We start from the raw sequence: 142,690 nt of genomic DNA, 5'->3' as shown, positions 1-142,690 counted from the left end.
TCATTACTTTTCAAGTTAAAAGAACTACCTGCCTTGACTCATTTCAAACCTACCATCTGCTAGGCTCACTGGGCACTGGCTCATCCTTGCCAGGAAGGAGAATGAGAGATCACCCCCATTCACCTTCCTCAGGCCATATTCTTCTTTTTGAACTGAACAATCTATCCAGCCCATGAGTCTTTCTCCAACAGCAGACACAAGGAGGTTCCTTGGGAAGAGTATTACAACAAGGACAGTCTAGATCATAAGCCTTCCCACCCTCTGCTACCTTTTCAAAGCATCCAAGCATCTTTAGCCCAGGAAATTCCCTGCTTAGACATGGTTTCTGTGCAGGGTTCACTGTACCACTCTGCTTTTCCACTGGCAAATGGCACATCTTGCACCTGGGGCTGGATTACACCATGTAACAGCCCAGGCTGGGGCATCTGGCAGAGCAGGAGCTGATGCCCAAGGCACTGCTGAGCTTGGCAAGGAGAAAGCAAAGGGGAGAGCCAGTGATGGCCAGCTAGTGCCTGGAGGGGGATTGCAAGGAAGATGGAGGTAGATTGACTCAGAGACATGCAGGAACCCTCTTTGGAGATACTCAAACCTCAGCTGCATCAGGCCTCAGCTCAATGTGACCTGCCTTTGAAACTGTCTCTGCTTTGAGGGTGACATTCAGAAACCTCCAGGTTTCCTTTCCAACTTCAATACTCCATGGATTGGATGATTTGTCCAGTTTCCCACCCAAACTCATGTAAGTATTTATCACTTATATCTTTTGGCAAGACCAGCTGCAGATCTCCTACCTGCCCTGTGAAAAAGCTCCTCCTGTTTTGAACCTTCTAGTAGCATTTAAATCACCTGTCCAATAAAACTAAGTCACACACACTTTCCACCTGTCTTCTTATGTAAGAAAGGATTTTGTCCCATTGTCATTTAACCAGGACTCACCATGCAAGACCTTCATTTCCACCACCTTGTGCATCACTCTGAGGCAGAGCTTAAGCAAAACCCAAGTAACACCAAAAAAGAATGGGTCACTGCCATAAAGTCATCTTGTGGCACGTAATTAAGGCAGCAAGTGAGTGTTTCCAGCCCTTCTCAGCACCCAGGGAAGGAAGCAGACTCTGCTCTGCTCAGACTGTTCCACTTTCTTTTAATGACTGCAAGATCTCTCACGTAGAACATCCAATTTCAGAAGAGATCAAGAAGGAAGTGGGAGTTGAAAGACAATGTTGTACAAGTGCCTTATCCTGAAGAGCTGAATAGATCTTGCAAGCACACACTTGAACTCTCCTTGGGTGCATCAGTACTTTACTATGCTGAATCTTGCACTTGGCTCCTTGGTCATTCATGGGGGCTTCTGTTTGCAACACACAAAAACCGTCTGAGTTGTTGAAACATCTCCTTCCCTGAGACAAGAGTATCACCACTGCCTTTAAAAGGAAATAAGAGGAGGGAAAAGACAACTTCTCCTATGCAAAAATAACCCAGAAAGGGTCTGTGATGGAGCATGTCAACCCCAGAGGTCTCATGAAGGCAGCTGCCCCAGGGTAGGATCTGCTGGTGATGGACATGAATAGAGAGTCCCTGGGTAGGGAGAGAAGGTGGATGTCCAGCATGACATGGCATCTCAGTCTAGATGGGAGAGGAGCTCTCTCTGCAGCCTGCACCATCAGAGAGTCTGACATCTAACCTGATGGAGGATGACATTCAGAAACTTAGTTGAGCCCCATGTCCTTTGACTGCTGGAGGAAAGCATCACTAGGGTGGGCAGCTAGCAAGAAGAGCCATCCTGGAGGCATAGTCAGGGTCAGGAGATATTCATACCCATTACACCTAGATCAGCCCCTCCATGCTAACCCTTGCTATGTTTCAGCATCAAAGTGATGAGTGTAAGCCCTGAATCTGCCCCCTTCCAAGGCAGCCACATCCCAGGCTGTTTCAGATCTGGGCAGTCTACATGAGCTGTAGACTACACGAATCCCCTGCCAAGCACATGAATCTTGGACAGCAGCAGCAGGACTCCTCTGCTGCTGCACAACTTGCCAAATAGCTGCTCTAGCAATTAAAAAGCAAAATGTTTATAGGCTGCAACGTGTGTGTGTGCAGAGGCAGGAGATGGGTAGCTGGAAACTTGCAACACTTGCTCCAGTCAAGTCGTGGCAATTGACTCCTCATGGGTAATGAGAAAGCCTTGTATAAAAACTATGCTATCTGGATCCACTTCTTCAGCCTCTCTGCCAATCTTAGAAGTAGGAAAAGGGGGAGGAAGAGGGTGCCCAGGTGCCTAACACCCAGTGACAGTACGTAGCAATACAATCCAGTGCTGGTAAGCCATTAGCACAGCCCAGGATCTCCAAACAGAGATCTGGGAGGGGGTTTTTTATCATCTCTTCTTAAAGGCTGAAGGAGAAATATTCCTCATAACAAACCAGGCTCCTCCCAAGCACCACATTTCTACAGCAGTGTCCAAAATTGGTCTGAGCTACATATGGAGATTGCTTCAGCTTAAAGAAAATGGTTCTGGGTTGACTATCTAGCTCCTTGGAGACATTAATCAGAGTTTAGTGCTGTCACTTCTCTGTTATAGCTTCAAAAGACATCAAAACACCAAGAGCTTTTAGCAGTGTGCCAATGGACTGATGTGTTCAAAGGTGCCTGTAGGCATCTTCTTCCTGGGATGCAGCTTGAATACTCAGCACCCTGGGGACCACCCAACCCTGCACACAGCCTCTGTGGCCCTGCCAGCACAAGAGTCCACAGGGAAACAACTCAAACAGCACTTTGGATCAGATTTGGGGCTGTCTTAGCTCTCAAAGCCAGGCCAGGACATAAAGTCCTCCTGGTGTGGTAGAAGACTGTTGGGAGAAGAAGGATGCAGAGACCCTCTGAGTCCTCAAGTCTACCCAACCCATCACAAAGCCAGGGCGGTAGCATCAGCACAACAGCAACATAATTAACCACATTAAGAGCAATTAATATGAGGCTTGGGGCTGCAGGATCCAAACAAAGGATGAAATTGCCTTCAGAGTAGCTGGGAAGTAGATTGTGACAGGCAATGCCTATCTGCAAGGAGTTGTTCATGCTGCTCTGAGAGAGAGAGAAGCATTTCTGCTACAGCCACCGAAGAGCGATCTGTCTCCAGTAGGGATAGAATGTATTGCCCAGCACCCATAGGTGTGTCTGGATGCCACAATCACAGGTTACTTGCAAATCCCATTGGAAGACAGATTTCCTCACTTACTTCTCTGTGGTTTTTTTCTGCTGGCAATGAAGTGAAAGCCAATTAGAGATGTCTAATGATGATGAGTCCTTAGTTTAACAATGGGAACACTAAAAGGCATTAAAGAGTGCTGGGGGAAAAGAGAGCAAAAAATAACCATCAAGGAAAAGCATTTCTCTCTCTTGGGCATCTAACACAGCTCTGAAAGCTGGTCCTAACCACAAGATCCCTGGCAATAACAGATTTGAGCCCAAAGACCCTCCAAAAACAGGCTCAGATATTAAGGTACAATGTGAGGTTGTTTTCTAATAAGCAGCACTCTGCAATAGCTTTAGCAGAAAGAATCTAGGGTTGCAACTTTGGCTGGAGGGATGTCAGCAGGGGTAATACAGATGTAAGGGAGAGAGCAAAAATACACTGCTGTGAGAAAATGCTGCAAGAACCAAAGCCCAGGGAAGGAAAAGCCAGCAAATAACAAGGCAGGCTGTGTGCTGTGTTTTGCAGTCGATGTGATGTAGCAGCTTCTCACCTCTGGTTTTTACACAGCACAGAGGGGGGTTTATGGAACCCACTAATATATTTGTTTAAAAAAAAAGCTTCAAGGAAAAGACATATCAACAAAGATAAACTACTGCTAATACTCCTGAGCCCAGAGAAGAATAAAGCAGTACAACCATCAGAGGCAGAGTAAATCAATGCACCAACACAATCCCATTACTATGTTTGAATTCCATTACCCAGCCTCCTAAATCACCCAACAGAGCTGCAGGAGGAGGCAAGGGGAGCTGGGACTTTCCCTACTCCAATAATACTTTGCAGTGAGCCAGAAGGAAGGGTTTTGTTCAAAATCTAAAGGTTAGCAACTCTTGGGCATGGCCACTGCTGTGCAGAGGTTAGTGGTCAAGGCAATCCTGATGGATAAGACAATATTTAGGGCATTTCAAGCCCAGGGAGATATTCTTCTGGCAATCTCCACATGCAAGAATTGGTATGCCTGTGTTGTGCACCTGAGTTGGCTCCTCACACCATGACTTGCCCTGATATCAGCCACAAGCTGCTCTTCCAGCCCCAGCTCCCGGGGCTGAGCTCACTCTCACATTGCAGAATGTAGGTCCTGTGCTCAGGCAATCAAAATGGGCTTTGTTAGAAGAGCAGCAATAATTCAGCAGAGTAAAAAGGAGCTAAAGGGCCTGAGCTGCAGCTCTTTGAAGAGACCATCCTCCCTTTCTTCTTCTGGGTCACAGCACAGCGTGACAGAGCCATTTCTTCCCCCAGCCTATTGCCTGGAGAGCATTTGAGGATCTAAACTTTATAGGGGATGATAGCTAGACATAAAAGTCTAGACACTTCCTTTCAATCCTTGCAGAAAGGACTTGAAAGGAATACAAACCTGGCTAGAAAACTATTCTCTTTTACCTTCACAGCCCCTACCAGTGATGGCTTCCCAAATCTCGGTGGTACCAAGGCATGCATCTTGTCCCCACTCACTTCTCTGACAGCCAGACTCACCAAAACGCTTCTCTTCATCGAGGTTCAGCCTCAAACTCCTCATGGACCACAGAGACAGGTGGAAACACCTCACTTTTGGATCCTTCCTTATGCTTGAGGTAGTCACACCAGGTTGTCACTCTGGGGAGAAATAAACAGTGGGTTATTTTCTTGGTGGCTGTGGTGGATGAGATTCATTTCACCCTTAACTGACTGTTGCTTTTCCAGGCACTATCAAAGGAGTTGCTCAGAGCATCTGTCTGCACTGGAGGCATCTGCATTTGAATGGGTGAATCCTATCACCCCTATGTATGACTCTGCTGAAGCTGGAACTACCTCTTGGAAAAAGCTGGGTCAAAATACTTGGCATAACTGGCTGGTGGTGACTCAGAAATGTCACATGCACAGGGGCTGCCATGCTCTGTGTCAGAGAGGCCATTCAAATCCAACCACAGAATGGATTAGAAATGTTGCAGTTTCCAGCACAGGAAAGGGGAGAGAAATGTCTCCTTGAACTCAGTGGGGAGGCTGTGAGTATCTCAGTGCCTGCTGGAAACTCTCAAAGGGTCAGTCCTGGGGTGAAGCTGATGCACTAGATCCATCCTGCAACAGCTGAGCCTCCTAAGGGTGCACCTCCACCTCCTTCTGTATTGGGAGAGTCCTGGCCCAGCATATGGGCTTTCCCCTCACTCAAGATCTTGGGCTGAAGTTGCCATTTAGAGCAGTCTTGTGGTTTAATTTGAATGTGACAGATGCACAAATGCTTAGCTGCCCATGTAAAAGCACCCAGAGGGACTGGGGAGGGACGTCAGCTCGTTCATCCACAATGCACTGACCCAAAAGATGTGGCTCCTTGGTTTCTTTGAGCCTCATTGCTGGCAAATTTAGCTTACTCAGCTTGACTAACCTGACAAATCAGGGTCAAAGCTGACCCAGGAGGGTCCAACCAGAGGGCATCCTAAATCGGGGGCAAACTGTCAATGATTAAACACACACACACAGGCATTTTGCATGCCACAAGGGCTGAGCCAGTGACACTTGAAAAAGAAGGTGTGATTTGGCATTCAGCCAAAACAAATAGCCCTGACTGACCCCATGCCACCAGCTGATGGGACATTCACTTCTCTCCCCACCCCTCCAAGCCCTAGAAGGGATATAAAACAGAAAGAGGTCCCAGCAAGAAGCCTCTTGGCTGTCAAAGCAGCCACCAGCAAAATGGACATCTTACACTCAGTACTTCTTCTCACTGCCAAAACTATGACAGAAAAGGTCCAGTTTAGGATCTGACCAATAAATCTAACAGCCAGCTGTGGAAAATTGCTTCTTAGTGCCAAGAAAAGCTACCTTGATCCCTACAGAGGTGAGCCTCACTTATATTCCTCCTGAGGATAGACTTTCTTGGCACATGTGCTATTTTTTCCCCCTCCCACAATATCTCACTGCAGGTGGGAACAGGAAAAAATAGTCTGCAGCCTGGTAATTAAACAGGCTTGTTTTTAATACTGCAAATTACAGCTAGATGCAACTGTCTCAGGTATATATAATGCTCCAATCACTGCCTCACCTCAGTGCTCTTCCCTCTGCAAGGTACTTAGTCTCTCATCCCCCTGCAAGGAGTGGAGTGCTATTATCTTCATTAGGGAAGCAGGGGTGGAGAACTGGAGGGACCTCCTGGGTACCTCACAGACACCTTGTTATGCAACCCCTTTCTTGATGCAGCTGAAGAATAAGAAGGTCCCTTGGCCTCCCCTTTCAGCAGTTTTTCCCCTCTCAGGAGCTTTTCAGACCCTCAGAGCACTGCCCAAGGTCTCCTTTCTCCATCCCAGCCTGGAACCCTTCACCATGAGTTCTGGGCAGTTTCCAGTATGTTGGACACAGGTGACCAGAAGAGCACAGACACCACTACACATGTCCTTCCCAAATCATCAAGCAAGGCACCAGGAGGAAAAATAAGAGAGGTGTGGACTTGCATCTGTGTTTTTGTGTGAGCTTCCAGCCAATGCTCTCACCCAAAGCCTGATTTCCCAGGTTGTCCTTCACTGTAGCTGAGCAAAGCAAGGGTGGAAAACTCAGGTTGGACTTATTCTGCTCAAGAAGGCATCTCAAGCCACCCAGTCAAGCAGCACAGGGTTGCTGGGTCCACAACTGTTGGCCTCTGCCTCCTCTGTGTCTTGTGTAGCAATGCTGTGGCTCTAATAAACAATATATTGGGGTGTATATTTATGTTTAGAGATGGCATGCAGTGTGGCATCAGGCCATGCAGGGATGCCCAAGCTGTGAGGCTTGCTGGGGCAACAGTAGGAGCCCAACCTGATGCAACCTCACCTGTGGTTCCTACAAAGCCTGATCCCTGGGGTGAACCATTCCCAAACCCATGCCTGAGCTGTTTCTTAAAGGGAATGAACCATTTGACAGAGAAGGAGATAAAACACATGTATTAATGTGGACAACTGGTGTCCAGGGCCCTGGAATAACCTAGAGACTTGTCTACCTCTGTGCACCCACACACCTTGCTCCTAACAGCAGATATTGAAGCAACTGCCTTGACCTTCTTGGCCCCATACTATTGCAATTGGTACTACCTTACCAACTGTACTCTGCACACTCCCAGCAGGGCAGAGCTCCCAAGAGAGCAGCTGTGCACAGCCCACAGGAGATCCAAACCCAAAGATGCCCCTTCCTTCCTGTGCAAAGCCCAGCTGCACACTCAGAGATACACAAGGGATATGTGTGATGGCCATGGGGCTCTTTAAGGAGGCATTTGATTGAGAGAGAAGTGTCAGAACCCCCAGAAAAGGCCTAAAAGTCTCATGGATGCTGTGAAATCAAGCTTATCCCAACCTGCCCCCTGGCTCTGAGGTCAGTGGGTGCAGAACAATCTGTTCAACTGTCCTCTTGATGGCTGCAGAGGGGCAAAAAACCCCTCTCAGTGCTAAATGTCCCTGGCTCATGCCCATCTCTGAATCCCCCAGATGTGATGTGACAGTCCTCTAACACATATCTAGTAGCTGCCCATACACACAGACTATCCTTGTGCCAAATATCAGCCAAACTGTCCCACAGTGAACCTCACTCCTACCACAGCAAGGGTACACCCAGGGCTTTCACCATGGGAACCTGTGCTGGTGCAGGAACAACTGCAAAGCTTGGGTGATCCACTGCCATCAGAGAGGGGTCTGGAGCTGCCTTGAAGATGGTTCTTACTCTTAAATCACCCAAAGCTTTTCCTTGGCACAGGTCAGAGCTGGGATGGCCACTGGATGGGCTGTTCTGAAGGAAGGGGAGAGCAAATCAGGTCAGCCAGCACCTCCTTCTCTAACCAGCCTTGCTGACTCTCACACAGCTACTCTGCTGCTGGAAAGTGTACCCAAAGCTGCCTCTACCTGCAAAATACCTCCAGTGAAATATCTGTTGGTGGTCATCAGTTGTTAACCACTGGAATGGGCTGCCCAGGGAGGTGGTGGAGTCCCCATCACTGGAGATATTGAAAAGATGCACAGACAAAGTGCTGAGGGCCACAGGTTAGTGGTGGGCTGGGCAGTGGGAGGTGAGGGGTTGGACTCTATGAGCTTAAACATCTTTTCCAACCAAAATTCCTCTGTGATTCTATGATCAATGGGAATTAAGTGAAGTGGGAATGAGTTGGAAAGACATCTGGGCTCTCTACCAAGCTCCACCTATGGCTTACAGTGCCCAGAGTTGGACTCCCTGGGCTCCTGTTTCTCCTCTAACCCCAAACCTCTTTTATCTCTGTTTCATGAGCTTTGATGAACAAGGAATAAAAGATCATATTCAGGGCCTGGGCTTCCATTCCTCTCCAGGTAAAACACCTCTGGAGATGTTTCTCCTGCCTATACATTCATTTCAAGCAAGGATGTGACTTGCTGTGTGTAGCTGGGCTGTACCTAGGGCCAATGACAGTCATTGTTACAACATCACTAATGCAGTCAGCAGCCTGGGATTCCAGCTTTGGCTTTAAAAGCAAATAAACCAAACACATGTTGCACAAAGTGACAAGCAGAACAATCTAATTGCTGAGGTTTAAAGCCAGGCAAAAGAAGAAGAGACTCTGTCACATGCTTAAAAGGCCAAAATGCCCCAGAATTCTCATCTCTGCCCATTTAAATGTCTCTTTGATCAGTTTTCCTCTTTGGCTGCTGTGTAGCCCACTAAAGTCACTCCATCTCCAGCTTCAAATTGCATCTGTGTCTCTACTTGAGCAGAACACAAGTCACCTTGGAAGGAGCAACAGCAGGAAAGAATAAATAAAACCCCAGCCTGGCAAAGCTTGGAGCAGTAAGTGAGGAACAGCTATTTCACTAAAACCAATTCCAACTCTCTCTCAGTAGGCCAAAAAAATGTTCCTTTCTTGGGATTAAAGCAGCTCTCCTAAATGAGGCTGGCTGTGATTGACACTTTAATTGACTGGCACAATTTCATGCTTTAATAACTCTGGGCTCCCTCAGTTTAGCCATGAATAAATTTAACCATTAAGTCCTTGCATATAAATCCTCTTGCCTGGAAGTTCCTATTCTCTCTTGAAAAGGTAAAACTTGGATTAACAAGACTCACCAATATGTCAGGAGCTGGATGTAGCAATCTGGAACATCTACCAGCCAATTCCCTCACCAGTCCCCATAGCTCCTTCCCTGCTGGGCCAGCACAATCAGCTGCCAAAGAGCATCAGGTGGGATGTCTGTAGCCCTTGGGTAGGGAAGCCCTCATGCATTTGAGTAGCTCAGCATCACACTGATATCTGGTCAGCAATTAGTGGGATAATCAACTTGTGCTGAGGCTGATAGGATCATGGAATCATTTTGGTTGGGAAAGACTCTTAAGCTTCACCTCCAATATCTCCCCACACCCTGCCCAGCCCAGCACTACCCCATGGCCCTCAGCTCCATTGATCCTTTGGGATCCCTCCAGGGCTGGGCACTGCCCCAGCTCCCTGGGCAGCCTGGCACAGGGCTGACACCCCTCTGAGGGAAACAGTTCTGCCTCAGCTCCAATCTCAACCTCCCCTGGGGCAACTTGAGCCCCTTTCCTCTTGTCTCATCACTCATGACTTAGAGCAGAGACTGACCCCCACCTCACTCCAGTCTCCTGTCAGGGAGTTGCAGAGAGTGCTCCTGTCTCCCTTCAGCCTCTTCTTCTCCAATAGAAGATGAGAAAAACATCTTCTTTCTGTGCAGCATCTTCTGTGCCTCTGGTTCCTGCCCTTGAACAAGGATAATATCTTCTTGGGGTGCCCCAAGCAGCCCTTTCCCATTTGGCAAGAGCAAGGACTGGCCCTGGGCAGCCAGGAGCCAGCAGGAGCTCAGGGCTCTGCTCAGCCCCTCTTGCCTTTTCTGTTCACATGTTGTCCCAGACATGGCTTGTAATTTTGCAGAAGCTGGGCTGTGATGCCAAAGAGAAGAGCTTTGGCCTGGTTTATCTCCTGCTGCCTTACATCTTTCCTGTGGGCATTTACACTGTGGGTCTGGTCTGTGGTTGCAGTGCCCTTCTTCCTTAGAGAAGCCTGTAGTAAAGAAGGGGGAAAATGCATCTCTTAGGCAGGCTCCATGTTTCAGGCTCTATTTTTAACTTCTCAGTCTTTTTTTCCCCCCAATGTGTCTAAATCTCTTAATTTAGCACTCACAGCTGGTTCCTGGACTGAGCACTTTTTTTTCCCAGCAGTGTCCTTTTCCTCCAGCACCTGAAGCTGGGGATATTTAGATTCATTTCAGGTTGAAAAGAAGCTGCAGCTGAAAATCCAAGGGAGGTTCAGCTTTTAGTCAAAATGCTGTGAACCCATCAGTCCTCAGAGGCTTTTGATGTCTCATCTCTGTGTCCCCACACACAATGGGATCACTCAGGTGCCTGAGACTGCATTTGATGTCCCCTCCAGATGCTCACCCAGGTCCTGACTCCTTTCCTCCCCAGGGGAAAAACTGCCTGTAAACACCTTGAGTCCATGTCCATGGCAAGCAAGATGCCCTGAAGATGCTCATGGGGGCTTCTGGATGTCAGAAAGCCCCATCAGACTGATTGATCCAGATGCTGGTTGCTCCCAGGTGACCTGGACAAAAACAAAGGCAGAAACCATTAAAGGGACACTTTTGCAGCACTGATCTGGGTCTTTGAAGTCCTCCCTGGGATGAGATGATCTCAGATGGCTCCAACAGCTTTGGCATAACCCAAAAGCTCTGCCAGAAACAAAACTCCTCAGTCAGGATGCCTAATTAATGAGTCTCAGTGGATCACATTTCCTTGCTCCTTGTCAAAGCCTTGCAGCCAAAAAACCCCAGAGCAGAGATAAAGCTGTTATCCCACTCTACTTCAGGAATATTGTGTTCTGGTTTGGTCTGTGCAGTACAAAAAGGATGAGAACAGGCTGGAGAGGGTCCAGAGAAGGGTCACAAAGATGGTCAAAGGACCATGAAGCCTGTTACATGAGGAAAGGCTGAGAGAAGTGGGTTTGTTTGCTCTTGAGGAAAGAAGGCTTAGGGGAGACCTCATCACCATGTTCCACTGCTTAAAGGGTGGTTACACACAAGGTGTCCCATGGAAAAGAGGAGGGGTTATGGGTACAAGTTACTGTTGGGGAGATTCTGGTTGGACACAGGACATTGTTTTCACAACAAGGGCAATTAGCCACTGGAAAAATCTCCCCAGGGATGTGGTGAGTTACCCAACCACAGATACTTTGAAGATTCAGCTGGACAAGGTGCTGGGCTGTCTTGTCTAGACCCTGCTTTTGCCAAGAAAGGTTGGACCAGATGATCCTTGAGGTCTCTTCCAACCTGGTTCTCTGTGAAAATCTGGACATGATGCTCAGCTCAGTGATGGTCATTTACTAACACACAACTTCTGCAAGAAGCTTCCTCAGGCAGCTTTGCTCCAGAGGGACAGGGAAGTGCTGGAGAGAGGCCAGTGCAGGGACACCAAGATGCTGAGGGGACTGGAGCATCTTCCTGCTGAGGAAAGGCTGTGGGACCTGGGGCTGTTCAGGCTGGAGAAGAGGAGACTGAGGGGGGATCTCATTCATAGTTACAAATATCTCACTGGTGGGTGTCAGGAGCTTGGGGCAGCACTTTTATATGTTGTATCCAACAGGACAAGGGGTGATGGGAAGAAGCTGGAACACAGAAAGTTCCATTTAAACATAAGGACAAACTCTTTCCCTGCTGAGATGAGGGAGCCCTGGCCCAGGCTGCCCAGGGAGGCTCCTTCCTCACATCTATAGGGCTGTTTTTCCTGTGTCTCTTGTAGCAGTGGGCTCCCTAAGGAGAGATTGAGACCCAGAGTGAGTTGAAGGAGAATGGCTGTGGTTTTCTCATGCAGTGTGTCTGCTGCCCAGTATATCACACAGACAAGTGGTGAGATTCCCCCCCTCCCATCTGTTGGCTATCCATCCTTCTGGCAGGACTTTGGCCTTGCAATGATGTGAGAGGCAGACAGAGAGAACAAAATGGGGTGTTGCTGCTTTGTTATCACCACCTGAACTGCATTCCTGCTTCATTTGTTGGTTGCAGGGCTATGAGCTTGTGTGGAAACCTCATCTCAAACCTGAGCTTTGACCATTCCAGCCCTAATTTTAGTCCCTATCCCTTTTGTTAACGAAACACAAAGCATGGAAGTGGCATTTCTTGGTATTTCTGTAGCACTTTTTGCCTAGTAGCTTACAGTAACTCTCATTACCTTCTGGTTCTTGTTGCCCTGGGATGAACATAGAAACCTCTGCTATCAAAACCTGCTCTTCTTCATCGAATGGAGTCGTTTTCTGGTCACAGTGATGGATTCCATGGGCAGGGAAGGAACCAACAGAGGCAAATAAAAGGCTCAGATATGCTGGGTGCAGCCTAGAGGGAATCAGTCATCCAGCCAGTACAGACAGAAGCCTCTCAATCTCATTGGGTTCACCTATGTGGCTGGCAACTGCCTCTATTTCTTAGTAGAAACATTCCTGGGCTGAGCAGAAAATACTTTAAGGAGACTGCAGCAGTGTCAGGAGAGGTGGGGATCCTGAGCATCTTCTTCTGAAGGCTTGCTGAGTCCTTTGTGCCTGCTCCTTGGCTTTCCCCATCATCCCTGTGACATCCCCAGCTGAACAGTGTGCACAGATGGCCAAGGGGGCCAATGGCATCCTGGCTTGGATCTAAAATAGTGTGGCCAGCAGGACCCCAGGTTGAGCTGCCACAGGGACACTGAGGGGCTGCAGCTCCAGGGCTGTGTCAGTGCTGGGCCCCTCACTCACTGCCACAGGGACACTGAGGGGCTGCAGCGTGGCCAGAGCCGGGCACAGAGCTGGGGAAGGGGCTGGAGCACAAGGGGCTGGGCAGGGGCTGAGGGAATGGGGGTGTTGAGGCTGGAGAAGAGGAGCCTGAGGGGACACAGCAGCACTCTCTGACACTCCCTGACAGGAGGCTGCAGTGAGCTGGGGTCAGTCTCTGCTTCCAAGTAACAGAACAAGGGGAAATGGGCTCAAGTTGCCCCAGGGGAGGTTGAGGTTGGAGATGAGGCAGAACTGTTTCCCTGAGAGGGGTGTCAGCCCTGTGCCAGGCTGCCCAGGGAGCTGGGGGAGTGCCCAGCCCTGGAGGGATCCCAAAGCCGTGGGGCTGAGGTGCTGAGGCCATGGGGTAGTGCTGGGCTGGGCAGGGTGAGGGCAGGGCTGGGATTCAATGAGTTTCAAGAGCTTTTCCAACCAAAACAATCCTGTGATTCTATGATCCCTCTGACTCCCTGAATGGTGTTTCTGGGATGCAGAAGGACAGCCCTGGCTCAGCCCTCAGGCCATTGCAGGTCATGGTGCCCTGCTTCATTTCTTCTCCATCCCTCCTGTTCCAAGCACACTTTGATTTGCAAAACCAAAGCACTTGTCAGCACTGGACAGTCAGGTCACAGCAGTGTGTGGAGGGACAGGAGGCAGTGCCCTGAATGCCTGCTGTTAGGTTGGGAGTTGTGGTTGATTAGCCAACGTTCCCATGCAATAGATGAGGACCTAGAGACCCATCACACTCCTTGTCCTCACTAGACACCCATGCATTTCCCTGCTTCTTTATATATCATTCCACCATGGTCTTCCAGATGCAGCTTTCTCAGGACAGGCAGTGCATTAGAAAGGATAGTGGTCTCAGTTCCTTAGTGGTAGCCCCTACTCTTCTCCTCATAGACACAAGCAAGGATTGATCACTATCCATCCAGTCCCAGCTCTGCCTCTTCCTCTACCCACATCCCCAGGGCTGAGGTTAATCCTGCATGCTCAGCACCCACACTGCAGACCTCTGCATCTGAGCCCAGCACATTGGGGTGGCTGCACCAACCCTCACCTCCCTTCCAAAGGAGAAGGCTGCTTCAGCTTCAGTCTGCCTATAAATAACAAGCAGCCCAGCCCTGCTTCAGCCTGTCTCACTGCTCCCATGCTAGTGAACAGAGAGCAGCCAAGGGATTGGGTGAATTTGCTCCAAGGGAAAGCAAACACAGGCTGAATTTCTCCCTGGTTGCTCACAGAGGGAAGGTGACGTGGTGCAACGGAGCTGCAACTTGGTGAGATGCTTCAAGCAGCACTTAGAGACAAACAGGTTTTCCAAAGCACTTGTTTTGAAGGGAAACTGGCAGCAGAAACAGGCTGTTTTTGTTGGGAAGGGTGGGAGGAAGCTAAAATATAACAGTGGTGGAAAACTGCACCAGCTCTTTTCTATGCCTCATCTGCTGCTTTATTAGTACTCCTAAATCTGTTCTGCTAAATATAAACATGCCCAAATTTACATAAACTTCATTAAAAAGCTTGTGGCTCAACTCTGCTGCTCCTGCAACACACCCAGGAAAGGGAGAAATTCAAAGTCCTCTGCAGTAAACAACTGCAAGAGAAACAAAACAATGTTTTGAGGGCATTTCTGGGTTCTCTCGAGTTTGTTTCTGCACATTTCTGACTGTGCATCCAAGGCTTGTGGCTGACTTTTCTTTCCCTTTGGGTTCCTTTCTGCCCAAACTTGGAGCAATGCTTCCCACCTCCTCATAGTGTGTTAAAGAGAAGTGGAAGCCTGATAAAATACCAAATGTGATGGGCATTGCTCTTGTAAGAGCTTTTATTTCCCTGCTGGTTCTGCTGCTTGTGTCCCCAGTGAGGCTGAGGTTCAGGGGATGGGCCGGCAGTGCTGACACAGGGTATCTCCTCTGAGAGGGAGCTGTGGGGCTTGGGCATGTGCCAGTGAGGAAGAAGAGGACCACATTTGGTTGGCATATTTTGGTTGGCCCTGTTTGGTTGATTGCTGGTTGGTTGGCACTCCACTAAAAGCTGTAGGAGGGTATCTGGCTGGTTGTGCTTGCTGGAGCTGCAAGTGTTGGTTTGTCTTTGGGAGCTCTTAGAGGTTTTCTGGGATTTGGGGTCCTTAGTGCACCCAGTGCTTCAGTTTCCCCAAGGAATCTGACTATTGAGAGACATCAGATTTAGGCAGTTGCATTGCACACCCTCTGATGGTATCTATAGCTATTTCCATATCATCAATAACCTAATCATGAGGATGGATCTGGAGGCAGGAGCAAGGCATGCACAGCTGCCTCAGGACATCACAGGCTCAGCAGGCACCCTCCATGCTCTCCTGGATCTGGAGGCAGGAGCAAGGCATGCACAGCTGCCTCAGGACATCACAGGCTCAGCAGGCACCCTCCATGCTCTCCTGGATCTGGAGGCAGGAGCAAGGCATGCACAGCTGCCTCAGGACATCACAGGCTCAGCAGGCACCCTCCATGCTCTCCTGGATCTGGCCAAGATGTGTCACCTCCATTCTCCAGCACAGACAGTGCTTTGAAGGAAAGCATCCAGGAGGCTGAGACTTTAGATCTTTCATTTCTACCCTGTATCCACCTATCAGATAAACCCAAGAGAGCTGCTTTCACTCTCATTGCCCCTGCAGCAGGGCTGAAGCAAAACCAGGGAGGGAACACAGAGACATGTTTAGATAGGACTGAGCTCACCATCACAGTGTCAACAACAGCATCTGGCCAGACAAATTAAAGCATATCCTCCTCTTATCTCTCTCCTTACTGCTTTGGGGCTACTCTGGTGGGAAGAAACCTGAGAGCACCTTAATTTCATGCCAGATCTGCTAAAAAACCCCAGGTGGATGAGGTGCTTTTTCACTCAGCAGTAAGGAGCAAGGAAAGAGGTGGTTTGGTTCAGTGCTGGGCTTGACAGTGGGAGGTGAGTGGTTGGACTCAGTGATCTTCAAGGTGTTTTCCAACCACAATGATTCTGTGGCTCTAGGTGAGGGCAGGAGATTTGCTTATGTGCTATTCTATCAGCAAAGCATTTCCTCCTCGCTCTTGCCCTTCCTAGATGTCTCAGAATCTGCCAGGAACACAGTTGCCCCCTCCAAGTTTAGCCCTACCAGTGCTCATCAGTGATAGCCCTTACCCCCAGACCCTCCCTAGATATTCTAGCTTGTGCTTGCTCTCCTCCCACCAATGTGAAACACTCGTGACAGCTTGAAGGAGAAGGTGGGCTGCTGCTCCAGCTCCTCCGTATGTCCTCAGCCACGCTGCCTCCCTGGCTGCCTCTCTGTATTTGGGCTCTCATCCAAAGCAACCTTTTGGTAAGGAAACACTGAGCTGTGCAACCCCCAACCTCTTGTGAAAACCTCAGACTTGGTTTCTGGCCAGAAATCCTCTCCTGGACAATGGGAGAGAGACTCTGACACATGTAAATGCTCCCAGAATAACTCTTGAGTCCTGTACTTGGGATGTGTCCAAGAGCTACATCTACAGTGAGAAGGGCTCTGATTTTCCCCTTGTCTCTGCCTTCACCTCTTGGACCATCAGATGTTTTAATGAGAAGGATTTATCTAATGAGATGGATTTAGCAGATGAGTTTAAGAGGAGACCCAGTCCCTACAATGGAGAGAACTTTTCCTGTGATGTTAAGGCAGAGAGAACACCCAGGATGCAACTCATTGTACTGTGAATGGCCTTTGGGAAAATCAGCTCTTGACTGGGGCATTATCATAGACTCACAGAATGGCAGAGGTTGGAAGGGACCTTTAGAGCTCATCCAGTCCAACCCCCTGCAGAAGCAGCTTCACCTAGATCAGGTCACACAGGAACGTGTCCAGGTGAGTCTTGAAGACCTCCAAGGAAGGAGCCTCCAGCCACTGTGGCCAGGAGAGCTGAAACATGAGGAAACACCAACCCAGCAAATGGACTGTCCTAGGGACCAAGCCAGACCCTGCTGAAGGGAGAACAGGTACCTGGAGAGCTTAGTGCTCCTTAAATCCCAAGCAAGAGACAGGCTGTTATTTACTGAGGGTGCAGACTCATTCTTTCTTCCCTGAGGGTTATGCTGATGCTTTTTGGAGGCTAAAGCAAGTCTGCAAAACATCCTCTCAGTGATGCCCATGCACTGGGGGTAGCCTGGACATGGTTTTCAATGATTTGCCATCCCACAGTCAGAAAACTCACCGTGTAATGTTGTGCCCTGTGAGATAACGGGGGGGAAACAAAACCCTTCAGAGGAGCTGGCATCTGCAGCAAAGAGCCCTCCTGGATTCCAAGTATTTCCTTTCACTGGAGTAAATGATGGTTTATGACTATAATTAACTGGGAGCCAGTACACACTGGGCTGGTTTTAAGCTGACTCAATTCTGTCTGTGAAGCACAGTGTGATAAAACAATATTCAAATCAGCTTCTTAACTAAGCTGGCGAGTGACACAATCTGGAGATGGATGCCAGGACTATGTGGAGGTTTGCAAAGCCCTGGGCACAGGAAGGGATTTCAAGGACTGAGAGTAGTTGCTTTTAAAAGCTGGTTTCCAAGCTGCAGTTTGGGTGATGGCTTCTGGAACACAAGAAGTGCCTTGCAAGGAGCTCCCAGAGCCAAACTGCTCTGTTGCTCTCCTAAAGAAGACCCAAAAAGCACTGGAGATGTGTGAAGCTGGAAGTGACAACTGCTGGGAGCAAGGGGATTTGATGAAGGCAGATGAAGTCATGAGCAGTTGTGACTAAAGGGATCAAGTCTTCCTGACACAGAGTCACAGGATCATAAGGGTTGGAAGGGACCTGGAAAGATCATCCAATGCAACCCCCCTGCTCTAGGTAGAGTTATTGTCTGTACTGTTAAACATATGAGCCCCACATGTTGAAGTTACATACTTGTCTTAGTGTGACTTATGCTCCCAAGTAACAGGACAGGAGGAAATGGGTTGAAGTTGCCCCAGAGGAGGTTGAGATTGGAGCTGAGGCAGAACTGTTTCCCTGAGAGGGGTGTCACCCCTGTGTCAGGCTGCCCAGGGAGCTGGGGGAGTGCCCAGCCCTGGAGGGATCCCAAAGGCGTGGGGCTGAGGTGCTGAGGGCCATGGGGTAGTGCTGGGCTGGGCAGGGCTTGGATTCAATGAGCTTAAAGGTCTTTTCCAACCAAAATGATTCGATGGGATCCTGCCAGGCCAGCACTGCACATCTATCTGTGCTGATTCATTGTCATATGCCTTTGCATTTACTCAAAAACCATCTGGGGTCCTGGGTTTTGGGAGCAGAGTGGGCTGCCAGCTCATGCAGGCAATGCCTCCTCTATCTACACACCATCTCCCTCCCAAAGATGACCCAACCCCTCAAACTCTGGAATAGATCACAAGCACAAAACCACTATGTTAGTTGCCACAGAGCCTCTTCTCTTCCTCTGCCCTGCCTCAGTGCAGCACTCAAATATCCTTTCCTTGTGCTGGAAACTCTCCAGATGGAACTGTTATTTCCACAGACATGAGTTGTATTTACTCTTGTGTTGCTCTACAACATGGAATTTTCCCCAGTTCTAAAATACTTGCTAGCTCTGGCTGGCAAACACACCTGAGGAGTCCACAGAGCTGGCTGTGCATAGAGGTAACTCTCCCCACCACATCAAGAACTAAGGGGAGGACAACTGCCTTCAGCCATGCAGGGATCTGCAATCCCAACACCCAGCTTTGTTCCAAATAGCAGCAACTTCCCAAACTTCCCCCTGAACAACATTGCAAGTGCTTCCACCAGGCCAATGAAAAACTCTTCCACTTCACTCAGATGAAAGCTCTCATTTCAGTTTCAGCCTTTGTATCATTTACTCTTTATGGTGTAGAAGGAAAACACAGTAAGAGCTCTGGTCTGCAGCTCTGGAGGCTTTAACACAATGATATGCAGCAAGAAAGAAAGAGCTTATTAAAGGAAAGGCATCCTATTAAAAGCAAGGCATAGTTACAGGCATTATAACGTCCCCACTGTCACTATAAAGGTCAAACACCTTCAGAACCCCATTGCTTTCCAAGAAGTGGTGATTAATAGCTATTATGAGCACCACAGGAGCGTATGGCCATATCACACAGGGAGGAAAGGAGGGGGACAGCATGTGGGTTTTTGGGCTGGTGCAGTCACAAGCACTCTCTGGGTAGCCTTCAGGTTCATTGCCTCGCCCACAGGCATTTCGAAGGGCTCCTACTGAGCCAAGCTCTCAGCAGATCATCCTGAGGCATTGGAGCTGCAAAGGCTCAAAGCCAAGTCACTTTGTTGTCATAAAAAGCTTTCAGCCTGGAGCTGTGGGGTGCTGAGAGGCTGGGGGGATGGCCTGACCCGCTCTCCAGCTTCACTGGTGGCACAGCCCTGGGCTCCAGTCACCATCAGAGGCACCTCAGCAGCTAGTTCACAAGTGGGTGTCAACACACAGATGCCCAGCTCACTGCAGCCTCCTACCAGGGAGTGTCAGAGTGCTCCTGTCTCACCTCAGCCTCCTCTTCTCCAGGCTCAACACCCCCATTCCCTCAGCCCCTCCCCAGCCCCTTGTGCTCCAGCCCCTTCCCCAGCTCTGTGCCCGGCTCTGGCCACGCTGCAGCCCCTCAGTGTCCCTGTGGCAGTGAGTGAGGGGCTCAGCACTGAGCACAAAGGATAGAAGACATGGGTACCCATGGTCACAGGCTGAGCAGCCAGGCCTGGGGCTGTGCAAATGTGCAGGAAGAAGCAGCATTTGAGGTGCTCTCATTCAACTCTCTTGCTTTCTCTTTTCCACCCTCCCAGGGGTGGTCGCATCCACAAGCCCAGTGCAGATGTGCTGGTACCTGACACACCTGTGTGGGAAAGCCACTCAAGCTCTCTCAGGATGTGCTCAAGCAATTACTGTCTGTATTCTTATGTACCAGATGACTCTTGTGCACAAGGGATAAAATCTCAGCTCTGTGGAACAGGGCTCAGCCTCCAGGTCTCTCTGGAACTTACCATCTCAGGAGGGTCAAGGAACAGATTTGGATGCCTTCAGCTTTGCTCCTAAGGAGCAGATCATTGCTGCCCCCAGCAACCCCACACTTGTGACTCTCTGTTTCCTTAATGAAACTGGCCTGAGGCCAATGTGGCTTTACTGTGCCTGCCCCTGGCTGGTGTAAGTCACAGTTCCAGGAGAGCACATGGACATTAGCCTGTCTCCTTCCCTGCTGAGCCCATTTGAGGGTTGCAGAAGGAGCCTGGGCACAGGAACTATCAATTCCTAATATCTTTTTCCTCTGCCATGGAGATTCTGAATCTTCTGCTGGCCCATTACTGTCCAGTGGGGGTTCTGGTTGCTTATAGTTCATATGGGTATTAGCAGTCTGGATGAGAAGCAAAGAAGAGATACAGCTGGAGGGCAGCTATTATATCCAAAAAGATGAAGAAGGAGGGGGGAAAAAAACCTAATAAAGCACTAGCAAACTTCCTGGGGGAATGGAAAGAAGGGAAATAGGCTTTCAAAGAGCAGATGTGACTTGCAAGGCAAGCACTTGCAGATCCACTTCCATTTAGCAAGTGGCTGCAGCCACTTGTGACATTCCTGTGCTCGGGCTGTTTGTGACCACAGCGTGGCTGGGCAAGGGGTGAGCAGGGTGGAACGTGCTGGACCTCTCATCATGGGATCACACAATGATAGGGGTTGGAAGGGACCTCTGGAGATCATCCAGTCCAAGCCCCTGCAAGTCCACCTGCATCAGGTCACACAGGAATGTGTCTAGGCAGGTTTGGAAACCTCCAGAGAAGGATTTGACTGCTCTGCTTAAACTGCCTGCTGCAGCAGCTGAAACCTACCCCTGGAATTCATTCTGAGGCATCTCAGGATGGCTGTTGTGTTCATCTGATGCAGTCTGGGGTCTCCCAGGAGTGTCCAAGTGAAGAGCTGGAGGGAGCTGATCCCAGCTTCTTCCCCTGCTTTCCAAGAACATGCATGATGAGCCTGGAGCATCCTGGGCTCTGCCCATGGGACTCCCTGCAATGCTTGCAGCACAGCGATGCCACTTTTGGCTGAGCTGTGATGTGGTTTGGGTCCTACCCCATCCTGCCTGGCCTCTGGGATGCCACCAAGTATTGTTTTCTCAACTTCAGAGCTGCTCAGATGGTTAGAGACAACGTATGAGCAATAATGGATTGCTTTGCATTGCCACATCAGTATTTATTTCCCTTACTTCTTCCCTAAACTGTGAGTTCTTGAAAGTGTTGTCATGACTACTGAGGAGTGAACTTGACTCGCTTCAGCAGCCTTTGTTCCCTCCAAGTGAGCTGATCTAAAACTTGTCAAAGCTCTCTTGTCACCAGCTGCAAAAATATTGTATCTATTTCTTAAGAGGAGCTTCTTTTGCAAGTCCCCCCTCAGCCATATGCAAAGGGCACAGCAGCAGCCCCAGCCTGCCACAATGCAGTGGCTTTAATGCCCCTGGGTGCCCTCAGCACATAAGTCTTGTACTGTTGTCTTGAGCAATCTCCCTGACACCTACCAAAAGGTCAGTTTGTTGTGAGCTCTCCTGTAATCTCCCTGCTCAGATGTGTTACAATTTATTCCAATCAATGGTTAAAATGGGACTCTTTTCATTCTAATGGAACCTCTACTGGAGAATAAATTCCAAGAGGGGTTTTCAAGAGCACTGGAATAGACATCGTGGGGTTTGGCTCAAATTAACACATGACATAACTCCACTAAAATCAATGAAATTGTACTCTGGGATGCCTCTCAACTGCTGATGTTGAAGTTGTATGGCTATAGTTTATTGCTACTTATTGCTTACCCTTAATCTGTTTGAACACGAGCCGAGTCCTCGGTCTGTGAGGAGCAATTTCCCAAGAGCTTCACGGGGCTTTGAGCAACTCACTCTGAAATCGATGGGCACAAGTGGAAAGAGGAGAGTTACTCCAAGCCTGGGTGAGGACTGAGGTTTCTGTGATATCAAGCACACATGGGAAACAATCAGATGCTTTCCTGAGGAAGGGTAGAGTCCAAACAGACCACGTAGAACTACGGCAGATATTGGCTTCTATAGGCATCAATATCAGAAACACAACCTGTTTTGCTGCTAGCAAAGCTACTACAAGGCTCCTCATGGTTCAATAGGTTTCACAAGCCTTAAAATAATACTTGTTGAACCCAAATGTGCAGTGGGGGGGGAAAGAAAAGATGTGCAAACACAGAAGTGAGGAGGAACAAGGTGAGCTAGAGGTCAGAACAGCTTGCAAGCCTGAATCACTGCCACAAGGGTTCTCAGATCCCCGCTCTCCAAGAAGGTGCATTGTTCCTACCACAAAAAGAAAAGGCTTTGGGAAGAGAAATAATACCTTGAAATGATAGTTTAGATGTCTGGAGAACAGATGAAACCCTCTTGACAAATTCTCTTGAATTTAATGGGGATAATATAAGTTAAACCTCGCTCTATAAAAAGATAAGTAGAAAGAAGAAGAATGTGCCTTTACTTCTGTTTCCTTGTAGTGTTTTGGCTGCCTGGACACACAGAACATCATAATCTCCTCTATTTTGTTGCACCCAAAGCTCTGTTTTCCTTTGGACTTCACAGCTTTCAAATGTGTGTTGATACTAGTACCTCTCACCCAGCTATTGACTTAAGCATATTTGCAGATGAAAAGATTTCCCTCATAACCTACTTTCTACAGCTGCTCCTTCGTTTTGCTGCTGGATTTTTCTTCACTAAATATCTTTGCATTGAAGGATTTCTGATGCTTCCCAAGCTGGCCACACATGGGCTCATAAAGTCGGTGTGTTAGAAGAGCACTCTGCCTCGCTGAAGGTCTCGAGTCCTTCTACAGTGCATTAATCCTGTCAGGCTCTGAGTTTTATGATAGACATCAAAAAAAACCCCAGCATCACTCACTATTAACTGTGTGGGGATTGGAAAAGGCACTTTTGTAATGCTCTGAGTGGCTTTGGAGGCTGGTGCTGCAGCATCCTGACTTTACAGATCATCCAGTCCAACCCCTCTGCCAAAGCAGGTCCCACCTAGATCAGGTCACACAGGGATGTGTCCAGGTAGGTCTTGAAGAGCTCCAAGGAAGGAGCCTCCACACCCTCCCTGGGCAGCCTGTGCCAGGGCTCCCTCACCTCAGCACTGAAACAGTTTTTTCCTTATGTTTAAGTGGAATTTTTTGTGTTCCAGCTTCATCCCATCACCCCTTGTCCTGGCACTGGATATAATGGAAAAAAGTGCTGCCTCCTGACACCCACCATTTAGATATGTGTATATATTAATGAGATGCCCCCTCAGTCTCCTCCAGGCTGAACAGCCCCAGGTCCCACAGCCTTTCCTCATCAGGAAGATGCTCCAGTCCCCTCAGCATCTTGGTGTCCCTGCACTGGCCTCTCTCCAGCACTTCCCTGTCCCTCTGGAGCTGGGGAGCCAGATGAGGCCTCAGCAGCTCTGGCAGAGCAGAGGGGCAGCACAACCTCCCTGGCCCTGCTGCCCACACTCTCCTCAATGCCCCCAGGCTGCCATTGGCTTCTTGCCCACAAGGGCACATATGCAAGTGAAATACTCCTCAACACCAGCCATTGCACCAGGTACAGCAGAGAAGCTGCAAACACTGACTCATCTTGCAAGCTGGGGTGATCTACTGCTCATCATCACACGTGGCCTCTCTGCCTTCACCTGTTCTTCAGTCTAAGGACAGATCTGGGGTCCGAGAGGAAAATGCTTTCCCATCCCAGGACAAGTCATGATCTCAAAAACACTCCTCATCTTTTGGAGGGCAAAATGCATTCTCTGATGTTTGATGCAATCTTGCACATCTCCCAGACAGGGGAGATCACAGAATCATAGACTGATGGGGGTTGGAAGGGACCTTTAGAGATCATCCAGTCCAACCCCTTGCCAAAGCAGGTCCCACCTAGATAAGGGATGGAGGGGCTATGGTGTTGAAACCTGGGAGTGAGGTCTCTACTCTGCATCCAAGCTGCGCTCCTGTTGTTTCCCTCAGGTCTGGAGGAATCCACAGCCTGTGCTCCCACCCCAAACCTGTCTCTTTTTTTAAGAGAGGGCAACATTACCAGCTTTGTCCTACTCTGAAAAGCCCATCGTTGATGACATTTCCTTTGCATTCGTGCCCACCAGCAATCCCTTTGAGGCAAAACGGAGATGTTAAGACTAGATAAGACCAGATATTTCTCACAGCAGGTCAGTGCAGAGCTGGAACATGTTGCCCAGAGAACTTTTGCTATCTCCAACCTTGGCCATTTTCAAAGTCAGACTAGACAAAGCCCTGAGCAACCTGGAGCAGCCACAGAGATGACTCTACTTTGAGCAGGAGATTGGACTGGAGACCTCCTGAGGTCCCTTCCAACCTGAACTCCTCCACAATCCTACCATCCTATGAGCTTGTGGTCTTGTTGAGGAGTAGCCCAGGAGTTCCTGTAGCTTCCAGGGTTGTAAGGAGGAATCCCTCTGTAAGAAAACCAAAGCTACAAGACACTCTGTAGCCTGACAACGTGTCCTTTAACTTAAGGACTCTTTGCCTTTTCTCTCCAAATGGGCTGATGATGGAGCACTGGTGAGAACTGTAATGGCTGGGAAGGAATTTCTATTCTCAGCACCAACTGTCTTGCATAAAACTGTGGGGAAGTGTTCCCACTTGCTTTCCTTCTCTGTTCTCCCCCTTCTGAAGCAGAGATAATTTAGAGCCACAGTGTTTGTTAAATGATTTAGCCCTGTGCTGTGCTGAGCCACTAAAATAACCATTGGTTCTCCCTTTTTTAGGAGGGTTTGGACATGGGGTAAAGCTGGTCTTCTGAACTCCCCTGTTGTAGGTTTCATCCTCCCCTCCTCCTTCCCTCTGCAGGGAAAATGCAGTAATTCACCTGCCCCTATTTCTGGCTATATTCTCAGGCACTGAAGAGCTTGACCACTCACAGTTAATCAATAGAGCTGGAATGCAGCCATCAGCCTATTACTGTTTCGAGCTTCTTCAAAGCACACACACACACACACAAAAGTCTGGAATTAAGAAATGAAAGGCAGAGATGAAATACATACATTTCTCTGGTAATATTTCAGAGGCAAGGGCACAGCAGTAGCTTTCTTTTTTTAAGCCTGTACCCTATATATAAAATATATCTGAGGGATCTGGAGAAGGAAGGAAAATTAAAGTAATTAAGGAGCTGACAGAATTGATTTAGAGGCTGAGGAAAGAAGCAAAGCATTCAACATGTTCAGGGTGGTAGAGCATCTCTGGCAGGGATGGGAGAGCTGTCTGGAAGTGACCTAAACGTGGCACTGTGAGGCCTCATCTACTGCAGGAAGATGCTGCACCTGCAGCCAGGGCTGCTCTGGACTGGTGGGGAATCAGGCTTGGCTCTACTGGGCTCCTCAAGGTGCCAAGATCCATCCTTGGCAGTGCTGAGGTCCAGAGGTTGGAGCTTTCCAAAATTTCAGTCAACCCAGGGCTCAAGTTTGGGTTCTGGTCCCTCAGGGGGGTTTTCAGGTGTCATATGTAGATACATCCCATGCAGGCAAGGTTGCTTGGATTAGCCAAAGCAAAGGATGTGGATTTGCTAACAATGAGGTGAAAGAGGAAGCAGTTTTCATTGGCATGATGGCATCTTGGCCTGCCTGACCTGTACCACTCCCTTGCCTCCAGCTGACATCAAACCTTCACCTCCAGAGACGTCAGCAAGAGACAGAAGCGGAGAGGGCTGGGGCTAGGCAAATGAGGGCTGCAGGAACCTCTCCAGCCCTTGCAGCAGGATGGTTATTTTAAGCAGCTCAGCAGTTACTGTGAGCATGTCTGTGCTCGAGTCAGCAGATGGAGGATGTATAATTTAAAACAGGAGTGACCAGACTAAGGTTTTCCCATCTGCCTTTCAAGTGCAGCAGTAGGACGAATCTGCTCACATCAGATAAGACTCATCCATTGGCTTGGCTTTTGACAGGCAAGCTGTGCAAGCCCAGACCTTCACAGCTTCTTCCCTCCTCTCTGAAAAAGGACAATCGTTCTCTTTTCCATTTCATGCACCTCTTCATTCACTTCAGCAGTAAAAATCCCAGCTCACCACCAGGAGCCCAGTCCTCGGTTGGATTAGGAGCACAGTAAATAAGCATCTGATGGTTCCCAGGGAACAACTTTAGTCTGCCCCTCCAGCCAAGAGTCCTTCATTTCAGTGTAGTTAACCAGTCCTTTCTCTTCTGCAAAAGCTATCTCAGTGCCATGCATCTCACTGTGTGCACTTTATTACACGTGCACCATACAGCTGAGCTTCAATACAAGAGATGGATGGACATTTTACACTGAAACACTTGGGTTTGTCACATGGGAAATGCTGGTTTACATCAAAGAAAGCTTCCAGAGAGAACAACTCAAAATGATTTCTTTTGAGGAGGAAAGATTGGTAGGGAAAACACTTTAACACAATACTGAGGAGATCCCAAAGCTCTGTTTATGTGTGTTTTTACAATGGAAGGGGGTTCATTACTTCATAGCAAACACAGCACTGCATCCAAACCTCCCAGCACACTGATAACATCCCCACTGTACTGTCCTGTGTGCATCATGTCCCAGACAAGGCAGCTAAGCCCAGAGCTCCTCTGCAGCAATGCTGCAAAGACACAAAAGCCCCAGGCTCCAAGAACTTCTCACTGAATGGGACAAACAGGACACAGAGGTATGGATGTGGAGAGGATCTGGGAAAAAAGGCTGGTGGAGTCTCTATCCAGGTTTATAAGACTGGGATAGATAAAGTCCTTATCAACCTAATCCAGCATCAGGGATTGGATGAGTGGGCAGTGAGGTGGATGGAGAGCTGCTGAATGACAGAGCCCAGAGGGTGCTGAGCAATGGCACAGAGTCGAGTTGGAGGCCTGTGGCCAGTGGAGTTCCACAGGGATGGGTTCTGGGGCCAGTCTTGTTCAACATCTTCATCAACAACCTGGGTGAGGGCACAGAGGGACCCTCAGCAAGTTCCCTGCTGGCACCAAACTGGGAGCACTGGCTGATTCCCCAGAGGCTGAGCTGCCATTCAGCGGGATCTCGAGCGGCTGCAGAGTTGGGCACAGAGGAACCTGCTGAGGTTCAACAAGGACAAGGGCAGAGTCCTGCAGCTGGGGAGGAACAACCCCCTGCAGCAGCACAGGCTGAGGGGTCAAACTGCTGAAGAGCAGCTCTGCAGAAAGAGACCTGGGAATCCTGATTAATAATAAGCTAAATATGAGCCAGCAACGTGGGCTCGTGGGCAAGAAGCCAATGGCAGCCTGGGGGCATTGAGGAGAGTGTGGGCAGCAGGTCAAGGGAGGTTCTTCTCCCCCTCTACTCTGCCCTGCTGAGGCCTCATCTGGAGTCCTGTGTCCAGTACTGGGCTCCCCAGCTCCAGAGGGACAGGGAAGTGCTGGAGAGAGGCCAGTGCAGGGACACCAAGATGCTGAGGGGACTGGAGCATCTTCCTGCTGAGGAAAGGCTGTGGGACCTGGGGCTCTTTGGTCTGGAGAAGAGGAGACTGAGGGGGGAGCTCATTAACATTTATAAATATCTCAATGGTGGGTGTCAGGAGGTTGGGACATCCCTCTTTTCTATAGTAGATAGTAACAGGACAAGGGGTGATGGGATGAAGCTGGAACACAAAAAGTTCCACTTAAACATAAGAAAAAAGCTATTTCAGTGTTTGAGTGAGGGAGCCCTGGCCCAGGCTGCACAGGGAGGGTGTGGCGGCTCCTTCCTTGGAGCTCTTCAAGACCCACCTGGACATGTTCCTGTGTGACCTGATCTAGGTGGCCCTGCTTCTGCAGGGGGGTTGGACTGGATGATCTCTAAAGGTCCCTTCCAACCCCACCATTCTGTGATTCTATGATTTTGCTGCTTTGAGTAGGAAGCTGGATTGAAGACTTCCAGAGGTCCCATTCATCCATCACCTCCCTGAATGCCTCCAGACCCTCTTTTCACTGAGTCTAATCAGCATTTGGACACCCCAGGTACCATTTCTGCAGTTACAAGTTTCACATACCTAACTTTGGGAGGGATTTTTGCCTGCCTCCCTTAGCAGGATCAACCCACGTTCTCCTTTATCTGCAGCGTCTGCCTCTGTCTCAAGGAAGTGCTTTTCCTCTAACGTGATTAGGAACAGCACCCTGCAAGCTGGCTGCCAGGTACCTATTGGCAAGCTGCCTAGAAAGCAAAAAAATTGGGGTGGAAAAGTGGATTTTCCAGTAGGAAGAGCTAACTGCACACTGGTCTCACTGCAAAACGTTTGCATGGCTGAAATGTCTGTGGCATAAGAGAGCCAGAGGAAGAAATTCCTCCTCCTCTTCCCCCACTGCAAGGATGTGTTTTTCATTAAGTGGGTTTATGAAGGTCGTTGCTCACTCCACATCAGTTTGGCCACTTGAAAGCTGCCGTGGGCTATGATCCTTCTTATGCCTTTCTCAGCTACTCAGCCATCTGGCCAGCCCCAAAGAGGCATCTGTTCGCTCTGGTTTCTTGCTGGGATGGGGATGCTCCTCTGTGAGCTGAAAGCCAACAGAGTTTGTCCTGTAATTTTTGACTCCACAGCATGATCATTTAAAACTAGCATCACCAGGTTTGGCCACTAACAGGCTGAAGCTGTTGGAAGTGCCCAGGAAAAGATGGAAGTCAGGGACAGAGATATCAGCAAATGCCTTGCCAGCAAGTGAAGAAGGATTTGGGAGAGCAACAACATCCGTGAAGCAGAACTACTGCTATGGGTCTGAAGCATTTGGACACCAAGATGATCCCAACAAGATGATCCCATGGGCTCATATGAACTGCATGTGGCTGGAATTGAAATGTGGCAGGAGGAAAGGCACCTACTTTAGTGGGCAAGTGACCATATGGGAAGCTTGTAAGATAATAGGTTGGACTACATGATCTCTAAAGGTCCCTTCCAACCCTCTATTCTATGATTCTAGTCCTTCCCAACTACCAAACTACCTCCCTCTTCTTCCTCTCTTTCTTCTCCCCTCCCTTTGTTTTTGTCCTGCCCTTCCTTAGTGGTTGGCAAGAACATTCAGTCAGTCCTACATGTCATAAAGCTTTAACTCCTAATCCTGCCCCTTCTAAAATAGGTTATCCCAGTTCATTTTGCCACCCTTCATGCTTTGTGCTGTGTAGATGTGTTAGTCCTCTTCCCACTTGGACACCTTGTCCAAATTCTTAAGGCTCCTTCAATGGAACACCAGAACGCATCCAAGATCCATCCAGTGTGAAGCCCATGGCAGTCCTCATGGCTCAGAGCACAGATTGGGTCACTCCCCTCCACCCTGAGGGAGAAAAAGCCAACAGACACCAATCTAAACATCCCCACCTGGAGATGGGGAAGGATTTTGTCACAGTCCTCCTGGATTGTTTTACCAGCAGAGGTCCAGATCATTTAAAGTGTACATCAGCTCTGCCTATAACTAAGTAGGAGAGGATTTGAGGTCCCTTAGGAGAGGATCTGAGGTCCCTCAAGAGTGGCTGGTGCTACCAACTGCTTCATCTAGAGGTCCAGGAATTGCTGGAATGCCCAATGATCCCATTTTCTCCAGTTCTTGCCTTTGGTTGTTTCTGTTAAACCCTTGAGACAATCTTCTCCTGTCGTGGTCGATGAGTTGCTGGCAGGGATTGTTTCCACTTTTCACTTCATCCACCTCTCTTCTTTTCCTGTGCCACAGAGCAAGTATGTTCCTCTTCATGTACAAAATAACAGCTCAGCTCTTTTCAACGTGCTGAAAAACCTACAACTGACTCAGCAACCCCCTGCCTGCCTCCACATCATAATGCTGGGGAGCAGAGGTGTGGGAAAAAAAGGACCAAGAGACAAGAAAAGGAAGTTTTACCATAAGAGATGTCAATACAGTTAAGGAGCCCACTTTTCCTTTCACTGGGACTGATTCCAGTGGATGTTCCCCTAACTACCCAGTGCTGGGGCCTCACGGTGGCTTTGAGAGCTGGGGGCTGCATGTGATGGAGCTCAGTTGGCTCGTTGGGCTTCCAAGCTAAAGCTGCTTGAAAATGACTTTCCTCAAGTGTTTGCCCTTTGGGAAGGGTTTGGGTTCCTCACTGCTTCAGGGGAAATGTTGGGGTTGTTAGTCATGGAGAGGGAAAGCAAAGAGGATGACTTTTCCCTGTGAATATTTGACCCTATAAAATGACACGAGAGGCAACCCCTGCTTAGAGGTTTTATCATATTCCCTTGATGCTGATATTAAGGTTCATCTGCTAGTGGAAGCTAGACAGAATCCCAGCATGGTGGGGGCTGGAAGGGCCCTGCAGAGCTGCTCCAGCCCCAGCCCCTGCTCCAGCAGGTTCCCCTGGCTCAGGGGGCACAGGAACGTGTCCAGCTGGGGTTGGAAACCTCCTGAGAAGGAGCCTCCACACCCTCCCTGGGCAGCCTGGGCCAGGGCTCCCTCCCCTCAGCACCAAAGGACTTTCTCCCCCTGTGCCAGGGGCACTGCCTGTGTGCCAGCCTGTGCCCAGTACCCCTTGTCCTGGCACCACAAAAAAGGACTGGCCCCATGCTCTTGGCATTGACCTTGTAGGTATTTCTAAGTCCTGATGGGTCCTCCCTTTGTCTTCTCCAGGCTGAACAGCCCCAGGTCCTGCAGCCTTTCCTCCTCACACAGATGTTCCATCCCCTCAGCATCTTGGTGTCCCTGCACTGGCCTCTCTCCAACACTTCCCTGTCCCTCTGGAGCTGGTTGAGCCCAGAACTGGACACAGGGCTCCAGATGCACGCAGACCTCTCACCTGTGCTTCACAATCATTCAATAAAGGAAGACTGGCTTAGCAGTAACATCAGGCAGCTCTCCCAGCACTCGTGGGTTCATCCCATCAGGGCCCAGACACTCTCAGAATAAAACAGTTCAAAGGCATTTCCAAGCTGACCTCTCCCTGGGATGTTCATCCCACAGGGAAACTTTTACTTTTCATCTTTCCACAGCAAAACCTTGCCCTGAACTTCCATCCAACAACTGCAATCTGTGCTGCTGCCAAGCCTCAGGAGAGCAGCCCAGGGGAAAGGATGCTCAGCAGCCCCTCAAAGCAATGCACAGCAGTGGTGTGTCCTCTGCATGCCCCAGGAGCTGTGAGCTCTCTGCAGGAGCAGCAGTACATACCTGACACATTCCCTGCCAAGCCTTGCTGTCTTGCAAGGGAAGGGTTTGTACTAAACAAGGACATTTTTCCTTTCCCTGGGAATATTTACAGTGGAGAGGATGAGCTGAATGCAGAAGAGGCCTGGGGAGAATTGCATAATGGTGGTGAGACTTTTCCTGTCCTTCCTTCACTGGCATTTCATGCCCTGGGGATTCCCACATTGCTGGGAGCACATTGGCAACACAAGCCAAGAGCTTAATGAACTCATTTAAGAAACTGCTGAATCTTTTTCCTCTTGTCAGTAGCATTGTCTCCTCTGGCAGTCTTACACAGGACATGAACTGTCCTGCTCTGTACCTTCAGCATCCCTACATGGGATGCAAATCTCTTCCAGGGCTGCATCCCAGCTCATCTGTCCGTGGTCCAAGACAAGCAGACCATCTCAGCTGTCTGGGCTTGAACCACAACATAGGCACAGAATCACAGAATCATTTTGGTTGTTAAAGCCCTTGAAGCTGCTGCAGTCCCAGCCCTGCCCTCACCCTGCCCAGCCCAGCACTGACCCCTCAGCACCTCAGCTCCAGGGCTTTGGGATCCCTCCAGGGCTGGGCACTCCCCCAGCTCCCTGGGCAGCCTGGCACAGGGGCTGACACCCCTCTCAGGGAAACAGTTCTGCCTCAGCTCCAATCTCAACCTGCCCTGGGGCAACTTCAGCCCATTTGCTCTTGTCCTGTTACCTGGGAGCAGAGACTGACCCCAGCTCCCTGCAGCCTCCTGTGAGGGAGTGTCAGAGAGTGCTGCTGTGTCCCTCAGGCTCCTCTTCTCCAGGCTCAACACCCCCATTCCCTCAGCCCCTCCCCAGCCCCTTGTGCTCCAGCCCCTTCCCCAGCTCTGTGCCCGGCTCTGGCCACGCTGCAGCCCCTCAGTGTCCCTGTGGCAGTGAGTGAGGGGCCCAGCACTGACACAGCCCTGGAGCTGCAGCCTCCCCAGAGCCCGGCACAGGGGCACAATCACTTACCTGGTCCCTCTGGTCTGCATGAAGAGTTTGAAGACAGAAACTGCCTTTGCTGGCTCTTAGGTGTGAGGTTGTAGGTGTGTTTCCATCAGTCCTCTCGTGCCACATGTGGGTACGTTGCTACAGCCAGCTGAGAAGCAGCATGTGTTGGGGTGCACTGGGACACAGTGGGGTGCTGAGGATATAGTGGGACAGCAGGGCTGGGGGTTCAAAGTGCTGCAAGACCTATTTAGCTGCAAACAGCTCACACCTGAGCAGGCAGTAAAGCCTTCACTCCCACATGAGTGTCTCAAACACCTGGGTACTGGATAATTCACCCCTGCCTTTCTCTTCAAAAGCCATCTACCCTTAACTGTGGAAGAATTCAGCCTTTCTCAGTTCTTTCTCCCTCTTTTAGCACATTGAGGTCAAGCAGGTTGTCACCCTGGACCAAACAAATGACATCCTTCTCACCTTCTCCCTGGATTTCTGTGCCTTCAGAGAAAGGGCTTCTTTGTGACTTGTGGTCAGCTTAAAAAGGCTCTTCAACAGGACCCTGACCGTCCCAATTATCTGCTGTTCCTCCACAGCAGCTCTGTTGAACTCCAGATCTTCCCCCCTCAGGGTATGTTCATCCCTTCTTTGATTCAAGGACCTTGCACATGGTTTGGAAAATGCTGGGCTGAAAGACACCCTTGAGCAGGATTATTGTGCTCGTGAGGTTTCACTCAAAACATCCAAAGGAAAGTTGGCATGAACTTAGAATGTGCTGTGCAGCAGCAAATCGTGGTGGAGCTCTTGGTAAGAAAGGTCTTCACCAACCCAAAGCTATTTATGTGCAATAATGGACCAAAAGCCAAGCAAACAGTGGGCACTGGCTGGTTGCAGGTGTGATACTCGTAGTCAGAGCAGCTCAAACGAGTGCCAGTGTTCAGCAGTTTTGGTTTCCTCCTTCAAAAAGAAACAAAGACACGAAGCTGAGGTGAAATCCCTGACCATCCAGTAGTCTGTCCTGGAACTTTTGAACCTGGTGGATCACCAAGTTAGAAAGAAACCATTTCAGGCAAGGAAAAGAACCTGAGAGACTCCAGTGTCCTGGAGTGTCCTGTGTCCTCATATCCTTCTATGAGTGCACAACCAGCTGGCTGGATGAGGGGAGAGCAGTGGATGGCATCTACCTTGACTTCAGCAAGGCTTTGGACACTGTCTCCCACAACATCCTCATCAGAAAGCTGAGGCAGTGTGGCTGGGATGAGTGGGCAGTGAGGTGGATGGAGAGCTGCTGAGTGACAGAGCCCAGAGGGTGCTGAGCAATGGCACAGAGTTGAGTTGGAGGCCTGTGGCCAGTGGAGTTCCACAGGGATGGGTTCTGGGGCCAGTCTTGGTCAACATCTTCATCAACCACCTGGGTGAGGGCACAGAGGGACCCTCAGCAAGTTCCCTGCTGGCACCAAACTGGGAGCACTGGCTGATTCCCCAGAGGCTGAGCTGCCATTCAGCGGGATCTCGAGCGGCTGCAGAGTTGGGCACAGAGGAACCTGCTGAGGTTCAACAAGGACAAGGGCAGAGTCCTGCAGCTGGGGAGGAACAACCCCCTGCAGCAGCACAGGCTGGGGGTGAGCTGCTGGAGAGCAGCTCCAGGAGAGGGACCTGGCAGTGCTGGGGGAGAATCAACTGCCCATGAGCAGCAACGTGGGCTCGTGGGCAAGAAGCCAATGGCAGCCTGGGGGCATTGAGGAGAGTGTGGGCAGCAGGGCCAGGGAGGTTGTGCTGCCCCTCTGCTTAGGCCAGAGCTGCTGAGGCCTCATCTGGAGTCCTGTGTCCAGTTCTGGGCTCCCCAGCTCCAGAGGGACAGGGAAGTGCTGGAGAGAGGCCAGTGCAGGGACACCAAGATGCTGAGGGGACTGGAGCATCTTCCTGATGAGGAAAGGCTGTGGTACCTGGGGCTGTTCAGGCTGGAGAAGAGGAGACTGAGGGGGGATCTCATTAACATTTATAAATATCTAAAGGGTGGGTGTCAGGAGGTTGGGACATCCCTCTTTTCTATAGTAGATAGTAACAGGACAAGGGGTGATGGGATGAAGCTGGAACACAAAAAGTTCCACTTAAACATAAGAAAACCTGTGTCAGTGTTTGAGTGAGGGAGCCCTGGCACAGGCTGCCCAGGGAGGGTGTGGAGGTTCCTTCCTTGGAGGTCTTCAAGACCCACCTGGACACGTTCCTGTGTGACCTGATCTAGGTGACCCTGCTTCTGCAGGGGGGTTGGACTGGATGATCTCTAAAGGTCCCTTCCAGCCCCACCACTCTGTGATTCTATGGTTCTGTGACTTGGCAGGGGGAGTGGCTGGTGGAGGAGAGAAACCCACTTCATCCTTCAGCTCGTGTCTGCTTTAACAGGATTAACCACTGATAACATTTGGTTCTTGCTGTTTTGAGTTAGTTATAAGCAGCAGTTGCTGCAGGGAGGGAAGTAACACTGGAGAAGTGGCATCTTGTGGAACGTGCAGAGATTTTAAATGCTCCTTTACGCTCCCAGTGGCAAAGGATGAATCGATTTAGGGGGTGGGTGGTTTTTGCTTTTAAAGGGGGGGGGAAAAAAAGGTGTATGGTTCTCCCATGGCTGCAAGGGTCAGGTTCAAATCCCTGAGCAGAGTTTAACTGCTTCAGCAATAAAATATTCCCAGTTTTGCCTGAATCCAGGCAGAACTGAGGGAGATAATTCAGACAGCCACGAGTTCTCCTCAGAAGCCCTTTCTCTGAAGCTGCTTTCATTTCCCAGCTCCTTTGGAGATATGAGAACACCAGGAGGTTATTTGCAGGCTAACATGAAAGCACCTTCTAATTTTTTTTCCCCCCTTTCAAACAAGAATTGTCTGATTGGGAGTTTTTGCTTTCTTTTCTGTGGGCTGCCCAAGGAACGTGCCATCAGTTCATCCCCGTGCCAAACCTTCCTGGTTTTCATGTGAGGATTGTCTGAGCTCTCCCTTACTCAGCAGCATCTCAGCACAAAAAGCACTGCAAGGTTGAGAGGGCTAAAAATATATAAGGTTATATTGAATGGGGGGCAGAGATGTTGCTGTCACCCCAAGAGGGGCTTTGTTTTCCACCCTAAACTTGCTAAATAAATCCATTATCAATCACTTTGCTATTTTGAGTGGACTGAAGGATTCTTCCTAGGTCTGGGAAGTGATGATCTGACCTAACATTGCTGCAAATAAACAACCTGTGCTTCAAAACAGCTTGATTTCTGTCACTTGACCCTTCTTTCTGCCTAGAAAGCATCCCACCAGGTCTTGAAATCTGCTGCCTGGCAGAAAGATCTCAACATGAGTTGAACACAATCAGTGTGGGCTTTGTTGTGTTTCTAAGAAAGCCACCAACAGCATAAACTCAGGTAAAAACCACCCCCCCAGGATACCTGAGACAGGCAAAACAGAAAAGCATTGCATGGTGGCAAATCCAGTCTGACAAGCTGCAAAAGAAATCATTCTTGGCTGTCCAGAAATCAGCACAGAAATCAAGCTATAGCCATAATCTCTGGGTTTGTCAAGTCAAAGGGCTTAAGCTCAGGGAGGGGAAGTTTATCACCACATTGCACATTTTCCACCCTTGCAAACTCCTGTTCCCAGGGTGTCCCAGGCTGGGATGACTTTTAGACACTTTCCCTGCCATGGTAAGGAGGGTTGTTCTGCATCTCCTTAATCTACCTGACACAACAAGAGACCCAGTGCCTTTAATTAACAAGGAGTGAACACAATGAATTAAACCTGAAGGTCTGAGTCATTAACAATTGAAAGCATTTAGAGACATCTTTTCCCCCTGCAGAGTGGTGTTCTTATTAATTATAATGATCAAGAGGGCAGATATTCCTCAGGATCCATAGCAAGGCATTCAATATTGCAGGGGACTCAGTGTGTGCTTTCAATTCACAAGAAAGGCTTAAAATCATCCTGGTCCCTTTAGGTCCTGCAGGTTCTTAGGTTTTGCCAGTCCCTCTGGCTGCTGGGGAGGAGATGTCCTGCTCCCACTCATCCCATGGCCAGCAAAACACCCAGATGTTGTGCTCCATGATTAATCAACAGGTCAAGGATGGGCCATGACTTCATCCAGAGGTTTTTATAGCTAGACAGCAAAAGATGGTGTGTGCACAGGTGAGGTGCTGGAGGGATGGGTTGGGAAAGCAAAGGATCATGCCTTGCTTGTGCTCCCAGGGCCCTGGGAAGCTCCTGTCTCAGGACTTAGAATTACAGGGTGGTAGGGTTGGAAGGGACCTTTAGAGATCATCTAGTCCAACCCCCCTGCAGAAGCAGGTCAGCCTCTCAAATATCCTTGTCCTGGAATCCAACAGTGATAGATTGGAAAGAGAAAAACCTGTGCAGCTGCAGATTTGATCTCTGGGTCCCATCAGTAGAGGTTGAAAGGGAACCTGACCACAACTGGTGGGTTGTGTTTATTGCATGGAGCCTGTACTCATTCCTCACTGCATCACCTGGCTGCAGGAGAAGGTCCAGGTTTGCCCACTGGTCATGACCTTAATGAAGAAGAGTTGTTGGGAAGAGTGCACCTAGCAACTGTGAAAGCCTCAGTTACATTCCTGCTTTGTGTATCATGCTCCAGAGCTCCAGCACTAATCACACACCGTTTTGTGTCTGAGAATGTAATTGCTATAGGGATCAGGAGGGTCCTGGTGGTTCCTGGTGCAGGGATAGACTTCATAGAATCATAGAATCTCAGAATGGTGAGGTTGGAAGGGACATTTTAGAGTTCATCCAGTCCAACCCCACTGCAGAAGCAGGGTCACCTAGATCAGGTCACACAGGAACGTGTCCAGGTGGGTCTTGAAGAGCTCCAAGGAAGGAGCCTCCACAACTTCCCAGGATAACTAGATGTTGTCTCCAAAACACGCTCGTTGGATTGTGGCAACAGCACTGGTTTCTTCCCTCTCCCAGCAGCACATGGTATGTCATCCTGGCTATTTCTCTTCCATTCAGAAGAACAATGTTTTGCCCAAGTACCATTTTCCCTGCAGCACCAGGTTTCTGGAACCACAGCTGATGCTGTGGAGCATTCACCCAACACTCAGTTGCTTCCTACCACCCTGGTGACAGCACTGTCAGCAATGCATGATGGAAACCTTCCTCCTCACATTCAACCCATCTGATGCTGAACCAAAGTTGGGGTTGAGTGGCTTCTCCTCAGACCTCCTCTCCATCTCTCTTCCTACCACCACCTCTTCCAGTCTGAACACTGCTTCTCCATGAGAGACTAAGGTCAGATTAGGAGGCCTGTAGCTGCATGGCTGATTCTTTCCCATCCCTTACAGAGATGCTTGTTGCTGTCAGTTGCTGTCAGTTGCTCCAGTCATACTCCATCCCTTTGTTTGACTTTAATGCATTTCATGTGCTGCCTCGAATTTTGAGTGTTTCAGTACTCTAGAACAGTGTTACCTATCCCAGAGGTGACTTTTCACCCTCAGATTGGTAATTCCCATTTCATTACCCCTGTTTTTCCACCCATCTCAGAAAGAGACAGCACTGAGTGTTTATCTGGCCCATACATCTCTTTTTCATCTCCACTTGGGCTCTACCACTTATTTTCCCTTATTCCTTATTATTATTCCTTGTTCCTTCCCAATTGTGTCTCCCAAGCTCTGATTTGTTCAGTCAAGTCTGGACCTGTCACACAAGTACCTGCTTTCAGAGATTTTCCAACATGCAGTAAAGCATTTTGAAAACCCCTTTGTGGTTTCACTGACTTGCATTGCTCAGTGCTGCTCCTTAAGGGATCTCAGTTTGAGGTCCTGCTTTGCCTCCATCACCCAGTTTGACCTGTCCTGACACATGCTTATTGCTTCCAAGCTCATTTTCGATTGCAGTGTCTAAAACCTTGGGGTTTCCCAAAATACAGCCTGAGATACCTTCACCTTGAGGACTCCCTGGGATGTCAGGTGCCCTGCCTCGTCACACATTACACCTGTGATCTGTTCCTCAGCTGCAAACACCACCAGCAATGATTCTGTACCACTGACTGAGTTACTGGTGAAAATGTCATGGCCAGAATCATAAGGGCTGGAAGGGAGCTGGAAAGCTCATCCAGTGCAACCCCCCTGCCAGAGCAGCACCACCTAGAGCAGGGCACACAGGGACTCATCCAGCTGGGTTGGAATGTCTCCAGAGAAGGAGCCTCCACAGCCCATCTGGGCAGCCCCTGCCAGTGCTCCCTCACCTCAACAGGGAACAGGTTTGTCCTTGTGTTGCTTTGGAACCTCTTCTGTTGCAGCTTGTGCCTGTTGCCCCTTGTCCTATCACTGGCCATCACTGAGCACAGCCTGGCTCCAGCCTCCTCACACCCACCCTTGATGCATTTCTAACATGAATGAGTTCACCCCTCAGTCTCCTCTTCTCCAAGCCCCAGCTCCCTCAGCCTTTCATCACAAGGCAGATGCTCCACTCCAGCATCTCTGTGTCCCTGCACTGAACTCTGTCCAGCAGCTCCCTGTCCTTCTGGAACTGAGGAGTCCAGAACTGGACACGTTCTTCCAGATGTGGGCTCACAAGGACAGAGCAGAGGGGGAACAGAACCTCTCTGACCTACCACCCACAGCCCTTCTCATCCACCCTTCAGGGGAACCCACAATGTCCATGTGTTATTCCATCAGCAGCTCTGCAGTGATTTTGGCCAGAGAGCCAAGGAGCACAGCCATGCCCCATCCCTTCCCAGGCACTGCTGTGTTTGGAGATTGACCCACAGTTTTTGGACTGGCAGCACCACGCGACGTTCCTGCAATAAACGACACGCTCCGCTTGGCTTCCCAAAGTTGCCTCCTCCTCTCACTCACCCACCTACTCACACTCTCTTTATTTAAGCCCCCAGAGAGAGGAAAAAGAAACAACCCACCAACCTTTGAGGCAGTGTGGAGAAAGTTAGCAGAGCCCAGGCAGGGTTGTGGTGAGGATGCTCACTGCCTCTCCGCCGCTTATCTCATCGAGGCAGAGCTATCACGCCTCTCCCACACACCAGCCCTCCTGCAGCCCAGCAGGGTCTAAAGCACAAAATGGCCTCCAACTTAAAAGGGAATTATTTATTTATCCTGCTGCTAGATGTTTTTAATTAAGGTTGCAGCCAGAGCCCAGCCTGGTATCTGTAACCCGTGTGAAGATACCTCACTATCGATTCAAAAGCCTGGCACATTTGGATGGGCTGCTCTGCAAAGCTCTGCCATTACTGTCATTGGGTGGGATAAGATTACTGGAATCAGTTCCTCACTCAACACTGACCCCTTGACTCTTCAGCTGACCCTGGTATTACAGGATCCCAGAGTGGTGGGGGTTGGAAGGGCCCTGCAGAGCTGCTGCAGCCCCAGCCCCTGCTAAAGCAGGTTCCCCTGGCTCAGGGGGCACAGGGACGTGTCCAGCTGGGGTTGGAAACCTCCTGAGAAGGAGCCTCCACACCCTCCCTGGGCAGCCTGGGCCAGGGCTCCCTCCCCTCAGCACCAGAGGAGTTGCTCCTCCTGTGCCAGGGGCACTGCCTGTGTGCCAGCTTGTGCCTGTTACCCCACTGGACCTACCCTTTAGGGACTGATCAGCTTTGACAAGTTCCCCTCCTCAGCCTTCTCTTCTCCAGCCTGAACAGCCCCAGGTCCCACAGCCTTTCCTCCTCACACACATGTTCCATCCCCTGATCATCTTAGTGTCCCTGCACTGGCCTCTCTCCAGCAGCTCCCAGTCCCTCTGGAGCTGGATTACTTACAGACACCAGGAAGGTCTTGAAGGTCTTTTGCCTCTGGCTCCTGGACTTGTGGAAACCTTTGCTACTACGAAAACAGCAACAGCTGAGTGCTCTTGGTTACAGGGCAGGATTGAACACCTCCCCTGTTTTATCTTGTGTTTCTTTGGAACCCCTTGTGTTGCAGCTTGTCCCCATTGCCCCTTGTCCTGTCATTGGCCATCGCTGAGAACAGCCTGGCTCCATCCTCCTCACACCATGTGTGTGTCTCTTTATGTCTCTTTTTCTATTTTGATGTGATTTAAAGGAACATATACACAGAATCCAAACTGTTGTGGCATTTTTTTGCCTGTTTGAAAACCACAATGCACAAATATTTTAGGAACAGTTGCTGCATTAAAAAAAACCCTAAAAGCTGTGAAAAAAGGCAGGGATTTTCTTCAGGGGAAAAAAAAAAAGCCTTTTCACCCAAAACTTGTGGATTTTTGATCTTTTCCTTAAGGACAAGGAAAAAGACACTGCTGAGAAAAAGATGAACATTCAGAAGGGTGTGAAATGAGATGGCATGAACAACAGCCTTGTGCTGACTCTTTTAAAGCCTCAACTTACCTAATAGAATCATAGACTCACAGAATGGTGTGTTGGAAGGGACCTCTAGAGATCATCCAGTGCAACCCCCTGCAGAAGCAGGGTCACCTAGATCAGGTCACACAGGAACGTGTCCAGGTGGGTCTTGAAGAGCTCCAAGGATGGAGCCTCCACATCCTCCCTGGGCAGCCTGGGCCAGGGCTCCCTCACTCAAACACTGAAACAGTTTCTTCTTATGTTTAAGTGGAATTTTTGTGTTCCAGCTTCATCCCATCACCCCTTGTCCTGTTGCTAGATACCACAGAAAAAAGTGCTGCCCCAACCTCCTGACACCCACCCTTTAGATATTTGTAACTATTAATGAGCTCCCCCCTCAGTCTCCTCTTTCCCAGGCTGAACAGCCCCAGGTCCCACAGCCTTTCCTCATAGGGAAGATGCTCCAGTCCCCTCAGCATCTTGGTGTCCCTGCACTGGCCTCTCTCCAGCACTTCCCTGTCCCTCTGGAGCTGGGGAGCCCAGAACTGGACACAGGACTCCAGATGAGGCCTCAGCAGCTCTGGCAGAGCAGAGGGGCAGCACAACCTCCCTGGCCCTGCTGCCCACACTCTTCTTGATGCCCCCAGGCTGCCATTGGCTTCTTGCCCACGAGCCCACGTTGCTGCTCATGGGCAGTTGATTCTCCCCCAGCACTGCCAGGTCCCTCTCCTGGAGCTGCTCTCCAGCAGGTCACCCCCAGCCTGTGCTGCTGCAGGGGGTTGTTCCTCCCCAGCTGCAGGACTCTGCCCTTGTCCTTGTTGAACCTCAGCAGGTTCCTCTGTGCCCAACTCTGCAGCCGCTCGAGATCCCGCTGAATGGCAGCTCAGCCTCTGGGGAATCAGCCAGTGCTCCCAGTTTGGTGCCAGCAGGGAACTTGCTGAGGGTCCCTCTGTGCCCTCACCCAGGTGGTTGATGAAGATGTTGACCAAGACTGGCCCCAGAACCCATCCCTGTGCAACTCCACTGGCCACAGGCCTCCAACTCGACTCTGTGCCATTGCTCAGCACCCTCTGGGCTCTGTCACTCAGCAGCTCTCCATCCACCTCACTGCCCACTCATCCCAGCCACACTGCCTCAGCTTTCTGATGAGGATGTTGTGGGAGACAGTGTCCAAAGCCTTGCTGAAGTCAAGGTAGATGCCATCCGCTGCTCTCCCCTCACAGCTCCGTGTCTTTCCAGTTAAGAGACAGAGGAAACAATTTGGACAAACAATTAGCTTGGAGAATGGCCACAGCAATTTGGATATGCTAACCAGGTTGCACCTGCCAATCATCTCCTCTTTTCAGTAGTATCTGTGGTTTGCAAACGCAGAGAGTCAGAGCAGGGAACCTATTCATAGGCACAAGCCAAAATAGATGTATTTTCTCTGGTCAGAGGCATCACAAAAGCATCCTTCTGACAATTATGCAACCCTTTGCTATTAGCAGTGATTCACTGCTGCCAGCAGGAAGAAAGGCAGAAACAGACGAAGCTGATCTCTAGGACATTCCTGAGTCATCTGGAAGACAATGTTTTCTTTGGGGAGGGGGAGGTCAGTGTGACACAGCTTTTCCCTTTGCCTGGTGCACTGCTGTGGATGTGTGGATGTGTTGTGTGGCCCTGCCTGCCGCAGTCTGTGAAACAGCGTTTGCAACATCACAAGGAGATGTGTGGCCAGAATTAATACTGTGGCAGAACAGCTCAAATCTTCCAACTCAGCTCTACCTTGCTGGCTAATTTTGTATTTCAGCTGAGTCACGTTAAATGGGCTCAGTTTTTAACGGGGCTAAGTGCCAGCAGCTCCCACTGACACTGACAGGCTCGGCAGATGCTCAGTGCTTTGGAAACCTCGAGCCTTGAAGTGTGATGCTGGGCAGGAAGGGAAAATTATTGCATCCCTCTGAGCAGCTGATGGCATCACTCAGCAGGGCATTGCTTTGCTAAAGGGGTTCTGCACCGTGGCTGGGCAGGGATGGACCCTTTGTCATGGTGGGTCCTGGCCTCATAGGCACCTCCATTGTGCTGGGTATTGGATATCCATCAGCCAAAAGAGACATCCCACAGCCTCATTAGCTTGGGGCAGCTGAAGGGCAGGACAGAGACCTGTGCTTTGTCAGATTAAAAGCATTGAGTCAGGGTCCAGGTCTAGGATGACCTGAGTAGCATAGAGCTTGTGAGGACATAGAAGAGAGGATCTTGCTGCTCTGAGTGTGGGACAGAGCCCTGGGAACCCACATTCAGCTGGTTTGGTGTTCCCAAAGCTCTTCACTTTCTGCATGTCCTTGTGTCCTTCCCTTTTTGAAAAAGGAGAGTTCTGCCAAGGGTGAAGAGGCTCAGGGAAAGATCACAGAATCACAGAATGGTGGGGTTGGAAGGGACCTTTAGAGATCATCCAGACCAATTTCCCTGCAGAAGCAGCTCCCACCTAGATCAGGTCACACAGGAATGTGTCCAGGTGGGTCTTGAAGACCTCCAAGGAAGGAGCCTCCACACCCTCCCTGGGCAGCCTGTGCCAGGGCTCCCTCACTCAAACACTGACACAGGTTTTACTTGTATTTAAATTGAACTTTTTATGTTCCAGCTTCATCCCATCACCCCTTGTCCTCCTGACACCCACCAGTGAGATATTTGTAACTATTAATGAGATCCCCCCTCAGTCTCCTCTTCTCCAGGCTGAACAGCCCCAGGTCCCACAGCCTTTCCTCATCAGGAAGATGCTCCAGTCCCCTCAGCATCTTGGTGTCCCTGCACTGGCCTCTCTCCAGCACTTCCCTGTCCCTCTGGAGCTGAGGAGCCCAGAACTGGACACAGGACTCCAGATGAGGCCTCAGCAGCTCTGGCAGAGCAGAGGGGCAGCACAACCTCCCTGGCCCTGCTGCCCACACTCTCCTCAATGCCCCCAGGCTGCCATTGGCTTCTTGCCCACGAGCCCACGTTGCTGCTCATGGGCAGTTGATTCTCCCCCAGCACTGCCAGGTCTCTCTCCTGGAGCTGCTCTCCAGCAGGTCACCCCCAGCCTGTGCTGCTGCAGGGGGTTGCTCCTCCCCAGCTGCAGGACTCTGCCCTTGTCCTTGTTGAACCTCAGGAGGTTCCTCTGTGCCCAACTCTGCAGCCGGTCGAGATCCCGCTGAATGGCAGCTCAGCCTCTGGGGAATCAGCCAGTGCTCCCAGTTTGCCTGGCCTTTGGCTTCAGAGCCTTGAGGAGTGCCAGACACAGCCATGTGTGAGTGGCTGTGAAGGTTTTCACCCATAGCTTCTGGCTGCTTTGACCCTGCCTGTTGCTGAGGTGAGAAGCCATGGTGCCTCCAGGGCACAGCCATGGACCAGCACTTGGAAAAAGGTGACTTAGAGCATCACCCAACCACAGCTCCCCAAACAGGAGAGATGGACCTTGCACGTGGCAGTGATGGGGAACAGCATGAAGCTGTCCCAGAGGGATTGCTTTGGGAAAGCTGCCAGCAAAATCTTTCCCTGGAGCAGTTTAACTCCAGCAGAAATGCCAAGGAAAACATTGGCAGCTTGGGAAGCTTGGCCAAAAGCCCAGGGAGACCCCTCCCTTCATCCTGCTAGTGGTACTGATGCTGTAACCATCCATCAGATGGGCTTTGCTCCTGGTAAAAATTCATTTGCTCACCCACAACGAGTCATTGAATTTGTCTTGAGCTGAAGGAGCAAGAAGCCATGTATTATTGGAGCTGCTTGAGCAAGATTTCAGCTGCTTATCTGTGTCTGAGAGCAGCTATTGGTGAAATTGTTTAAGCCCAAGTTCTTACTTGGAGTTTCTGCTGCTTTACAGAGCGTGGCCAAAAGCTGGAGGGAAAGGCAACCTCTTCTCTTTACTGGACTGCAAAAGGCCAGGCTTTGGGGTTGAAATCTCAGCCTGGGGAGGCTGCAGCTCCAGGGCTGTGTCAGTGCTGGGCCCCTCACTCACTGCCACAGGGACACTGAGGGGCTGCAGCGTGGCCAGAGCCGGGCACAGAGCTGGGGAAGGGGCTGGAGCACAAGGGGCTGGGGAGGGGCTGAGGGAATGGGGTGTTGAGCCTGGAGAAGAGGAGCCTGAGGGGACACAGGAGCACTCTGTGACAGGAGGCTGCAGGGAGCTGGGGTTGGTCTCTGCTCCCAAGTAACAGGACAAGAGGAAACAGCCTCAAGTTGCCCCAGGGGAGGTTGAGGTTGGAGCTGAGGCAGAACTGTTTCCCTGAGAGGGGTGTCAGCCCTGTGCCAGGCTGCCCAGGGAGCTGGGGGAGTGCCCAGCCCTGGAGGGATTTGTTGTTGGGATCACTTACCCAAGATTCAGGATCTCACTGTCTCATCTAGACTGAGGTAAACTTGCTGTTATTAGAGGTACTTCAGGAACTTGCACACAGGGAAAACAGGGATGAAAATGCTCCCCTGGTTGTGAAGGAGCTGGGCCAAAGTCAAGGTTTTCTATCAATGCTCCAAACCTCCATTTCCTGCCCCATTTTTTCTCCCCTCTCTGTCCTCTGGGTCTTACTGAAGCTGAGTCTTTTCCTGGCCTCTGGTTTCCAACCCAGAGCTCCCTCACACATGCACAGCTCCCTTTACAGCCATACTCAGCCCAGATCCACCAGCCTCCCTGCACACTGTCCTCTCCACTTGCTATTCCCTGCTTGTTCCTTCAGTATCTTAACCCAACTGGTACCTGCTCTCCCTGAGGGATAAGTAACCTCCTTTCTCTGAGAGATGAGCTTTCACACCACATCCATCACAGCCTTAGTTTTGCTTCAGCCTTGCTTTTCTAGGCATGGATAATGTTTGCAGCTCCTCACCCAGCTTAATCAATGCCCAAGAAATGCCCCTGCTGCTCCTGGAGATCACAAACATGTGAGCTGAGTGGTTTGCATTAAGGCTATTGAAATCCTATAAACTTGGAGTTTGGGGGAAGATGGATGAAGTTTAGGCTAGAAAAGATGTCTGTGATGGTGCATGAGATGCTTCTCTGGTGCCAGCATGATCAGGGTCCTTTAGTGTCTTGCAGCCTTCATCAGAGACCATACATACAACTTGGCTAAAGGACTGTTGTGGGAACTTGGCAATTCATATTTCAGCCACAGCTGGCAACCAGGATCTGCAGGGAGGGGAGAGGAGAGGAGAGGAGAGGAGAGGAGAGGAGAGGAGAGGAGAGGAGAGGAGAGGAGAGGAGAGGAGAGGAGAGGAGAGGAGAGGAGAGGAGAGGAGAGGAGAGGAGAGGAGAGGAGAGGAGAGGAGAGGAGAGGAGAGGAGAGGAGAGGAGAGGAGAGGAGAGGAGAGGAGAGGAGAGGAGAGGAGAGGAGAGGAGAGGAGAGGAGAGGAGAGGAGAGGAGAGGAGAGGAGAGGAGAGGAGAGGAGAGAAGAGAAGAGAAGAGAAGAGAAGAGAAGAGAAGAGAAGAGAAGAGAAGAGAAGAGAAGAGAAGAGAAGAGAAGAGAAGAGAAGAGAAGAGAAGAGAAGAGAAGAGAAGAGAAGAGAAGAGAAGAGAAGAGAAGAGAAGAGAAGAGAAGCCTTAGCTGGAAAAACCTGCAGAAATCAGGGTCACAGCTCTCAGCCCCAGACATGTAGGCATCCAAAATCTTGACACAAAGGTAACTCTACCCAGTTTTAGCACCCCACAGCCTCTCCCCTCTCTGTGTTTTATGAAGACAGATTGTTTCTCTGGAGCCCTCATCTCCCCTCCCTCCTCATGGTTCATCACCAGTGCCAATCTCCAGCAGAGCTCCCTGCCACTTCATCCACCTCCTGGCACTTTGCAGCCCTGCCCATGGAGCTCTGCTCTGTCAGAGTGTCTCTGCTGAGACAGGCTGAGCCCCTCAGTGGGAAATGCATCAGCTGTAACCCTGAGTGGCTCTGACAAGAGATTCCTTGGGACTATTTTGATGGCGTGGAGTGTGTTTTGTTGCAAGGACGAGATGGGGGCAGGAAGAGTGTTTGCCTCTCAAAATCTGAGTCCTATGACCCAGCTCACCTCTCCAGGCCTGTCTTTACCTGTCGACTGGATTTTGCTTGTTACAGTGCAAAACTGGCCTCTGAGGGTTTGGGTCTGCAAACAAAAATACAACAAAAGCAACAACACAGCAACCCACGTCTCAGACAACTCATGCTACAGGGAGGAGGCCAAAAACAGGGGAGGGAACTGTCACTTGGCTTGTCTGGAAAGATTTCTTTACAGCTCTGCCATGATTGTGCAAGGACAGGGCTGTGTCTTCAGCTAAAGGAGCTGGGACCAGCTGGGAATAGGTTTCCTGAAGTTTTAGGACTAATATTGCAAAACCTCTACCCAACTGTTTGGGTAGAGCACCAAAGAACAGGGTCATGCTCCACAGTTCATGTCTTCACCCCAGGGTTCAAGCATATCATCTGACACTGAAAAACCAGCCTAGAACCCAGGGAGGAGGGGAATCTTCATGGCAGCTTCTCACTTATGGAGGAAGCCTCTCCTCTAGTTGCCTTATTCATCCTTAGGACACCCTTCATTTAATTTGCCAAAGACTGAAGGGTTTCTGAGGGAGGACTCCACTACTCAAACCACGTGCTGATGTTGTTCTTTGATCATCTGCTCTTGGTCCCTGCCAGATCTTGGACAGTTCTGACCGTCAGCACAGCCCAATTTGCATGGTTTTACCTTACAGTTCTGTGCATCTTCAGAGCATCTGTCACACGAGAGCTTAAGGTTTCATAGGTGCACAGGCTCTGCAGTGTCCCCCAAAGAGGGGCTGAGCACAGACCTGCCTGCTCCTCCCCAGCTATTTGTTTTAGAGATGGAGCTCCTTGATGAAGAGCAATTGATAAGGGCTGGTGACAGTAAGGTGCTGTGGTCACAGGGGAGTTTGACTCATGTAAATATTACCATGTCATGGCCAAAGCCATGAGCTGGTAGAAGGAAGCAGCTGGGACCCAGGGAGAGGCTGCACACATGGGTACCAGAGGGAGCAGTCCATCATCTCCAGCACAACAGGAGTGGGCACATTCAGGGGATGTTGACACCACCTGAAGATAAACTCTGAGAAGAAAAGGGAAGACTCACCTTGCAGAGGAGCTTGTCTCCTTTGACCTGGGTGACCTTCACCTCAAACACCTCCATTGAGGCTCCCTTCAAGAGATACAGCCATACTTAGTACATCTCTTCCTAGCACAGGACCTTGTTTCTGTCCCCAAGATAAGAATCTGCATTGCAGTCATGGTTCCTGGTCCCTGTATGCTGCTCTCCCACAGCACACAGCAAGTGATGTCCTCAAGTCCTCAAAGGCCCACCCACAAATGTTGTGATATACAGGTGGGACCTGCTTCTGCAGGGGCATTGGACCAGATGATCTCTAAAGGCCCCTTCCAACCCCTGCCACTCTGTGATTCTACATTCCTTGGGATGGAGCTAAGGAAGGAAAAAAACCTCTCAAGCAATTATGTCTAGGCACAGATTTATGGCTTCGTGTCTCCCACGCCCTGCCAATCACATCATGCTGCCTCAAACTGCTGTCTCCAGCTCCTACAAAGCCTTACACTCCCTGATCATAAAAAGAAGCTTGAAAGTTAACTCCAATAATATGCAGACACCGAGATGGGTTCAGCTCTCTCAACACAGAGCCATGGGAAACACTCAGGGTTAGCCCAGATGACCTCCAGCAACATCTCCAGAGGGATGAGGGTCTCCTCACAAATGCTTTGGTGTAGCTGCTCACACAGATGGCTCAGGTGCCCCAAGTCATCTCCACTGGCATTATAACACCTATATTCAGAGAACCAAACACCACTGTGGCTGTGTTTTCACCCCTCTACCGTTTTGGGGGTCTGTAGAGATGGGACCAGACCACTTCCTCAGCCTGGATTCAGGGTTCCCACTTCTGTAACCTTTCTCTTGGACAAGATCACAGCAGCTGGGCTCTTCAGCCATGAGGCAACTGTGATAGCAAAGGCTTCATCATTCTGTGTGCACCATGAATAAAAACCCTGCTTTTCCCCAGGATTCCTGGTCATGGATGGTTGTGTTTGCTTGTTGAAGGAGATGAGCACTCTGGTTGAAGTGTTCCTGTGCTCCCAAGAGGAATTACTGGGCTTCTGGGATGGCTGAGCTCAGTCTCCAGCCTCTCCCCAGTGGAAGCATGACTAAGGTATCTCTTTGGTCTTTTTTTTTTTCCATGAAGCATGTGCAAGACAGATGTCTTTGAGATTATAGAATTACAGAATCATTTTGGTTGGAAAAGCCCTTGAAGCTCCTGCAGTCCCAGCCCTGCCCTCACCCTGCCTAGCCCAGCACTACCCCATGGCCCTCAGCACCTCAGCTCCACGGCTTTGGGATCCCTCCAGGGCTGGGCACTCCCCCAGCTCCCTGGGCAGCCTGGCACAGGGGTGACACCCCTCTCAGGGAAACACTTCTGCCTCAGCTCCAACCTCAACCTCCCCTGGGGCAACTTCAGCCCATCTCCTCTTGTCCTATCACTTGCCCCATCATCTCTGGGCTTCTGCTCTAGACCTTTTGACTTCACTTGTTGCTTGATAACTTCCCTTCCAACAATAGTGGGGCTCAAGAGGTCTTTGGGAATACATCAGGGAGGCTGCTGCTGTGGGCCAAGATCCCTCTGTCCCATTGCAGGCATCTCCCACATGGGTATCTCTGTCTCAGCTGGCCACTGCTGCCTCATTCTACAGCCAACAAAAGCAAATCCACCCTTTCTTGGGTGGATTCCAAGGCACACATCTAGAGAAGAGTCCAACAAACTGTCCTTCCAATGACATCTTCACTCCACTGGCCACTGAGGGAGCTCAGGGTCAGCAGCTCAAGCAGATGCATCTCCTCACCAGGCACTTATACACAGAACACCCACAGATCTCACTGGGTGCTGTTTTAGGGCTTAATTACTTCACTGTTTATTCCTAGCCTTTTTTTCTCTACACCTTAAGATGGACTCAGGATGAAGTTTGGATCAAATTCTCAATTACCTCTGTTTCCTCCATGGATCTGGATTGCCCTATTTCTCTGAACTGTTACAGATATTCTGTTCTGAAGGAGTTTACCCCAGTGACTCCCTCTATACACAGTTAAAAATCACACCCCCATGGGGACAGCAGATTTGAGACTGGCCTGCTTTTTGCAGTTTGAAATGGTGAACGTGGCCAGAAAGCCAGAGATAAGGTGAAACAAGACCAAAGAGAGCAATGCAAAGCACTCAGCAGCCCCTCTTTGGATGGGATGGATGCTGGATGAAACTGTTTGGATGGGATGGTTGTTGTATAGTCCTTGTTTGGATGGGATGGATGCTGTATAGCCCTATTTAGATGATAGATGCTGTATAGCCCTGTTTGGATGGGATGGATGCTGTATAGCCCTATTTAGATGATAGATGCTGTATAGCCCTTATTTGGATGGGATGGATGCTGTATAGCCCTTGTTTGAATGACAGAGATGCTGTATAGCCTTGTCTGGATGGGATGGATGCTGTATAGCCCTGTTTGGATGAGATAGATGCTGTATAGCCCTTGTTTGGATGGGATGGATGCTGTATAGCCCTGTTTGGATGGGATGGATGCTGTATAGACCTTATTTGGATGGGATAGATGCTGTATAGCCCTGTTTGGATGGGATGGATGCTGTATAGCCCTTGTTTGGATGGGATGGATGCTGTATAAGATTGTTTGGATGGGATGGATGCTATATAGCCCTGATTGGATGGGATGGATGCTGTATAGCCCTTGTTTGGATGGGATAGATGCTGTATAGCCCTGTTTGGATGGGATGAATGCTGTATAGCCCTTATTGGGATGGGATGGATGCTGTATAGCCCTTATTTGGATGGGATAGATGCTGTATAGCCCTTGTTTGGATGGGATGGATGCTGTATAGCCCTGTTTGGATGGGATGAATGCTGTATAGCCCTTATTTGGATGGGATGGATGCTGTATAACACTATTTGGATGGGATAGATGCTGTATTTGTACAGATCAGTGGTGTCATGGGTTTGTGTGGAGCTGTTTCTGGTCAGGGGTCAGGGGCTGTAAAGATGGCTCCTGTAAGAAGCTGCTCAAAACTCTCCCCATTTCTAAGCCAGACCCACTTCTGGGGCTGAGCCAGTTGGGCACCTCCATGATCACTTTTTAAGAAGCAGCCAGAAGAGGAGACTTCTTCCTGTTCCTTCCTGCTGTTCTTGCTTTCTTTTTCCAGCTGGTGGTGGTTCAAGGAGTTGGAGAAGAGAGAAGCGACCGTGCAGACCCCAAGGGAAGAGAGGAGGAGGTGTACTGGAGCAGAAACTCCCCTGCATCCCATGGAGAGGACTGGTGAAGCTGAGACTTGTTGGCAGTTCATAGAGGACCCCACTCCAGGGGCAGTGACTGTGGCCAGAGGAGGCTGTGTCATATCTTCATTACAAAGGGATGTAAAAGCTCTTCCCTTTGGGTCTTTAATATTCATGAAAAAGTCATGATATAACACCAAAGAACACCTTTTGGGTCCCCCCCAACCCCAGCTTGGTCATCCTTATTACACCTGGTCTGGGAAAACAACTTACCAGCTCATTTCTGGGTTGGACATCAAACCAGCAGAGTCTTTTGGAGAGCACTGGCTGATTGCCCAGAGGCTGAGCTGCCATTCAGCGGGATCTCGAGCGGCTGCAGAGTTGGGCACAGAGGAACCTGCTGAGGCTCAACAAGGACAAGGGCAGAGTCCTGCAGCTGGGGAGGAACAACCCCCTGCAGCAGCACAGGCTGGGGGTGACCTGCTGGAGAGCAGCTCCAGGAGAGAGACCTGGCAGTGCTGGGGGAGAATCAACTGCCCATGAGCAGCAACGTGGGCTCGTGGGCAAGAAGCCAATGGCAGCCTGGGGGCATTGAGGAGAGTGTGGGCAGCAGGGCCAGGGAGGTTGTGCTGCCCCTCTGCTCTGCCCTGGTGAGGCCTCATCTGGAGTCCTGTGTCCAGTTCTGGGCTCCCCAGCTCCAGAGGGACAGGGAAGTGCTGGAGAGAGGCCAGTGCAGGGACACCAAGATGCTGAGGGGACTGGAGCATCTTCCTGATGAGGAAAGGCTGTGGGACCTGGGGCTGTTCAGCCTGGAGAAGAGGAGACTGAGGGGGGATCTTAATAATAGTTACAAATATCTCACTGGTGGGTATCAGGAGGTTGGGACATCCCTCTTTTCTATGGTAGCCAGCAACAGGACAAGGGGTGATGGGATGAAGCTGGAACACAAAAAGTTCCACTTAGGCATAAGAAAAAAACTCTGTCACTTTTCAGGTGAGGGAGCCCTGGCCCAGGCTGCCCAGGGAGGGTGTGGAGGCTCCTTCCTTGGAGCTCTTCAAGACCAACCTGGACACGTTCCTGTGTGACCTGATCTAGGTGAACCTGCTTCTGCAGGGGGTTGGACTGGATGATCTCTAAAGGTCCCTTCCAACCCCACCATTCTATGACTCTATTTCACAAGGAACAGTTAATCATCTTAACTGCCTTCCAGAATAAAAGACTGGGAGTGTTTTTGCTTTCATCTCTGTGTAACTGGTGAGGGAGAATCCTGCAGCTCATGGAGTGAATACAACACACTCCCAGTGAGAATCTGGTTAGTCCTTTTTAACATTTCAAAAGGCAGCTATTGTGCAGAAAAAATGCATCTTAAATCCCCTGGAGCAGTGGGGTTTTTGCTTTATTTTTTCTCACTTTAGTGGATTCCATCTAACAAACTGGCATCTTCAGCTGGGTTGGGGGTATAATGGATTGTGATGCTTTGCTTCTTTCCCAGCAACCCAAACCTTTGCTTTCAGCTCAGCCTGTGGCTGCAGCTGGGATTCATCTCCTGGACTCTTCTTAAGAAGTCTCAATAGCACAAGTATTTCATCTCTTACAGATGGGAGACTTGAGTGAAGAAACTGAGACCTTTTTGACTGTTTGTCTCTCCATTGCTTTGACCACTGACCATTTGTTCCACCTTATAAGCATTGCTATCTTTGCATTTGCGTCCCCTCAGCTTCTGCATTTTAGTTCCAGCCTGGCCAAATGCAGCCTCCTCCTCATTCTTCATCCAGATTTCTCTCTCTGGGGAAGCCCTGGGCTTCTCTTCCTCACTTTCCACCAGGACCTTAGTGCCCCTGTCTCGTTTGAGCTCCTTTTCCTGCACCCCAGGCTCCAGCCCAATTCTCAAGCTTTGTTTCATCTTGAACCGGTCTCATGAGTCACTATTAGAAAATAATAAAGGCTGGCAGCTGAAACAGCAGAAACTATTTGCCCTTGGAAGGGATTTTTGCAGCCACAGGAGGCAGAACTTAGCAGAGATCCCAAGAGAACCCCATCAGTGTCAGGTAGTCATAGCTTGTGTGTGCAGTCATCCAGCTCCTCAGTGCTTAACTTCCCCACCACAGGGACCAGCAACGCTCCCAGAAAGGCAACCAAGGGTCACAGGAAGATCTAAGTGGCTTTTAAAAGCCCCAAGCTCTGCACAGCATGCTGAATTTTTAATCTGCACTAGTCTCTGGACTGTGCATACCCACAGCCAAGTCATGGCTCTTGCAGGACAGCAGCAAATGTCTTTCCAGACAAATTACCTTCACACGTGCCAATGTCAGGGTGGTGAGCAAGCTCTGCTGGTGCCCATCTCCTCTCTATCAGAAGCAAAGGTTTTGCTGAGTACAGCTAAATACCTGCAAGGGCTTTGATGAAGTTTATGGATGGAAAGATATGTGTGAGGCTGTGAATTTACTGTACTGTGCCTGTTTTGTTGTGATGGTGAGTGTGTGCACCTTGGGAATGTCAGGCATAAGTTGGGGTAGCTACATCCATGGCTGACACCTTCTAAGGTCCAACTTGTTCCCCAGGGCTCAGTGTTGGGGATTATGTTTAACATCTTTATCAAAGATCTTAAGGAGGAGATCAAGTGCACCTTCAGTCAGTTTGCTGGCAACACTCAGCTGGGTGGGTGTGTTGATGTGCTTGAGGGCAGGAAGGGGCTGCAGAGGGCCCTGGCCAGGCTGGAGCCATGGGCTGAGGGCAATGGGATGAGGTTGAACAAGGGCAAGGGCTGGGTGCTGCATTGGACCACCCCAAGCCCAGAACCCGCTCCAGGCTGGGGCAGAGGGGCTGGAAACTGCTGCAGGGAAAGGACCTGGGGTGGTTGGTGCTGAACAGGAGCCAGCAGTGTGCCCAGGGGGGCAAGAAGGCCAAGGGCAGCCTGGCTGGGATCAGCACTGGGGTGGCAGCAGGCCCAGGGCAGGGATTGTCCCCTGTGCTGGGCCCTGGGGACGCTGCAGCTCCAGGGCTGTGTCAGTGCTGGGCCCCTCACTCACTGCCACAGGGACACTGAGGGGCTGCAGCGTGGCCAGAGCCGGGCACAGAGCTGGGGAAGGGGCTGGAGCACAAGGGGCTGGGGAGGGGCTGAGGGAATGGGGGTGTTGAGCCTGGAGAAGAGGAGCCTGAGGGGACACAGAAGCACTCTGTGACAGGAGGCTGCAGTGAGCTGAGGGTCAGGCTCTGCTCCCCAGTAACAAGTGACAGGACAAGAGGAAACAGCCTCAAGTTGCCCCAGGAGAGGTTGAGGTTGGAGCTGAGGCAGAACTGTTTCCCTGAGAGGGGTGTCAGCCCCTGTGCCAGGCTGCCCAGGGAGCTGGGGGAGTGCCCAGCCCTGGAGGGATCCCAGAGCCGTGGAGCTGAGGTGCTGAGGGCCATGGGGTAGTGCTGGGCTGGGCAGGGTGAGGGAAGGGCTGGCACTGCAGCAGCTCCAAGGGCTTTTCATACCAACATGATTCTGTCTCTGATTCTGCCCATATCAATAGCAGCCTCAGCACATGTTGGAAACTTAGCTCAGGGTTTAATGGTTTGTCTTTACTTATAAGGAAAAAGAGTAAAGATTGCTTCAATTTCACTTGTTGGGAGGCTGCCTCAGTGGGAATAAAGGGACTTTTAGGCAAACACAGTTTAATTAGTTTGCAAAGCTGTAATTCTGTTGCTATAATTTGGCTTTTAACTAGGCACTGACCCCTCTTCCAATCCTGCCTGGCGGGGGTGGGACCACGTACAAACCAGCTGCCTGGGAGTGAGCACATGGGGAGAAGGGTTATTTATAACCATTCCATGGCCCACCTTCTGTTGTCTTACAGACAACAGTGAACCACCAGCACAAGGTGGGTAACACCCTGCCCAAGGATCCAATCTTCTGCTAGAAGTGTTTTTATCCAAGCCGTGCCTACAGGCAGAGAAACGTGTTGTAGAAAAGCACCTGGGGTGGAAAGGAGCCTTTGGTTCTGGGTCTTTTCAAAAGGGTGTTTCAAAGATCCTTTAAAAGGAAATGGAAGTGATTCTAAAACATTAAACATGACTTTTAAATGAGAAAATGGGAGCATTTTCATGCAAGAGAGATCAAGTGTTTGAGCTGTCAAAATGTTTCAGCTTGTGCAGCTCACAGGAGCTGGTGAAACGTTCCTGACAACCAGGTCGGCTCTTTTGGTGGCATCTCCTATTGCCCCTGACTCGAGAGGGAATGGGACAGATTCTGCACCACCTCAAACCTGAGCTACTACTCTGCCATGTTTTGAGGGAGATGAGACAAGGTTTGACTCGTATCCTTGCTAGCTGGGAGTTTTGCTCTCTCGTGCATTTGTTTGTCGACTGTCCTGGAGAGTGAGTCTGCAACCAAGAAAGCTCTGTGCAAACAGCATCACATCCTTAAGGAGCTGGTTTTGTGCATATCACAGAGGTTGAAAAATGTCAAAGCCAGCACAGTGGATGCTGACAGCAACCAGAGCCCGTGCTCTAGCTCTTTGTGCTGATGGGGACATCCCACTGAACTCCAGAGTTTAGGCCAAGGGCTGAGTTTCAGTGTGTTGCCTGGGTTCTCTCCACGGTGTATAGGGAGAGGTGGATCTGATGGGGGCTGCTCATCCCTCAAATGCAAGGGATGAATCACCTGTAGGTACCAAGGTCTCTCCACTGTTTACAGAAGGAGCTTGGAAAGCTGTCTGATATAGAATCATTAGGGTTGGAAAGGCCATTTCAGATCATCGAGTCCAACCCCTCACGTCACACTGCCAAGCCCAGCACTAAGCCACATCCCTCAGCGTTTCATCCATGTGTCTTTTGAATATCTCCAGGCATGATGACTCCACCACCTCCCTGGGAAGCTCATTCCAGTGCTTAATAACCCTCTTGGTGAAAAACTTCTTCCTCATGTCCAGTCTAAACCTCCCCTGGTGCAACTAGAACCTCAGGTTGTATTATTCATTACTGAAGAGATCAACCCCCACCTCACTCTAACTCCCCTTCAGATCTTTAAGTCCAACTGTTAATGAAACATCACCAAGTCAAGATTGTGCATCTAACACTGATATAGCTAAAACTGAGATGAATCCCACTGCAAGGACTTACCAGCTCCTAGTGCTGACCTGTTAAGGCACATGAATGAAGAAGAGAGCAACCTGCAGCAGGTCCACACACACCAAATGGATTAATTCAGATTAGGAGGCAGTGTTGCTCACAGCTGCAGCAGGAGGACAGGCTCCTTTCATCTAACCACCTAATTTCAGCACCACAGCAAGCAAACTCACTTTTTGCCTTGGAGGCTGGATACTCATAAGATGTTAAAACTTATGTTCTCCTCCCCATTAGCACATGGTGTCAACAGCATCACTGCAGATGTTAGTGACATAATCCACAGGAATTATCACTCTAAGCAGGCACTGAACTGCCACATAGCATCTTGGGATTGTTTGCAGGTCTATACAAATCAATTAGAACCAGAGTGCTGTTGTGTGCAATGCTGTGCACCCATGGCCCATAGGATCAGGGGGGAAATAAGTGGTATTTAGGCCAATCAGACAGCAAATAAAACGGAGAGAGATGGAGGACCTGCAGAAGTCCCTTATTTGTATGCAGTGGGAAGTGGAAGTGGCTGATACATCACCATGAGTGACATGGCCAGTGGATTTTGATGTGGGAAGATGGAGGGGATCTTTGGATACAGAAGCTAATGCAGCCAAGGAGGCCCTTTCTGTCTCCATCACTTCATCTAAGATCACCACTCCCAACCAGGCAGGTTGTACCCATCCACTGCAGGTGACCAGCAGGCTCACTACAGCATCTTCAGGGGGTTTTTCACCCTGGTTGACCTGCCAGAGCCCAGCCATGCTCCCAGCCTTTAGTGTGATGGAGGAACTGACCACATGGCTAGGTAACATGTCCTGCTTCATGGATGTCCCATGGTGTCCCATCCCACAGCCAGACCACAGATGATGTGGACTCAGCCCTTAGTGCTGAGGGGACCACATGGACTTGGGCTTCTGTTGTGCTTCTTGCAAAGCCAGGAGGGACATGTCTTCCTTTGATGGGTTTTACAGGGAAACGATTTAGAGGGGAAACACTTAGAGGAAAACAGTTCTGGGCTCCCCAGTTCAAGAGAGACAGGGAACTGCTGCAGAGAGGCCAGTGCAGGGCCACCAAGATGATCAGGGGACTGGAGCATCTGTGTGAGGAGGAAAGGCTGCAGGACCTGGGGCTGTTCAGTCTGGAGAAGAGAAGGCTGAGTGAGGATCTCATTAACAATGAAAAGTGTTTAAAAGGTGCTTGTCAAGAGGATGAGGTGGCACTTTTTCTGTTGGCCCTGGCCCAGGCTGCCCAGGGAGCGTGTGGAGGCTCCTTCTCAGGAGGTTTCCAACCCCACCTGGACACGTTCCTGTGCCCCCTGAGCCAGGGGAAGCTGCTGTAGCAGGGGCTGGGCTGGAGGAGCTCTACAGATCCAACCCCTACCAGGCTGTGACTCTGTGATTTGGGCCTCCCACTGCTTGGGCTAATGAGCCACAACATCTCCAAAGCTCAGGAACTCAGGACTTAAAATTCCTATCTTTTGTATACCAAAAGCCACAAACTTATCTGTTTATCCTTCAGTATCATCTCCTTCCATCTATTATCTTTTTATCTGGGGTCCTTTTTCTTTCCCTTTCCCCCTCTGCCCTCTTCCATTGGTACCAATTATCTGCTCCTACAGAGATGTAAAGCTCTTGCCAGGCAGTCTCAGTTTTGAGATCTGCTGTTTCAAACCCCAGCACAGACTCAGAAGCCTGCCTGATTTCTTTCACAGCTGATTTAACAAAAGATAACACTTTTTCCCTACAAAAGCCTTGACCAGCAGACAGAGACATGAAGATGGGAGAAATCTGGGGTTCTCCACTGTGCTCTCAAAGTTGAGCCGTTCGAGGTGAAGCACTGAAATCTCCATCCTCCTCCACAGTCAGTTCTCAATCTAAAGCATAAAGGGACATTTCAGGACTGAAGCCACCTGACAGCAGCTGGACACACAGAGGGAAGTGCCAGGAGCTCAGTCACTGGTGGTTTTATCTTCATCACCTTTCCCAGCCACGATCTCACACCCAACCTCTCTGGGGCTGAACGAGCCCAGAGCTGGACTGTTGCATGCCAGAGACAGAACATCATTTTCATGTTTAAAAAGAGGGACTTGATTGCATTAAAAGATCCTTTGAGGCTGGAGACTCCCTAGGCACAAGGGGAGTAAGAAGTCCCAGGCTTCTCTCTAATCAATGTGCTGTACTAAATCAGGGGCTTTTTAGCCTCTAGGAGAGATTGGTAGGCGAGGCACAGGAAAGGCTCCGGAGGCTGCTGTTGCATTTTGATCATGTTCATCCATTATGGATGAAGAGGTTTATGTAAGAGTCTTTGCCTGGTGTTCATCTGAGTCCAGGCTGTCCTGGGATGCAGATGGGAACCCACAGCACAGCAGAAGGGAGAGAGGGGACAGGAGGAGGGAGCTGGAAGCGCTGCTTTCTCTTCTTCTGGCAACTGGAACCACTCAGCTTCCTCCCCCAAAAAACCACCAAGGCTCCAGCACCTGACACAATCTTGTTCTCTCTGCAAAGTACATCCTTGCTGTGTGAAATATGTATAAAGCTTCTGTTTGGACAAGGATCATGCTGTGTGGGTTTTTTGGATGCAAGCACACCTCTAGTCATTACCACAGCAGCTCATGGAAAGAGGGACTTTCCACAAAAGGATTCCCTTCTTTTCCTTTTGAGTGATGCACTGGCCACATTTCCCCTGAGACTGGAGAGACAGCCAAGCCTTGCTCACTCTGCTGTCTTTAAACAGTGAGGGGATTAATTAAGCTGGAGAGTTTGCTGTTAGACCTGTCCACAGATGAGGCAGGGAAGGGAACCGCAGCTCATTAGCAAAGGTCTTGTTAATAAGACAACCGGATCAGAACCTGCCTGAATGGATTATCACTGACTGTCCCACAGCTCAGACCTAGAAAGCTTGTTAGAGTGTCTTTGGACATCTCTCTTATTTTCTCTTCCTGACTCCACCACCCATCAGGGAGGATTTCCACATATTTGCTCATTCTCCTACAGGGAGATTAAAGCAAGGACTAAGGATGACCATCTCCTGGTGGCGTCCTGGCTGTGGTTGCAGAGCCTGGCTGCTGAAGAGGTCTGTGTGGGAAGGTCATGGGAAGCTCTCAAAGCCCCAGCAGCACCTACAGCAGAGTGAGGTGGGACACTGTTAGCAGAAGCCATCACGTTTTGCTGAGCTGCCCACAGATATGCACCAGCAAAGCCCTTTGCCTTGTGTGTACTCAACAGGCCTCCAAAGCCAAAAGAACATCTCTTCATCCTTAAAAAAGCCAAGGGTCAGCATGAAAACACATGACAAGGGTGTTGCTGCAAGGCATCCCTTCCAGGAGACAGTCATACCCTCAGTCTTACCTGAACATGCAGACCAAATCAACCAGATCTCCCAGTTCTCAGTTCCCTGTCTCCAGCTTCCTTTCCTGTGGCAGTTCTCACACTCACCAGTAAGCCCTTTCCAGTCCTATATAGGCCCTATAAAGCCCATTTCCACAGGCAGCAGCATTATTCCAGGTGCAGGTGCCTCTCAGTGAGTAGAGGATGCTGTGCTCCCCATGCTATGCTCCATCTCTGCTCCCACATCACTGAATGTGTTTGTAACTTTGCTGAGAGCTGCTCCAGATCAAAATGACATTTTCATTGGGCTCATCTCCACCAGCACCTGCATCTTCACCTTCCTTTTCCCCAACAGAGGTTTCACTGGTTTCAGAAGTCCTCTGTGGGCACAAAGGGTGTCAGTTCAATTTGCATTGCCTTCCACTCAATTTGAGGCTCCCACCACACCTATCAACGTGGGTGTTCCCAAAATATGTGGGACTCACTGGAGTAAGGGCAAAGCAGAAACGTGGCAGAACAGTTGCTGTGCTTGCCAGGGTTTTCTCATCTTCCTCACAAACTCCCCTGAGTGACCCTGAAATACTACAGTGCTCTGACAAAGAATAAGCTGAGCATAAACCTGCTGCCTAGAGAGAAGGTGGCTGCTCATTTCTCTTCCTTGCTTGCTCCTCCCATGAGTTTCATTGTCTTTGCTCTGGGATTTCCTGTACTTTCCTGTACACAGGAATTTCCTTTACAAACCTATAGGTCTGACTCCACCTTCTTCAGACTCCAAGACAGCCTGTTTATATGCACTTCCCATTGGGTCATCCCAATTCAGATCTAGTTTTAAGCCCAGTAGCTAAGCTGAGTTTGATACGTGCTATGCTTCAACATGCCCTGACCACCCCTGAACAGACAAACCTGACTTGTAACACTGGGAGAGCCATGTGCTGTCTTCCCATGAGGAGCATCCTGAAAGCATGATGCTTTATTCACCCCAAGCAAATCCTGGGGGAGCATCTCTCTGCTCATCAGCCACACCAATGCCAATGGAGCAAACTGCCAAAGGGATGGGACTTAACCCCTGCAACCAGGCTGCAAGTGTTGGGGAAACAGGCAGCAGGTGCTCTCTGCAATCCCCTGCTCTTGGCTTTTGCTCTATCTGAGCATCTGCTCATCCTTCCTCCTATCATGATGTGAGGGCCAGCCTGAGATGGGAGGAGAGTTTCCTTAAGACCTATTCCAGGAAGATCTAACTCTTATCAGATAAGAGGGAATGGAGACCTTTGGGATCAGCTGCAAAACCAGAGATGGCTGGAGGTAGGACTGAGTTAGTGATGGAAACACCAGCAAAGGAGACATTCCCAGAGATGCTGTCCTGTTTTGGGCTGGGACAGGGTTAATTTTCTTCCCACTAGCTGCTCCAGGGCTGGGTTTATGCTGTTTCTCTTAGTTACTATCATTATACTTTATTCTTCTTACTGTAACCATATTTTACTTTAGTTATTACTCTTGTTCTTATCTTAACACACAAGTTTTGATTTTCTTTCCCAATTCCCCTCCCCATCCCACAGGAGTGAGTGACTGTGTGGGGCTGTGTTGTCCCCTGGGCTGGAACCATGACAAATGCCCACCTTCCCTGCTCATCAAGGAGGTGGCATGTCCTCCTCACTGTCCCCACCACCCTCCACAGATCAGAGCAGGGACTCTGCAGGTGGAGAGGGAAGACACCAACCACAGGACACAGCCTCTGCCAGCAGCATCTCCAGCTCTTAGAGGTCATCATCCTCCCCCTGGTTTGCTGCCAGGACCTTTTCTGTGAGTCTTCTCTCAGCACTTCAATCTCAATCAGCTTCAGTAGCCAAAACAGCAGCAATTAAGCTTGACCAGTGCTGTGCTTGAGTGCTGACATGGGTGAACCACACAATCACACATCTGCAACAGGGTGTCACTCCTAGTGAGTAACAGCCAGACCAGGAACAATGCAGAGCTCCAACCCAGTGCTGTCAGACACAAGGGTAATTAGATCTCTGTCTTGCTCCCCCCAGGACTTCACAGGATGGATGTAAGCTCTTTGGTAGCATGATGCAACCCTTCATTGCAAGGGAGATTTGCTCTGGGGCCATGATCACCCTTCTTGCCATGTTGTTGAGACTCAGCACTGCTGACACTGCTGCAAGGTGGATGGATGAGCTTGGTTGGCCAAAAAATGGACTGAAAGGGTGTGAGACAGTGATACTGACAGAGCCCCCTCCCCAGCACATGGCAGAGATCAAATGGGAAGTGAGATTTAGGAGTTGCCATGACTGGCTGGAGGAGGGATGGGAAGTGAGGGGTGAGCTTGTGCATGACCCAAACTGTTTAAAAGCCCCTAAAATAGGAGCTCTGGCATTTCATAGCAAGTCATAACATCATGTGGGGAGAGAAATTTATGTGTCAAAGAGAGCAAGTGCCATGTAAACACCAACCAGACATGGTATGGCCTGAGAGCACCTCTGTCCACCATGTCTGAGCCATCTGTCCTCTACCAGCTACACTCAGAACCCAAAAGGAGAGGATGACATTTGGTGGGGAGAGGTGTAGAAAGCCATGCCCAGGCTAACCCTCCATCAAACAGATGGAAATGTCCTTCTTCTCTTGCTCCACTGAAGAGGGATCAAATGGGACAGCAGCTCCAAGCTCCTCATCCATCACCACTCTCTGCTTGGGTTAGTCCTCACCAGCAAAGACCAGAAGTTTGTTGGGACAAAGGAGGTCTCAAATGCCTCTCATTTGGGTGGATGCACACGACTGTACTGGTGCAGTGAGGCACTGTGCCTTCAGAGAGGCCCCATGCAAGAACCAAAAGGGTCTTGTGTTCAGGCTGGGATAGTGTTTGCATTACAAGATGCAATGGATATTGCAAGATGGACAGTGAAGGTGCAGCCACATGTCCTGGCTGCATGGCATCCCCCAGCAAAGGTCCTCTGGAGAACTCCACTAGGATGATACAGCTCTGGACATATTTCAGGGAGAGTTTCCCTTCAAACTGAGTGGGAAATGCAGTGGTAGATGAGCCTCTGGAGGTACTTTGAGCCAGATGATCTCCATTCTAGACAGAATGGGATCCATTGTTAAACATTAGAGACAACATGAGCATGGGATCACAGCTTGGTTTTTTGCACCTGTAGCTGTTTCCAGCATGAAGCACCTGCTGATGCCAAGACCTATGAATCTATGAAGCAGGAAGGGAGCACAGAGACACCTTTCCATCTGCTTGTCTTCAGCAGCAGGCAGAAATAGTTGGAAGAGAGCAACATTTCTGTCTGAGAAGAAAAACAGTGGTGTAGAACATCACATAAAGGCCCAGCCAACATCTCTGGACTCCATCTGAGCTCAGCAAACACCAAGAGAAACCATCAGCATCACAACAGAGAGGACAGATAGCCACAGCTCAAAGCACTGCAGCTCCTAAATGTGTCAGGATCTCCCAGCAGTTGGATGAAATCAAGGATGGCAAAAAGAGGGTTAAAGATGCCACTCTCACCAAGGTCTCTGCCAGCCCTTACAGCACTTCTTAGGGATTTACAAAGCTGGTGTTTTCCTGATGCCTGGTACAGGTTGGAGGGGACCTGTCAGGCTCCAAGTGTGGAGCAGGGTATTCATCAGTCTCCTTGTAGTCCATAAATGTGGATTCATCCTCTGGGAAACTAATACCAAACTTTGGAGGCAGTTTCCAGCAGCAGAATGTGCATTAGGTAAACATATATATTGTTATATCTATATGAAACCAAACCATTAAGGTTTCAAATATGAGAAACCAGGGACCAAAATGACCAAGGCCCAGGTGTAATTAAGCCAATGATTAGTAGGTTTGATGAAAGGGATTTAAGGCTGGTTGGGTGTCCCCTGTATAAGCAGTGCATTGCTGGAAGGAGAAAGAAACTAAGAGAGATGAGTAGGAGCTTTTTCTCTGTCATGAAGCCAGCAAGTCTCCTTTCCACAGCAATTATTTGCCTCAAATGGTTAAAAATCATAGAATCACAGAGTCATTTTGGTTGGAAAAGTCTCTTAAGCTCCTGGAATCCCAGCCCTGCCCTCTCCCTGCCCAGCCCAGCACTACCTCACAGCCCTCAGCACCTCAGCTCCACGGCTTTGGGATCCCTCCAGGGCTGGGCACTCCCCCAGCTCCCTGGGCAGCCTGGCACAGGGGCTGACACCCCTCTCAGGGAAACAGTTCTGCCTCAGCTCCATTCTCAATCCAATCTCTCCTGGCAAAAACATGAGCCCATTTCCTCTTGTCCTATAAATCATTACTGGGGAGAAGAAACCGACTCCTACCTCACTACAACCTCCTGTCACGTCTCCTCTCAGCCTCCTCTTCTCCAGCTCCCTCAGTCAGGAGGAATCTCCCCTCTTGGGTCTAAAACCATTACCCTTTGGCCTATTGCTAGAAGCCCCACTGAAACCTCTGTCCACATCTTTCTTACAATCCCCCCTCAAGTACTGAAAGGCCCCAGTAAGGTCAGCCCACAGCCACTCTTCCTCTGCTCCGACGGGTAGCACACGTCTCCAGTCCGTGTGTCACTGAGGAGCGAGGGGATGCTGCAGGTTTGCTTCTCACTGCTGTTTGGAGATCCCAAAGCTTCAGCTGTGTGAGTCATTCCCAGTGCCTACCCAGCCCCAGTCGTTTCCCAAAGCCTTCCTTGGGAGTGTTTCTGGCTGTTTGGCTTTGAGCTGCGGATGCGGCGCTGCCGGGAGCAACCCGCGGGGGGAAATGCTTCCTCACATCCTCCTGGCTTTGCCCTCAACCCCTCCAGAAAGCAGGAAAGGGATAAAAACCAGAGTGTTTCCTGCCAATGGATGGGATTTGATGGAGGGGATTTGACCTGGCACTAAACCCATTGCCTGCAGAACAGTGGCTGGAGAGAAAAGAAAGGACAGAGAGGAAACGCACGAGTCCTTTTCTATTCCGTTTGCCCGGGCTCCCAACGATGGAACCCGGTGCCAATGAATTATACAAATGCTTATGCAATTAGAAGGAGCTACAGTCAGTCCTTCTGCAGCCAAAAATAACTCTGTGCACCAGCAAAGGGCCTGCCTGCCTTCACATCTCGTTAGGAAGAGAAAACACTCAGGGCTGGTGAGTGGGAGAAGCTTGAGATGGAACAAAATATTCCTGTCTGTTAACGCTGGAGGGCAATGCGAGACATGGGCAAAACACACAGCCTGCCCCACGTGTTCCCCAACTAAAAACCCTCTGCCTGAGGGCCAGATCCCACTCTGGAGACTAGGAGGGACAGCCTGGAGAAGAGGAGGCTGAGGGGAGAGAGGAGCACTCTCTGACACTCCCTGACAGGAGGCTGCAGGGAGCTGGGCTCAGTCTCTGCTCCCAAGTGACAGGACAAGAGGAAACAGCCTCAAGTTGCCCCAGGGGAGGTTGAGATTGGAGCTGAGGCAGAACTGTTTCCCTGAGAGGGGTGTCACCCCTGTGCCAGGCTGCCCAGGGAGCTGGGGGAGTGCCCAGCCCTGGAGGGATCCCAAAGCCGTGGGGCTGAGGTGCTGAGGGCTGTGGGTCAGTGCTGGGCTGGGCAGGGTGAGGGCAGGGCTGGGACTGCAGCAGCTTCAAGGGCTTTTCCAACCCAAATGACTCTGTAATTCTATCTCTGTGTGTCTTATAATGGTGTCAATCACGTTGTACACAGTCCCAGGATGGTGATCTCTCCATATCAGTGTCAGGAGTGCTCTGGTCCCTGCAGGCAGGTGCTGGAGGGATTCCCCAGCCCTAAGCCTGGCACCATGCCCCTCGTAGCCAGGGCAGATGTACCTAGCTCCCTTGGGCTCCTCTGGACCACCACACATTGCCTTTAGCAGCATTTTTTCCCAACCTGCTGCCCAATCTTTTCTTCCACAATCTGTCTAAGAGGAGACTGTTTCCTGTTGGCAACCCCACAGTTGCAAGGGGAAAAGCATCCCCTTCCCAGCTGCCGACAAATCAGCAGACCACAGAGGAGGAGAAGGAAGAGCAAAAGGGCTTCTCTCTGCTTTGAGTTGGGGTTTCAGGGTCAGCAGCACAGTGCTGCTGCTGCTGAAGGCTGAGTGCTGGAAAAAAGAAATCCCACGCCACTTTTGCAAAGCATCTCCCTCTCCTGGCACATAACACTCCTTTCCATCCCCACGCTCCTCTGCTGCAGATAACACTCACTGGGATGAGTGCAGCCATGCACCCTGCTCTGAGCACCTCTGCCTGTCTCCCAGAACCCTCAGGACAGCTCCCACTGCCACCATTCCCTCCTGGAGGCTTCTTGGCCATGTTGACTCCTGAGCTCTGATGCATATTTCCCAAGCCTTCCCTTGCACCCAGGACACCAAGAGATTTTGATAGGGAAAAAACTGGGGGAGGAGCTCAGAAGAAGTGTGTTTGTGCATTCTCTTCACCCAGCCATCCACACTTGGCCTTTGCAGACCATCCAGTGAAGGTTTCTAAGCCTGCAGAGCACACCCAAGCCTGAAGGAATCAAATTGAACCATGATTTGAAGAAGCAGCATGCAGAAAGACAGCTGTGCTGAGAGAGGCTGGCATTTCATAGCTGATAACCCTTTTTCATTTTGTCTTTACTGGCTGTGACCCAGCATCTCCCTGCAGAGCTTGGTGGTGGCCAGTTTATGGTCATGTTCTTTACATGAAACACAAATCCATCTCTGAACTCTGAGCATCAAAGGTGAGGCCAGCAGCTGGTTAAACCAAAGTGGCCCAGACAGATTAGGGCTTCAACAATTCTGTGACCTCAACCATTAAACTTTCAGCTGGTTGCAGCACCCTCTGAGACTGGGGAGGTATCACAAGGCCATTTATGGTTGGCATCAGCCCTCTGTAACTTTTCTGCAGGTGGCTGCCTGTGGCATGAAATGTCACAGGAGCAGGAGCTGGTGGCTTTCCTTGAGTTGAACCACACTGCTGTTCTGGCACAGTGTCTAGAAAAACCAAGGAGGTTTTCTGACCAGGAGAAGCAAAGCAAGGCTCAAGGTAACTGCTACTGCACTGTGCTGCAGTATCATACCCTGCTCCCTGTCATCTCTTGCTGTTGGGTGTCACCTCCCAGTAGCAGCAAGGGAGGGGATGAATCTCTCAGGCATGGTCTGAAAAACTGAGTTGCTGCAGGCACTCACTTCTCTCCCAGATATGTTGTTGTTCAGCATCTGGGATGTGGGGCAGGAGGCTGATGCTCAGCTAAATCATCTGGTGAGCAGCAAGTGAGGTTTGAACAACATCCCTGAAATTCTCCCCTAGACATCTACACTCTCAGGTGGGAGAGGGTTGGAAAAGGCCTCACTCCTATCAATCAGACCTGGGGGAGATGCATCTATCACCTTCCTTCTCTAGCTGTTGAGACAGCAAGAGATAGTGCAGTTTGATGGGAAAGCTTGCCTTGGGCCAGTGCTGAGCACAGCTCTAACACCATGCTGGTCTTTGGGCAGAGGATGGGGAAGTTGTGAAAGCTGGACTCTGCCCAAAGCTCTGGGATGACATTGGATGTGACAGTGATCTACAGGTTAGGTCCATTATGGTCAATAAGGAAAAGCAAACGCTTCTGAGGTGCAAATCACCTCCTTCTAAAGTCAACACCAAAATGAGGTGAGTTGCCTCCCAGAGCTGACAATCTCCCTGCATTGAATAATGGGGCAGACCCAGGTGACCAGCTGAAAGACTGACAGTTAGATATTTAAAGTCAGGTAAGGCAAGCCTTCCCCTTGTGACTACACCTGATCAGAGCTCTCCAGACAAAGAGTCCAGCTGCTGGAGGGCATCAAGTGTCTCTTTGCAGAGGGAAAGATTGATATATATTCTGGGAGTAGCAAGGGGATTGGCTTGAATTTACAGTACTATTCAAAAAGGGATTTGGAGACACCCACCCTCTGTGCTGGCCAGGGCATGAATAGGAGCTTGAAGGAGAAGGGAAGTAGAAGCACCATCTGGGCTTGGCAGAGATGCTCCTGAGATCTGTGTTCTTGGCAAATCCCAGTGCTGCTGAGGCCTTCCAGGATAAAGTGGCAATGGACCAAACATACCGACTCAGCTGCACTTGGCCCAGGGTATGGAGAAGGGTGGAAGGGGGCCAGAAATGTTCTGGGAGTCCATGGAAGTCACCAGAGATGTGAAATCCTTCCTGGCAGCAGTGCTGCTGCCAGAGAGGGAGGTGAATGGCTGCCAATCCCAAAACCACTACGGCAGCAGGAAGATGTTTAGGTAGGACACACCATTCTTGAACATGTTTGTAAAGCAAGGCTGGCTGGTGGAAGGACAAGCAGCCAGCAAACATGTCTCCTTCTGGTGCTCCAGCACAGATTGAGGAACACCCCATGGACAAATCCGCATCCACAGAGCACAGGGTGAAACCCACTGACAATATAAAGTGGCCACAGCAAGACACATAGATGGCAACTGGCCTTGGATGTGTAATGCTATCTGGAAAACCCACCTTGCCTGCCTGTGTCCCACCTGCCAGCCTCTCCAGATACCTGAGGGCACCTTGGGTGACTCCTGGCACAACAGTCAGGCCACCAAATCACACCTCTGCACTGTAGACACTGTGGTGTGGGTGTCTCAATGTCAGCAAGACCCCACACTGGTGCTGGTAATGGTGACAGTCACCCTGTCCTCAAATACTACACCAAAGAGGGACAAACTGGGATCTCAGCACAGTCCAAGTCACTTGCTGCAACATTTCCCATCTCAGTTGGTCTGGGAAGAAAACAGAGGCTCCAAACTCTACACCTGGGAGCGTGTTTACTATTTGGAAGCAGTAGGTATTGCACACAGCAGCATCCAGCCAGCCTGCCAGGGAATTTATGTCAAAGTTTTGCTGGTGGAAGAAACATATTGTTGCAGATAATGTTCTCACTGACAAGCCAGATGTCAAAACACGGCAGGATGATGTTACTGAAAGCCACGGCTGCTATAAAAGGGAAGCGAAGAGACAATCGCTCCTTCGTTAGACGTCAACATTTGATGGCACATCACTGTGACTGAAAGGCTCATGAAAGCTCAAAACAAAGCAGGGCTCACAGTTCACAGGGATATCAGCTGGGGAGTTTCGTGGGAGAGGCTGAATTCTGGTGTCTCTCGTGTGCTTGCTGGCAGCCAGGTGTGCAGGGCTCTTGAGAGCTCTGCACACCTCTGACAGAGCTGCTCTGCCACACACAAGTCAGGAGGAGGTTGCTCAGGATCAGGGTTTCTTTCCCCTCTGATTGCTCTGTGGAAAGTATTTCAGGCAGAGCCTGGTTGGCAGGGGCTGTATTGGGCCAAATACCCCCAGGGATGTGACTGCACTACACTAAAGCAAAGGTCTGTCTGAGCACATGTGGCTCATGGTGGGTGACTTCAGAACAATGTAAGACTTGCAAAGGTCTGGGGCAGTGGCAAGCAGCCCTTGTGCTCTCCAGGACACTGTGGTCTTTCACTGGAGGTGCCATGGGAGAGCTCCCTCAGCCCATTTCATGTCCTGCCCTCGGGGCTAACTCATGGCCCCAGGCAGCTTTGCTCATAGGGGTTCAAAGACTTGGGCTTTCTCCAACGAGTCAAGCTCTGAACCCACCATGTCCTCACCCATCAGGCCAAGAGCTTTAAGAGCTGGTGTGCTATGCAGAACATACCCATCTCCTCCCTCTGTAGCCATCTGAAAGCTAGAGCACGTTTAGTGCTGTTGGTTACAGTCAAAGGGCAGTTGGTACATCTAAAAGGTGCTTTTTGCCTCTTAACCTGCACGTCTGTCTCCACACAAGACAGTCAGATGTTGTCTCTAGAGGATGAGTTGGACCTAGACACCAGGTTTTTAAATAGTTTAAAGAGCTGGATCCCATACATGACTTGCCCACAGCTCACCTCTGGCAGAGGAGGAGACCTGACCCATCTCTCCTGAGCCCTGTCTGTCCATCCTCCCTTCGCTGGTACCAGCAGCAGCTCACTGGACATGGGCACGTGGTGCCCCAGCAGTGGGAAGCAGGGTCATTCCTGGTTGAGGGATGCTCAGCTGCCACTTTTACTTTTGACTAAGCCATCTATAAAAGAGGCACATGCAACCATGTCTGAGTAGCACTGAATCAGTCTAAAACCCCCTTTCCAGAGCCCAGCAGCATCTGTCCCCTCACAGCTACGCTTCATCACAAACACCTCGGTGCCCTCAACCTGCTTAAATGTCTGAGGATTAGGTGATACTGGTGAAACTCTGCTTGGCCATCACCCCTGTGCAGGTGGAGTCTCAACTCAGTGCTCCCAGACCACCAGCTCAGTCAAAGGAGTCCCAGATTTTGTTAGACCTTCGTGGCCTTGGTCCTGCAGACAGAAATGCCATGTTAAGAGCACCAGAGAGCAGTGAATGAGCAGCTGGATCATATCTTACCAGCCTCTGAAGGACATAAGAAAATGACTATCCTGAAGAATACAAAAGTTTGGATTATTCAGTTGTTATTTGGGTTTTTTTCCCCCTAACTATTTAACTTTGCTTTTACATGCAGCCTCTTTTGAGGAGGGCTTCATAGGAGAAGTCTGCCAGCTCCTTCAGGCAATGGCTAACAAACACCAGTCCCTGTTTGCAAATCAGAGCACAAAGGGTGCTGGAGGTCAGATGGGAAGTTACTGGGAAGGGGGGAAGCTGCCTGTCTGGTTTGGCAGCCACAGCCCTTTGCTCTGTGCAAATTCAAAGGCTTGAAAAGCCCATGTCTGCTGCTCAAGTTTGGTGCCCAGGGTCTGTTTCCCTGTTGTGCCACACTGATTGATGTCTGAACATGCTGCATGGATGCTGCTGGAAGGATAACACTGGACAGATGGACATAAAACACTGCTGAACCCTGCCCAAAACAACAAGCAGAAGCATCTCCTGTGACTTACAGAGCAGAGACCTGTAAATCATGCCCAGAGTGGGGCTCAGGTTAGATCAACACCAAGGACCAAGAGTCACATCTCACGCTGCTGAGAGCTCCCCAATTCCCCATCATCTGCCCAGACCAATGTGCCAAACACCAGCAGCAGCTCTGCTGTCAAAAGTATGACTGGAGGGCGCTGGAGGAGCAACCACCCTCCTCTTTCTGAGTCACAAGGACGAGCAGCAACTGCTCAGGCTGCTTCTGAACTTTGCTGCTGCCGTTTATCTCCACTGAGTGCTCTGAGCCCCATCTGTCTCAGCAAAGATCTTCTCTCTTGACATCAGCCCCACGTGGCAGCTCTTTATCAACTTCATCGTGTCTTTTTAACACAAAGGCAACCAGCCACTTCCAGGAGGCTTTGTAGCAAAAGAAAATGAAAATGTTCCCCCCTCTTAACACTCTCCCCATTGCAGGAGTGATTTATGGGTGGTGTTAAATGCAGGCATTGTTCACAGAGATGAATCTCAGCTACCTGTGGCTCATCTCCTCAATGTCTTTTAAGTAGAGGAGGGGGAGGGAAAAAATCCAAACATGAAACTGGAAGAGATCAGCACAGAATAAAGGGGAGCTCTTCCTCTTAGCTTATCCTCTGCAGAGTTTCCATGCCTGAATGAGGAACGTGTAGCTGCCATCTCCTCATTTTACAGATGGGCAAGCAGAGCGAGGGAGAGGGGAAATGCTGCTCCCAGCTGCTTATGAAGCAGTTAAACAAGTGAAAAATAAGAATAAAATTACCTTATTTTCCACACTAAGGCTTGTCATCTCATTTTCACAGCTTTGGAGATCCTTCCATTGTGTAAAACACAAAGCAAAAGGACTGTGCACTGGGTACAAGCTTCAGCTCCAGCTCTCACATGTTCCTGAGCCCATCGAGGCAAATCCCTTTCTCACAAAACAAAACAGAATAGACATTTATAGCAAAGCAAATCTCACTTTATCCAGCACTGGCTACTCAGTGTACACCAGAAAGCATCCCACAGTGACCAACAGCTCTTCTGGCCAGTACAGCTCCAACTGGTGTCTCCAGGATTTTTACCACTGGTGTAACTCCATGTACACTGGCTACAACGGCAGCCTGGGGGCATCAAGCAGAGTGTGGGCAGCAGGTCAAGGGAGGTTGTGCTGCCCCTCTGCTCTGCCAGAGCTGCTGAGGCCTCATCTGGAGTCCTGTGTCCAATTCTGGGCTCCCCAGCTCCAGAGGGACAGGGAACTGCTGGAGAGAGGCCAGTGCAGGGACACCAAGATGCTGAGGGGACTGGAGCATCTTCCTGATGAGGAAAGGCTGTGGGACCTGGGGCTGTTCAGTCTGGAGAAGAAAAGGCTGAGGGGAATCTCATCAACACTTATAAACATTTAAAGGATGGGTGTCAAGAGGATGGAGCCCTGTGGTAGCCATTGGCAAGACAATGGGTAATGGGCACAAATGGGAACACAGGAAATTCCACTGGCACAGGAGGAGAAACTCTTTCACTGTTGAGGTGAGGGAGCCCTGGCCCAGGCTGCCCAGGGAGGGTGTGGAGGCTCCTTCTCAGGAGGTTTCCAACCCCATCTGGACATGTTCCTGTGCCCCCTGCGCCAGGGGAAGCTGCTTTAGCAGGGGCTGGGGCTGGATCAGCTCTGCAGGGCCCTTCCAGCCCCCACCACTCTGGGATTCTGTGATACTCACTGTGCTGTCGTCACAGCAAACACAAATTTGGATGCCCAGAGCCACAGCAGATGCTGCTGGAACGAAGCAGCCAGCCCAAAGCACACTGTGCATGCAGAGCAAAACCCAGGTGGAGAAGGAGAGAGGATGGGCCAGGGGGCTGGAGGCTCCTCAGCCTTGGTCTCTCCCATGTTCCTTCCTATCCACCTGCCCAGGAGCACCATGCTCAGCCCCAGGACCTGCAGGAGGCATCAGCAACCACATATGCCTATTAACAGCTAAAGCAGAATTAGTCAAACTCTGAAGAAGTGTGTTTCAACACAACTGGAAGCGTGTGCAAATGCCTTTTAATTGCCTTGGGAACAGCACTGATACGATCCTCTCATCCTTAATTTCAAGTTAAGGCACATTTCATTGCTGATGAGAAGGCAAAGCAGGGAGAGGAGCTGGCTCATAAAGAAGCATTTAGTACTTTTGTTGTTAAAATCATCTGCTGGTTTGAACAACCTGCACAGACACAGCCCCCATAACCTTCTCCCAGCACTTTTTACCTGAAAGCCCTGAAACGGTAAGCAGATCATTTTCTCCATTTCACAATGATGAAGAGCAGTTTATTCCCCAGCCAGGGCTTTTTATCACTTCCTTTTAGGGAGTTTTAAAGGAAAATAAATCTAGGAATGCTCTTAATAACCCCCACGCTTGATTAGCAGTTATTGCACTGAGCTGGGAAGGTGACACCCTGCCACATCCTCACTCAGTGCCTGGGGACCAAGAGGGAGAGTGATGGATGTGAGGTCAGCCAGGCTGGCTCTGGAGGGAGGGAGATGCAAGGCCAGGACTTTGGAGGCTGTGAGGATGGTTTAATCACAGACTCAGCCACAGACACTGTCGTTTGGGTTCAGGCCCAGCTGTGCTGATGCTCTCCTTTAATACCAATGTGGGACCAATGTGGCTGCTGACTCTCAGCACACACACCTCTGCCTCAGCATCACCACCCACCTCCACCCATGTGCCATCCCAGTTCCCTCCCACACTCCTCCACCACACAGAGCCACTGAATTGTCAAGGTTGGGAAAGCCCTTTAAGTTCATGGAGTCCAACTGTTCCCCCAGCACCCTGCCAAGCCCACAATTAACCCATGGCCCTCAGCACCTGAGCTCCAGGGCTTTGGGATCCCTCCAGGGCTGGGGACTCTACTGTGGCCCTGGGCAGCCTGGCACAGGGGCTGACAACCCTCTCAGGGAAACAGTTCTGCCTCAGCTCCAATCTCAACCTTCCCTGGGGCAACTTGAGACAGTTTCCTCTCATCCTATCATGCAGCTCACTGCTGTGTGGTGTCCACCCTGGACTGCATCAGGGAAAATGATCCAAGACCTTCCTTCTGCAAGAACCTCTCCTTCCCCAGGAGACATCACAAGGCTTGATGCCAGGCTTCCCTGCACCCCCAGACCCAGCTCTCACCACTCTCTTAGCACCTATTCTTCTTTTGCTTTCCTCCTTTGGGAAACCTTCATTCATGGCTTTGGGTGGCCACCCATGAGGGTCAGAATCCATAAAACCAAATGAAGCTTGCCAAAACTTGTGGGCACCCAGGGACCTTCTGGCCATGAGTTATCCCCACTCAGCTCAGCCAGCCCAGAGAAACACTGCAGCCAGGCTGAGCATCAACGTGGAGGGGGAGCAGATGGAGATCCAGGAGGGCAAGAAAGTGAGAAGCATCGATTCCTGCCCCACCCAGATCTGATTTTTCAGTCTTCTAGGTGTGGCCTTCAGCACAACCTCACTCCTCTCCCACACAGCCCAGAAGATAAAAGCAAATGGGGTAGATCACACCACAAAGCAATCCTCAGCTTTCAGCGCTGATGAATTAAAAGCTCCTTGGCCTCTGAGTGAAAGGAAGTTTTCCCACACAATAGCTCAGATCCCATTAAAGCAATGACAAGCAACCACTTTGTGCTTCACTTCAAATTTAGCCAGGGGGGAAAATATTACTTTGCATGGCAAGATGAGATTGCTTTTAATTGAAACTCCTTCTGCACTGAGCTGCTGTTGACACGTAGTTTTCAATGAACAGTTCCAGGGGTTTTAATTCAGCTCTGCAAGTCAAGGCTGTGAAGTGAGGGGGGAAAATAACCCATCAAACCAAATAAATCTGAACTTCTGGCTAATCCTGGGAAGATTCAAATGGATTTAGGTGCAAGTCTGGGTGTTTGTTTTCCTTCATCTCCTTGATTCAATGTCTCCTTGCCATTTCCAAGCCCCACAAAGCAACCTGCACAGAGCTATGGTTGGGAGGGAGCTCTGAGGTCTCTAGTCCAACCCTTTCCTCAAAGCAGGGTCAAGTTGAAAGTCACACCTTGCTTGCTCAGAGCCTTGTATAGGTCACATGAACCAAGGTGGTGGCTGTAGAGCCTTGGTGGGAGGTTTGGGAAGTTGGGCTTTGCCTGCACCTGGGGTACACCCACCCTTGGTGTGAGAGGCACAGCCACACATCCACACAGCACAACAGCCTGGGACAGGGTGGGAAGAATACATCCCTGACAACTGACAGAGAAATAAATCAGCTAAAATCACAGACACAGACTGAATGGTGTTGCACTAAAAACAACTGGTTTATGGGCAAAGAGATTGCACTCCTTGCATGTATTTTATAAATCCAAGAGTTTAACAGTGGTCTAACTGAAATCACAATAGTCTCACCATCACTGGTCCATAACTAAGCCAGAAAAACATACATGCACTTGGTTTCTACCCCTTTTCCTGGGGTTTTGGTCACCCTTTCCTGCCCCTCTGGGTCCTGGGTGGTTCCACTCTGCTGTTGGGAGTGTTGTAGTGGTTCAGCTGTGTTGGGAGTTCATCAGGAGGAACATGTTCCTGTTACTGGTTTCTTCTTCCTTGGTCTAGGATCCACGTGAGGTTATTGTTGCATGTTTGCCAACGTGCTTTTGCACATGCTCATGGGCTGTTTTGGGATGACAACACAGCTTGAGAAGGGTTTTGAAAGCCTCAGAGCCCCAGATGAGCTCATCTGGCCAGAGACCCTTCTGTCCCTCGTCTCAAGGACCAATGGTGTGACAGGAAGGTAAAAGTACAAGATAAATATTTTATCATGCACAGAAAGGTTTTGGAAGGAGGATATGCACAGCCCAGGCATTCAAGGCACTTATTTATTGTCTCTTACCCAGTGCAGACCAAGGTATTTCAAACCTGCCATCCCCAACAAGACACACCAGGCTCTGTTGGCTCTGCAGGGTGGTGGACTCAGCTCCTGGAAATTCATCCTCAGTGTTGCTGAGCTGCCACCTTCCAATTCTCTGCTTTTTTTTTCCTTAGCATTTTATAGCTTTTTGCACAATTTTCCTCTCCAGCTCCTCATGCTGCTACCAACAGATGCTTCTGCATGATCTTCTTTGACTTCTATTGCAATGGGTTGGCTGGAGAGAAATTTCTTTCCTTGAAAGATTTTATTCAGCCTCATCCATCACAAGGTGCCAGTTTGAATCATAATGTGTGGATGGAGCCCCAAAAAGTATGGTTTAGGTTTTCACTGAAGCAGCAAAACCTTTGTGGAGCTGCTATAGGGTGAGATATAGAGACTGAGGCTTAGAAAGAGATTTAATGAATTTCCTCCAAGATGTTCCTGATCAACCAGTGATCAAGATGAAGCAATGTACAAGTGCACTTGTACCCCCCACAGTTCTGTGGGTCATGTCCACCCCAATAGAGTCAAACCCAAGGTTCTCAGTCCCTGGACTAAGGCTCTTGTTCTTTTCCAGCCAATGTCAGGGAGTGATGAGGTGGAGGTGGCTTTGCCCCCATGCAGACAGTGTGCAGGACCAGTCTCACCTTGAAGCTACCAACCACTCAATGAGCTGCTCAGCTTTATTTACAGAATAGTTTGAAACATCTTATTTCTCATCATAGAATCACAAAATCTTAAGGGTTAGATGGGGCTTTGAAAGATCATCTAGTCCAAACCACTTGCCAGAGCAGGACCTTCTAGAGTAGGTCACACAGGAACTCATCCAAGAACTTTGCTGTCATCTCCCCATCTGTGTTCTCAAAACTGATCTAAAAAAATAGCACTTAGACAGAAAAATCAAAGCCATTTCCTGAAAGTTTTTTCCAGCATCCTTTCCCATGGAAAAAATATCCCTTCAAGCCAGCAGCATGGCCAGGGAGGTCATGTCAGTGTAACCCATTGGGATTGCTCCAGTCAAGAGCAGGAGGGTGACTGGGGCATGTTTGCTTCCAGCAAACCCCACCATGGGAAAACCAGACAGTGAGGAGCAGCCCCTGCAGAGCTCCTTAAATCCCAGCTCAGGGCATAGAGTGGTCCAAGCTGCAGCTGGCAAGTCTTCCCAAAGATACCAATCATCTCATTACAGCCTGATTTAAGCACTAGAACTTTTATTGTCTTTGGTCCCTAGAGGTCAGTAGAAAGAACAGCCTGATTGTTGGGCAATTTGTTTGACTCCATGTAATAACATTTAAATGGCCCATGAAGACAAAACAAGATGCTCCATGCTTCAGTCTGACCAGGGGCTGCTTTTGTCCCTTTTCTTTTTGATCCCTGGTGATAAATATGCAACTCTCCCAGGCCCTTCAAGCTATTTGCTCTAATATATTAGCCACCACACTAGAGATAAGTGTAGCTCCATCTCTTAAGTTTTCTGAGGGTTCCTGTTAATTCTTTTGCTGAGACTTTTTGCAAGGAGTGAAGTGAAAAAGGGAAAAGCTGATTTGTGGATTTTCCCTTCCCTTTAGTAAAAAGAGATGATTTGGAGATTGTGCTACTGAGGTTTATGCATCAGAGATGCTTATAAGAGATTAAAATTGACCTAGATTAATTACCTACCCTACTGCACATCTGGGTGGCATTCCAGCCCTCTGGCAATCAGATCATAGAATCACATAATGGTGGGGGTTGGAAGGGACCTTTAGAGATCATCTAGTCCAACCCTCCTGCAGAAGCAGGGTCACCTAGATCAGGTCACATAGGAACATGTCCAGGCAGGTCTTGAAGACCTCCAAGGAAGGAGCCTCCCAGCAACTCACCCCACAGCCCTGAGAAGGTGGATTAGGCTCAGATTTGGGTAGGCAAACTTGCCATTAAGCCATGTCTTATTTGTGAGCAATTTGACACGAATAAACTGGGAAGAGTCATTAAAACTGATTTGGTGAATTAATTCTTCTAATGATTTAATGGAGAGAAAGAAGCTTGTGATGGCTTGTTGGGCTGCAGGAAGATCAGGTTGTGGATGTGGATGGATGAGTCACCTGGCAGTGCTCAGCTACATCTGCAGGCTGAGGGGATCTCCTCAGAGGGTTTTGGGAAGAGAAAGACACTGAAGAGCACAAAAAGACCAATTCCTCTGTCAGGAAGGATCTGGATAAACCCCAGTGTCTCCATCTGATGCACACATCAGAATTACAGGTGGGAAAGCAGCTTTGGAGGTCTCCAGTTCAAGTTTCTGATCAAAGATGGGCCATCTTCTAACTTAGCAGATTGCCCTTGACCACATCAAGCAGAATCTTGGGTATGTCCAAGGATGGAGAATCCATAGTGTCTCTGATCCCCTTTCCTTTTTTGTCCACTCTGACAGTGAAGAAGGCATTGACCACAGCATGGCACCAAAACTGGTCCCTAAGGAAGTCTCCAAAACCAGTTTTCCCAGCCCTTCTTGGCTAATTACTACTGATGGCACCAGGAGACACAAGAGCTGTCAGTGCCACTGCAAGGAGAGTGCAGGACCCAGCCCAAGGCTGCAAAGGGACAGGGCTGAGGGATGATAAAATGGCCTTTTGATATTTGCCTGGGAAAACACATATATAAATAAATATGGCAGAGCACAAGGTGAAGCTGTCAGATTCAGCTGCACTGTGGCTGCAGCTTTCCAAAGGTGTTTCCCTCCAGTCACTAACCTCTGAGGATAGTAGAAGAGCAGAAGATGACCACACCATGCAGGGGGCAGGGAGAACAGGCTGTTCTGCTGAGAGATCTCCAGCTAATGAGTTGGCTTTGTTTCCAAAAGGGCTGCCAGGATGAAATGGGGTCTCTCTTCCACTTCTTCATTTGAATTGGCTGGTGAAAACCTTTCTGTCTGTGTCATTTCTGTGATGAAAAGAGCAAAATGGGAAGAAAAGGAATGCACTTTCATTTATCTTTTAGTAGGGATTTTGGCTGAAGCTCAATAAAACCAAGGTAAATCAGGGGTTGTTATTAGGGCTTTCTAAAATAACATCTACCTGCTATCTTTCCTCTTATGTCTCTCATTTCTAGAGTAGATTAAAATTGTAGGAGGGAAGGAAACAACCTAACTGTGTCTTTTTTAAGTGGAGCATTTTGGGAATTCATTTTGTTTCTTATATTAAACAAAGCTTTTCTCATTGACCTTTTTTTGTCCCCCTTTTTAACTCCCATAAACCTACTGAGTCCACACAACTGGAATTGCTGAGTGTTTCATTTGATTCAAGACATCTCCCAAAACAGAACCCTCCTTCAAGATCTCCTCATCAGCTTTCAAACTGAATGGAGACGTGGGTGTCCAGAAAGGCAAGAGGCATGAGAAGGAGGCATATGCTTACTCACCACCTGCAATGAATAAATCCTACAGAGGGAGAAGAAAAAGCCTTTGTGTGGGCCTTTCAGCAAGATCTGACCAGCAACTGAGCAACAGGGAGCAAGAGCAGAGCTCCAAGCTCCAAAGTAGATGTTCTCCAACCACATGGTTGCTCCAGAAGATGATCTGTGCCTGGCAACTCTGCTCAGCATCAGTTTGGGTTTATACTTCCTTCCTGAACTAATGCATGCTACTACATGGGTCTCCTACAAGGACTACATGGGTTTCCAAACTGATGCATTTAAAGACACCTCCAGAATGTCACCCTGGCAATACTGCTGTGTTCTCCTCCAAGGTGCTGCACAGCCAAGAAGTTTTAAACCCACCTGATGAGAACTGAAATGGAACAGCAGCAAAACTGTGCAACATTGCTGAAAGGAAATGAGGGAAGGTGAAGGCTGTGCAGTTTCCTTTGCATCTCCACCATGGCTCCACCAAAACTGCATTTCCCAGATAAGATTGTCCCCTCTGTGTGCCATTTTCTGATGGTGGGCTCTGCAGAGAGCAGACACTTCAGTCTTGTGGTTTTGCTGTTGTTGCAGGCTGCAGGAGAGGTTAGTGCTTTGTTAACCAGCAGTGGGGGTTTAAAGGCTGTTCTTAAAGGCTTTCCTCCACCCTTTGCATCCAGCTCAGAACAGGAGCAAAGCTCCCTCCTACTCCTTCCATCCATAGCAATGACTATCGAGTTCCTGTGTGCCCTACTCTATATAGACCTGCTCTGGCAGGGGGTTGCACTGGATGAGCTTTCAAGGTCCCTTCCAACCCTTAAGATTCTGTGGCTCTGTGATGAGTAGACACCTTCTCCTCACCCATCACAATTTCCAGAAGGGGATGGTTTCAATAGAATGGTCTTTACCAGAAGATTCCACTTGAAAGCCACCCCACCGAGAGGATGGCTTCGCTCTGGCACTTCCAGGGGTACACACAAATCACATCCCTGCACCTCCAACATAAAGAGATCTCTTAGGACTGTGAGTTTAGGATTGAAGAGTCTAATAAGGGGAAAGAATTAAGCCTGCAATCACTTGGCCTGATTGAAATGAGGAGGGTTTTTTCCTCTTGCTTTGATTAAAATCAGCCGATTTTCCTTTCCACCTGTGTTCCTTATGCAGGCAGAATTCCCATTAACTTCAGCCAACGCTGGCTTTAACTTCTTGCAGCTTCAACTTCATGGCATGCCTTCATCTGGATGCCCACAGCTTCCTTAGCACCTTGCCACTCCTGTGATATTCATGATGATCTCTCTCCCTGTTCTCTACACCAGCCACCTCTGTTATTAACTGGACCTCCTGTGCCTTTCTCATTAAAGAACACTGACCTTCGTTATGCATTACAGGATCACAATGAATATTCATTACAGAATAGGGATGATACTGGGCTTACATTGTTCCCAGGAAGATTTAGGTCAGACATACAGGAAATTCTCCTTGTGCCAGGGACATTGATGAACTGGAAGGGTTTGGGGGTGGGAGAGGACACGTGTCCCATCGCTTGAGGCTTTCAAGCAGCCAGCCAGATATCAGGGGTGCATCAGGTAGAGCTGCTGCTGATCTGGGGCAGATAGGTAGGATCCTTGCCACCACTTGCATTTTTGCACAATTTCTATGAAAGTAGGAGCTGGAAATCTTCCAGTAACATCTACCAGTAGCCATCCAATAAAAGGAAGAGCTCGATGTTTAACAGCATGATTTTCAGGCTCTGGACTGATCATACAGTGATTAAATCAAAGAGAAGACCATTTAACCCAGGCAGTCACCACTGGCCAGAGATTCATTCTTCCAGCCCTGAACAAATGGCACAAAACACACTACTTGTCCCCACCACCATCACCCTGATGTATTCATTCATCTCCATGCAATCCTCCAGCAGCTACACTGAGCTCAGCCGCTCGCTTTGTGCTCAAGTGATAGCTGGTATAATGCTGAGCAATGAGGTGGGGAGATTGGGGAGCAGGCTGTGTTCTTGGACATTGAGAAGGCTGTGGGAGCCCCTGGAGCTGTGATGGCCACTTTCCTGCCCCTCATGGTTATTCACACCCTCCCCTTGACTTTAAGCAGGCATTCTTTTGAATGGGTTCAAAAGCAAAGGTGTAAACCCAGGGAGGAAAGGTCCATTGAAGGCACTAAAGCAAAGACAAAACTCAGTCAAGAGAGTCCTAAGTTGCTCATAACTAAATGCAGAGGAAAGATCTGTTGTTCTTTTTTTCTCAAGGCATCAGGTTTTGGCCACCATTAGAGGAACAAGCTGATAGCAAGAAAGACAACAGGGGCCAAACATGAGCTGTTGCATGGGTCTGACCTCAAGAGGAGCTGCAATAGGATTCTCATTTGGGTAGCAGGGTTATTTGTTTGGCCCTAAGCTGACACCTGTATGGTCAAGAGCAGACTATACTGAACAAAAGCTGTTAGCCCCAGCTGGGCCTCAAGCCCACAACGTGGCACTGACTTCCATCATGAGGGGTCTCCCTCTCTCCCTTGTCTGATCCAGCTGCCAAGGGTCAGACTCCTTGGGGAACAAAGCTAGGACTGGATAAAAACAAATGTGGGGTTTGTCTTGTGCTTCCCCTGGAAAAAAAACAAATAGAGTTTATCATGGTTCCACTTCTAATGAGTAAAATAAATGGTTGCTTGATTTTGAGAAGTCTGGTGAAATGGAAACAAACTCCCAGGACTAATATTCTGCTTGAAAAAATTAAACTGCACCTCAGAAGTTGAAGCATTGCCTTTAAAGACATGAGTAGTGCAGGAGTCTGAAAGCAAAGCGAGCCCTGAATTCTGCCCTTGCTCTCAGAGAGTTTGTTTTAACCACCAACTTGGCCATGCAGTCCTCACTGCAGCAAAGGACACCCAGAAACCATCATGGCAGCAGAATATCCCCAGTAAGCCTGTGCTCCCACCAGCAATGATGCATCCCTTCCCAGAAGTCAACGTGGTAGGTTCAAGCAGCCAAGACAAGGAGGAGGAAGTTAGGAAAGCAGCTGGGAAAGGCTATGAGAACATCTCTTTGGGCATCAGTTACGGTAAGTAACCCTACTTCCACCTTCACTTACCCCTTGGCATTTACTGGCTCATTGTGCTCTTTGCATGTATCACTAATGCCATTTGGCACAAAGCCCTTCAGCCCTCACATAGGATTATTGCCAGCATGGCCCTGGTGAACCCCCTACTCTGTTGTTCCTACTCTGTTGCTACAAAGAGGTCCCAGCAGTGCTCTTCTGTGCCAGCACCAGTATTTTCAGTGAGAGTGGGTGCCATGTCCTCCTTACATGCTGAGGCTGATCAGCATCTGGTCAGCAGAGAATCTGTTTCCTGCCCTTGATCCACAGCTCTAACCATCACTGGTTAAAGCTCATCTACAAGCACAGGGGTAGCATGTGAACTGCATCTTTGCTGGCTGCTGGAACAACCCCCTGTACCAGGACAGGCTGGGGGGTGACCTGCTGGAGAGCAGCTCCAGGAGAGGGACTTGGGAGTGCTGGTGGGCAGCAACTAACCATGAGCCAGCAATGTGCCCTTGTGGGCAAGAAGCCAATGGCAGCCTGGGGGCATCAAGAAGAGTGTGGGCAGCAGGTCAAGGGAGGTTGTGTTGCCTCTCTGCTCTGCCAGAGCTGCTGAGGCTTCATCTGGAGTCCTGTGGCCAGCTCTGGGCTCCCCAGCTCCAGAGGGACAGGGAAGTGCTGGAGAGAGGCCAGTGCAGGGACATCAAGATGCTGAGGGGATGGAACATGTGTGTGAGGAGGAAAGGCTGCAGGACCTGGGGCTGTTCAGCCTGGAGAAGGGAAGGATGAGGAGGGGAACTTATGAAAGCTCATCAGTCCCTAAAGGGTAGGTTTTGAGAGGATGGAACCAGTGGGGTAAGAGGCACAGGCTGCAACACAGGCAGTTCCACTGGCACAGGAGGAGAAAGTCCTTTGGTGCTGAGGGGAGGGAGCCCTGGCCCAGGCTGCCCAGGGAGGGTGTGGAGGCTCCTTCTCAGGAGGTTTCCAACCCCACCTGGACACATCCCTGTGCCCCCTGAGCCAGGGGAACCTGCTGGAGCAGGGGCTGGGGCTGGAGCAGCTCTAGAGGTCCTTTCACCCCCCACCAGTCTGGGAATCTGTGATCTTCAGCCTTACCTTCCACTTGCTCAACCCTCAATACAACACAACAGCAGAGAGGACAATTAATTAAACCATTGTGTCCTTGGCTACCAGCACTTGCTTCAGTTCTCAGGGGAGTTTCATCATGAAGTTCACCACCTACACATCCATTAGCCTGGATCCTGCCTTCATCATCCTTGTGATAGTCTTGAATGGATTTATCATTTACCTCCTCTGGAGCCAAAAGAGAAAAGCACAAACACAGAGAGCCCCTGGAATAAGCACATGGCTGAGGCAACCAAGATCTTGCACACAGTGCTCTCTATTTACATTATCTGTTGGCTACCCAGAATTGTCACTTGGATTGTCCTTTAAGCCCAGCTTTAAGAGCAGTATCATAGGTCCTCCCCCAGTACCTATGTCATTGTATTTGGGTACAAGAAAGTCAGACAATACCTTGCTGAAGCTTGCTAGAACCTGAGATGTGAGAAGCCTACCGTGAGCATGGAGATATAACCTTCCAAAAGCCTTCCTGGGTTCTTCATCTTTCCAGATGAAAAACATGCCTGCTGTGAGGGATTTCTTCAGGCATTTATAATAAGCCCCTTCCAGCTTTCTGGAAACATCTCCTGGATCATGCTTCAAATTCAAAGGGCTCCCATCAATTTTCTTCTTGCACCTTGTGATAACATTGTGGGCCACCATCAACCAGCTGAGAGAACTAATCAGAAGAAAAGACCCAGTGGACATCAAACAGTGGATTTGCCCCAGAGATGTGTCACAGAAAATACCCCACAGAAAGCTTACTTCAGAAGGCAAAGCAGCAGAGAAACATTTACCTTCAGTCAGATGAAAACAAATAGAAACACTCACAGCATCACCAGTCCAGGACAGCCCATAATAAACACGAGATGGAGCATCCATGGTCCCTAAGGACTTGTCACTGTTGAAAATGGTAAGAGGGTTGAGCATTGTCACAGACAGGAGAGTGTTTCCCTTTCCACAACAGCTCATTGAGAGAGAAAATAATGGCAAAAGGTCCAGATGTTGCACAGCTACAGAACTGTGAGATTCTAGGAGAGAATACTGCAAGATTATGTTTACAGAACTGACTTTAAGATGAAAACATGACCAGGCAAATGGTGCTATGCTTTAGAACTTTATGGCTTCCAGCACCAAACATTTCTTTCTCAACAAAACAGAAACCATGAAGTCACTATGCCAGGGAACATTTTCTGTCTGTTTTCATTCTGTGTATAACAGAGCAGACAAAATACAACTCCAAACCTTTATGGAGCTTCCCCTCTTAGCCCCAAGAGCAAGGGTCAAGGAATAAAAGAAGGAAAATATCCTGTGTGCCAGAAGAACTTTCTCTTCCCTCTCTTTCTGATTGATTTTTCTTTCCTTGGTTTCTTTTAATGCTGCCTAAAATCCTCCTTCTGCTCTCGTGTCCCCCCTCTAAGATGACAATCCCTGCAATGCAGGTGCTGGGGCTTTGGGGGGCTCTTCTCATCTGCCTTGTCCACATAAGCCTGCCAAATATTTGTATCTAGGCATCTTGTGTCATTTGGGGGTGTACATCTGTGGGATGACAACCTGTGTACAGCCCAGGGAGGATGCTAAGTGCTCAGGGCATTTTAACAGATCCTCAACAAGGGATGAGCTCTGCAGAAGTCCAGCCCAGGAGCTGCTCAGTCTCTGCACTGCCCTTTCCCTAATCAGTTGATTGCAGCTGACAGGTGAAAACCAGTGAATCCCTCTTATGGGGAGAGTGGTTTTGCACCTCCCTCCAGATGGTCAAGTTCAGCTTCTTTTCCTTTAGGCTCTACAACTCAGAGCAAAGATCATTTCTGAGCATCTTGAGCTCTGTAGGAGATAGATCCCTGGAGAAAGAGATCCCTGCAAAAGTGCATTTCTGACTGCTGTTGAGGGACAAATGTTACCTGGCTTTCCTTTTTCTTTTAGAGGCTCTGGGCTTTTATGACTCAATGCACAGTGAACATGTGAAAAAACCCAAGAGGCAGGAAGACTCCTGGTAGCCCCTGGCAAAGGCCATGTGTTAGCCTTGACCTCTTCCCAGGGGTGCAATCTGCATTCCCCTGGCTGCCCCTGCAGCCCAGGGCACCATGTGAACTCCAACCACTCACCCCCACAATCCACTGTGGGGCTACACCACCACCAGTGACTCATAGCCTCCTGGAAACTCTTAGATATCTTCTTGATCTTGCAGTTGACCTTGCCAGGAAGGCAGATAGTAAAATATTTCAGGGGAAAGGTGTGGGGGGGAAATGGATTCTCCCTCTGAATTCTTCTGGGCAGCTTTTAAAATGCCCCCTGGAAAGCTGCTAGATTTCACGTGCCTCAAATCTAATCCAGCCTGACAGTCCTCACAATCCTGTGTTTCCCCTTTTATCCACAGATTAGTACAAAGAGACAACTCCTCTGTTCCTTTTCCCACACTGCCCCAGTATCACTATCCAGGGGCAGCACTTGTTGGGAAGGGAAGGCAAATGAGTCCCGAAATCTAACACAGGTGATGATGAATGCAGTACCAGCAAGGACTCCACAACCTGCTGGACCCCCACTAAGTGCTTTAGTTGTAAGGATTTTTTTAAAGCTTCTATTTAAATAAAGATCCTCTGCCTTCTCCTGCTCTCCTCCAACTTCCCCCAGCACTGTAATTTATTTGGATTAGCTCCAGGGAGATGAAAGTAGCCTTGATGCTCTCAGTTATCTATGAACTCCAAGCAGCTCAAGTAGAAAAGCAAATATTCCACGTTGCTGATGCAGTTTGCACAGCTCTTGGCCAGCTGTCAGCAAGGACCTGAAATGGAGTAGTGTTATTTCCAAGCCAGGTAAAGAGATTGCCCATGCTGCATTCCAACTCACCTCTTCCTGTACATACAATTCCTTCTGCTTCATTTCATGGTCATTTGCAGAACTGTATAAGAATTTGGGTTGAAAGGTGCTTTGTCCAGTGTTGAATGGCTCCAAGGAAAGCAATGCCCTCACCTCTCTGGGCTTGTGGTCCAGACTTTCACCATCCTCACAGTGAAAGCATTGTTCCTTGAACCTCATCAGAATTGTTACAACTTACACCAGAGCCCTCTTGTCCTTTCATCTAATGCCTCTATAAAACTATGTAGCTGAAAAGAGCAATTAGATCTTCCTCAGCCTTCCCTTCTCCAGGCTCTAGCAAGGCAGCTCTCTCAGCCTCTCCTCTTATGTCCTGTGCTCCAGCCTCCTAACCCTAGCATCATAGAATCATTACAGCTGAAAAAGACCTTTAAGGTCATCAAGCCCAACCACTTGCCTCACACTGCCAGGCCCATCACTAACCTAACCCATGGCCCTCAGCATCTCAGCTGTGCATCTCTGTAGTACCTCCGGGGATGAGGACTCCTCCACCTCCCTGGCACAGGGGCTGACAACCCTCTTGGCAAAAAATTTCTCCCTAATATTCAATCTAAACTTCCTCTGGGGTAACATGAGCACATTTCCTTGTGTCTTGTCATTCATTACTGGGGAGAAGATATAGTCCCCACCTTGCTACAACTCCCTTTCAGGTTGTTGTAGAGAGTGAACACATCTCCCTTCAGCCTCCTCTTCTCTAAACCCTGTTCATTAGGGCATTCATATGGTGCTATGCACAAAGCAAGACCTCATCTGTCAAGTCATTCATATTCAAGACAGACAGATGAAGAAGTGCAGAGAGTCTGGCTTTCAGTAGGGTAGTGAGCAAGAAGAGCTGGGATTGCTCAGCCTCATAGAGGAAGTCTGAAAGGGAGATGAACTCAGGCAGACAAAGGGTCCACTCTTGGGTTACACCAGTGTTTTCTAAAGCTGCTGTTCCACAGACACCACTTTGGGTGATACAAAGGTTATGAGAAGCCCCTGTTGTTTCTCTGGCCCAGTACACTGTGTATTCGGGAGCAGAGAGGTGAAGGCACAGGTGAAGGGATGCTGAGGATGGCGGGACAAAGCTCTCAGAGGAGGGGAGGCTTTGCCCCAGAGACAACATCTGAGAGAAGCACATTATAGCCTCTAGTCAAGACAAAGTAAAACCACTTTTGTTCTGTATTGCATCCAGAAAGAGAAATGCAGGCTATGACTCAACCTGCTCACACCGAAGCCAAGATGTTAAATGGTGAGCAACATTCCCATTAAGTGGAGTTTCCAATCCAGCTAAGCACATTTGATTTAAGTAACTTGGCTGGAAACATGGGGCTTTGCCACTAAAGCCTTACCTCAAGCAGCAAGTGCATTCCAGCTGCAAATGCCCATCGGTCCCTGGGGGCCAGCCTCAGGGAGGTATCGCTGGGTTACAGACACTCTTCTCTCTACCTGCTCACATGCAACACAGAAAACAAACTGCATTTTGACATCTCTGGTTTTCTTTTCCCTTCCCTGGTTGGTGGGTGTGTGGAGAGAGAACAGCTTTTCATTATTTTGTGCTGGGAAGTCTGATCATCTGGGGCTTTGGTCACTACTGGTGTGTTGTCAGCTGAGTCACGGGCTTTGCAGGACGTTTATCTCTAATGGAGATGACTGCCCTGAGAAGGAGACAGCCCTTTTAATTAAATAGGTTTGAATGGAAACAACAGAAGGGATAGGTGAAATGAAACTGAGGCTGCAGGGACAGGCTTCTTAACTAATGACTTCTGAATTGGTTACAATTTACAGTTTGAAAAGATCCAGGAAACTCAGCTCTTGACAAGCAGCTCGGAGGGCCAGAGAAGAGCATGGTGTGAAAAAGATCTCCAGAATGATAGCAACTCCTGAACATTAACACCATGGCTCTTTATAGAATGCTTGTCCTCCCCAGGGCTGACTTTGTGTGGAAGGCTGATACTTTTATCTCTGATTTTCAGCTACAAAAAGCCAGGCATGGAAAAGGCACGGATGAGGTGCTGGGACTAAGCTCAGATGAGCTACGTGGAGTTAGTCAAGGATGATTCCAGCAGAAAACATGGGTCTAGAAGTGCAAGTCTTTTCTGGGAATGTGTCTGTTTCCAAGAAATGTTGGTTAGAAGCCATTTGGTATCATTTATAGCCAAAAAGAAACCAGTGCAGACGAATTGTTGGACAGACAGGCACACGAACAGACGCAGCCACAGCTACATGGTCTAAACCAGGTGGTCAGGGCATTAACCATGGACAGCCCCTGCTTGAAATCAGGGACATCCAAATCCACTCACCCTGCATGGCTTCCGAAGTGACTTTCAAATCCACTCACATGGCTTTCAAAGTGCCTTTGAAAGGTTTTGGTTTTCCTTCAGTGCACACCAGGATATGGCCGAGGGTCACTTCTCACCCACGCTGCTCCTGCAGCTCAAGCCAGCGCCCTGTCTGAGGTTTCAAACCTTCCCTCACCTTTTCAGGCCAAAGGAATCTTTATCTGTTCACCAAGTCTCACTCCCTGCAGCACCCAGCCAGTCACACTCATCCCTAGAAGCAGCTGTGCCTGAACTAGACCAGAACTACAAATCCTCAGAGCAGAAATGAGCTGCCACAAAACCCAACCCAGCAGGACAAAGCACAGAAGGTGACAGTATCCCATTTGCTAACGAGAGCTCAGCTGATGATTGTGGTCACCTGAAGTCTGTAGAGAGAAGGAAAATAAGGGGAGGAAAGCAGGAGCTCATACATAGTGGTTTTTTCCTCACAGAACCTCCAATTAAAGCTCTGTTAGCCTTCTCACAGCCTAATCAAAGCAAGACCACAAAGCTGCACTCACCTTGAGCAGCAACCTGGGAGCACAGAGGAGACAGAAATGCAGGCAGAGCTTTGGCAAATTAACCTCTTTGCATAAAATAACTCTAGAACAAGAGACCAACACAAGCAGAACCTAATTTCCCCTGGTATTCACACATGTCCTAATTTTGTGGTTTTGTTTTCACGATCTAAGTCTCCATTTTAACCATGTCTGTTGCTTTTATTTCAATTTCTCTGTGAAAAGTCATTTAAAAGCAACAATAAACCATATTATTTCTCTTAAAATCATCAGTCCAAAGAGTGAGAACAAAGCATCAGGGTCTCAACAGACCATGACAGATCTCTCAAGCTTCTTTAGAGGCTTTGGGAAGGTGTTGAGCTACCACGTGGTGCAGGAAGATGCAGAGTGTAGTTCACCTCACATGTAGGTTTACCAGGTCATTGCTCTGTGGATATAAAATATACTTGCAGCTCTTGTAACTCCCAAATCCAACACCTCCCAGAGTCTTATCCTGCAATGCACAGAGTGCTTCCTGGAATCACAGAATCTCAAGGGCTGGAAGGGAGCCGGAAAGCTCATCCAGTGCAACCCCCCTGCCAGAGCAGCACCACCTAGAGCAGGGCACACAGGGACTCATCCAGCTGGGTTGGAATGTCTCCAGAGAAGGAGCCTCCACAGCCCTTCAGCTGGGGGGGTACGGGGGGAGGGGGGGTCAGGGCAGGATGGGGGTCTGGGGGGGTCTGGTTTGTGTTTGGGGGTGCAGGGGGAGGTTTGTGGGTGCAGGGGGAGGTTTGGGGGTGCATGGGGAGATTTGGGGTGTGTTTGGGGGTGCTGAGGGAGGTTTGTGGGTCCAGGGGGAGTTTGGGGGGTCTGGGCTGTGTTTGGGGGTGCAGGGGGAGGTTTGGGGGGTCTGGGCTGTGTTTGGGGGTGCAGGAGGAGATTTGTGGGTGCAGGGAGAGGTTTGGGGATCTGGGCTGTGTTTGTGGGTGGAGGGGGCATTGGGGGTGCAGGGGGATTGTGAGTAAAGGGGGACGTTTGGGGGTGCAGGGGGGATTTGGAGGCGTTTGGGGGAGGTTTTAGGGGTGCTTTGGGGGCCACCTTGGTGCCCTCGGCTGGGGGGGTGATGTCACTGAGCAGATGAGCCAGTGCCCCTGCCAGTGCTCCCTCACCTCAACAGGGAAGGAATTCTTTCTTGTGTTTCTCTGGAACCTCTTCTGTTCCAGCTTATACCCATTGTCCTATCATTGGCCATCACTGAGAACAGCCTGGCTCCAGCCTCCTCACACCCACCCTTCACATATATGTAACGTGAACGAGGTCACCCCTCAGTCTCCTCCAAGCTCCAGAGCCCCAGCTCCCTCAGCCTTTCATCACAAGGGAGATGCTCCACTCCATCGTCTTTGTGTCCCTGCACTGAACTCTCTCCAGCAGCTCCAGCAGGTGCTGGAGCCTGGTTTTGTGCCCACTGGCACAGAGGAGTGCATCCAGACACACTTCCATTCATTAGCACATTTATAAACGAGGCTTTGGAAGAAGAGCAGAGTTCCAAATCCAAGTGGGAGGGAGCAGGCAAGCAGGTCTTGCATTCCTTCTCCTGTAAATGCATTGTTACATGTTACATCCACGCTGTAAATTCAGGCATGCCCAGGCACTGGAATCAGCCATGTGAGAAAAATTGTTAGAAAGTTCCCCAGCACACATTTGGGTGCCAATTTGTGTTTTCCTAGATAATTCCCAGGCACAGTTCAAAGCACAGAACAGTCCAAGAAAAAGCTCCCTGCAGGCAGTTTGCATCCAGCCACCCTCTTCTGGAAAGCAAGACAGTTTACAAGCATGGAAGAGGGCACTTTGTGCCAGCTGGCCACGGGGCCCAGGATACATTTAGTTCCTGGATGCACTTGGTTTATTAGCACAGATGAAGCTGAACTGCTTCTACTGAAGAGTCTCGTAACGGGCCATCGATACGTGACACCACCGTACGCTGAGTGAATCCAGCCCTCTGGGACTGCACTGCCAGCTGGATTCATTCTCCTTGCCCTTACAAAGAAGTGACACTCACACAAACCTGTATCAGCCTGGGGCTGTTCAGCCTGGGGAAGAGAAGACTAAGAGAGGATCTCATCAACACTTATCAGTAGCTAAAGGGTGGGTATTAGGAGGATGGGGCAGCACTTTTCCCGGTGGTGGCCAGTGCGAGGACAAGGGGTAATGGGCACAAACTGCAACACAGGCTGTGCCACTGGCACAGGAGGAGAAACCCCTTTGGTGCTGAGGGGAGGGAGCCCTGGCCCAGGCTGCCCAGGGAGGGTGTGGAGGCTCCTTCTTGGGAGGTTTCCAACCCCACCTGGACACGTTCCTGTGCCCCCTGAGCCAGGGGAAGCTGCTTTAGCCCTCCAACCCCTATAATTCTATGATTCTATATAATTCCCACATACAACGATGCATTTGAGGGGAGAATGTGCTGTTTGACCTCTTATCAAAACAAGGAATCATTTGAAAAGCCACATGTTTCCCCCCCCCAAGCTGCCCCATGGTCAGGCACTGCCCCTGTGCTGGTGCAGCAAAGGGCAGAGGTTTGGAAGTTGTGGGTTACTACAATCCTGCTGCAGAGTGGTGTCTGCAAGACTGAGGGGGACAAGTCTCATGGTGAGAGCAGTCACTTTGCAGCTCATTACAGCCTTCAAGTCAACAAAATCCTCTGAAATCTAAACGGTTAGGAAAGAAACCAGGGGGAATTTTCCCAGATTTAAGCTGGGAAAAAATATAAAAGGGCATCTGAGAAATACAGCCCAGGGGATGTAAAACGTTTGTGAGGAAGATCCCAGTGCAGTAAAGGAACTGACCTCAGCATCCGAGTCATCTGTGGAGCTTAAGCTCAGTTTGTGCATGGCAGAATGGTGACATCTACAGGAAAAGCCTCATGTGCAGCCAGGAGAGGAGCTGGTGACATCCCATCGTGAACAGCAGCATAGAGATGGTGTAAGCAAATAAAACACACATCACTCACAAAGGGCAAGGTCACCAGCTGGCTGATGAGGACATGGGATGGGCAGCAAGTCCCTTTGCATCTGCTGCAGCCGCTACTACCCAGCAAAGCCAGAAAGGCAAAACTCCTGTAACCCTGCTGCTTTCTGGATGCACCTTCAGAGCTTTGGAATCATAGAATCATAGAGTCACTTCAGCTGGAAGAGACCTTTAAGGTCATCGAGTCCTATCAACCACCAGCCCATTTCCCTCCGTGCAACATCCACCTGGCTCTGAAACCCCTCCAGGGACAGTGACTCCAGCACCTCCCTGGGCAGCCCCTTCCAGTGCCTGACAGCCCTGGCAGTAAAGGAATTCCTCCTCACATCCAGCCTGAACATCCCCTGCTGCAACTTGAGGCTGTTTCCTCTTGTTCTACTGCTTGTTACTGGGGAGAACAGACCAACCCCCACCTTGCCACAGCTTCCTTTCAGGTAGTTGTAGAGAGTGAGGAGGTCTTCCCTGAGCCTTCTTTTCTCCAGGCTCAACAGCCCCAGATTCCTCAGCCCTTCCTCATCTGAGACATGCTCCAAATCCTTTCCTAGCTTGGCAGCCCATCTCTGGATCCTCTCCAACACCTCAATATCCTTCTGGTAGAGAGGGGTCCAAAACTGGACAAGCTTTCAAGCTTCAAGCTTTGCTTGGTGTCTGCCTGTGTGTGGCTCCAGGAAACTGATAGTTGTGGACCCAGCTTGCCTCAGACTGAATTCCACCCAGACTAACCCAGAGGAGTTTGGGAGAACACTCCACATAGCCTGAAGATAACCACTGTGAAAGCTTCCCTTCAGAATTTATCTAATTGTGCAGAGGTGCAATTTCCCTTTGCCTTAACACCCACCATGCATGACCTTTCTGACCACTCAGTGAGTATTAGACTGAGTGTGCTGGTGTGTGCTAGGGTAAAGTTAACTTTTATCAGAGTAGCTGGTCTGGGCTGCTTTGGGTTTGTGCTGGGAACAGTGCTGATAACACAGAGATGTTTTGGTTACCCCTGAGCAGAGCTTACACAGAGCCAAGGCCTTTTCTGCTCCTCATCTCATCCACCAGTGAGTGGGCTGGGGATGCACAAGGAGTTTGGGGGGGGGACACAGCTGGGACAGCTGCCCCCAACTGACCCAGGGGATGTCCCAGACCATGTGGGGCCATGCTCAGCAGGTAAAGCTGCAGAAGGGCGGAGGAAGGGGGGAGTGGTGTTTGTCTTCCCCATTACACATGATGCAGCTCTGCTGTCCTGGGGATGGCTGAACACCTGCAATGGGACGTGGGGAGTGAATTCTTTGTTGTGCTTTGCTTGTGTGAACAGCTGCTGCTTTCCCTGTTAAGCTGTCCTTATCTCAACCCACAGGTTTTCCTCACTTTTACCCTTTGATTCTCTCCCCAATCCCAATGGAGAGGAGTGGGCAAGTGGCTGTGGGGGGCTTAGTTGCCATCTGGGGTTAAACCATGACACGTGGCAAGACAGAAGCAGAGTAGAGGTAACCCAGTTTGAGCAGAGTGTGGACAAAGGAGCCACCTCATTGATTCCTAAAATGAGATTTGAAAGATGACTACTAAAATAGAACTTTGTAATAAAACATCCAGGCTGTAGTTCAGCTCCTTTTTGAGAGTCACAGACTCACTGAGGTTCAAAAAGACCTTTAAGATCGATTCCAACTGTGAACCCAGCACTGCCACATCCACTAAACCATGTCCCTCAGTGCCACAGCTACATGGCTTTTAAATCTCTCGAGAGATGATGACTCCAGCACTGCCCTGAGCAGCCTGTGCCAGGGCTTGACAACTCTTTTGGGGAAAAATTTGTTCCCAATCTGAAATCTAAACCTTCCCTGGAACAACTTGAGGATATTTCCCCTTGTCCTGTCGCTTGTTACTTGGGAGATCAACCAGCACCTCGCCACAACCTCCTTTCAGAGAGTTGTAGAGAGCAATAAGGTCTCCCCTCAGCCTTTTCTCCAGGCTTTTCCCATTTATCTGTGTTGCCAGTTGCACATTGTTAAGATTCAGCACATTTCTTAGCAGGAGTTTTTTTCTGTGGCAGAGAGATATGAATTTCACTCGAGCTCATGACAGTGTGCACAGGCAGCTGTGCAGTCCACACTAATGGCTAATTAGCTAAAACAGTCCTTTTGATTATGTCTAGATGCCCAACAATCTCTAATTTCCACTTTCAATTTATTAAAACTTCTCCCCTGACAACAAACAGTGCTTTACAAGGCCACACTAAAGGCACTTCTGAAGAAAGGGCTACATCAGTCAGAGCTTGGCAACCACAAATCAAGTCAAAACGAGTAAAAACCAAAATCCTTACCTTCTCATTCACAGAACTGGGGCAGAGCCTCACAAATGGCTTCAGATCTAACAGTGAGAGACCATACAGAGGTGGGAAGTGTGTTCTCCACCCCTAGTGCAAGTTTCTACAGCATCTTCTTGTGCTTATTACTTGTTCTGAACTGGCAAAGAATCAAATCCAGAATAAATTTATATATCTTAAAAAAACCCTCAAAGAGTTTTCAGGTACAATGATGGAGCTTTGCTACCAGCAATAGAGAAGCAAAAGGAGGCAGATCCTCCAGTTGTTTGCACACCAACATTACATCAACCTAAAGCAATTATCAATAAACACCTGGAGCCCCCTTTAGTGGTTTGGCCTGGGCCAGGTTTTGGTAGTGGGGGGCTACAGGGGTGGCTTCTTTAAACAAAGAGCTGTCAGAAGCTTCCCCTGGAGCTGACAGGGCTAAGGCCAGTCTGTGACCTGTGGTGCAGCCCATGGTGAGGCAGCTGTGCCCCTGCAGCCCAGGGAGGCCCCAGGGAGCAGAGACCCACTCACAGCCCACGCAGGAGCCCACACTGGAGTGGGTGATGCCTGAAGGAGGCTGTGACTCTGTGGGAAGCTCAGCCTGGAGCAAGTTCCTGGCAGGACCTGGAAGCCCATGGGGAGAGAGGAGCCCAGGCCAGAGCAGGTTTGCTGTCAGGACTTGTGATCCTGGGAGGGACCCAGGCTGGAGCAGTCTGTCCCTGAAGGACTGTTCTCCCCGTGGATGACCCAGGCAGGGGCATCACAGGGGCAGGGTGTGAGGAGCTGCCCCTGTGACAGGTCCCATGCTGGAGCAGTTCATGGAGCCACAGCCCACGGGAAGGAGCCACGCTGGAGAAGTTTGTGGAGGACATGAGATAGTTTTAGGCCAGACTAGGGTGAAGGTCTCTGATTTTGTCACAGGCAAAGTCCTTTTCACAGAATCACAGAAAGGTAGGGGTTGGAAGGGACCTTTAGAGCTCATCCAGTCCAACCCCCCTGCAGAAGCAGGGTCACCTAGATCAGGTCACACAGGAACGTGTCCAGGTGGGTCTTGAAGACCTCCAAGGAAGGAGCCTCCACACCCTCCCTGGGCAGCCTGTGCCAGGGCTCCCTCACTGAAACACTGAAATAGTTTTTTTCTTATATTTAAATAGAACTTTTTGTGTTCCAGCTTCATCCCATCACCCCTTGTCCTGTTGCTGGCTACTATAGAAAAAAGGGATGCCCCAATCTCCTGACACCCACCCTGTAGATATTTATAAATGTTAATAAGGATCCCTTTTGGTTCAGCCCATGTGAAGAATTAATTTCTTCAGCTGATGTGCTGCTGAGCCTGGCAGCTTCAGCTTGATTACATGTCTACACACCACAGATCGAAGATACAGATTATTTACAGGTGTAACTTAAGCTTCACTGGCAGGGATGCTCTTCCAGTGGGCTGGGACTCCCCTGGGGTGGCCCCACTGCTATGAACCAAGGTGCAGGGTCACAGCTGAAGAGGTTGCATGTGGGCCAACACAGATGCCCACCCCACCTAGGGGAATTACCTCACTAGCTGCCTCAGCAGCTTTGTCCATCGTCCAGGCACCGCATTACAGGTGCTTTTCACAGAATCCCAGAGTGGTGAAGAGACCTCCAGAGCTCAACCAGCCCCAGCCCCTGCTACAGCAGCTTCCCCTGGCTCAGGGGGCACAGGAACGTGTCCAGGTAGGTTTGGAAACCTCCTGAGAAGGAGCCTCCACACCCTCCCTGGGCAGCCTGGGCCAGGGCTCCCTCCCCTCAGCACCAAAGGACTTTCTCCTCCTGTACCAGGGGCACTGCCTGTGTTCCAGCTTGTGCCTGTTAACCCTGTCCTGGCACTTGAGACAGAAGAAAGAAGTGCCATCGTGTCCTCTTCACAAACATCTTTTAAATACTTGTGTTAATGAGATCTCCCCTGAGGCTTCTCTTCTTCAGGTTGAACAGCCCCAGGTCCCACAGCCTTCCCTCCTCACACACATGTTCCAGTCCCCTCAGCATCTTGGTGTCCCTGCACTGGCCTCTCTCCAGCACTTCCCTGTCCCTCTGGAGCTGGGGAGCCCAGAACTGGACACAGGACTCCAGATGAGGCCTCAGCAGGGCAGAGCAGAGGGGCAGCACAACCTCCCTGACCCTGCTGCCCACACTCATCTTGATACCCCCAGGCTGCTATTGGCTTCTTGCCCACGAGGCCACGTTGACTGACATGTTTATTTGCTTCCCACCCACCAGCACTGCGAGAACCCCCAGAGCTGCTCTCAGCAGGCCACCCCTGGGAGGTGCCGGTGGCCGTTCCTCGCCTCACGCCGCCATCGCTCCCGCTCCCTGACGAGCCCTCACGGCCGCGCCCAACCGCCAGGCCCCCTCCGCGCACGAGCTGCCCTCCGCCGCGCCCGCCTCAGCGCAGCCCCGCCGCAGGCACGCAGCGGGCAGCCCGCGCGCGGGGCCCTGGCGGCGGGGAGGAGATGGGACGTACCAACTGGCGCCGCCCTCCCCCGCCCCCCCCTCCCCGGGGCCCGCGTGGGCGGGGCCGTGCCGTGCCGTGCCGTGCCGTGCCGGGCTGTGCCGTGCCGTGCCGTGGGAGGGCCGCAGCATGGACGCGGCTCTGTTGGCCGCCGCCGCCGCGCTGCTCGCGGTTCTCCTCTTCTTCGCCACCCGCCTCCGCAGCCAGGCGAGGGCAGGTGGGTCACGGCCCGCCCGGGCCTTCCCTCCCCCTGCCCCCGGGGCCGCTGCCCGCCCCGTTGCGGTGGGGCGCGCTCCGGCGGGCCCGCCCCTGCTCTCAGCGGGGTCTGGGGAGGGCAGCGCGGCTCCCGAGGCCTTTCCGTGACGGGGAGCTGCTGTGGCGGGAGGGGGCCCGGTGGTTCCCCCGGGATCCCGGATGTCCTCCCCTTCGCTCCGCCCGCCGGGGTCTCCCCTTAGGCCCAGCGGGGGGAGCCCCGGGCGGCGGCGAGGCCTGGGCCCGGTGCCCAGCCCCAGGCGGTGCCAGGTTGAGGGTTTTACCCGTGGTGTTGAAAGCTTGGTCGGGTTCATGCTCTCGGGCCTGGCGGGCGGGTGGAGGGAAGGTATCCCTGAGGTTCCTCCTGCCAATGAGGAGTGAAATCCCCCAGCGTGAGGGGACAGCCCAGCCTTGGCTGCCAGGCGAATCCTCACCCCTGCACCTCCCAGGCAGGTCGAGTAACGTTCCTGTTGTCAGACCTGGAAGGCAAGACAGTCCTTCAGTGCTTGTACTCGATGATCTTAAAGGTCTTTTCCAGCCGTGATGGTTCTAATGATTCTGCCTCTGTCAGATTCTCTCCTGCCTGACAAGACAGTAAGGGGAAAAGTCAGATGCAACTTAGCCTTGTTGTGTTTTCACAGTGGCACGTTGCTTAGCTGTGAGTCTCAAATTCAGATGCTTAGCCGGGACAAACACTGAGGCTTTGTCAATGTAACAACACCAATTTCCAGGATTTGGGTGCTTTGGGGGTTTTATTCCTTTTATTCTGATGGACATGGTAGCTTTGATAATTAAGACAGATAAAACCCTTCTAATATGAACACTCCTGTTACTTCAAGAGGATATGCTGGTAAGAACTTTGTGTTAAAAGCAGGTTTATACTGATAGTAATTTTCCTACCACACCTTTCCTTGTGTAGACCTGATCTAAATCTTCTGATTTCAAAAGCTTGGCAACTGGTGAAGTTTCCTTGGATTCCTAGGGGCTTAGAGCTGAGCTCTTGGTAAAAGTGAGTGATGCATGTCCCAGAGAAATGAGACTGCTGGAAAGAAGCTCTTTCCTGAGTTTGACTTTGATCATGACAGAGGTAAATCAGGGACTGAGAGAATTTCATTTCTGCTTTTAAGCATCCAAAGTTCTAACTGACTTGAAGCCCAAACATTTGGTTTTAAATGGTCTGAATTCTCAGTCTTCAATATCATTTTTGAGCAGCTTGGTTCATGTTAGTTTACCCTCAGGATAATGTAATCATTTTTGAGTCTCTTTTTTCACTGTCATCTTTTTGCCACTTCCACACAGGTCTTGCTTTTCTTAGCATTACTTTAAGATACTTTCTACTGATTCCTGTCATTATGAAGTCCTTTACAGGATTTCAGCATGTGGGGGGTCATTTTGTTCTCCCTACACAACAGAAACTGTTTTTCTCAAAACCATTGGGGCTGTGGTGTGGTTTCAGATCTGAAAAATTGGATCTTAAACATTATTTTGCTTTCCTGTTCCTTTTTCTTCTGTAGAAAAGAGCTGTTACAGTTCTACTGGTAAACATGTGTTGTACAGAGAGGATTTGAAGGCAGAGACTCTTGACCCAGAGGGCTGGTTGTAGCTCTCACCTTTTCTTGTTAATGCTTACAGATTGGGGCAGCAGCTTCTCTTTATGCTCTCCCTTGGGGAATTGCTCTTTTAAAAATGTTAAAGCCTTACCTGCTGTAGATAAAGAAAGCAGTGAAGGATCACAAGAGGTAAATCCCTTAACTTTGTATTTCCTTTAAAAGGTCATTTGGAGCAGCGTGGTGTTTCCAGCAAGGTCATGCCTGGGCTTGTTCTGCTGAGAATAGATCTGTTTGTGCACAAACCCTGATGTGATAAGCTGTACTAGGCAGAAGCAGCTCCCCAGGGAAGGCAAGTGTACTTCTGCCTGTGGCATTTTGAATTCCCCTGATCAGGTTAGCAGGAAGGTGGAAGGTGCTGGTGGTCTGGTGGGAAGTGCCAATGCTGTGTGAGTGTGCAATAGGTGAAACTCTCCATGTCAATGCAGGATGAGGGAGCTCTCAAACTGTGTTTCTTGCTGGACTGCCTCAAAACTTGCAAGCCCAGGTGTTTCCCCTATGGACCTACTTATCTGATAGAACTGAAGAGAATGTGCTGTGATAGGCAAAGGATTGCTTCTCAAGAAAAAATGTCTTTGCTCTGAGTGAGTGGAAATCTGCAAAGCCTTGTAAAGGGACAGATTTCTACCTGGAGGTTGGAAAATCAGGTCCTAAGAAGTCTGAGTTCTGAAAGATTCATAATTTTCTTTGTGGTGATGTGACAGTGGTGCTTCACATCAAGTTTAGGAAAGAGTTCTGCTTTCAGAGCAGGGTTCTGCTCCCTTCCTCTTTGGGAAGGAGATAGAACCAGAGTCTCACAGCTGCTGCTGTGCACTGGCTGACAGGTCAGTAGAAATAATCTCTGTTGCTGCCTCTGCATGCTGCTGATGTTCCTTTAATGCAGAGGCAGAGCTGCTCTCAGCACAGCAGGAAACCTGCTGTCCCCAGAAAAGAGGTGTTGCCTGGCTTTTGAAAGGTTGAATTGGAAACTGGAGAACATACAGCTTGAAATCCAAACTAAACCTGTGTCTGTTTTCCAGACATCTTTAATTTTTTGTTTGTGGTGCCTGTTATTTTGAGGGCTTTACCTAATTATTTCCTTCTGCTCTGTCATTCTGCAAACCATCAAGCAGCTCTTGGATCAACTTGCTTCACCTATATAATGCTGGTCATTCAGTTTCACTCAGATGGTTGTGTTATCAAGTGCACTGAATCCTTGTGTGACTCATCTCTGCCTGAACTGACCAGCCTAGAGTGTACCACTTGTGTCTGAGACCTCTGCAGCTACAGGTAAATGAGGAGATGTATTCAGAGAAGTGCAGTGGCCAAACCATGACCTGTGCTGCAGGAAGAGGTGAAAAAAACCCCTCAGGGCCAGAGCCTGGAGAAAATAATTCTTGACCTGAAATCTGACAGTCAGTCCAGTTCCAGGAGTAAGAGCAAGAGGTGTTTTATTTAAGTGTATCCTCTGTAATCTTTGAAGTCAGCAATCACACTCCTCTGTGTGCAGCTCTGGTCAATCCATGACCACTTCAGAGGGAGAGAGAGCCCATCTGACATTCCAGATACTGGAATAAAGGATGCGTGTTGAGCCTCATAGACAAGTCATTGACCCCTGTAGAACCAGTCATGTACAAATGTGTTACAGGCAGAGGAAATGAGCATTTTCTCCTTCTCTTAATAAAGGGTGGGATGAAATGCAAGGACTGGAGAAAAGGAGACTGAGGAGAGACCTTATCACTCCCTACAACTCCTTGACTGGAGGTTGTGGCCAGGAGGGAGATCAGTCTCTGCTCCCAAGCTACAAGTGACAGGACAAAGGGAAACAACCTCAGATTGCACCAGGGAAAGTTTAGATTCAAGATTAGGAACTTTTTCTTCCCTGAAAAGGCTGTCAAGCCCTTGCAAAGGCTGCCCAGGGCCTTGGTGGAGTCCCCATCACTGGAGGAATTCTAGAGCCATGGAGCTGTAGGGCTGAAGGACATGGGTTGGTGGTGGCCCTGACACTGTTTTGTTTGCCTGAATGTTTTGGAGACCTGACAAGTATTATCCAACAGCTGCTTGGTGAGTTTGACCATGGTATGGGTCAGGTTTGGTGAGGTTTTTGCTGTTTTTCTTTGCTCTTCTGTAGAGAATGAAACTGAGAAGACAGGACAGCTTGGTTCACACATTTTCCTCTGAGGGTTAAGCACCTCAGTTTTAAATGAGTAAATGGCTTATAAATAGATTCCTCTTTCAGAAAATGCAAAACAGCCTCTGTTTTGCAGGACAACAGGAACCCAAAACAAGCTCCAGAAGGAAGGAGGGCTAGAACTGCAGGTGTAGGACCTGCTACAGAACCTGAGGAATATTGCATTTGTATGAAAAGTATGTTTGAAAACTGTTTCTGGCATTTAGTAGTGTCTCAGTAGGTGGGCTGCTGCTCTACCTTTGCAATAAAATACTTTCCTAGAGCATTCAAACTAAGCATTAGTGTGCTGTGAGTAAAAATGGGCCAACCTTGAAGCAAAATGATGGGCTCTCTGGAGCTTGCACTCTGTAATTTATTATAGGCCTGTTTGGGTGCACAGAGAAAAGGAGCAGATGAGAAGAAGAGGGGGACAGCAGTGTGATAGTGTGGTGACTCAATTCAAAATGTCATTGAATGACAGAATCATGTGGGTTGCATTAAAGATAATCACCTCCAAGTCCTCCCTTCACTCTGCCAAGCCCAGCACTAAGCCAGGGCCCTCAGCACCTCAGCTTTGGGATCCCTCCAGGGATGGGGACTCCCTCAGCTCTCTGGGCAGCCTGGCACAGGGCTGGTCAGCACTTTGGGGAAGAAATTGTTCCCAGTCTCTAGTCTCAACCTCCCCTGGGGCAGCTTGAGCCCATTTCCTCTTGTCCCGGTACTTGGGAGCAGAGCCAGACCCCCAGCTCACTGCAGCCTCCTGTCAGGGAGTGTCAGAGAGGGCTCCTGTCTCCCCTCAGGCTCCTCTTCTCCAGGCTCAACACCCCCATTCCCTCAGCCCCTCCCCAGCCCCTTGTGCTCCAGCCCCTTCCCCAGCTCTGTGCCCGGCTCTGGCCACGCTGCAGCCCCTCAGTGTCCCTGTGGCAGTGAGTGAGGGGCCCAGCACTGACACAGCCCTGGAGCTGCAGCCTCCCCAGGGCCCAGCACAGGGGACAATCCCTGCCCTGCTCCTGCTGCCACCCCAGTGCTGATCCCAGCCAGGCTGCCCTTGGCCTTCTTAGCCATGTTTGTTTTGGGGTTTGCTGGGGGGCTGCAGGTATCATTGTTGCAGCAATCCTGAACTGCTGGTGGCTTTGTTGGCCAAATCCTCCCCCACATACTTTGCAGCCCCTGCTGCCTGAGCTCAGTGCTGCTGCAACTGTATCATCAATACCACAGTTAGCTTGTTTGAAGCTAGGTGAGATACTGTGAGATGAGCTACAAGCACACCTTTGATCATCCTGGAGATGTACTCATAATGAATCTTATTTTCTGAACATAGATATGCTAATAGAGGTTTTTAGGAAGGCATAATCTGGATCAGAGGATGCTGGAGACTTGTCAGGGTCTGGAAAGCATTTTGTGGTGTTTCTGGGACACAGTATAACCCAGCAAAGCACTAAACAATGTGTCCTGAGATTAAGTACAGGAGTAGTTCTGCAGCTTTCCATGAGAACCTTTGAGTTGGTAACTGAATTAAAGGGTAGTAGTGAATACCTTGCAGGCTTGAGCAAGTAACAGTGTACACAAATATCAGCTACACTTATCAACAGAATATGCAAAACAGGTATCAAGGATGATGGAAGGGTGGGTGTGAGGAGGATGGAGCCAGGCTGCCCTCAGTGATGGCCAATGACAGGACAAGGGGCAACAGGTACAAGCTAGAACAGAAGAGGTTCCAAAGAAACACAAGGCAAAACTTGTTCCCTGTTGAGGTGAGGGAGCACTGGCAGGGGCTGCCCAGATGGGCTGTGGAGGCTCCTTCTCTGGAGACATTCCAACCCAGCTGGATGAGTCCCTGTGTGCCCTACTCTGGCAGGGGGGTTGCACTGGATGAGCTTTCCAGGTCCCTTCCAACCCTTGAGATTCTGTGATTCTGGGAATGAAGTTACCCTTTATGTTGCAGCTGTAATTTAGAATCCTAATTTGCTTCTCAGTTTGTTTCAGGTATAACAACTAATGTGTTAGAAGGGGGAAAAAGCACTTCTGAGTCTTTGCCTTTTGCTATCTTGGAAATGATTAGACTGCCAGTCCTGCCAAATGAAGGGAATTGTTTTCAGGTGGAAGAGTAAAAACAGATTATCATTATTGGATTAAGTAAGAATGGGTTTTGAGCACTTTCAGAGAGAGTCTTTGTAGTGTGGCGATCTTGTTGGGTTTTTTGGGGAGGAGGCTCTGTCAGGTCAAGTAAACTCATTGCACATACCTACAGTGATCTGTAAGCTGTTGTCAAACAGACTGGAATGAATGACAGGACAAGAGGAAACAGCCTCAAGTTGCCCCAGGGGAGGTTGAGGCTGGAGCTGAGGCAGAACTGTTTCCCTGAGAGGGGTGTCAGCCCCTGTGCCAGGCTGCCCAGGGAGCTGGGGGAGTGCCCAGCCCTGGAGGGATCCCAAAGCCATGGAGCTGAGGTGCTGAGGGCCGTGGGGTAGTGCTGGGCTGGGCAGAGTGAGGGCAGGGCTGGGACTGCAGGAGCTTCTAGGGCTTTTCCAACCAAAATGATTCTATGGCTGCTGTCAGGATAAAATTCCCATTGCACGGAGCACTGTGCACAACTTAGAAGGATCCATTGCATGATCCCACTTAATCATGGGAAAGCAACTTGCACATGTCCTGTGTGGGTAAAAAACCCCATGAGAGTGGGGGGGCTGTCTCTTGTTTGGAACACAACACTGGTATTGCACTTCAGATGGCAAAATGACAAGTGCAAGAGAAAGAGAAGGCAAATCTCTCACCATTTCTGTTTCCCTTTTGCAGCTGATGAGGAACACCAGCAAAATGTGGCAGCAGCAGTGGTGGCCAGGCCTCGGCCCCACGCTGAGGAGAGGGGAGATGGGATGCCGAGGCGTCGGAGGAACATGGGCAACAGGATGATGGCCCAGAGGAGAGCACAGCAGGCAGAAGACTGGCTGGAAGGTAACCTTTGGTTCAGTTCCTCTTGCAAATGTTGTAATGGTCCTTAACAGCAGATGTTAAGGTTGGTGAAGGTGTGTGGTTGGCTCCTGAGGAAAGTTTTGCTGACTGTGACCTGCTGCATGACTGAATCTTTTTGGCTGTCCATCCTCTCTGTACTTCATCATCTATCTATAGATACCACTTTAACTTAAGTGTCTGCCTCCTCCTGTGGTGAGTGCTGGTAGTTTGGTGTGCCAACAGGACATCACAGCATATCACTTACATCACTTACTTCCTAGAAACTGCCTCTTGTATTTCCTGCCCAGCCATGCAGGTTGAATCTGAGCAAAGAGTATCCACACCTTGCACTAGAATAATGAGCTGTAGGAAGGTGTTGGTTTCTTACACATCTCTGGGACACATCAGTTCCTCAATGTAATATCTGCAAAGAGAGACACTGCAAGAAGGACATTATGATCTGTAACACAAGTCTGTGCTGAGTGCCCTGGGGGTGTTTAGTCTGGAGAAAAGGAGGCTGAGGGGAGACAGGAGCACTCTACAACTCCCTGACAGGATGTTGTGGTCAGGGTGGAAGGAGTCAGTCTCTTCTCCCAAGGTACAAGCAACAGCCTCAAGTTGTACCATGGGAGGTTTAGATTGACTATTAGGAAACATTTCTTCCCTAAAAATGTTGTCCAGCCCTGTCCCAGGCTGCCCAGGGCAGTGGTGGAGTCCCCATCCCTGAGGGGATCCCAAAGCCATGTGGCTGAGGGCCATGGGTTAGTGGTGGCTGTGGCAGTGCTGGAGGAACAGTTGGACACAGGATCTTAAAGGTCTTTTTCAACCTCAACAATTCTGTGATCTTCCTCCATCCAGCAAGCCTCCCTCTTCTGGTGAAACTTCACACATTATTATCTTTCTTGCTAAAGAGGTGATAACACCAGGATTCACCCAATTGAGTTTCTTCTACTTTCAGATTGTGGGTTAAGTGTTCAGGGTTTCTGCTCAAGTGAGCTTTGCTTCACTCGAGTTTACAGCTGTCTTTTTGGCCTGCAGTAGGTGAGAAACACTGTGTGTGATGCCTTGTTTAGGGGCTAGTTGCTTTTCTTGTCTTGCCTCTTGCACTCACATTGGCAGGCACATGTACTTGCCAGGCTGATTGTGTTCAACCCTTTCACAAAGGGAAGATTGACACGTCTGAACTTTTCAACTTTGGGTATTTCTTTTCATGTGATCCCAGAAAGAAAATTGAATCTAAAATCTTTCACCTTAAACTGCAGACATCAAAGGTGTGAATGCTGAAGGCCAACAGTGAAGCTGTCAAAGCAAATGGTTTATCTTACTTTATCACTTCAGCAATAGAAGAATCTCCTTGTTGGGCCTTATAAATAATTCCTTTGCAGCTTACTGTACATCAGATCCAAGTGCTGCAGCTCTTGCATGAAGCTTTCTTTGAAATGCCATCCCTGTCTTATTTGGGGTTTTTGTCTTTTTCAAATTAAACCAACTTACCATAGAATCACAGAGTCATTTCAGCTGGAAGAGATCTTTAAGGTCATCAAGTGTAGCCTTTGTCCCAGCCCTATCAACCACCAGCCCATTTCCCTCAGTGCAACACACACCCAGCTCTGAAACTGACTCCAGCAGCTCCCTGGGCAGCCCCTTCCAATGCCTGACAGCCCTTGCAGCAAAGAAATCTCTCCTCAGATCCAACTTGAACCTCCCCTGGAGCAACTCAAGGCTGCTTCCTCTTGTTCTATTGCTTGTCACTAGGGAGAACAGACCCACTCCCACCTCACTACAACTTCTTTTCAGGTTCTTGCACTTTGCTTCTGTTTTGTGCTTCTGTAGGGGTTTATATTCATCTTTTGGGGTGGTCTTTCTGAGTTCCTAAGCCTCAGTGCACAACAGGAATGCCAAAGCCTTTGGAGTGATTCAAAGCCAGAGCCTCCAAGCCCCCTTGTACTCTAACTCTCCTCACTAAGAGTGGGAAGTTAGGTGTGTGTGGTGGTTTAGCCCTGGCTAAGTGCCAGGTGCCCACCAAGTCCTTCTGTCACTCTCCCTCCTAAACTGGACAGGGGAGAGAGAAATACACCAAGAGGTTTGTGAGTGGAGATCAGGACAGGGAGATCACTCAGCAATTAGTGTCACAGGTAAAAGACTCAACTTGGGAAGAAAAGGGTTTGATTTATTGATGAACCATCAGAAAAGAGAGATGAGAAATAAAACTGAATCTCAAACCACCTCCCCCATCCCTCCCTGTGCCCAGGACTCTCCTTCACCCCCCCCCAGCAGCACAGGGGATGGGAGTTACAGTCAGTTCATCACAGATGGACTTTGCTGCTGCTGTTTCTCAGGGGGAGGCCTCCTCACACTTCCCACTGCTACACTGTGGGGTCCCTCTCTCAGGAGACAGTCCCTCACCAACTGCTCCAGCGTGGCTCCTTCCCATGGGCTGCAGCTCCCCACCAACTGCTCCAGCATGGGGCCTGCCATGGGGCAGCTCCTCACACCCTGCCCCAACGTGGGTCATTGTCATGGTTTGACATGATAGCCTTTTCTGGTAAGGGGGAAGGGGCTGTAAAGATGGCTCCTGTAAGAAGTTGCTCACAGCTCTCCCCAGCTCTGAGCCAGAGCCACTGCTGGGCCTGAGCCAATTAGACGCCTCCATGACCACTTTTTAAGAAGAAGCTGGAAGAGGAGGTTTCTTCCTCCATCTTTTTCCTTCTTCTGCCCCTGCTTTTCCTTCTGGCTGGTGGTGGTGCAAGGAGTAGGAACAGTGAGAGAAACAACCATGTGGACTCCAAGGTCAGTGATGAAAGAGGGGAGGCAAGATCCATTCCTGGCCTTCCCAAAGCATCCACTACGCGTACTGCAGCCCTGCTTCTCGGGAGGTGGCTGGACATGGCTGCTGATGGGAGTAGAGAGTAACAGCTTTATCTGCTTTTGCTTTACTGCTTCTTTATTAAACTGCTTTTATCTCAACCCACAAGACTCCATCTTATTTTCTCCCCTTCCCTGGCTTGCTGAGGAGGTGGGGGATAGAGCGGTGTGGTGAGCACCTGGCATCCAGCCAGGGTCAAACTACCACAGCCATCCATGGGGAGAACAGTCCTTCATGAACAGACTGCTCCAGCCTGGGGCTCTCACAGGGTCACAAGCCCTGACAGCAAAAATGCTCTGGCCTGGGTTACTCTCTCCCCATGGGCTCCCAGGTCCTGCCAGGAACTTGCTCCAGGCTGAGCTTCCCACAGAGTCACAGCCTCCTTCAGGCATCACCCGCTCCAGCGTGGGCTCCTGCATGGGCTGTGAGTGGGTCTCTGCTCCCTGGGGCCTCCCTGGGCTGCAGGGGCACAGCTGCCTCACCATAGGCTGCACCACAGGGCACAGAGGAGTCTTTCTTTCAGGGCCTAAGTAGCCTCCTCCCTTTCCTTCTCCACTGACCTTGGTGTCTGGAGAGATGTTGTCACATTCTCACTCCCTGTCACTGCTGCAGTTCAGCAACTGCTCAGCCATTCCTTCCCCTTCTCCAGTTTGTTAATCACAGAGGTGTTCCCTCAGTCACTAGTTGGCCAGGCCTTGGTCAGCTGTGGGTCCATCTTAGAACTGACTGGCCTTAGCCCTGTCAGCTCCAGGGGAAGCTTCTGGCAGCTCTTTGTTTAAAGAAGCCACTCCTGTAGCCCCCCACTACCAGAAACCTGGCCCAGGCCAAACCACTACAAATGACTGATTTATGTTTCATACAACCACAGTATACCCTTATTCATCTTGAGTTTTCCTGTAATTATTGATTTATGTCTTCCTTGGTTTTCCTTTAACTATTGATTTACATGTTACAGTAGACACTCATTTAGCATCACCCCTTCCTTCATTTCCTCAGGAGACTGAGCACAGACCTCAGTGAAGTAGTGTAGCATTGAGGTGCAGAGTGACTAGTGGCCATGATTGCTTGGGATTAGCCTTGCTTTGTCATGGACTGGCTGCAAAGCCTTTAGCCTGGCCCAGAGCTACCTTTATTAATGTGGAGTTTGGAGGTTTTTACCCCTTAGAAAATGTGCTACATGTTTTGAAGCCTCTGAACATGTGACACAGGCCTGGAATCCCCCTTGGATTTGTCTCCTTTGTGTGGGGACCACGTGCTTTTACCCTGTGTCATTGCAATATAGAGCAGCTTTCCCTAATCACTGCCTCTGCTTGAACCTGTTGAAATAACAAAGTATCCTCACAGCAGAAATTTGTGTTCTAAAACTGAGTTAACTCACATGGAAAGAGCCCAGAATACATGGAGTGATGTACAGAGCAATGCAGGAGCAGTCAGGGCATTCAGGCCTGAAAAAGCAAAGTTATTTGGCAGTGTAGACACCAGCCAGTCTGCTTTCCTCAGTCTTGACTTGTAAATGTTTATGTTGCTTTCTAAAGGCCTCTGAATGTCTGCAACTGAAGTGGATTTTTTTTAACTGTTAAATTAGTTCAATTGTTTTAGCAGTAGGTTTTTGTTCTGTGTGCAGAATTTCCACCCTGGGGCTTGTGTTTAGCTTTGAGCAGCAAAGCTACCTGATCCTGCTCTGTGGCATTCTGACTTCTGCCCCAAGTCAGTGCAGGTATAACATCAGCTCCTCACTGCAAAATTTTGAGCCTTGATCTCAGGAAGGCCATGAGGATGCTCTGGCCCACATCTATGTTGCCACTACAGGCACAGGAGTCAGGTAGGAGCTGCTGTTATCACCAAAGTGTTCTGCCTCTTGCAAGCTGGTTCTGCTGACTCTAGGGTCATCCTCAAAGCAACACTTGCAGCCTTTGGGGTTGTGGTTAACGTGAGGGTTTTCTGTTTTCCATCTAACAATCAGATTTCAATTCCAGAATGAGAAAGTAAGTGTCAAGGGTACAATAGTAGCCCCTAGTTTCTGCTACCTGTGCCAAGCTGTTGCAGTGTGCCAGTACTCAAATCTCTCACAGACTGATGGAGGGGGGGGAGGAAAAAGGGCAAAACAAACTGTGGCATGAGGATCAAAACCTTGATAACTTTTATTGTCCCTTGGAATTATGGAATTCTTTTGTTTGGAAAAGCCCTTGAAGCTCCTGCAGTCCCAGCCCTGCCCTCACCCTGCCCAGCCCAGCACTACCCCAGGGCCCTCAGCACCTCAGCTCCACGGCTTTGGGATCCCTCCAGGGATGGGGACTCCCCCAGCTCCCTGGGCAGCTTGGGCCAGGGGCTGACACCCCTCTGAGGGGAAAAGACCTTCCTAAAGTTCTTCCTAGTGCATCCGAGTGTCCCTGTGTTAGGTTGGTGATGGCTCAAAAGCTGAACAGTATGGCCTGGCTTTGGTTGATCTTATTTAGAATGACAGAATGGTGGAGGTTGGAAGAGTTCTACAGAGCTGCTGCAGCCCCAGCCCCTGCTAAAGCAGCTTCCCCTGGCTCAGGGGGCACAGGGACATGTCCAGGTGGGGTTGGAAACCTCCTGAGAAGGAGCCTCCACACCCTCCCTGGGCAGCCTGGGCCAGGGCTCCCTCCCCTCAGCACCAAAGGAGTTTCTCCTCCCGTGCCTGTGGAGCTTCCTGTGTTTCAGCTTCTGTCCATTACCCCTTGTCCTGGAACTGAAGACAACAGAAAAAACCCTACAATCCACCCTACAAGTACTTGTAAGTATTCATGAGGTTGATTTACCTGCAAGCCTGGGTAAGGAGGTATTTCATACAGACAAGGACAGCAGATGATTCTTTCCAATACTCACCTCTACACCCAGTGCCACGTTATAATTCTTCCTCAGTGAGTTGGACTAAGACACCTAAATTACTTGCAGGTTGTCACAGTCAGAAAACAAATGTTGAAGCTCTAAATGCCTCAGCTTTCCTACCAGAGCTGCAGCCCACACAGCCCACGTAGGTTCCTTCTTCAGGCCTTTGATGTGGGCTGGGCCGTGCCATGGGGGCAGGTACTGCTAGCCAGCTGCCTGAGTAATGACTTTCAGTGGTTAGCTGATGTTGTGAGAACATCAATGTCTATTAATAACCTCTCATGACCAAAGATTGCTGGGGAGATGTTTGTTTTTTTCATGGGTGACAAAGTAATTATGAAAATGACTGAGACCCCTGAGCTCTGCTCCCCTGAGCTCTGTTCCAGGCTGCCTTTAGGAAAAAAACAGGGTTTGAGTGGTTTATATCGCCCCAAAATCATTCTACTTGTAACACTACTGTCTTCCCTGCAGCCCTGTGCCATCTAGGCAACCCCAGTTAAAGTCTGTGTGCCTCAGAGGACATCTGTGCTGCATACTGTAGCAGGATGTCTATGCCTTCCCCTGTGGGAAAGGAGGCTGGAAGGAGAGTTTTGTATCCATGTGGTTACATTGCTTCTGCTACCCCAGACAGCTGACTTGTTAGCTCTGTTGTATCTTAATTTAAATTCAACCCAGACAGAGGTTACTTTGTGGGGCTGACCACAGCCAAGATGAGAATAAACTCACTGCAAGGCAGAGATCTGTGTGGATTTCAGGAATTACCCATTTAGGGCAGGAGAGGCCAAGCTAAGCAGTGAAAGGAAGCAGGGGAAAGGGCATAAACTGAAGTCGTGTTGAGGGTTGTTTGGGGCATGGGACAATGTGAATAAGCAGCATTAGCCACTTTGCTGTTTATTGACTGAGGAGAGAGTGTTTTCCTCTTGTTTGTGCCTGACTGATGACCTTAGTGCATCCATAGAGTCATAGAGTGGTTGGGGCTGCAAAGGACCTTAAAGCTCATCTGGTTCCAACCCCCTGCCATGGGCAGGGACACCTTCTACCAGCCCAGGTTGCTCCCAGCCCCATCCAACCTGCCCTTGGACACTTCCAGGGATGAGGTAGCCACAGCCTCTCTGGGCAGCCTGGGCCAGGACCTCACCACCCTCACAGGGAAGAACTTCTTCCTGACATCTCATCTCACTTTCCCCTCTGTCAGTCTGGAGCCATCACCCCTTGTCCTGTTACTCCAGGCTCCTGTACAAAGTCCCTCTCTGGCCCCTTTAGGGACTGGAGGCTGCTCTAAGGTCTCCCCAGAGCCTTCTCTTCTCCAGGCTGAACACCCCCAGCTCTTTCAACCTGTCTCCACAGCAGAGGGGCTCCAGCCCTCTGATCATCTCTGTTGCCTCCTCTGGACTTGCTCCAACAGCTCCATGCCCTGATGTTGGTGCCCCAGAGCTGGAGGCAGCACTGCAGGAGGTTCTCACCAGAGCAGGGGAGAGGAGGAGAATTCCCTCCCTGGACCTGCTGCCCATGCTGCTGGTGATACAGCCCAGGGCATGATTGGTGTTCTAAGTCCTTCTCCCTTGATCTGCTCTCAATCCCTTCATCCCCCAGCCTGTACTGACACCAGGGAATGCCCTGACCCAGGGACCTTTCACTTGGCCTTGCTGAACCTCATGAGGTGTGCACAGATCCACCTCTCCAGCCTGTCCAGGTCCCTCTGGATGCCATCCCTTCCCTCCAACCTGATGACTGCCCCACACAGCTTGGTGCCATTGGCAAACATGCTGAGGCTGCTCTCAGTCCCACTGTCCATGTTGCTGACAAAGATCTTAAACAGCACCAGTCCCAATACTGACCTCAGAGAAACTCCAGTCTTCACTGCTCTCCAGCTGGACCTTGATCAGCTTTGGGTACATGTAAAGATGTTTTGTTGAGAGCTTTTATTTGGTTACTGGTCCTGGGCAGAAAAAGCACTCATCCAGTTCTCCAGTTGAGCTTCCACTTCCAAACCTGCTCCTTGTGCCTTGAACACTACCAAGAGCTCTGCAGTGAAGTTTGTACTTTTCTTGACACTACATTTCTTGCTTCTTGGAGCAGCAAGTGACCCAGACAATCTGATATTTGCACAAAAGTGACAAGGAACTCATGGGGATGAACTTAAAACAGCATCTGTGGTTGGGTCATCTTGATCCCACACAGTGGTGAAAACAAGGATGATGATCTCAAGCAAATGTCTGTGCTTGAAGGACTGTTCCATGTCATTTCCAACAGTGACTTTGTAAAAACATGGAGTGAGGAAACCTGCCTGCCTGAGCACACAACACAAAGAGCCTGGGCAAAGACAGAGGCATGCACAGCCCAAGTGCCTTTTGCAGTCAGTGAGACACAGGTTTTGCAGTTCAGGTTTTGTGTCACTCAGAGTGGTGTTTTGGCCCAAAACTTGCTGCCGTTGATTTGAGGGGGTTGACATTTTTGTTGGTGGATGGCAGCAGATCATGATTGAGGGCAGCTGCAAAGAAACAGACTTCTCTAAGAAATGGTAACCACCTCCAAGCCATCAAGGAAAAGAGAGACCAGTGGGCAGCCCTCTGGGTTGGAGGCCTCTGGGAGGTGTTATAGGTGAAGTTGAGTTAGAGAAGGAAACAAGGCAAAAGAGAAGGACGTGCCAGGGGGGTCTGTGCAGCCCAGTAGATGTCCAAGGAATACTTTAAAGGTTTTAATTTTGAGAGATGCTCACTTCCATATCCTCCACACAGGTCACTTCTTGACTTGGTGCAAGAGGTGTTGCTGAAAAATGGGATGTGTCTTAACAGACAGGATGAAAAGAACCAGTTTTGTCAAAGGTTTTGTTTCTAACTAGAACAAACTACAGGCTCTCTACTTTTGGCAGCAGCATAGAAAAGATTAAATATCCCAACATTCACATGCCTTTTTCTCTGAGCTTTTAGCCTTGTACATCTAAGCATAGATTTAAGAACATCCAGTGCAGCAAACATTGGGTTAAATTGCCTTTTACTTACACAGACTGGATAATGATAAAGTCAACAGATTTTAAGTGCTCTTAGCTTGTAAAATAAAAATGATAACGAGCAGTTAATGGTTCCAACATAAATTATAACTTTCCTCTTTTGCTTGGCAAGGCTTTGGGATCAGAATCTCATGTTTTCCTTCATGAGTGTTAATCGTGATTGAGGAAGAAACCATAAAACAAACATTAAAAGGGTCTTAAAAGTTGAAATAAATAAGATATTTGAGCACAGAACTATGCTGAGATGGTTTTTTTTAAAGCCCATTCTTGCTTTGTGTGGTATTTAAGTCCAGCATTGAAATCTCACAGCTAAAAGGAAATCTTGTGTGTTTTCTGCTAGTTTTGAGGGGGAGGAATATAACAACTAACTGTAATCATTTCTCTCCATTCACTGATGACTACTGTGACTAATTTCAAGTGTCTGAGCTGAAATTTGGCAGTATAAGCAGCACCTTTTCTGAGCAGATTACCTCTCATGAAATGTTGTACCTCCCCATACTGTGGTTGTTGAGTCTCCTTCTCTGGAGACATTCAAACCCCAGCTGGATGAGTTCCTGTGTGCCCTACTCTAGGTGGTGCTGCTCTGGCAGGGGGAGTTGCACTGGATGAGCTTTTGAGGTTCCTTCCAGCCCTTGAGATTCTGTGATCTGGAACATTTCAATGTGATGCCAAGCTTGTGAAACAGCTGGTAACAGAGCTGTATCGATCCATGTCGCAGGTGAAATCATTTTAGTGCTTAATCAGTAGGAAAACCTTTCTAGTGCAGTTAAATTTTGACTGCTGATACCCTGAAGTACTAAATCAAAAGTTAATTTTGACTTGCTACTAGTCATATAGAAAGTGACTTGAGTGTTATCAAAATATCCACAATGTGTGTCTGCCCTTGAGACATTTCAAGCACAGATGGTGTGTGGAAGAGGTAGGTGTGTGGGCTTTCTCAGCCCATATGGCTTTACTTGAGAGAAACAAAACCAGCTCTTCAAGTAGTTTGACTTCTGCTCAAAAGGGTTAATGCCCTTTGTTTGCTGTCCTTTTTCTGTCCTAAGCATAAGCTGGGGTTGTAGCTTCAGATTAACAGACCAATGTGTCTCGGTTGCTAAACTGGATAGCTACCAAACTTAAAAGAAAATCATTCCAAATTCTGATGCCTGTATAGCCCCAGGGCTGTGTTCTGAGGAATGCCCACACCTTTCCATGTGTGGAGCAATTCCTTCCCAGTGATTGGTGTTACGCATCTATTTGATGTTAATGACACAGAATCACAGAATTATAGGGACTGGGAGGGATCTCTAGAGCTGGTCCAGCCCCAGCCCCTGCTACAGCAGGTTCCCCTGGCTCAGGGGCCACAGGAACGTGTCCAGCTGGGGTTGGAAACCTCCAGAGAAGGAGCCTCCACACCCTCCCTGGGCAGCCTGGGCCAGGGCTCCCTCACCTCAGTACCAAAGGACTTTCTCCTCCCGTGCCAGGGGCACTGCCTGTGTCCCAGCTTTTTTTCCTTACTCCTTGTCCTGTCACTGGACACCACAGAAAAAAGACTGGTCCCATCCTCCTGGCACCCACCCTTTAGGTACTTCTAAGTGTTGTTGAGGTCCCCCCTCAGCCTTCTCTTCTCCAGGCTGAACAACCCCAGGTCCCACAGCTTTTCCTCTTCACATAGATGTTCCAGTCCCCTGATCACCTTGGTGTCCCTGCACTGGCCTCTCTCCAGCAGTTCCCTGTCCCTCTGGAGCTGGGGAGCCCAGAACTGGACACAGGACTCCAGATGAGGCCTCAGCAGCTCTGGCAGAGCAGAGGGGCAGCACAACCTCCCTGGCCCTGCTGCCCACACTCTCCTTGATGCCCCCAGGGTGCCACTGGCTTCTTGCTCACGAGGCCACATTGCTGGCTAATTTTTAGTTGCTGCCCACCAGCACTCCCAGCTATCTTTCCACAGATCTCCTCTCCAGCAGGTCACCTGTGCTGGTGCAGGGGGTTGTTCCTTCTCAGATGCAGGACTCTGCACTATGTCCTTGTTAAACCTCAGGAGGTTCCTCTCAGCCCAACTGTCAGCCTGCCCAGATCTCACTGACTGGCAGCACAGTCTCTAGTGAATCAGCCAGTCCTCCCAGTTTGGTGCCATCAAGGAACTTGGCTGTGGGTCACTCTCTCCCCTCATCTAGATTGTTGATGTTGAATCATACTGGCCCCACAACCAATCCCTGTGGAACTCCACTGGCCACAGGCCTCTGACTTAACTCTCTACCACTGATCACCCCTCTCTGGGCTCTGTCATTCAGCCAGTTCTCAATCCAACATGCCTGTGTCATCTGCTTTCAGCATGAACTGTTTACTTTGGCCTGGCATCTTCTCCCCCATTTCTCTTACTCTGGCTGGCTGTGCCCAAAGCACTTCTTGTGAGTAGCCACATGTGATGTGAAAACATCACTGAAAGTCAGACTGCTTCTGCTTTCTGTCTCTTAGAGCTGGAAACTGGTGGGAATGTTCTGTAAAGTCTGTAAAAAGACTGACCAGGACCTGTTGGTAGAGTTGTGACTGTGGTTGAAGCAGTCCCATCACGTCTCATCCAAGCAGCTGAGGTGAAAAGGGTCCTGTGTGCCTTGAGGTGTGATGTTCTTCATCAGCCCCTTATCCTGGAGCAGGAACAGGACTTGTGCAATCTCTGGTGCAACTGTGTGCAGTCATTACTGAAAAATTGCTTCTGCCAAGTTTGGAACACTAAATATCTCTCCCTTTCTTGCCACAACCCTACACACATTCCAGGACTGCCATGTTTTAAGACAGCTGATGATAAACTGTACAAAGCACCACAGAAAACCAGCTTTTAAACAATACCACATGTTCAGCTTCAGCTATAATGATGCTGTCTGAGGTTGTTGAGATTTCCCAACCAACTACAGGCTGGGGGATGATAAGCTGCTTTCACAAGTGAGCACAATGAGCTGCACATCTTGCATCTCATCTGAAGCACAAGGGCAGATGAAATGCATGTTCCCATGGATTGACCCCCCCACACCCCATCAGGTCTACCAGTGTTGGCAACTGGGAGATATGACAAGTGATTGAAAGGTGCTGAAATGAGAGCTTCTTTATGTAAAATAAGTAACATCTCACAGATACAGACTCTTAAGGGTTGGAAGGGACCTGGAAAGCTCATCCAGTGCAACCCCCCTGCCAGAGCAGCACCACCTAGAGCAGGGCACACAGGGACTCATCCAGCTGGGTTGGAATGTCTCCAGAGAAGGAGCCTCCACAGCCCATCTGGGCAGCCCCTTCCAGTGCCCTGTCACCCTCATAGTGAAGAAAACTCACCTCCACTCTGCTGTTGGTATGGCTGTTCTGCTGTAATAACTTAGATAACTGTTTATTCAGTAAATCCTTTTACCATGTGCTTATATTCTTCTCAGCCTGGTCAGGTTTATGTAGCACGTGGTCATTGCATCCAGGTTTAGTGCACTGATGACCTTTAAAGCTCTGCTGAATCATCTCTCTGTTGTTGGAGGTAACTCCATGCACTAGAGAAAATCTGGAGGAATTGATACATAAATGATCACAGAATCCTTCAGGTTGCAAAAGACCTTTAGGATCTCGGAGTCCAATAGTTAAACACACCTGATTACATCAAATGCTTCAAACAGGAGGAAAGCAAATTTACTGAGGAATGGCAAGTTTGATTCAAGACTGCAAAAGGTTTTAAAAGCCTTTCTAGCCTTCTGCCTAAGCTCTGGCTCAGGAGCTCTTGATATAGATGAGATCTGAGAAGCACTCAGAGCCTCAGGTTGAATAGTATCCTAGATGGTGGTTTATACTTGTGGTGTTTCCCAGAAATAGTTTTCTAAATCATAATCTCAACACTGAAGTGTTAATTTTGGTGTAATAAGTGCTAATGTTGGGTCCCTCACCCACTGTGTTTGGAACTCCCCTTGGCCTGGTGTTTAAAATAGAAATAGAGTTATTTTTGGCTTCAGCAAAATTGTAGAAGCAACTGTGTCAAGTCTGAGTGTCCCCTGGTGCTCTCTTTGTTTGTGGTGTAGGAAAAGGGAACCCTTTTGATCATCTCAGTAATCAGATAGCAGTAATTCTCTGAAGCCCAGCCTGCTTCATATTAACTTCCATCTCCTGAAAACAGCAAAGTTATTTGAGAGCCACCTACACAGCTCTCAATTACATTTGCTGCTGCTGCTGTGTCTCAGTGGCTTAACCATAGTACCATAGTGTGTATTGCAATGAGTGGAGCAAGAGTCTTTCAAGAAGATGACTCTCATTCATCCACATGCTCCTTTAATAGCAGCTTTAACCTCTCCAGAGAGAGGTCCCTACAAAAAACATCCTGGCACCAGCCCTGCCAAACCAGTTCTGGTGATGCCATGGTACAGGCAGCTCCAGGTTCAGCTGCTGCAGGCTGTCATCAAACTGATACCAAACGTGTTGGGCTTTTCCTCCTTGTCTTAGAAATAAAGGGCTCAGAGGTTATATGACTGGGGAATTGGTGTGGGGCTTTTTCCCCTCCCCTCACTGATGAGGATTGAAACTTTAATGAGAAAGAACTTGCCCTGCATGCTTCTCCCCTTCTCCCTCCCTCATTAAACACTGCATGCCAGGAAAATCACAGGAGCTACTCTTTTCATTACCCAGGAGACTTCAAGCAGGAGGTTCTGAAGTCAGCATCAAACATAACAGCACTGTGGATGCTCAAGATATCAATTACTTCACCTACAAAAGGGATGCATGTGATAAAGATCTTTCATTTTGATAGTGCCATCTGATTCAGACACAGCAATCTCTGTGAACTGTGTGGTGCTTCCTGAAGGGAGCTCACGATTTCTCTTTGAGTGCTGAGGTCAAGCCACAGTCCTTGTGTTGTAGAACTAATTTAGATCAGCAAATAAAGTGGCCAGACCTTCCTGAGACGTTGGGCAGGGAGGAAATGTCAAGTTTTTCAATGCTTTTGAGTCTTTAAGCCCTGGAGTGAGCAGAAACACGATGCGTTTGCACACCATTTGAGCTGCAGAAACCATCTCCATAAACAACCCATTGGCATATAACAGGGGACTGTTGACATGTACTTTTGTTGCAATCAAGCCCACAAGTTGCATTGAAGGGATTTATCTCTATTTTTTTCCCCCCTCCTCCCTTAAAGGTTAGTTCCTTCAGGCTAGAACTTCAGGCATGTGAATCCCACCCTTGTGCTAAGCTGAAAGGTAACTGGGAAGAAAGTCCCTGTTAAGCAGTTGATGTGATGACAACCCTTAGCACATTTCATGGGTGAGAGACAGGATATACTTTAACTGTGGAAAGCAAGAAATGTTTATGAAATGTCTATGAACAGCTTCCTTCAAAAGACCAAGGACATTTTTACCTCTGGCTTTGCTGCAGTGTGTGTGTGTGCCGTGGTACTTCCACTCTGTGCCTACTAAGTCCTGGTGTGAAATGTCTATGTGTCTCTATTCCATCTGCTGCTGCTTTCCTAGGAAGCAGAGAAGTTTCTCAAAGGGACTTTTTTTACCAACAATTGAAGATTTGTCATTTACTCAATGTTACAGAGGAAGATGATGCTGAGGAGGTGCCAGAACTCCAGGTGTCTGGGAAAATCGGAGCAAAGAAGCAGAGGAAATTAGAAGAGAAACAAGCCAGAAAAGCACAGAGAGAGGTAAGCATTTCCCTGCCATGTACAGAGCCCAGAGCAGAGCCCAAAGAGTCACTCAGCAAGGAACTGGGGAAGCCAGACACCCCAGAAGGGCAGAGGCAGCACCATCACTACAACGTCAATTCATCTTTTTATTTCATATCCCAAGAGGGCCATGGAAAACAGTGTCTGGTTGCCTTTCCAATTAGGTTCTCTGGCATTGTTTTCTCCTCTGGTGGGGAGGAGAGAGGAGTTAAACTCTTGAATACTGTTTATTGGATGTTTCCACAGCTTAATGTCAGTACTGTCTCCCCTTAAAATACACTCAAGCCCACGTAGCATTGTAACACTGCAGCTGGGACTGAAACCGTAGGCAGGTCTGTGCAGTGTCCCATGTGCTGTCACAGAACAACAACTTGGTGTGAGTTTATCTATATTTAGCCACGTTTGTTGTTCTTGAGGATGAGAGGAGATGAAAAGCAGACCCTGTAATCTACTCAAATCTATGAGACAGTCAGATTTGGGTTGAAATTTGGCCCTTAAACAGAGACCAAGGATGCAGCAAGAACACACTGTAGCTTTTCAGTTGTTCTTTCTTCAATCTGTGTGCAAAAGTACTTCAATGCTGTTGCATTTATGCATGATTTCCTTTTAGTTCCATGTCTTTTTTTTTTGCAAACTCTGTATTGTTCTCTAACTTGGAATGTGGGGTTACAAGAAGGAGGTAAAACTTGAGGAGCATTTGTGGAACAGAGGCTGGAGTGCACAGTTGACATCACCCATTTGACCAAAAGGCTGGGTTTATGAAACTCCCAACATTTCTGAAATCCCATCTTGACAATTTGAGTATCACCTGAAAGTTAAATCCAGTTTCTGTTCTACACTGCCCTGCAGACAGGGCAGTTGGTAATAAACCCCCTTGATGAATAACTTCTATATAAACTTCCATTACTCCTCCATGTTTTAACCATTTTGTCATCACTTTCCAGATTCATTCTGTTTTAAACAGCCTCTCTTTTTTTTTGTGGAAAATGTGAGCACAGTTGAGTGAAGTTAGATAAGCATCAGTTGGTAGAATGAGGGATCTTTTGTTTCTTTCTAAAACATGCTGATTGTTATTTTCCCATGTAGACAGAGAAATGCCTTGCTTGGGTCTTTTTCTCTGAAGCATTCAAAGCCACAAATCCTCCATTTGAATGTGTTCTGCTCATTTTCTTAATATCTTTTCACATTTAAGCATCCTGAGGAGACTGAAGAACAACTCTTAAAAGTCTCTAAACTATACTCTCAACACCCCTTTTCTTTTTCCCCCCTTTTCCAAAACTCTGCTGGGTTTGGTTTAAAAATCTAACATGAAAATGCAATTCTTTTCATTTTCTCTAAGAGATTCTGCCCAGGTTAATGAGCAATTTGAATGTATTTGGTGTTACAGAGTTTGTATTCCCCTCTCATTTTTTTTCCTCTCCTTAGAATCTCCTCTAACTAAAGTTGAAGTGGGGAGTAATGGAATGCCATGACACAATATTACTTAATATCACTGTAGTAATAAACTCATAGGTATTTACCAAGCTTTAACCTCAGTTGAGATAGAATCACAGAATGGTGGGGGTTGGAAGGGACCTTTAGAGATCATCTGGTCCAACCCCCCTGCCAAAGCAGGTCCCACCTAGATCAGGTCACACAGGGATGTGTCCAGGTGGGGTTGGAAACCTCCTGAGAAGGAGCCTCCACACCCTCCCTGGGCAGCCTGGGCCAGGGCTCCCTCACCTCAGCACCAAAGGACTTTCTCCTCCTGTGCCAGGGGCACTGCCTGTGTTCCAGCTTGTGCCCATTACCCCTTGCCACTGTTCACCACAGAACAAACACTGGCCCCATCCTCCTGACATTGACCCTTTGGGAATTTATCTGCATTGATGGGTTACCCCCTCTCAGCCTTTGATAAGTTCACCTCCTCAGCCTTGTCTTCTCCTGGCTGAACAGCCCCAGGTCCCACAGCCTTTCCTCCTCCTCACACAGATGCTCCATCCCCTCAGCATCTTGGTGTCCCTGCACTGGCCTCTCTCCAGCACTTTCCTGTCCCTCTGGAGCTGAGGAGCCCAGAACTGGACACAGGACTCCAGATGAGGCCTCACCAGGGCAGAGTAGAGAGGGAGAAGAACCTCATTCGACCTTCTGGCAACACTCTTCTTGATGCATCTCAGAATGCCATTGGCTTTTTGCTCAGAAGAGCAAATTGCTATCTCCTGTTTAGTGTCTTATCAACCAGCACTGCCAGCTCTCTTTCTAAAGATCTCCTCTCCAGCAGGTCACCCCCTTCCTATCCTGATGCATGGGGTTGTCCCTCCCCAGGTACACTCAGCACTTGCCCTTGTTGAACCTCATGAGATTCCTCTTTGCCCAACTCTCAGGCTGGTTGAGATCTCCCTGAATGGCAGCACAGCTTGGGGTGAAAGATAGAGACAGTGGAAGTGAGAAGGGTAGTTTCTAAACTCATCATGTTAATTATGCTGAAGCATTATTGCAGTTGTTTTCCCTTAATCTCTTTGCTGTTCCTTTCTGAACATGCATCTAGGAAGACAGTAAAGACACATATAAATACATAACACATACAAAAATGTCACAATATGAAATTTAAACTTGCATATTGAGGAGGAAGGCTTGCCTTGCATAATGGTGGGGGATTTCTTTTTTAGGCTGAAGAAGCAGAACGGGAAGAACGGAAGAAGCTCGAGTCAAAAAGAGAGGAGGAAAGGCGGAAAGAAGAGGAGAGAATGCGGCTGGAGGAAGAGCGACAGGTGGGGTCACTTGTGTCTACAGCTGCAAACTTGCAACTAAGACTGTCTTTGAGATTGTTTCTACCCAAGTTCTGTGATCAGCAGAACTCCCTTTGCTTTTCACCACCACTGTGTATGTTTTTCATTTGCCTTTTCTGGCTGCTCTGTTTGGTTTGGATTACAGTGACACTCAGGTGTTTTCAGCTTTGTTTCCCCAAGTGCTTGGCAGAAGTGAAAACTGCTCCAAACAGCAATACCCACATGTAGCACCCACCTTGTTGAGTCTAGGGCAAAATGAAACCCAGCCTCAAGGAATCCCAGAGTGGTGGAAGTTGGAAGGGTCCTGCAGAGCTGCTCCAGCCCAAGCTCCTGCTAAAGCAGGTTCCCCTCGCTCAGGGGGCACAGGAACGTGTCCAGGTAGGGTTGGAAACCTCCTGAGAAAGAGCCTCCACACCCTCCCTGGGCAGCCTGGGCCAGGGCTCCCTCCCCAGCTTCTCCATGTGTTTAACTTTTTGTGTTTCAGCTTATGCTCATTACCCCTTGTCACTGGAACATCAGAAAAAAGTGTTGCCCAATCCTCCTGACACCCACCATTTAGATATTTGTAACTATTAATGAGATCCTCCCTCAGCCTTCTCTTCTCTAGACTAATCAGCCCCAGGTCCCACAGCTTTTCCTCATAAGGAGGTTGCTCCAGTCCCCTCTGCATCTTGGTGGCCCTGTGCTGGCCTCTCTCCAGCTTCCCTCTCCTGCCAGTGACAATTTGTTATATTGCCAAACAAATCTGATAAAAGTTGGCCTTTAGGCTGTGTTATTGGAACTATATAAAAGAAGGAGCTGTGTTAGTGGAGGTATATGAAGGAAGGAGCTGTACCTAGTCACAAGAGAAACTTTGGAGGTTGCTTGCTTGGTGTCTGACAGAGGTTTGTTTAGTACAGAATCATAACAAAAAGTAGGTTGGAAAAGACTTCTGAGTACCATCTGGTGTGTTCTCCTCAAACCATGTCCAGTTAGAGCAGGTTGCTCAGGACCTTCTGCCCAGCTTTGAGTTTTGATGAAGGAAGGAGATTGCACAACTTGGCTGGGCCCTTGTTTCACTCTGCTCATTTGAGCTGCCTGACAGCTGTACCCAGCAGGGCAGAAAGTGAAAGATGTCAGCAGCTGATTCTGCAACTGTTGGGTAAAATGACAGGATTTTGATTGTAATTCTACAACTCTACATGTTTCACAATTAAAGGTTCTAAACTGGGCACACAAAGGTGTATGTTAGCAGGAGTGACCCAGAAAAACATGTACAGTGCAATCAATATGCTTTTGCTGAATACTTTTTGTCAGTGAGGGAGGCAAACATTTCAGAGCTGCTTCAGTGGTGCTACTGGTTAACACTGAGCTGCATGCTCCCTGGTGCTTGAGCAAGTTTGCCTTTCCTCTGCTGGGGGCAGGAAAGTAGGATAAATCAATTTGAAATGTTTTTACCCCCATATATTATGCACACAGATTGTATCCATGAGATCTTCTGTAGAATCTGCCATTTACCATGGGATTACCCACCCTCCCCCAGATCCTTTCTCTTCTGAACTCTCTCCTTTCCTTTTCATCAAGAGAAGGCTCTTGAATTTCAGAAATTGAAATGGCTGAGAAGGATGTCAGTACTGCAAGACTGGGATTTGTAGCAAGGTCCAAGACTTTGACTTGTAAAACAACTTGAACAAACTTCCAGGGGACCAATTATTCCCCAGCTGTCCTCCTGAGAAAGATGGGACAGATTTAGAAGTACCTGATAGTGGTCAAAGCCTGAACCCTGAGGTTGATCTTGGCTAGTCTGAGCCACTCCTGTGCTTAGCCAAGGTGTTTTGTAGCAGCACAACTGTCAGATTTGGCTTCCTCTGGGTCCCTGTCTGCTGCTTCAGCTGCATCAGCTTCTGCCTTGTGGTCCCTGTGACCACTCTGCTTTTCTCTTGTAATGCCAGTTTCTCCTCCTAATACTTCCAGCTTGGAAAAGCCACAGTGAGCTCTGGCTGCCTCAAGCACATCTGTTGTGCCTCAGGGCTTAGTATAACAGATAACTGAGATGGCAAGTTTCCTTCCAGTGGTGTAAAGTTTCCTGGTTTGTTTGTGTTGAGTTGGGTTTGGTTTTTCCTCTAGGGTTCTGGGACTTTAGTATCCTTGAAACCCTGAAGAGTTGGTTGAAATGAACCAAATGACCCCAATATTCTGAAGGGAATCAGGAGAGCTGGACTTTGGCATTATTTGGATGTCAATGCCTTTAGAGGAGGCTAGTGAACAGAATTTCAATCTCTTCAAGTGTGGGAGCCAGCACAGCAGGTAACTGCTAAGCAAATTGCAGTTGAGCTTGGCCAACCTGCTCAAAAGACGCTGTGGCCCAGGACAAAGATGTTATCCTGGTAATTGCCTATGGGTCTGACCTGGGCTTTAGCAGTGCAGCTGGTTAATCAGGACCAGTCAGGCATGGTTGAAAGGCTCAGTAGCAAACAAGGGTGAAATTCTAACTAGAGGAGTTTTCACACAGAAAGTGCTCATTAACATCTTTGACTTCTTATTTTTTATAATCCACTTATGTTCCATTTCAGGCTGAGTAATTTGTTTTGGTTGAATGAGAAAAATCTTACTTGTTTTCAGTATTCCTAGTAAAGAGTGCAGGAAAACACTTCCACCTCCATTCAAAGGCTCACAATATAAACTAAGGCTTTGGGGTTTTTTGTGCCCAGCAGTCTGAAGGAATACTTCCTTTTGAAGATGGCTCAGATGCCTGAATCTTGCTCTTCACTGGAGGCAATCACTTCCTTGGCTACTTTAAATCATGTCATTTGAACCTTTTCTTGTTTGTGTTCGTTTGTTTGGTGGGTTTTTTTCCAGTTGTCTTTATCAGTGCATTGAGGGGCTACACAGAATCACACAACGGTGGGGGTTGGAAGGGACCTTTAGAGCTCATCCAGTCCAATCCCCCTGCCAAAGCAGGTCTCACCTAGATCAGGTCACACAGGAACATGTCCAGGTGGGGTTTGAAAACCTCCAGACATCACAAACATTATTCTGCAACTCAGGAGAAAGTGTTCTCAACATTTCACTTGTTCAAGTGAACAAGTTGGGGGTTGGTAATTAGGTAACTGCTGAACATTATGAGTGTGAATCAAAGTAAACATGTCTGACAGTATCAAATGTTTCTCCTCAAGTGGCTTTTAGTAATTTTAAGTCTCTGTTTTCATCTGAGCCTTTAAAAGGAAACAGAACCATTCAAGACTTGTACATGTTTAGGTTGTATCACTCAGGGTCCTGCTTCAGTCAGCAGAGAAAGCAGTGTTACAGGGAGCCTGGTAATAACTGCTCCAGGGAGCACAGTAATAACAAGACTTCAGTGTTTTAGTCTTGATTGAGTGATAGGAGAGGAAACAAGTGACTAGATCCTCAATTAGTGTGCCTGTGAGCACAGCCTTTATGGTCATAACATCTTACCCATTTTTTTTCACTGTGAGGGTGAGGGAGCCCTGGCCCAGGCTGCCCAGGGAGGGTGTGGAGGCTCCTTCCTTGGAGGTCTTCAAGACCCACCTGGACACGTTCCTGTGTGACCTGATCTAGGTGACCCTGCTTCTGCAGGGGGGTTGGACTGGATGAGCTCTAAAGGTCCCTTCCAACCCTCACCATTCTGTGATTCTGTCTCATTACAGAGTGATTGTGTGAGGCAGAAGATACTGCTGCTTTCTTTGGGGCCCTGGAAGGGGTTAAAGGGAATCACTGGGTCTGTTGTGGATTTTATGGAATGTATAGGATAAAATCTCATTGAAACATTCCTCTAAAGGACTCTTCATTTCCACAAGTCATGCTTTGTCACAAGGGGGTTGTGGGGACCACACCTGTGATGATACTCTGCCCACATAAAGCTAAGAGGTGGAAAAGCAAAATGAGGAAAGGCAGCTCAAGCAGTGATCAACAGTCACGAGATTCAAAGCAGAGAGGAGCAGGTTGGATGATTTTTTGGAGGCAGTTTGGTTATTGACATTTCTGTAGTTTATATAATCCTACAAGGCAGAAGAAATGTAGAGCTTATCACTAAAGTTTGTCTGAGAAAAGTTGTGGTTGTCAGCTTCATTTTTTCCCCTTCCTTTTGCAGCCCATCAGAGTATTTCTGCAGGTATAGTGACAGCAGCAGCTCTCCAAACAGGCACAACCAGCTTTGTCAGCTACATTTCACTTGAACCTTTCTTTCTTCTCAGTCTTGTCTCCCAAGAAGTGCTGCCAGAACTGTGCTATAACTCCCTGGAACACTGAGCTTGGCTTAGTGTAAAGGAGAGTTTCCTTTCAGCCTTAACCTAACAGCTGAATCCTGTCCAACAGCAATAGCTGATTCCTACACCATTAACCACCATCTCAAAGTCTGTCAGATGAGGAGGGAAACCAAACCGAGTGAGGAGGACAGAAAATCATGTTGCAGCTTGCAGATCTTCTAGGAACTCCCCAGCCTTTGTCTTTGATAAGGCCACTGGAACTTTTAACCCTCTCACACACCCCCCACTCAAGTGATTTCACATACAGGCTCTAGTGGAAATGCTGAATTCTCGAGCCAGGTGAAACCCACTTTCGAGTGGATATCTCACTCCATTTGTTTTGAGGCAACTCTCCACAGAGCCATACTACAAATATGGGAGCTGAACTTTCAAGGCATTTTGTCAGGGGCTAAAATCTTGCATTTTCATGTGGAAAAAATAGCCCCCTGCTTCTACTGCAATACATTTGTATGCACATAGAAATGAAATGTGGTTGCCCCTTGGCTTCAGCATTGCAGACCAGATGATGTATTTTTAAATTCAAGTTTCCTTTCCAGCCTTGTGATAACCTGATTGGCTCTGCATGTGAGGAAGCTCCTTTTATAATTGGCCTTTGCTTCAGCTCTGCTTTACCCTGGGGATTTCCCTTTCACTCAGGGAGTTTTTTAGTGGTGAAATGGTTTACCAACTGACACCTTATCAATGAGAGATCAACTTCCTCTGATGTTGCAAAACAGTGTCTTTATACAAAGCCTTGCAGGTTGCCTGCACAAGATCTTGTTCTTATTTTCCCCTGTGCACAGGGATTTTGGTAGTTTGTTCCCTCAGCCAAGCTTGGGCTTGCTTGTGCAGATACAGGGCTCACAGCTGCATTTCCAGACTGAAATGCAGAGTTTACCAGGGAGTTGTTGCTGTAAATCCTGAGTGGCCTGCTCTGGAAACGTGCTGTGGTACAGCAGAGGAACTGCCAGCAAGCAAGCTTTGAACTGTTGTGAAATAAAAGGCCACAGCAGGAGTGGAGACTGGTGTTTGTTCATGGGGTACATTCAAACGAGATCTGCGTTGCTGTGGCCAACATCTCCAAACTAAGACCATTTCATGCAGGCTTTCAGTTCTGCTGTTAAATACCTGAGGAAAAATGATCTGGATCTTCAGAACTCTAGAAATGAAGGATATGCTGGTGATCCTGTCAAAGCTTTGGAGAGCTAAGACCCTCCAGTTTTGGCTCTTTGTGATATTTGATGATGTAAAGAATAGGCACCAAGTTTTCAAGTGTTGACTGTTGAGTTCTGTTATGGTGTGCAGCATTATGCAAACATAGAATTCATGTCCTTTTCAGCAGAGCTTTTCATTACCTGTTTGGCATTTATATCTACTCTTTACACATAAGCATTTCTGGAGGCTGAAAGAGGCTGCTCCACAGTTTAAGTTTAAACAGGAGTTTTCAAGTGTGTGTGTGTAAGTTTCCTGAGAATTAATTTCTCCTAAAGAAGCATGAGTTAAAAAGCTTGTAGAGAACTCATTCTGCTCTGATTTGGAGGGGCTGAGGACTGCTGAGAACACCTGCTTTGTCTTACTAAAGGTATCTCTTCATTATGTGTCTCAACAGGGAGGGGAGTGGGGAGGAATCCTAGAGCTCCAGCTGCTCTGTGTCACATTATTTCCTTGGAAAGTCCCTTTTTGCTTCCTGCAGAACCTGCACTAACTGGCTGCTCTACAAAGAGGGTTTCTTTGGTCCATGAACCACAAAGCACTTGGCTTAGCAGCCAATATGCTCATTCTCATTCTGCCTGTAAAGGAAACAGCCACAAACAAGGGATGACTGTTAGGAGATAGCGGTTGAGGAGAATCCAGTGTTTGCTCCCTAGCAATGAGATCTCTTCCACTTAGTTGAATAAACTGCCTGTAGTTGATTTATTTGTCAGCAAGTTGGTCCTTTATCTGATTTGGAGGAGAGTTGGCAGAGCACACAAATAACAGTTTCCTCCCCAGACAAGCTGCTTAGGCAAAGCTCGTAGGAAAGCTACTTACTCTCTAGGCCAATATCATTTAGTCTCAGTGTCACTTTAAATGGGTTACTACAACAAAAGCTAGATGTGGTGGTTCAGTATCTTCTTGCTGGACAGTACTGTAACAGTCCTCACCCTTTGCTACAAGTAGTGATGCATGATAAACCTTCAGAGGCTGTCATCTGTCAGTCAGCCACTTACTGAAGCAGCATCCCAGTACTCCAGAGGGATTTGTGATTCCAAGAATCAAGGTCTGCTTCCACTTGCAAGTCTAAGAGTTCTCAAGATGCTGTGGGTTTCACCTTGTAAAAGATTAGGCTCTTGTGCAGCTGGCACAATGAATGTTTTTGATGTCATGGAGATAATCATTATGATCAAGGCAAGAGGTGAGCAGAGGTACCGATCTCAAAGGAGCCTCATAGCAAATCCAGGTCCTTGGTGGGCAGAGTCTCTGCCATGCAGTGGCACACAAGACTCCTAGCAAGTATGCAGAGGTAGAGTTAATCCAGCCAGGGTAATGTGGACATATGGTCAGAAAAAGGAGAGAAGGAAGATGTGATCAAGGAAACAAGAGAGTTTGTTCTTCACATGCAGTACAGTAAACTGATCAAAAGAAAGCTTTACATGGTAACAAGCCCCCAGTTTGGGTAACATTAAGGGGGGAGGAGAGAAGCAAACCTGCCTCAAAAGGCAAGCAGCTGAAGGTGAGCATCTGCAGTTACCAAATTTCCATGGTGCTGGGATTTCCCCTCCACCCCACCCCTCCTTGAAGGGAGTTGCCTCAGTTATTGCCTCTCCTCAGAGCCACATGCTTTAACCACTTCACTCCACAGCAGTTCATGAGATGGGAGGGGCAAGGAAACCTGCCTAACAAAGATATGGGGTGATTAAATTTGTATTTGAGCTGAGTGGCCCCTGTATGACTTGCATGAAGCAAGTTCTGGGCTCTGTTACATTAGTAGACCCAGAGGTGCTGAGGGTGTTTCTGTGCTTGGGCTCTGAAGATGCAGACTGGTTTTAGTGGGAATGCAACCTGCCTAAATTTGACCCTGCACCTTTCATACAACTGCTGCATGACTTGGGCATATGAAAGAGTGATAGGATGATGGTGAGAAAAATAGCTGAGAAGAAGTATTAACAGACAGGCTGCTCAGCTTTCACTGGTTATGCAAAGTCATCTCATCGAATCATTTAACCCAGTTTAGAGCTTGCCTAAATCATTCTTTTTCTACAAATGGAATCATAGGTGAATTTAGGTAGTAAAGCATGTCAAACTGTGGCTGGAATTTTTAGTTCTTAGGTGAAAAGGCTCCTGGAAATACTCAGTGCAATGGAAGAGGCTACAAGCACCAGGAAATGTGAGGCTTTGAAGGCTGAAACACTTTAGCTCCCAAAGCAGTGGTACAGGCTGCTTGAAAATGCTCTGCTGACAATAGCATCAGCATTTAGGATCTGGAAAACACTCATCTTGGCTTTTAAGGAGACCACAAAAGATGAGGACAAGTAGCTGAGTGCCTTGCCAGTCTCACAGAGATGCTTTTCTGCATATGTTGGAGATGGAAGTGCTGATAGTAACATGCTGTTATGCTTTAATAAAACTGAAGGTACTGGTCTTTGAGTAGGTGAAGGAGCCAGGAGTCTTGTTAATTGGGTGTTAGACCTTTCAGAAGCAGGAAAAGAGTCCTTGGTTATGGTTGCTCTCAGTTGTAAATGGGACACTGTCTCACACACACACAGACAATCTCAAGGGTTGAAAGAGACCTCAAAAGCTCATCCAGTGCAACCCCCCTGCCAGAGCAGCACCACCTAGAGTAGGGCACACAGGGACTCATCCAGCTGGGTTGCAAGGTTTCCAGATTATGGGTTTTTACCAACCATCTTGAACTTTGCCAAAGCAATTCTCAGCTCTTGTGATTACTTTTCTTTTTCCCTCTCCTCATTTCAATTCCTGGTGAATTCCAACCTGTGTAACAGAGCAGGGCAAGAACCTCAGCCTTGTGTTTCCAGGACCATTATTAAGCTTAATGCACTTACAAGAAAAGAACAACTGCTGTCCCTTCCAAACCAAATGCAGTTATGTTGTTCTTGGCACCTGTAGGGCTTAGAAGGGAAAAAAAACCCTACTGTAGGGCTTTTGCTAATAATCCTTATGATGATGAATGAGACAGAAATGGTCTTGCTTTGTCTCAGGAGCTTCCTCAGATCTGTAAGGTTTTTCCATGAGGCAAAAATCATTTTGACTTTGCACATCCAGTAAGATCCTTTCAGTCCTGTTTTCCTCATGTCAGTAGCATTCCTTCTCATGGCTTTCTGGGAGTTTGATTAAATACAACTCCCAGAAAGCCAAATACAGTTTCCCTTTGGTTTTTCTTGAAGGGCAACCTCCTTGTGTTCTTACCTGGGCATCTTTTTTAAGATGGCCATTTTTCCATGTACTTAATGACCTGTTCCTGTCTCACCCTGTTTTAATGGGCCATGTGTTTGCTTCCCAGCCATCTCAGGAAGCAATTACCACATTAGTGACCAAGATGTAGCATGGCAAGCATTTAGAAATCAATACAGTTGTTCTTTAAGAGATCCATTCCTGTGCTAACAGTAAAAGAATGCCCAGAGCTTGTCACTGAAATGTGAAGAACTCATCTTTTTAAGCTTTAATCAAGCCTCTGCAACGTGAGAGCATCCAGAGGCCAAAGTGGAATCTCACTGCACCAGCTGCTCTGCAAACATTAATTTCTCAGTGGAAGGCACCTTTGTGTAAGGAGAGTTTTTCCCCTCAGTGTGAAGTTGCACATGTGAGGTGTTTTGGAGAAGAGCAAACCTAAATTGAAAGGAAAGTCAAGGCAAGCTGCAACTTTCTGAGCTCCCACTACAAACCTGCTCTTATTTGAAACATCTTTTTAAAGTAATCTGTCACGTTGCAAAACTTATCATGCCAGCTTTGCTTTGTGAATGTGTGGCTATCCTCCATCACCTAGCAGGTGTCCCCAGTTGAGTGATTTCAGGCTGGGATTGCATTCTGGGTTGGCAATCATTTCTTTTTTGGAAGACTCTTCACATTTCTTTCAGGATAGATAACTGTAAGTATTTGTGTTGCAAGTAACAAAGCAGAGCCTGGAGGTTCTGGTTAACAACCATGTATTAAACCCTTTTCTTTAATGCAAGCTTACCTTGTCATGCCTAAAATACTTCATATAGTTCTTTACAATCCATGTAGTCATAGAATCACAGAATGGTAGGGGTTGGAAGGGACCTTCAGAGATCATCCAGTCCAACCCCCCTGCAGAAGCAGGTTTACCCTTGTAACAAAGAGATTTGACATGCAACTCTTTTTCAGGCCAGCTTCTTCTCACCCACTGATGGGCAGCAGTGTAATTCCACTCCACTTGCACATGTCAGGGCAGAACTGGGGCCAGTTGCTGAAAATGTGGATGTTGCATCAAAGCACAGTTGGGGGCAGGGCCTTCCTGTCACGGGATCTGCACAAGAAACAGATTCATGCAAATTGAGAAAGCAGGTTGCTATATAAGTGGTTGCCTCCCCTGGCCTCTTAAGAACCAGCTTTGGTGTAGTGTGTGCAAGTATAAACTACCATATGAGATGGTTACTACCTTAAGGGTGGCCTGTGAAGTTAATGAGGCCATCAAGGACAAACAGACTCACTTGAGAAAGGTTTTATCAGCTGCCTGTCCTCGTAAAACCAGACTGCAGATAAAGAAGATGCTACTACTGCTTAGGGAGGAACAAGTTGACCACTTGTCATCTTTTCTGTCCAGGAAGAGGAAAAAAGGAAGGCAAAGGAAGAAGAGGAGAAGAGAGAGTATGAAGAGTACCTGAAGCTGAAGGAGAGTTTTGTAGTTGAAGAAGAAGGGGTTGAAGAATCAATGACAGAGGAAGAGGTATGTATGTCAGGCTGCTACTGCAGCTTCCTTTGTCTTTGTTAGGTCTGTTAGACTGGATTCTGTCTCATGTAAAATGAACTAGAAAGCAGGAGTCAGACAAATGTCTGTCCTCTGGAAGCTAAATTGTGTATATGGCCCAGGTTAACCTGGAGCATTTCCTGGGGAATGCTGCAGTTCCTCATACCAGGCTCATGAGTTTGTTTAGAGTACTGAGGCAAGTGCTTATCTCTGGAAATGAGTTCTCTCCTCCCTTCATCTAAGGGCTGAAATAAAACTCATTCTGGAGTTCTGATAATCTTTTACTGTTGTCAGCTGTGCCCTACCCACATTCAGTGAGCCAGATGAAAGCAAGGCTACATGTGGAGTTTGGCAGGACCCACATATCTTGGGGGGAATTGCTTAGGTTTGATTTTCTTTTCTAGACAAACAGAGCTGCTGTGAAATCAAGAATCAAGCTCTTGTCCTAGAAGGCTCCTGTTAAGAGAAATAACAGGGCACAACTTAGGTGCTTGTGAGTTGCAGGCTGGAAAACTGCACTCAGAGTTTCAAATGAATGGCTGATGGTATTTCAACCTCATCCATGTGTTCTAGCACGTTCCTCCTGAGGCTGCCTGGGGGTGGGGGTTGGAAAGTGATACTTGAGATAATATCCCAGCAATAATATCCCACTGTTAGGGGAGCAACATCCTGATTCTGGCTGCTGCAAACCTCTTAGACTCATTTTCATTGCTATCAAATGCTGAAATTGCTTTTGTGTTGGAGCTGCCAAATGGGAGCTGCCCCATGCATTTCATGATAAGCATTTTCTTTCAGGGCCATCTCTGGTTTTGCTCCTCTGCTAAAGTGACTCTCTTAAGTTGGTTTCCCTTTAGCAGGGGCTTTGGGCTGAGGAGCTGGTGGTGAGTCAACACCACTTGACATGAGTCACAAGTTCTCACTGTGGACCTTTTCTCATTAAGATAAATTCCTCCATCATGCCAAGAGAAGTTGTGTGTGGTGAGGAGACTTTCCTAAGGTGCAAAATGCATGCTTTCTATTGAAAGTTCCTTCAAAACTGTGTACCTATCCTAGATTACAGGATTATAATTAAGCCTAAATATTAAATTGTTCCACTTGAGGCACCCTTTAGAATGTTTGTTGCCTATTCCTACAGCTGTCTGTCAAGTAGAAATTGATCTTTCTGTGTGTGGGGATAGAGAAGGGTGTTCCTCACCCAAAATTGCCTGGCAGGCAGTTGGTGATGCCTGGATCTCCAGATGTCTTTGGCTGTAGAGGGGTGATAGAACTTGAACAGAGGGTGTTTTGAGAGCCTTCTTCAAAAGCAGTCTCAGGTACAGGTTTCTTTAGGGACACCAGCCTTGCAGAACTGACAAAGTGCCTAATGTACTGAAGTGGTTTAGTGTCCTGTTACAATAGCTGACTCTGCCTGGTGCTGTTGAAGCTGAAACTCATGCAGAAAAGTTGAAGTCCTGAGTCCAGAGCTAAGCAGTGAGCCAAGAGATAAGGCTGATTGATTTCCAGGGTTGCTGAGTAACTTGATCACCTGTTAACTCAAAGGCACATTGTTTGCATTGCCTTTGAAAACTGGCTTTCAGGTGCACAGCTTTGAAAACAGCTTGAGCTTCCACATGTGTTGCCCAGCTGTGTGCTACACAACCATCTGCATGAGCTGCCTCCTCAATCACTCAGTGCTTTGCCTCTGTACAAAATGTCCTCAGTGTGTGGATGGAACTCAACACACAATGCACAGACTCACCCAGATGTGGTTATTTCAAAGTGTTTGGTGTGAAGACTCAAAGATTTCCTTTCAAAAGACACTTCAACACAAATTGTACTTGAGCCAGAGCCTGTCCTAGAAAACACCTGTTGTCAGAAATTCCTAGCTGAGCTTAAATCTTAGCTTTTTCTTTTTCCAGTTGAAACTCTCCCTCAGGGTGTAGGTTTGAAGTGAACCATTTGTACTGGGCAAGTTTGTGATGCATTTAATGAGCTGAAAGTAACAATTTGTTTTCCTTGCTGTATCCAGTCTCGCAGCTTTCTAATGGAATTTCTGGAATATATTAAGGTAAGCTGTTGTTGCTCTTTCTTTTCCTTCCATGCTTGCTGGATTGTGCCAAATAACCTTTGTCAAAGAGCTGAGTTACAGAAAGAAGGGAAGCTTTTACTTCCTCCTTCCATTTACTTAAATATTCAACAAGCAACAGAAGTGATAGCCTGGGTAAAGTCTGCCTTGCTTACCTACATGTGCATGAATGGGTCCATCACTGGTAAAAGGATTTGTAATTACAGCTGTGTCTTGTCTTTTTGGGGCAGGATTGCAGCTCCTCCCCTCTCTCCTAAGGCTGGGCCTTAGTGCCTGGTGGATCACCCTCAGGGTTTATGAACACCAATGTTTGCTGTTGATTAGGATTTGGGACTTTCAGGCTTTTTGTTTGTGAACATCAGCTACTGATTTAGAAAACAATCTCTCCAGCTCAGCTCAGCATGAAGGAGAATTGCTGTACCAGCATGTGGCCTGCCTTGTGCCTGGTGGCAGGCTGAGTTTGGGCCTGAAACATTGGCATTGTAAAGGTCAATCTGACTTTTCATTCCACTTCCTTTCTTGTTTCCATCCCTGCAGTTGCTTTCAAGTTTGGAAGGGGTGTTTAAGGAGAACATTGCTTGTTTTTAACAGTGTGTTAGTCTGTCTCTCATCCTTTTGTGTGGTTGGTTGCTTACAACTCTGAGGTGTGTTCAGGAGGGTTTCCACTTTTGATCTCTAAGGGCAAATGCTTCTTTCTCCACTATTAATATATCAAAGGGTAAATGCAGTTTTCTACTCATCCTCTAACAATGTTATGCAAATCTTTTGTTCTAATGGATCCTTTTCCTCCTTCACTGGAAACTGGACTCTGACCTGACAATGTGTGGCATGTATGAAAGGCTTCAGTAGTAAGCAAATCACCTGTGTATTTAGGGAAATCCTAATCCAGAGTCTCTCCCTCTGAGCTGGTTTTGCATGCCCATTACCCCAGCAAAACACAAGAGTTACAGCCAGGTTTGTCTCATGGGTAACTCTCCTCAAGAAGTCAATTTGAGTGCTTGCAGTGTGTTAACAATGACTGGATAGCTCTAAAGTGGCTGCAGAGCTTTGCTGCAAACATCTGCTGTGTGCTCCTTGTGTCTCAGGTAGGTCTGCTGGTGGATCCCATGGCCACACTGAGAGAGGCTCCTGGGTTTGCATCTGTCCATTGCTTTCTGGTCACTGGGGATAATTTGGGAGTTAGGATTTACCTTCTTTGCTGCAGCCCAAATGAAAATAGTCCTTGCTTAGGAGCCAAGTCCCAGTATAAACCAGGCAACTCTGAGCTGCAACACCACCAAAAGCAGACAAAACAGCTGAGAAGAGTTGGAAGAGCTGTGGGTAATGTATTTAAAATGCCAAAATAAAACCACAGAGCAACAATGAACCATCAAGTGGCACATTTCACTCTGCAGCCCTGCAGAGATTCTCTTCTCCACAGAAGCCAGAGAGATTCCTGTGAAAGGGAGGGGAACTTGAAAAGGGCCACATGTTACAATCACCCTCTGTGGCAATGGCCTACATGGTTCAGTGTGATCCCAATGGCATCCTGGGGTGTATCAGGTACAGTGTGGGCAGCAGGTTGAAGGAGGTTGGCCTCCCTCTTAACTCTGCCCTAATGAGGTCTCAGATAGAGTCCTGTGCCAGTTCTGGGCTCCCCAGCTCAAGAGGGACAGGGAACTGCTGGAGAGAGGCCAGTGCAGGGACACCAAGATGCTGAGGAACATTATCAGTGATGGCCAATGATAGGACAAGGGGCAGTGGGTGCAAGCTGGAACAGAAGAGATTCCAAAGAAACACAGGAAGAATTTCTTCCCTGTTGAGGTGAGGGAGCACTGGCAGGGGCTGCCCAGATGGGCTGTGGAGTCTCCTGCTCTGGAGACATTCCAACCCAGCTGGATGAGTCCCTGTGTGCCCTGCTCTAGGTGGTGCTGCTCTGGCAGGGGGGTTGCACTGGATGAGCTTTCCAGGTCCCTTCCAGCCCTTGTAATTCTGTGAGGAGGAAAGACTGCAGGACCTCGGGCTCTTCAGCCTGGAGAAAGCTGAGAGGGGACCTAACTAACACTTCTAAATAGCTAAAGGGTGGGTGTCAGGAGGATGGGCCAGTGTTTGTTGTGTGGTGGCCAGTGCCAGGACAAGGGGTAATGGGCACAAGCTGCAACACAGACAGTGCCCCTGGCACAGGAGGAGAAACTCCTTTGGTGCTGAGGGGAGGGAGCCCTGGCCCAGGCTGCCCAGGGAGGGTGTGGAGGCTCCTTCTCAGGAGGCTTCCAACCCCACCTGGACACGTTCCTGTGCCCCCTGAGCCAGGGGAAGCTGCTTTAGCAGGGGCTGGGGCTGGAGCAGCTCTGCAGGGCTCTTTCAATCCCCACCATTCTGGGATTCTATGATTGACTTGCCCTGTCCACATCTAAAGCTTTCAAGATACTGCTGAGCCATGGGCTAAGAAAGATGTGCTCTCCTTTGTCAATGAACAGGCTGCCCTTGGGTAACAGTAGGTAGAACAACGAGATATTTTGATACCCCTCAGGATCTTCCACCAAAATGGTGAGGGTTTGCAAGGGATAAGACATGAGGGTCTGATTCTGCACGTTGCCCCTTTGCTTGTAGTAGATGGAGTGGATTAGTCACAAGCTCTCAGTTCAGTGTTTAAACACAAATGTCTAGCTTTAACTTAGCCATTTCAACTTGACATCAGAGAAATCAAACATGGGCTGAAAAGCTGATTCAGCAGCACTTTGCTACCCAGTTTCCTATGTAGAGGAGCTGTAGAACTGGGGCTCTGCTTCCTTCTACAACTTCTAGTGTTACTAGCAGGCTTAATATTTAGATTGTGTGTTGCCATGTATAGGTTATGTGTTGCCCTCATCATCAGATGTGTTCACAGGAACCCTTGAGTGGCAGCAAGAAGCAGTGCTAGGCTGAAGAATGTTTAAATGAAGAGCAGTTGGCATTTGCTTTTTGGAATAAGATTTGATTTAACTCTTCTTTTTAATAACTTCTTTCACTGGTGTAACTGGCTGGAGATAGCTCACCCCAGGCTTCATCCCTAAGGGGGTGTGAAATCAAATGCAGCCTCATTTCTCTGGATTTCCCTCATGGGATTGTTTTAAACAGGTTTTTTTTCTTAAAGGCACCAAATGGATTGAATCTCCCTCCCTTTAGAGCTTCATAGTCACCACCTCACACCTTGGGCTGGGGCATTGTCTCTGCTGCCCTTGCCAGCATGTGTGTTGGCTTCTTGCAGTGGCCAGTGCTTGAGCTACAGGCTTGGCAGAAGCACCAGTCCTTAATGGGAGCTTTACAGTTTTACTTAGCAGTGCTGTAGCCACAGGATACAAAGCAGCTCTGTGAGCTCTCTGAGCTCTGCAAGAAATGAATAAAGAGGTGGGCAGAGGCTGAAGAGTGGTTGAACAATTCCCTGGTTCTCTTGGCCCAAGGAAATAGGAGCCTGTGCTTTGTCCATCCAACTGTTCTCACCTGGCTTGACAATGTGTCACTGAATGCATCTGAACCACAGCTGAAACAGCAAACTACATGTGAAGGGGATGACAAAGGACTTGGAGGCTTTACCCCTCCCTGTGTAAGAAAAGTGACACAAGATAAGGGAGAAAAAGTTTCCTCTTCATCTTAGTCCTGAGAGCTCTTGCTCTGTCTCATCCCTTGCTGAAGACAGCAAGAGAATCATACCTAAAATGAACTGGGTTCAGTAAAATGTAGATGTGTGTATGTTGGTCTATGTCTCTAAAAGGTGAAGCATGTGGTGAAGTGTTTTGCTGACCTGGGACCTCACAATGTCTTTATATCAGAGTGTGGGGGGAGTGCATCCTAATTCCACCCTGCCCTCTGGGTGCTTATCCACAGCAGGATCTATCCTGCAAAGCTTCCAGAAAAATGATCATAGAGGGTGAATATCTTGAAGTGAAGACCTTAAATCCTGGTTTTATTGTTGATGTGGCTCTGCATCCACCCCCCCTCCCATCCTTTTAAAAGAAGATGTGACGAATCTTGGCAGTTCCCAGCTCTGAGAACTGAATTCCATGGACTGGTTCCAGTTCCGTGCGCTCAGTCCATGGTATCCAGTTCTCTAGCTTGGCTGCATCAAACTTCATCAACTACTGAGTCTGTGGGTGGCTTTGTGTGTGTGTGTGTCTGATTTGATTAATGGAAGAGATTCATCAATTTCAGCCTCTCTTTCTCCCTCCAGTGTCCTTCCAGTGTGCTCAGAAATCATTTGAAGTGCTGCATCTGCTGATGTAGCTCTTGTGGCCATACATATATGGCTCTTAGCAATGTAGCTGAACAGTATTCTGTTGTCCAAGTTCCTCATAAGCAGTGCATAAACAGGAACCAAGTAGCCCCAGGTGTTTTCTCTGGAGTTTCAGAGAAGCAGAAAACCAGATGTGAGCAGCAGTGACTGTGTCCTGACTGGGAGAGGCTGCAGTAGGAACCCCTGTCCAAAGCAACACCCAAATGCACAGTCCCTGCTTCTGCCTTCATTCCCTGAGCTCACCATGCTGCCTAGCAGTACACTGACAGCTTTAATAAGGTGTTCACTTGCTTAGGGAGATTATTATGGTATTAATAAACATGACATTAGTAAAACAGGCTAAAGGACTTAATGCTGCCAGTCTTGTCTGGATTTTTGTGTATGCACCGATACATTCCAGTGATCATTTCCAAAGGCACTTGAAAACATCTCTCACACAAAAAGGGATCTTGCTAAAGCATGCAGGAAAGGAGAGGTTACAGCTGAGAAACTCAGGTGGCTGGAGAATAAAGCCACAGCTGCTTACTGTGCTTGTGCTCATCCTCTCCTAAGGTGTGAGGAAAGGTTGAGGGTGAACACCAACGAGTGAATCCGAGTCTTCACTTCAGTGGGTCAGAGCATCACTGGCCCTGGCTGCCCAGGGAGGGTGTGGAGGCTCCTTCCTTGGAGATCTTCAAGACCTGCCTGGGCATGTTCCTGTATGACCTGATCTGGGTGGGACCTGCTTCTGCAGGGGGGTTGGACTGGATGATCTCTAAAGGTCCCTTCCAACCCCTATGATTCTATGATCCATTCTTTCCATGGAATACACTGGTTTAAGTAACCCAAGTCAGACTTTTTTGTCAGAGAGAGGTTAAGTTGAATGACAGGTTCAATTTTGCCTATTAAATACACCTTTTGTTTGAAAGCTAAAGAAACAGGCTAACCCTCTGAGTCATCAACTGCATGCAACTCTTCTTTGTTTCCATAGAAAACCAAGGTTATCCAGCTGGAGGACTTGGCTTCACATTTGGGTCTGAGAACACAGGTAAGGACTGACTTAAGTTAGTAACAGTAAGTACTAACCTATGCAACAAATGAGTTTAAAATCACAGGAGAGAAAGGGAGTAAATAAGGGTAACATCTCTGCAAGTGCTGAGACTTTGGTGAAGTTCATCAAAATGAGCCCTAAAAATGTGACCATTTGTCAAAGCACCAGCCAGGCAATGAAGGATTGTTGGCTTACAAGATTATTTGAGTGAGAAGTGCTCAGCCTGCCTGTTGCACAGCTGCCTGGTGGCTTAATGGATCCTTTCATGTTTGCAAATGGAGTCACAGAGCAATTGAGGGTACTTGAGAATCAAAAGCAGAGCTAGAAACAAATTCAGACCCTGCCTTCATAATGGGACAATGTTGTGATTGCAGACAATTGATAGATGAGGTGTTTGCTCCAGCTGCTTGTGTATTCTTTAGAACATTAAAGAATTTGTAAGGAAATGATCCCCCTCAGCACCATTATAACCCTGTCAAAGGAGCTCGTGGTGTGAAATCTGCATTCCCCCTCTCTCCTCTTTCTGTTCTCTCAAAACATGATCTGTTTTGACTCTGGAGAGTAACTGTGCTTCTTGGTTTGTTTTAATTTGAGCACATTTGACATCTGTTTGCAAGTAAGCAATGTTTTGTGTTGTTGTGTACCTCATCTGATCTTGGAGTACCCCATGACAGCAGCTTTCACTGCTGTGAGTCCAGGCTTCTGTGCTTCTGCCTCTCTTGTGAAACCAGAACTTCATTGAAGCATGCAGTGAGTCAGGAAATTTGTCTGGTTCAAATCTAAATGCTAATTTTGCTTCTGCAGCCACATAAATAGAAGGAGGAGGCAGAACTGTGGAAATCAAGGCTTTGAGACTGGCTTAAGGTGTAGTGTAACTGCAGGCTTGGAGCAATTATAGAGTTAAGCCAGCAGAAAGTTCTAAGTTGTTGCTTTGGCTTGGTAAAAGAGGTTTCCTCCTAAATGGAGCAGGAAATAAAAGTCTAAAAAGCTCTGGGATGTCCTGAGCATAGCCAGGTTCTTGGGAAAGTACCTCAGTGTGCTTCAGCAAACCTGTGTAGCATCAGCACTGTGCAGCCTCTCACAGAATCGTGGGATAATGGGGGCTGAAGGACCCTCTAGAGCTCATCTGGTCTCTTTTAGGGGTAGGGAAGTTACTTGAACACCCCAAAATCATAGAATGGTAGGGATTTGGAAGGGAGTTTTAGAGATCATCTAGTCCAATTTCATCCTTCTAAGACCCAAAGGCTTATTACATCTGTCTGTGTGGAAACACTGATGTGTAATCCTCCTCTGAAGTATTAACACCAAGACATTAAATGTAAGCCTCCATCTGTAGTTTGTCTGAACACATGAAATGGCTTCTGCCTCCCTCTTGATCAGTTTGTTATTCCTTTTTCTCTTCTGAACAGGATGCAATTAACAGAATCCAGGACCTGATGGCAGCTGGGACTCTAACAGGTGACAGCCAAAACACAAAGGGCACTTCATTGGAGCTGGTGAATAGGTGGTGCAGAAAATGCCTTTGCTATGGTAGAGAGAGGCTTCCAGTGGCATTTCTCTTTGAAACTCTAGAGGATCCTAGTAGGACTTGATAAATTAGATACTTTTACTATCCCTGCTTCAGCTGCCACTGCAGAGAGCCCTGTGGGATGTGATTGCTGCTGTGACAGCTTACACAGAGGTGAGGGTGAACGTCCCCAGCAGTTCAGGAACAAGCACAAGGCTTTGAGCAGCCAGCTGCAAATGATGCCTGCTGAGATCTGAGTTTCAGAGAATCACTTGGATTGCTTTGGGAGTAGTTTACAAGCCTGTTTTGATGTGACTGAAGCCAAGACTGGATTATGGCACACTGTGGGAGAAGCAAACAGCTTATGGCATGCTCAGGAATGCTGTTGTAGGTGAAGTGCTTGTTCCCAGCTGTGTACCCACACAGAGCTGGCACATGAGCAGAGACTCTGCATGTGGGCAGCTCCCTGAGTGAACAGCTCTGTTTTATTGCTGGGCAGTCTTTGTCTTTCCCAAGATGAAGTAGGGGAAGATGCCAATGCAAACATTTATTGACCTGATGCTGTGGTCATGGCTGGGAAACAACTGTCTTGGGAGGTACCTGTGGATACCCATTCAGAGGATCTAAAAGAGCTTTGAAGCAAAGCCTGAGGATGTGTGCTGTCCTGGCTGTGTCTGTGGCCTAAAAGGCTCACTGCCTTCCATTTGATCCTGTAAGGTGTTAAGAACAAGAGAGATCTCTTTTTCTCTCTTGATGGAGCAACTGAAACAGGAAAATTGAGCTGCTTTCCCCTTTAGAGGGTAAGTTGGACTGGCTGAACTGCCCCTGCAGGGGCTCTGAGCCACCTCCCTGACCCCTCCTGCTGCTCTCCTTTTCTCCATCAGCTGCCTGGACCCAGAACTTCAGCACCAAAACCCTGCACTGAAGTAACTCTGGTGCTGTGGTACTCCCAGCTACCTGCACACAGTGAAAGGAATGTGTTACTGTGAACAAAATGAGTCTTACCAAGGCACTCAGCTCTTGGAGCCCTGCTGAAAGGCCCAGTGGGAGAGAAGAGGTGGAAGCCTGGCTCCTAGCACGTTGTCCTGCCTGCCCTAGATAGGAAATGCAGCCTTAGCACTTTGAACGTCCCTTCCAAAAGAAGTCACTGATGTCTGTCAGGGAGAGAAGCCAAAGTGCTGACTTCAAGGTCCTTTCTTTCCCCCCTGTAGGTGTGATTGATGACAGAGGGAAGTTCATCTACATCACTCCAGAGGAGATGGCTGCTGTGGCTCAGTACATCAAACAGAGAGGACGTGTCTCCATCGCAGAGCTGGCCCAAGCAAGCAATTCCCTGATCAACCTGCAGCCTGACAGCAGAGCTGTTGCTCCAACTGTGGCATGAAACCATGGTGGCAGAAAACACCCAGCAGGAGTTGAGTCTTTTTTAATGACTGAGGCACGTAATTAAAACCAAACAAGAGCCCCTTGAGCCCATTCATGATGCTGCGAGATGGGAAACGTCAGCTGCAAGGCTTGAGCAAAAGTTTTGCTTTACATTCTGTTAAAGCTGGTGTAAAACCCTTTGTACAACTGAGGTTGGCCAAGAACTTGGGGCTAAAGCACTGAGAGGCAACCTGTACCTCAAGAAGATCAGTAATTTATGCAGGGTTACTTTCTGGTGACAGTCACTCTCATGGGACTACACCCAGACTTCTTACAGCTTCCAGATTCTGATGTCTGTATCAAACATGTTTTGCTTTTGGTTGGATTTGGGATTCCCCAGACTTGCTCTGCTGGAGCTCAATCACTTTTTGTGGCAGTGATCTTTACAGCCTAAAACCACAGGTGTGTAGCAGTGAGGCTTGCAGGCTTTGTCTTCTGTATCAACATGGGAAGGAAGGAGTAAAAAGGAAACAGTGGAAGAATCCTTACTGAAATACATACAGAAACTCCAGGAACCTGAGAGCTTCCAGAGCTTAGTTCAGAAAACCTTTGCTATAGAAATGTTTTGCTTGGTTTATATAATGTAGAGAGTTTGCTTGCAGCCACTCTGTGTTATTTTTCTGTAGCCAAGAGACAGAAACACCTCTGGGGAAAGGCTAACTGCTCTCATTTATTGTGCAGGCTAATTCTGATATCAACCAGATTCTGGTGATTCATCCTTTGAAGTCAGAGCCAGCTCAGTGTGTCTGAAGGCTTCAGGCACCCCCACCCCATGGCCTTTGTGTCTGGAGTTGTTTAAATACAGAAAAATAAGCACTATGAGTCATGAGGTTCATGTTAACAAGTAAATGGTTATTAATGTAATCCTGTTAGGGGTCAGTATATTTCCTACATAGGAATAGTGCTGGTTTTTAATAGCTTAATTGATGCTTTGTTAATTCCCTTTCCTGACATCAGCAGAGTCTATGTGGCTTATCCAGTGATTGGGCTGGGGCAGGAGGGGCTTGGTTTTGTCTCTGCTAAACTTGAGGGTAACTTGAGCAGACTGAAAGCCACCTTATGGGTGAGATGAGGCAGCAACAAAAGGAAGGGAGGAAGCATTTTCAATCTCTGCACAGCTGCTGAATGTGATACTCAGAGGAGGGCTGAGTCCCAGTGCCATGACAGCAGAGGGGTGACTTGAGATGTGAGGTGTGTAAAGTCTCTTAATTATTCAACATTGGGTTTTGCCATGATGTTTCAGTTCTGTTCTTGGAAGGAAATACACCATGTGGAAGGAAATGCAGAGATTTAGTCCAACAGGACTAAAGGATTTTATGAGGTAAATCACAGAATCATTTGGATTGGAAAAGACATTTCATTCCATGGAGTCCAGCTGTTCCACCAGCACTGCCACAGCCACCATTGACCCCTGGCCCTCAGCCACAGCTCCATGGCTTTGGGATCCCTCCAGGGATGGGCACTCCCCAACCTCCTTGGGATAGGGCTGGACAGCACTTTGGAGAAGAAATTGTTCCCAGTCTCCATCTCAACCTCCCCTGGTGCAGCTTAAGCCAGTTTCCTCTTGTCCCAGCTTGTTACTTGAGAAAAGAGACTGACCCCCAGCTCACTGCAGCCTCCTGTCAGGGGGTTGCAGAGAGTGCTCCTGTCTCCCCTCAGCCTCCTCTCCTCCAGGCTCAACACCCCCAGGGCCCTCAGCCTCTCCTCTGCAGACTCATGCTCCACATTCACATGGGTCAGTGTGGTCCCTTCCATGCCATCTGGCACAGAGAGTACTAACACAGAGGACAGTGAAGAACTGGTCAAACAGTAAATGCAATAAAATACTGGGACATGTGGTGCATTTTAAAAAGCTCTTCAATAAACATGAGGAGAAACTAGAAAGTCCTTTGGTGCTGAGGTGAGGGAGCCCTGGCCCAGGCTGCCCAGGGAGGGTGTGGAGGCTCCTTCTCAGGAGGTTTCCAACCCCACCTGGACACATTCCTGTGCCCCCTGAGCCAGGGGAAGGTGCTGTAGCAGAGGCTGGGGCTGCAGCAGCTCTGCAGGGCCCTTCCAACCCCCACCATGCTGGGAATACTGTCTTGGGACTATCAACTGCTTTGAAAATACACACACCAGAGTTTCTCATAGATGTTTTTTGCAGGGGAGCATTAGCTGTTTACAGCTGGCAGCTGAGTGCAGTGCCCAGCAAAACTCTACCTCCCCCCTCTTCACTTCAGCTTGAGCTGGATGCAAATCTCTCATCAAAACTAGCTTTGGCTGAGCACACCTTCTCCCACTCCCCCTGTGTGTCAGAGGCAGGACAGTTCTGGTGTTTGGTTTCTTTGCTGCTTTGTCCAACCTACTTTTTGAATGAGTTTTTTTAAAAACTGGAACATCTCCCTATTATTTGGCTTTAAAA

General features: G+C 48.9%; 1 protein-coding gene across 2 annotated transcripts; it reads left to right on the top strand.

Annotated features, from left to right (window-relative positions):
* Window positions 1-95,770: 95,770 nt before the first annotated feature.
* On the top strand, window positions 95,771-141,115 carry DDRGK1 (DDRGK domain containing 1). Of its 2 annotated transcripts, XM_061994285.1 has the most exons (9): window positions 95,771-95,935; window positions 102,523-102,681; window positions 116,948-117,054; window positions 119,724-119,825; window positions 129,870-129,992; window positions 132,022-132,060; window positions 137,298-137,354; window positions 138,767-138,815; window positions 140,076-141,115. In XM_061994285.1, exons 1-9 carry the CDS (start codon window positions 95,848-95,850, stop codon window positions 140,246-140,248), a joined length of 897 nt encoding a protein of 298 aa, XP_061850269.1. In that variant the 5' UTR covers window positions 95,771-95,847; the 3' UTR covers window positions 140,249-141,115. The 2 variants fall into 2 exon arrangements, with proteins under 2 accessions (XP_061850269.1, XP_061850271.1); XM_061994287.1 differs by lacking the exon at window positions 132,022-132,060.
* The last annotated feature ends 1,575 nt before the right edge of the window (window positions 141,116-142,690 follow it).

Source organism: Colius striatus, chromosome 3 (genome assembly GCF_028858725.1).
Source record: "Colius striatus isolate bColStr4 chromosome 3, bColStr4.1.hap1, whole genome shotgun sequence".
Classification (NCBI taxonomy): domain Eukaryota; kingdom Metazoa; phylum Chordata; class Aves; order Coliiformes; family Coliidae; genus Colius; species Colius striatus.
The sequence above is the reverse complement of the archived record's forward strand: the minus strand, read 5'-3'. Positions and strand labels throughout refer to the sequence as shown.

Excerpts from the sequence above, each read along its gene's own strand:
- DDRGK1 (XM_061994285.1), top strand. The coding sequence starts at position 95,848 with ATGGACGCGGCTCTGTTGGCCGCCGCCGCCGCGCTGCTCGCGGTTCTC. Across the intron at positions 129,993-132,021 it reads AATCAATGACAGAGGAAGAG|TCTCGCAGCTTTCTAATGGA; the intron begins GTATGTATGTCA and ends TGCTGTATCCAG. Across the intron at positions 137,355-138,766 it reads ATTTGGGTCTGAGAACACAG|GATGCAATTAACAGAATCCA; the intron begins GTAAGGACTGAC and ends TCTTCTGAACAG.